We start from the raw sequence: 144,179 nt of genomic DNA, 5'->3' as shown, positions 1-144,179 counted from the left end.
TTCTCTTCATTTTATATTAACTAACAAGATATCCCAAGATACGTATGTCTAAGTGTAAAAGTCTTTGATGGATAGAGTATTGTTTCGTGACGTCATAACAGTCTGACCCGACCACTTTGAGTGTTTCGCTGCGGAAATCTGAAAGTCAAATAATGAAACCCCTAGGTAGAGCCCAGGGGTCAACGGATTTCCAGCTGTGCTTACAGTCTAGAATGCACAACCGATTCCCAAATCAGCCTCGAACCCTGAATTCTTAGAAGTGGAATGGAAATCTTGTAAAGTGTCCTGTGGGTGGGATCACGGCCAGCCATTGGACCGCTAAGGGAAGGACACGAAACGTGGCAGAGGGTTGCTCATGCTGCGGAATGCGCCGCGGCAGCTGCTGGGGCGCCAGCGGCGGGCGTCGCGACGCCGCTCCCAGCTGAGCGCCGGCCAGGCCCCTGTCCAGATAGCGCTTTGTTTACGGGCGCTGGAGGCGCCGCCGGCGCAGCTGTTTACGCCGGCCTCGGGCCGCACCGCCCTAAGTATAGCGCGGCGCGCTCTATATTTCACGGCGGACGCTCTTTATCTCGGCTTTTGAGGCCGACGCGTAAGCGCTTGCGGGACTGGCTTGCTGTCCTTTGTGGCCAGGGACCACTCGGAACTCAAGCTGTTGAGCGGATCTGATTAACTGCCGACTAGTGGTAGATTGAGACTGAGCGTCAACAGAAGACGTCACTGTCACCTGGACATGCGTTCACACTAGAAACACAGACAACAGAGCGACAGTTAATCAAATCTGATTAACTGCCGACTAGTGGTAGATTGAGACTGAGCGTCAACAGAGGACGTCACTGTCACCTGGACATGCGTTCACACTAGAAACACTGACAACAGAGCGACAGTTAATCAAATCTGATTAACTGCCGACTAGTGGTAGATTGAGACTGCGCGTCAACAGAGGACGTCACTGTCACCTGGACATGTGTTCACACTAGAAACACCGACAACAGAGCGACAGTTAATCAAATGAAACTATACGGTTCCAGAGACCTTTCCAAATCTCTGTGACGTATACATGCAGACTGAAGCAACAAATGAAAGTTGGTATTGTAAGACGTCGTGGTCTCCTGACCTTCATTGCTTACACATTCCGCCCTCACAATCATGTTGCGCTCATCAAGACGCTTCATTCGAGCCCAAACTCGATAAGATAAAGTCAATGTTGTATGAATTCATGTAAACGATATGCAAATAACTAATAAATCGCAAGTGCGCACCGTGGGTGAAATACTCGAGGCTGGCGTACACACATACATTCCAACATTCCAGACACGACGGTCACAGGAGCTTTTAGTTCGAGAGAGGCAACCGCACGCCAGGAGGCTAGTCCGAATCTATCTACGGTGGCCGGTGGACGCCCGTGGAGCAGACAGCTTTCGCCCAAGGGAAAGGAGGAACGACCCCGTGTTCGGCTTAAAAGCAAATTCCGCTGCATTGTGTGGAAGTGGTTAGCCTACGCATTCTTTACACATAGCATGCAGTTTCAGAGATTTTCACAGGGAGACAGCAAACGTCATTCTCCCGTTTTAGAAGAGCAATGCTGATTGGCAGATTATATTTCTGACGGCTGGAGATGAAGGAGTAATGGAAGAGACCGAAAGATATACCCCTTCACATCTGGCGTGGAGAGGCGCCGTTCCGTTGTCGCTCTTGGAGCGAGGAACAAGTCTCTTCTTACTTCACTGGGAGACCACCTCTGTCGAGAGTGAATCGAAGTGCGACTCTCTATACTGAGTCCTTGTGATTAAGCATTGTTCACTGTGTTCGCCGACACACTTATTGTGCGGTGTGAATGGACAGAGTTATAGTTAAACGCCTGCGAGGGAATTTTTGAGTGGCATCACGGTGAACTGGTTATCTGATCGGTGTACCACGCCAATAGTTAGACTTGGGGCGAATAGGAATCCTTGACTTCATCATGGCGTAAGGAGAGTTTGAGTGGCGAAGGTCAATCCAGATAGAACGAGAGTTATCTTATTTGTCAGCAGCGAGTGGTGCAGACAGCAGTCATCGCAGCTTACGGTATTGTGCGCTACAGCTACTGTGAGCCCCATATTTCCTCCACCATAGTACACTTCACTGCATTTCACATGCGACAGCCTCGACCATACCTAGAAACATTCTAAAGGATAATTATTCAAGTTGAGTAGGCGCACCTCTCAGCCATTCTGCTAAGTCAACAACCATCTTAAACTTTGTATAGAAATTTCATTAACGAATCCTATCCTTGAGAGGTAACTTCACATTCCGAAAAGAACCAGGATATAACTTCTTCAGTTCATAACTAAAATTGCCATTGCGATTTCTCAGAATTTTTGTAAAAAAGTAATAACTTTCGTTTGTTTCATGTTTGGTCTACACTAACTAGCTTTACTCCGGTACCCAAGTATCCCACTAGTTACGTAAGTAATTTTGTGAATTTTTGTGTCATTTACTTACAGCGGACGAATCCAGAAGATATTTATTGCTGAAAGTTTTTCAGGCATTTCTGTTTAGAACGTTAGCAGCGTCTGTCTGACTTCTGTAGTAGTGTGGGGGTGAAAATTGCATCTTGCAGGAACCACAGGGTAAAGGGTACATCTCAGATTAATCCGTTGCGCAGAATAACATCTCAGATCAATCCCACACCACAGAGTATCAAGGCCGGGATTCGAATACGACTTCCTGCTCACTATGCAGAGACACTAACCACTTCGCTACGCTGGCGAACTCAATGGGGAACTCAAACAATACGAAAGCATTAAAAAGGCTGGAGTAGTCTTATGGGCCTCATGATTCGTAGTGGTGGAGGCCCTGGTGATGAATGATCCGCTTGACTTGAGCATCAGCATGGAATACAATTGACGTGCCTTTTACGTGCCAGTTGACCCTCTCAGCAAAGAACGGCTGAGGGTAATATGGCAAAGTATTTGCATGTGTTATGCGGTGCTGGAAGCAAAACTTACGAAATTTCCGAGGCACAAAGGCTGGAGCGCTTTCACTCACCGTAATCTTGTGTGGCCAAACAAGGTACAAATTCTAGTGAGATGTCTGATGCTGGCTTCCGCTGTCACTCTTATCCTGGTTCCTAACCACTTTAAGTGGAAGAAACCATCCACGGCTACAAACATGTCTTTTTTTCTTCCCTGAGTGCGAGGTAACTGACCTACATAATATGTAAATAATCAGTCCGTGGATCACTCGGCACGTGTGAACTGGAAGAGCCAGTTACGTCCATCCTAATTAGGCTTGCCCCCCCTGCATCCCTGGCACTGCCTCACTGACCTAGCATCTCTATACAGAGATGGCCAGGTCTGGGTCTCTTTAATCTTACAGATCGTTTTAAAAGTGCCCAGATGCCCCCTCACCTCCCACCCCCCACCTCACTCTATTGAGTTGTTACAATGTTTAAACACAGCTGGCAGCAGCTTATGAGGGAGACAAACCTTTGTGGGTGCATTAACAAAGTGCCCCCTTCTGCAGCTCATGACCCGCTACTTCCTCCCTGAATCTCAACTATCTTCTAACTGGCCATAGATTCGCATCATGCTCTTGGTATTTCCATAGATCACCGAATACAGTGGGTACCTCAGTAAGGACACACAGACCTCTCCCGCCTCTGGACCTTTGGAGTGGAAACGTCCCGAGTTTTCCACCTCAACCATGTGATTGAGGGCGTCAGCCACCAAGTTTTCCGGCATTCTTTGATGCCTGATTAACGAACTAAATGGAGAGATCTGAACATACCAGTGTAGAATTTGACCTCTCTTATGAAGATGTGCAGAGACCCAAGACAACGCCTAATTTTCGGTCTGCAGTAAAAATTTGCGGTGTTGCAGATGTAAAATAAAATTTTTAAAGACCAAAAGTATCACGAGAGCCTCCAGTTCTAGGTGGAATAACGACTCTCCATCGAGGATAATGACTTGGACGCATGCACTACTGACTTATGGTCCTGATACTGCAGTAGCACAACCGTGAACCTCCGAATTTCAACTGTTGGTCTATACAACGAGTGGATGCTCGAAGTCTTGCATCGCCAACTAGGGATCATTACTGACGTCAGTTTGTGGCGCATCGAAAGCCGTCTGTTGCCTGTCGCTCCACCTGAACGGCTCACCCACGCTGCTTATTCAGGGATAAGGCTAATTCTGCGAATTTAGGGACAAACGTCCTTAAAAGACTGCCAAGCCGACAAACCAGGCTGTGCCTTGCTTGGTCTTAGACGGACGGAAGTTGTTGATTAGCTTAGTATGTGAATGATATATCCTGATACACATGGCTAAACGAGATAGCCCAGAAAGGAGATCGCTAAGTGGCTCAAATTAGAAGGCTTCGAGGTAAATTTCACCCCTTTCAGCATTGCAAAGAGGTGCCTCAGATGTTCGAGGTGTTTAGGAAATGACTTACTACAAACTACCGCATCATCAAAGTACACTCCTGGAAATTGAAATAAGAACATCGTGAATTCATTGTCCCAGGAAGGGGAAACTTCATTGACACATTCCTGGGGTCAGATACATCACATGATCACACTGACAGAACCACAGGCACATAGACACAGGCAACAGAGCATGCACAATGTCGGCACTAGTACAGTGTATATCCACCTTTCGCAGCAATGCAGGCTGCTATTCTCCCATGGAGACGATCGTAGAGATGCTGAATGTAGTCCTGTGGGACGGCTTGCCATGCCATTTCCACCTGGTGCCTCAGTTGGACCAGCGTTCGTGCTGGACGTGCAGACCGCGTGAGACGACGCTTCATCCAGTCCCAAACATGCTCAATGGGGGACAGATCCGGAGATCTTGCTGGCCAGGGTAGTTGACTTACACCTTCTAGAGCACGTTGGGTGGCACGGGATACATGTGGACGTGCATTGTCCTGTTGGAACAACAAGTTCCCTTGCCGGTCTAGGAATGGTAGAACGATGGGTTCGATGACGGTTTGGATGTACCGTCCACTATTCAGTGTCCCCTCGACGATCACCAGAGGTGTACGGCCAGTGTAGGAGATCGCTCCCCACACCATGATGCCGGGTGTTGGCCCAGTGTGCCTCGGTCGTATGCAGTCCTGATTGTGGCGCTCACCTGCACGGCGCCAAACACGCATACGACCATCACTGGCACCAAGGCAGAAGCGACTCTCATCGCTGAAGACGACACGTCTCCATTCGTCCCTCCATTCACGCCTGTCGCGACACCACTGGAGGCGGGCTGCACGATGTTGGGGCGTGAGAGGAAGACGGCCTAACGGTGTGCGGGACCGTAGCCCAGCTTCATGGAGACGGTTGCGAATGGTCCTCGCCGATACCCCAGGAGCAACAGTGTCCCTATTTTGGTGGGAAGTGGCGGTGCGGTCCCCTGCGGCACTGCGTAGGATCCTACGGTCTTGGCGTGCATCCGTGCGTCGCTGCGGTCCGGTCCCAGGTCGACGGGCACGTGCACCTTCCGCCGACCACTGGCGACAACATCGATGTACTGTGGAGACCTCACGCCCCACGTGTTGAGCAATTCGGCGGTACGTCCACCCGGCCTCCCGCATGCCCACTATACGTCCTCGCTCAAAGTCCGTCAACTGCTCATAAGGTTCACGTCCACGCTGTCGCGGAATGCTACCAGTGTTAAAGACTTCGATGGAGCTCCGTATGCCACGGCAAACTGGCTGACACTGACGGCGGCGGTGCACAAATGCTGCGCAGCTAGCGCCATTCGACGGCCAACAGCGCGGTTCCTGGTGTGTCCGCCGTGCCGTGCGTGTGATCATTGCTTGTACAGCCCTCTCGCAGTGTCCGGAGCAAGTATGGTGGTTCTGACACACCGGTGTCAATGTGTTCTTTTTTCCATTTCCAGGAGTGTAGTTATAAACGAACTTGATGTCCTGAAGAACCGAGTGAAGAAGCCTCGACAACACATCGGGGTCAACAGATAATCAAAAAACAACTCGATTAAATTCGGAAAAGTTAAAGTGCATGGCAATGTGTGACTGTCCTTGAGTCCTTCAATAGAGGCATTTCGTAATAGGAAGCATTGAGATGAATCATGATGACCCAACAAAGCAGGTAAAACAACTATGCAAATCAGGAAGAGGAATGGACTTAACCTCTTGATCTAGTGAATCGTAATCAACCACTGGCCTACAGGCTCCACCGTTACCCTTAGCTACCAGATAGATGGGAGACGCATAAAATGAGGTATAATGTGTAATAAATCCGTCATGTAACATATTTTCCACAAACTGCCGCAAAATATTTATTTTAGGAGGGGACATGCCTAAGGGCGACTGTCTGACCGGCACCTGTTCCGAAAGCCAAATGCTTATTAGTTACACCCAAAGTATCAGGTAGCACTTCAGGAAATTCTTGTAATACCCCAAAGAGCTCTTGTGCTTCGCTACCCAACAAATTTGCTCCAAAATCAGTCGCTACCCTGCAAATACCTAGTAACAAGGAATGTTGGCATTACCTAAACCTTTAAAATGGACAGGAACCAAAATTGAACAACCCTCCTGATCAATGGTCAGTCATGAGGAATTTTGATCGGGGGAGGAAGTAGCAGGCTGTGTTCTACAGAAAAGGATACAGTGCTATTGCACCCAACAGGAAGGGGAATTAAAGATCACTCTACTGCATGAGCTGGTGGCAGCTGTGTTTGAACACTGTAACTACTCTGTAGGGCATCTGGACGCTTGCGAGTCGATCAGTAATGTTAAAGAGACCTAGACTTGATCATCTCTGTATAGGGAGAATAGGTCAGTGAGCCAGTGCCAGGAATGTAAGCTGTCGAAGCCTAATTCGGATGGACGTAAGTGGTTCCTCCAGTCCACATGTGCCGAGCATCCCATGGACTTCTTATTTATAGATAGATTTTTAGATAGCTAGATTTATAGTCTCAGCCCAACCCGATATTCTTAACAATATCCCTTTGTCACAACCAAAATTGAAAGGCCGGGAGCAATCACCACCCCACAGTTAACCTGCAATGACTCAAACAAGATGAGATGTTTACCATTAACAGTACTACAGATCCGAGTAACAGGGCACAAATTAGAGAATTTACAAACGGATCGATACCTGAGACACCATTCATAATTCAACAATGAAATACTGCTTCCTAAGTTGAGCAAGACACATATTGGCTAGTGATTAAGTCCAGCACACATGAAGGGAAGCTGGGTGTAACCCGTCGCCCTTATGCTGGTTCAAGCGGTTGGTCAGGCTAAATTAGCAAAACGACCAAGGCCCTTGTGACATCAGGTGTTCGATGATTTGCGCTAGGAACGGCACTGGCAATCAAAGTGTTTTGAACCAACGCAGCGTCAGCAGCTACATTTGGCATTGTTGGTAAACCACCCTTACGAGTGATGCTGACGTCTGACTGAACAGGTGCCAGTTCACTGCATCGCCTGAGATCGGGCTGTTTAATGCCCTCATTGACGGTGAATAGATGGTCTAGCTCGTTAAACGTAACCAGCCTCCAAGAGAACAAAAGTCACGAGAGATCTTCTGGTTTCATTGTCTATAGCTTGGTAACGACAACCTCGCACTACGGAAGCTGTACGTCAAAACCGAATGCCGCCATGTGTATCTCTTTCCCAAGTACTCGATCAGACACTCTCGTACACGTATATATATATATATATATATATATATATATATATATATATATATATATAGAGAGAGAGAGAGAGAGAGAGAGAGAGAGAGAGAGACGTGAGCTTTTGAGAGCCCTACAGTTTAGCATATACTTTTAGCACAGACTCGATTCCACGTTGCAAATTGGACTTAAGATATCATTGCTAAATATGAAACAGAGGATGTATGACAAAAAATTAACCCTAGAACTGATTGAGTTGAACTCCAGATATTTGGCGTTGAATTCTGGCATTAACCTATTCAACTACCAAAATACAATAGTAGTCTAGTACTCTTAGAGGAAATACTGCTGTGTGTGACGCATGAGATCTACCACAAGCCAGAGTAAAGGCACGTTCTCACATTACTGTCAAATGAGCATGTCTTATATTTTCTCAAAGATTTTTGCTACAGTACCCGTCATAGCCATTTGGAGCCCACGGGTCAGTAACTCCACGTCTGCCGGGCAGCTGTGTTCGAGTCAGACGAGCACCTGCCCCATTTCGTCCGACCTGCCTCATTTCTTGTCACTGCCTACGATGGTGTCACACATACCCAGAGGGAAGACACTAACCAGAAACCGGACTTCACTGAACGGAATTGAACTTCAGATTATTCTTCACTGTATTAAGTCCGATATACAGTGATAAAATTCTCCCCTGCTTCCACATATGTCAAATGATTAAACGTCCACGATCTTCCAGCCGAGTACTCCTCGGCCACTGTCTGGCGGTGACAGATGTGTAATTTCTGCTGCAGTCATTGTGTAATGATGCTGCCATCTGCGAAGTCACTGGTGTCCACTCCAGTACCATATTCTCTGATGTTTTCTTTGTTCAACCCTCCAAGCCACACATATATAGGCTTACGTTTTGCCACTCTATGACTCAGTAAAAGGAAAGATTATCCTGCTCCAATCGAGGTGTAAAATATATTCAGTCAAACCCCCAGCAAGAATTCATCATGTGTAAGACTTATGAAAGATGACGCGGGCCTCAGAAAGGCATGGATATACGAAATACCATGTTGGTGTAGACAGTTTTATGTTAGACAGATTGTGTGTTCTATTGAACAGTGGTGTATAGAGCACCAGAATTCTCTGAGCTTGAAAAATCAGCGGTAACAAAACGTGCTCTGGAAAACAGTCAACGATTTGTATTCCTCGAGACATCTACTAGTAAACAGACAAGTGGTTTCTGGGATAGATTTGTAAAGGTAGCGATCAAGGTAAAAGATTCTAATAACACACTGAATAAATATGGTGGCCTGCAGCTAAGCGCAGCTTGCGACTTGGTCATCGGCAGGTCCAAGCAGGCGCGGCGGGGTACAATGTAAACAATATTACATGTGTCGTTGGAGTCGGTCTCTGTGACTTTTCAGACGGCAGTGCCACTGTATAAGGACGGCAGCAACAACCGCGTCACAGTTACCACTCGACGCAGGAGCGCACAGCTGAAAGCTCGTGGATTTTGAACCACTTGACATGGCTGGAAACTTCAGAAAATACTGTCGTTCCACACTGCAAATCAAATGGCAGTGTTACTACCGACCACTAATGGAACGGAACGGGTCTCTACGACAAGGATTCTCCGGAAGAGGGCTTTAACGTTGATGTTGGTTCAGTAAGAGTCCCATCATCTGCTGACATTTGAAGCAGGTGAAACGATTCTCATAAAAAGAAAAAAAAACATTTTTTTAGTGATGAAAAAGAGAGCTCGCTCAAAGAGGAAGAAATTAGGCAGCATTTGTTATTTTCTGCCAGATTCTGTTTGTAGATGTGAAAAGACTGGTGCTTGGTAAAAAGAAATTGAATAGCGCCAAACCACTGAACTATTGACTTTCGTGCAAGGAATGGTAAAAAAGTTTATGCCTCTATACGGGTTTGGTTTGCACACCAGTCTGTAACGATTTAGATGTGCAAACGATCTGTTGCTCCAGTAGAGAACAGTAACAAAATCGTAAATGTGAGTGAAAATGTGAAATGATACATAGTGTCCACGAAATGGGTGAGGTGTAAAAACAATTTCTGTCCCTCATCGCAGACAAGTGAATTTTGCGGAAAACACTCTCGATTTTCATGGCAGACATCACTTTCCATAATAACAAAAGGAAAGGTCTGTTCATCATAGAATATTTGATTGTTGGTTTCCTACAATTGGTGAAGTGTCGCATCGCTATTTTTGACTGCCGCTTCAGACTTGATTGGCCGTCTTGCTCCTCGCAGTGAGAGTCTCTTGCACCGTTAAAAATGCGGCGCTATGTCCAATAAAGAAATACGCTCCCGGCTCCTTCAGAAGCGCCGTGCTGCTCCAAGTCTCTCATCGGTACTTCTTAGACGCACCGTCTCTGCTCACCATCCCCCTCTCTGCCTCTCTTGCCCTTTCTTACCCTTCCGCTCACAGTCTTAAAACAGGTTTAATAACCGAGCCTTTAGGGAAATTCTAGAGTTCGTTAATTTTTCTGTTTGATGCTATTCAAGAGAGGATATAATGCGCCCTCGAAGACTAATTATGAAATTTATTTTGGCCCGTAGCAGCGCGGCTCTTGCGAGGAACGGCAGCAGCAGCAGCCATCTTATAAAGTTGGCGGTCGCTCGGGAAAGCCCCGGGCGTTTCTTTGTCCCCCGAAAGAAGTGCTGTAGTAATTGGCTGAGAAGGGGTTACAACCCCTCAGCTCGCGGGCCTGTCTTCTTTATGCAAATTGTTCCGGCTACCTATAAGGGAGAGAGAGCGATGCTTGTCCACGCGAAGCTTGATGTTCGTCAGTGGACGGCAAAATTCAGAACGCTGAAACCTTTCTATAGTAACATGTGCTCAATTGTATAAAGAGATCGCCGGAAATCCAAATTGGTGTATTGTGTGGCACTGCTGCATCTTTACGTAAAAACGAGCTCCCCGTCCAGGCCCCGGAGGGCCAAGGGATGCCGACTGACCGCAATGTCATCCCCTGCTGTACGACTTGATGTGGATTCGGTGCTGAGGGCATGTGGTCAAAACACCATTCTGAAATTTCCTGGCAGATTAAAACTGTGTGTCGGACCGAGACTCTAACTCGGCTGTGAGGACGGGGCGTGAGTCGTGCTCGGGTAGCTCAGTTGGGCAGTCGCCTTTCGGCACGCTAGCGGCACGGACGTCTTGTTTACGTCCTCGCCGCGCAGCTCGCTCGCGGAGTTGTTTACGTGATTCTGCCGTCTTAGCGCGCTATATTTCATACGACAGAGAACGGCTTATGCCCACCGAAAATCGACACTGAAGATTAGCTTTGCACCTGAATATGCCCGACCAAAAGCACTGGAAATCGAACAGTTTATCAGAGATGAAGTCAAGATTGACTGCAACGATCTTGTTGGCATCCACCTTTCTATAGTGAGCAGTGTGGTATACGTGAAATTGGTCAACGAAGACATATGTGAAAAAATTATAGATGCAACTCGAAGTGGTCTTAAGTTCCGTCACTCTGATGGACACATCGGTGACGTAACTGTGGAACATGCGGGACTTGGACTGCGCACGATACGTGTTTTTGAACTCCCTTTCGAGGTGCCTTCAGAGGTAGTGGTATCTGCATTCCATCCATATGGAAAAGTGATTAGCCACACAGCTGAGAAGTGGGTTCAGTTCACTACATACCCGGTTCTCAATGGAGTACGGCAGATCCGCATAGAACTAACCAAACATGTGCCGTCCTACTTATATATTGGTGGCTGCCGTGCAATTATTATTTATGATGGACAGCCGAAGACATGCTCGGGATGTGGCAAAGAAGGACACCTCCGTTCCAGCTGTCTGCAGCGCAGAATCACACAGTTACCGCCTGGGGACCTGCCGGCCACGACCGCTCCGACGTCGCTACCGCTGACGTTTGTCGAAGCTCTCCATAGCGACCCCCGACCGCGAACACCACTGGCTCCTACTACTGGTACATCGTCGTCTCCGGTACTGCCTCAGGCTGTTGCGGACGGACCGACGCCCTTGCCTCCTCCTCCCGACGTGTGCAGTGGTGAGCAATCTCAAGGACAGAGGATGGCCCTTGACTCCATGATTGTGCCTACCGATGCTTTTGTGTCTGAACATCCGGATCCCCAGGCGTCTTCGGACACTGAAGATCACGTGCGCAAGCAACGGTCGCCGAAGAGACGTCGGAAACGGCGGATCGCCCCGTCTGACACCTGCAGGACGCAGTCTCAAGACGATGAAGATCAAAATTATCAAGCTGTTCCTCCGAAGGACGAATCTATGGTGGAAGCACCAACTTGCACTCCGTCGGACGTACAACCATCCTTGCATGCACCAGGCGCTGTACCTATGGACGTTGAACAACAGCTGAGCCAGGACAACTCTTCCACCACCGACGTGACACTGCCTTCGGACTCTGCTGGTACTCCACTGGACGCACACCATCCACGCACCCTTGCGTGGTCTGACGATGTAGCCGACGAAACACCAACTAGTGAGACAGCCGCGAATGCCGCTGCTCCAGCCCACGACTCCTAATCGACAGGGTTACAGGATGGGGATGTGCAGCCTACTGGGACAACATTCTTGTTCGCTGCTGCTCTTCGTGCCTCCATGAGCGTCCCTGTAGTCCCAATTCTACAACAAGCTTACAGGATTGGCTCCATCAATGTCAACACCATTGGCACCCCTGTCAAACTACAATTGCTCCGTGATATGTTGAGGGCGTCGGACCTAGATGTTGCCCTTTTGCAGGAAGTTCGCCTGGCGACGTTTCCTAATGTCTATGGCTATGTTTCCTACCTCACGCCGTGTGCCGACGGTGGCAGTGGGACAGCTATTCTTTTAAAGGAAGGCGTTGATGTAGATGACGTGATTTACCTACCATCGGCTAGGGGTCTTGCTGTGACTTTCCACGGTGTTCGAGTCATCAATGTTTACGCTCCCTCGGGCACGGCCAAGCGACGGGAGCGGTCGCGATTCTATTCAGAACAGATCGCTCCTTTGTTTGTCGGACGCTACGACCATATTGTTCTTGGCGGCGACTTCAATTGTGTGTTATCCCAAAAGGACCAACATCCCCATTTCACCACATGCCAGGAACTCAAGCTGCTTGTGCATGAACTGAAACTCACCGATACTTGGGACCGCGTGCATGGCGATCGGCCTGGATATACGTACGTCACCAGCCATTCAGCAAGTCGTCTTGACCGTGTCTACGTGTCCCCAGGACTCGTAACTGCCACGCTTGACGCTGAGTTATGGCCTACCGCCTTTTCCGACCATATCGCCTACATTTGCACTGTTTCGCTCCAGAGGCAGAAGGTGTGGCGCGGTCGAGGCCTGTGGAAGCTGAATGTGGCCCATCTCAAGGATCCGGAATGTAGGCAGGTCGTAGAGACGACGTGGAACAACTGTGTGAGACGCCTTCCAGCGTATCCTTCAACACTTCGGTGGTGGATCGACTGCGCCAAGCCTGCTTTACGTCGTTCTATGATGAATTACGGTCGCGATAAAATGTTATGGCACCGACATACCATGGAATACTATTTCACAATTCTCCGGGAACTCTCAAACCTTGCCCCCTCAGTTCAACGACAGGTTGAAATTCAACGTATTAAGGCGAAGATAATTTCTCTTATGCGTCACCGCCTTGAAGGCACAGTAGTACGCGCAAGATGTCACGAATGTGTACCAGGAGAGCTCCCGTCCATGCATCATGTTATCCGAGAGAAGCAGCGGTGTCGTAGAAAGTTGATCAACGCCCTCGACATGCCAGATGGTCGTCGATTGACGTCCCAGAATGATATCGTAAGAGCCTTTGTGGATCACTACAACGAGTTCTATGCAGCAGAGGACCGGAACGTGGCGGTAATGTCTGATGTCCTCCGTTCCTTGACAGATACCCTGGACGAGTCTGCTGCGGAGATTCTCACGGCGACAATTACGGCTGATGACGTCGCCGATGCTCTTCATAAGGGTGCGGCAAACAAAGCCCCAGGTCCAGATGGGTTCCCGCTGGAGTTTTACCGCACATTTCATGACATCATGGGCTCACGCTGGACTGCGATGTATGAAGAACTGATGAACCCTGACTTTCCTCTCCCACCCGAATTCGTAGAAGGCTTGCTTATCCCGATCCCCAAGCCATCGGGAGGTCGAGGAGTGGAACATTATCGGCCGCTGACCGGATTCTTGGCGCTCGCATTAGGCGCGTCGTCCCTCAAGTTATCTCTCTGGATCAAACGTGCTTTGGAGGTGATAGTAACATTCAGACGGCACTCAGCGATTACCGTGACGTTATAGCCCTGACCATGACCTGTCGCAGTCGTGGTGCCTTAGTGACAGTGGACTTCGACCACGCCTTTGATAGAGTGAGTCATGACTTTCTCGAAAACGTACTTCGACGGATGGCCTTTCCCCACAGGTTTATACACCTCGTCTTGCGGCTTCTCCGAGGTGCCACGTCGCGGGTGCTGGTCAATGGCCGTGTGGCGGGCCCTATTAACGTCATGCGGTCGGTCCGTCAAGGATGTCCGCTGTCGATGCTGCTTTTCGCCATTGCCCTTGAGCCACTATTACACGGTTTGAGGAGCCGGTTGACAGGTATAACAATGAGGGGGACTTCTTTCATCTGCCGCGCCTATGCAGATGACTTGGTGTTCTTGGTTCTATCGGAGGATGAAGTGCGAGAGGCACTGGCGTGGATCAACCAGTACGGGGCTGCTGCGGGCAGCCGTGTGAACCTGACGAAATCTAGTGCTATGTCCGTCGGTAGAGGCCTTCCAGCTGAGAGTGTGGCACCATTGCCATTAGTGGACAAGCTCAAATGTTTGGGGATCACCTTCACGCGTGATATACAGCGCACGATCTCATTTAACTACAAACGCCTGCTTCAAGCTATCCGCACGAACGTTCGTGGCAACCTCCTGAGAGCATTGGACATGTTACAAAGGGTGGATTTTGTTAACACTCATCTAGTCTCGCGACTACCCCATTTAGCACAGATTTTACCGATGCCAAAGGCAATGGCACACAGACTTCAGGCGGCGTTCGGCTACTTTGTTAGCGCGGGTCTTATCTTCAAAGTCCGCTACGACACGCTGACACTTCCTCCTCGAGATGGCGGCCTCGGCCTTGTCAACGTCCGAGCGAGAGCAGCTGCCCTTTATGTAAGTACGATGGTTAAATCGTGGATCCGCCGCCGAAACGGATTATCGGGAAGCCTGATTGATGAAGTGGCCCCTCCCTCTCGAGTGGCACCCGTTGCAGTAGCCCATATTTCTTCCCCTCTCTCACATATCCGGACCTTTTTCATCGAATACAGTTATGTCCATGCCGACTTGCCTAGTACCAGACCCCCTGTGGCACGTGATGTTTACCGAATCATGATGAGAAATCACACTCGGAATGTTGTGGAAAGGCGATATCCTACGATCGCATGGCCCGTGGTATGGCGTTCTGTACACCATATATACCTAGACACGAGCGCACGTGCGACCTGGTATTTGGTCGTTAATGGAAAATACATGACACAACTTCGTCTACATGCCATAAAAATGACAGATTCGCCGCTGTGTCCTCGCTGCCAAACGCTTGATACGGACGAACATCGACTGATGTGTGGATCTTCTGCAGAGGTGTGGCAGCTGATTCAGAAGATGCTTGCCTTTCTTCTACGTACGGCTCCCCATGCCATTACACCGAAATCTCTTCTGTTCCCAGATGAGACATACTTCCCAAGTACGAAGACCAACGCTGTGATCTGGATAAAAGGTCTCTCGATCTCTTATTTGTTCCATGAAGGTGATAAGAGTGTTCTTGATTTTTGGACATTCCTGCAAGATCGCTTTACTTTTCTCATGCACCATCCGCGATACCGTCAGTACTATGCCAACTTTTTGGGTAGTGCCTTCTTCGATCCCCCCTGCAGCTGGGGTGTCCCAGGTATGAGAAGATGACTTCAATGAGAGTGTGTAATACCAGGACTCAGTCCCATGTACCGGAAAATGCAATATTCTTCGTGAAGACGTGCCTGGAACATGCTTGACTGCCTTGGGATTCGGTGTGCGTCTACCCACAAGTTGGCGGGACGCGGATACTGCTTTGTCTGTTCTGCCAGGAGGGCGTTTTCTTTAATTCCTATAATTCCCTTTAAACATTTAAAAAAAAAAAAAACTTATAAAAATGCTTTATTGACAAAATTTCACAGGGTAATCACCAGTCGCTCCAATCTATAAATTCATTGTACTATTCTAGTTCATTTTACTGTTTAATTTTATTTAAATCAAGGCTATTGCCTAAGAACTTGTTTTTGTTGTCTGAATACATGTGTTGATACCACTGTGATACTGTTATGTTGTGGTAATAAAAAAAAAATAAAAAAAAAAAAAGTTGGTAGAGCACTTTCCCGAGCAAGGCAAAGGTCCCGAGTTCGAGTCTCGGTCAGACACACAGTTTTAATCTGCCCGGAAGTTTCATATCAGCGCACACTGCGCTGCAGAGTGAAAATCTCATTCTGAACACACCATTATCCTGCCCGTTATTCTGCACCTAGCAGCTCTACCTCTCATTCAAGTAGCTCCTCAGTTGGCATTTTGGGCGCGAGTGCACCCTGTACGTCTTTAGATATTGGGAGCATGAAACAGAGGTAACAGTTCAGTATTGTTCTATAATGGTAGTACTTTATTTAGGGAGGTCTCGTTTGTATACGAAATGAAACTACTACTGTCCCACTTAGATAATACAGAGACAGAGGAGCATAGTTGTTATTACTACAAATGCGACCGATCCTAAAATACTGCTCATGTATGTGGTACTTGTACCAATTAGAACTAACAGGAACACTTATAGTCCAAAACGTTATGATCACCTGCTTAAAAGGGTGTTAGACCACTTGTGGAACGCAATTCAGCAGTGATTCTGCGTGCCACGGATTCGACAAGTACGTGGTAGTTTTCCAGAGGTTTGTGGCACCAGATGCCTGCGCACAGGTCGTATACTTCCCGTAACGAACGGGCGGTTGGTTGGTGGGGGCGGAGGTGGAGCCCGATGGCGTCCCAGTTGTTTTTAATCGGATTCAGATAAGCCGAATTTGACGGCCAAGACATCAAACCATTGCAGCATGATTCTGGCCTTGTAACACGGACATTTATCCTGATGGATGATGCTATCGCTGTTGAGAAAAACATCAAACATAAGGGTTCACAGGTGGGCCGTAGTAATGTTCAGGTAGTCCACAGCTCTCATGGTGTCTTCGTTTACTACCGTAGGCCCCAAGAAAGCCCAGACGAATGTCCCGCATACCATAATAATGCCCCCACCGGCCATTGTCCGTGGCGCACTATATGTTTCGAGCAACCTTCGCCTGGATGACGGCATATATCGACACGACACTCGATCTGGTTTAACAATAAACAGGATTCACCCAACGAGGAGACACGATTACACTGATCCACAGTCAAATCTCGAATATCCCGTACACACTGTAATTAAGATGGCGACGTGGTTGGGTCTACATGCGATCACATAGGCGTCCTCTGCTGTGGACCACGATGTTCGACGATGTGTGTTGAGCGATGTGCTACACAGCACTGGTGCCTGCGCCAGTACACCACTCAGTCGTCAGATCTGCCGCATATCGCCGCCTATCCTGTGTTACAGAGCGGGCAAGCCTCCGATCTATATGTTGAGGTACGGACGTTCAACTTCTTGTCGCCTACTCGTGGTTTCAGCGTTCTTCAACCCCTTTTGCACAGACGCTCACGAGAGCAGCAAGCGAACAGTCTACCAGCTTCACCGTTTCCGAGATGCTCGCACCCAGGTACTGGACCACAACAATGCATCCCCATATCACCCATGCGATTTCGATGTTTTTGAAGTTCTGAAGAAAGACATTCGCGTCATTGATTTGCTTTGTGCAAAGAACTGGTCACGTAGATACGGTCATCGTTTTGCAGGCAACTAAAAACATTTCTCCGCGAAACCAGTAACAGCCTTTTATTACAGCAGGATAATTGTATTAACTGGGACTGATTACCCGCAGCAGCCCAGCCAGCCACTGCACCGACATCCTGCTCTGGCCGGACACGAAACATTTTCCCGTTACCAAGGACAACACCGTGATGTCGCTGTTAGGACAGTTTGTGACATACATCATCATCCACAATAGTGAAGATAATGTCAATAGTTTCGAGACTTATATGAGAACGGCACGTTGGAAGATGAAACGTTACCAATATTTCCGGAACATGTTTGCTAACATGTTAGACATAATTTTTAAAAAAACAAGGCGTAGGGTGATTCTCGACGCCGGTGAGGACACAAACCACATGCAAGACTATGTAGCGAACAAAATACACAACGAATAAGGGGTTACACCTGTTCCTAGGACTGCTCCCGACTTCTCAATGGTGTAATTAACTTCATTATGACGTTTTCACTAATTTATGTTGCCTGTGCATGTATTTTACTTTTGAAATACGAGTAATAAAGAGTTCACTTACTTTTTTTCCATCTGGATCATTTTCATTTGACTGCCACTTACGTTTCCCTAGCATTCTAGAACTTTTGAGCAGATCGTGCTCCGGTTTCACCGTAAGGTCTTCTACTTATTTTCAGGTTCTGACACCTGTGCTTTCTTCGTTGAATCGTGTTCCAGGCCAGATGCTTCATAGTATGAAATCTTTCTCTTTACACATCGCCCAGCATTTTTATTCCTCTCATTCATAGTTTCTACTCTTCCTTCCCTCTATCTTCGGCCGCTGCTGTTACTATTCCTTTGACACGCAGTACATGTCCAACGTATTCTGCTTTCATGTTCTTAACGAAGTTTAGAAGAATTTTTTTAACCACTCCCGACTTAGGAGAGTTTTTTTACCCCCTCGTGAACTACACTGTTCTTTCTTTTATCCACGTTCTCGTTCGAAGCCATATCTCGAATTTTTTAAAATTTTATCTCATTTTTTCTTCAACTAATTCGAGCTTTGATAACCGAACAGAAAACACAAGACATGAAGCCTTTAATGAGCTGTTTTCCTCTTTCCAACAGCAAATTTTTGCATCATAAGCGTTCCCGTTTCTGGAATACTTGCTTTGCCTTTGAAATTCCTCATCATATTTGTTTTTCATTCGTCCAGCTACCAATTGGCGAGCTCAGAAAATATATGTAGTGTATAACCGGCCAAATCTGACCTTGTGTTGTTTTCATTTCAGGATCTTTTTTGTCATGGAATTTCATCACGTTAGTTATCCTTATCAGGTTTTTCAGTTCGTGAACTTGTAATTCCTGTTCAAGTCTGAACAGGCTCCTTTCAAGATGAACTATTTTATCTGCAGGCAGTACCATATCATCAGCAAATATAATGTTGTTCAGCTACCATCCTCCGATTCTTATTCCTTCCTTCTTCTACTTGTAGCGTCTTCGTTATCAAGTCTCCGATATACACTGCCTGATAAAAGAGTGAAGCACTTAGAAGACATGGTCGGCTGCCAGTGTAAGGCAGAAGAGGAATACTCCATCGAGTGATATGTAAATGGTCAAAGTACCGTTCTCTGTGAGAGGCAGAACGGTTACCAGAGTGCATTAGCGTTGTTTGTGTTTAGTGTTGAGAGGCACCCACATGCCTTGCTCATACTGTGACATCAAGCAGTCAGGCCTGCAAGATGAGTGGTCTGCCAAGCGAGTGGATTCATTCTTATTTATCGAGTAACATGAACTCTAGTACTCACAATTAAGTTATAAATTATTCTCCTGTATGAATATTGCGCAACGGATAACGCACATTTGACTATTAGTAATTTACACAACTCTGAATGTTCACTACGCACTGGCAATACCACTTTTTCTTTCTTATTTAACGGCTTTGATCAACACGTGTCCATCGCACTGAATATGAATGGCGCACACATTATAAATTCTGGGTATCATGACAACATACTATTCGAAGGAAAAGGCCACCAATCTTTATCTTTTCACTATCTTATTTATTCCGATAAATTCTATAACCTAAACACACAAATTCTATAATGTACAACAATAACACTTGAGAAATTCTGCCCAGTGGGCATGGCTTTACATTGGTGATTTTCTATCTTATGGTCTCGTAATTATTTAACGCTACAGTGCACTTTCTGGATAGGATGGTGGATCTTTTATTATATCTCACACTTCGACTCTCACAACCATCATCACGAAACTTTCCTCCAGACCGAGCGGTACAGAAGGAACAAGCATAACCCACTACCTCTGAAGCTATCTTGCTACTCTCCCATGCAAACTACACATACTTAAATTACATGACATACACCACACTGCAACATGGAACACAACACAAGGAATAATCGCAGCATAATAATCACATCACTTTCAGCTTTCCAACTTCAATTTGTATTCATCCCAGTTTCACACTACACTGCCCCACTTCGTAACTTTTCTTTCCTACTACGAACTCTGGACGATATATGCACGTTTTCCTGTGCAATTCAAGCCAAGTGGCGTTGCTGGATAAACGGCTGACTCACCTTGCTTCTCTCTCAGTATTATAGTTTGAATCAAGCGTCACACGGAAACATAACACGCAAAGTAAGATTAAGAACATATTCATCACACACGTGAGTCCTCAACTGATACCATGGACGAGTACTTCTCTTTATCCTTTGCCTCATACACAGATTGAGACTCACACAGTACTCACCACGTGGAAGTACTCATCTCTAATTTCAAGTCCTGCACACGCCATTTCTTAAGTATTTCCAACTTATAGTACACACGCTAGTAATTCAGCTTAACTTATGCACTCGGAAGTATTTCAACTTATTGCTACACGTGGTTTCATTGTGACCATTGGTCACTTCCGAAGATTACTACGATCCCCTTATTATTACCTGCCTGACATTTAATTCTCCCCACATAAGTTCGTGAAATAGAGAAATTATTATTCTAAATTACTCTTAAGTATTTCACATGGATACCACGTCCTCACTCTTTTGTCTTTACGGAGCACACCTAAGACAGATCTTACCAACACTACATCCAGCGGCAGAGTGCTGAAAACATGGCCCTCCTTCAGGTCCTCTCACACCTCTGCCCAAGTGGGGGAGCACCTTGCTACCGTATTGGTCAGCCACATTTCAGGCGCTCAAAGCTCAGGTGAATTTCATCTCTTTGGTTCCACCAAAGGTGACCAAAGGACCGTCTCAAGGATGATCATGTATTGCACATTCACTATCTGAGGTTAGCAGACGACCATACATTCATTCATTTCACAGATATCACCAAATTGGATGTAGGGATTTATTTTGTGGGAGTGCACATGTGGTCAATTACATAAATAAATTGTCATTCTTTCCCACACTGGTATCTGGCTTTTCTGTATTAATTGAAATTGAGTTTTTATTAGAAAAAATATGTTGTACTGACAAGAATAACGAAGATTGATGTACCTATTTAATGTGACGGGCGGTACTGTACCCTTTCTGTGTTATTATCAGGCCTGGTATGGTATATAAGGGACGTGAATACTGCCATAATTCGAGTGGTTACTGCAACAAAGCACACGTAGACGGTGCGTTCTCGTTTCAGACACCATTATCATCACATGAGAGAGTTCGAAAGAGGCCTCATTATGAGTTTGTATTTGGCCGGCTGTGCGAATCGTACAGTATCCAGATTTGTGGCGCATTCGGATGTGACAGTAGTGCGATGTTAGACTGCATGGGAACGTGAGCGTAGGCATAGTCATCGTCAAGTAGTCATCGTCAAGCTGCCGATCGACCACGTATGAACATTAGAAGGGGCGATAGCCGTATTGTCAAGCAGCGACACTGTAATCCCTTTCATATCTCCGCCTGCCATTCGACAACAAGTAACGGATTCCGTGTAACATTGTATGCCATTCCGCACCATTTGTCAGAAACTGGCGGCAGCCTGACTAGGCAATTAGCGTCCCATGCGAAGGAAGCCGTTCACAACACAACACAATCGGCTGACTGGAAGTAAGCTCTGCTGATGAGTGGTATCACGTTGTGATCAGTGATAAATAGAAGTACTACACTACCACGTATGACCACCGTCGGTGAGTGTGGCAGTGACATGGGCAGAAGGGCCATTCTTCCATTGTTTTGGAGAGGCCCAGAGGTGCTGCGACTGTCGTTATGGTGTGAGGAGCCACATGGTACGACTTCAGGTCCTGGCTGGTAGTGGCAGTGAGCTCTGACGACACATCCGTAGGTCACGGACATCCTGTGTTCTAATGAGCCTTTATTGAAGTACCACTCTTCAAAACAGTGGTTAGCACACTGGACTCGCATTAGGGAGGACGACGGTTCAAATCCGCATCCGGCCATCCAGGTTTAGCTTTCCGGTGATTTCCCCAAATTGCTCCAGGCAAATGATGGGATGGTTCCCTTCAAAGGGCACGGACGATTTCCTTCCCCATCGTTGACACAATCCGTTGTGCTCCGTCTCTAACGGCCTCGACGCTTGTACAAGTGTGGCACGTTTGTCTGTGAGTTGGCTCTGTGATGTTGAGATACTCACGTGGTTAGCAACATAAGACATGTGGGGTGGGGGACACCTCGGACCTCAACGCCGTCTCAGTGCCAGTATCTGGAATATCAAGGACGTGTTACAAGACACCCTTCACCACAAAATGAGTCTATGCATTCAGGCCAGTGGCTTTATAACATCTTACTGATAACTGGGCTCGTACTGCTTTGTACATTTGACTCGATGAAAATTAGGTATCCTGTCAGCGCGGGAAGTTTCATTCCGGTTTCTCCTTCTGTCTGGACACTCCGCGTCTTTTATCGGGTAGTGAAAATAGCAAACTGACGGCGTTTATCATCCCGTGGCTCCACCGTTATACTGCAATGCCTAATGCCACACTTGCCATGCAATGAAGCGTATGTGTACAGTTGAAACTAGGTATCTCGGGACAGCGGACACTGGTGGCGCCAGCTGTTTGTCGCGTCCGTATGCTAAGAGGAGCTCGGCCTGAGCCCCGGTGAAAGCTGGTAGCTGCTGTGTCCCCGCTGTGCCGCGGCGCTAACACAGCCGTAAACACGCGCCACGTGACATGTTGACAAGAGGCGCGTTCCCCACTCATTAGCGGGACCCCGCCTGCCCCCGGCGGCAGCCGCGGAGGTGGCGGCGGTGAGTACATTTCATTAACATGCAAAACCGCGGCGCCGCCTGCCTCGCCGCTTCGGACAGTCGTTCCCCAGCCTTTTCGACCGTTCTGTTTCCACCAAAACAACGCAGGGGCACGGCGAAGAGAGAGGCAATGGAGCGTAAAGGAACGCCGTGGCAGTTTGTGTTTTGTGAATCACCTATTATTTTAGCACTACCAGTCACGCTGAGAACTGCGGGTTTGAAACGTTCCTTTCATCCGCCCGCGGAGCTCCCGTGGCGTCGCGCCGGCACCTAATCGCGGTTATAACCAGCACGCACTTGGTGGTATCACTTGCGTGACAAATTTAGAGACGAACTGCTCCGCAAAATGACTCCTCAAACGTTCCTTGGCGGACCTAGATTAATCATCTGCAATGCCACGCTATTATATCAGTCTAAATATGGGATCGTTAAGAGAGTTTTAAACTTCTGTCGTTAGTAAAAACCTTGTAACGATCTAACAACTGTCAGCCGGAGTGGCCGAGCGGTTCTAAGCGCTACAGTCTGGAACCGCGAGACCGCAACGGTCGCAGGTCCGAATCCTGCCTCGAGAATGGCTGTGTGTGATGTCCTTAGGTTAGTTAGGTTTAAGTAGTTCTAAGTTCTAGGGGAAATGATGACCTCAGAAGTTAAGTCCCATAGAGCTCATAGCCATTTGAACCATCTAACAACTAACAGAAGCGCTCCGACATCAAACCACTTGACAGGAGAATGTGTGTGAGAAATCTTATGGGACTTAACTGCTAAGGTCATCAGTCCCCAAGCTTACACACTACTTAACCTAAATTATCCTAAGGACAAAGACACACACCCATGCTCGAGGGAGGACTCGAACCTCCGCCGGGACCAGCCGCACAGTCCAGGACTGTAGCGCCTGAGACCGCTCGGCTAATCCAGCGCGGCGACAGGAGAAGGCGACCGCTAACATTGATATACCACCTCGTACTGACATTTCTGTATTGGACGTGATGCGCGATATCGAGGATCGGGCAGGTGGTTTTGCAGACGTCAGTTTCGTTAAAAAACAAATACAGGGTGAGTCGCGTAAGAAGTAACACCCGCTTTATTCCGGGGGGCGATTGCACGCATCTGCATGCAGTTTTCGGCGAATCATAGCGGACTATTGGGCACGTACGTTAGTACATGCACAATAATCAAATGGTTGAAATGGCTATGAGCACTACGGGACAACAACTGAGGTCATCAGTCCCCTAGAACTTAGAATTACTTAAACCTAACTAACCTAAGGACGTCACACACATCCATGCCCGATGCAGGATTCGAACCTGCGACCGTAGCGGTCACGCAGTTCCAAACTCAATCGCCTAGAACCGCACGGCCACACCGGCCGGCGCAAAGTAATCTCAACGTTTATATTGACTAAGGTAATGAGGCACGTACATGGTTTTTTCAAATGGGACGCTATACTTTTTTTACCATCATTCGAGCGCTCTGGAAAAGACGCGTATAATGATGTAACGCATGTTGCTATTGTGATTCAAACTTTGCTTAAAAGAGGGCGGATGAGGATTTACCTTCGTAGCGTAGGCCGTGCGTGCTGCACAGAGCACGGCAACCCGGCCTGCGGGTCGCCCGAGGCGTGTTTACAGTCTGCAGCCGCTTCCGACCGCCTCGACCTTCAATCGTAGAGCGTCTTTTAAGCCCAGTTTGAATCACAATAGCAACATGCGTTACATCACTATACGCGTCATTTAAATAGCGTTCGAATGATGGTAAAAAGTATAGCGTATCATTTAAAAAACATGTACTTGCCTCAGTATCTCGGTCAATATGGACGTTGTGATTGTTGTGCATGTACCAACGTATGTGCCCCATAGTCAGCTATGATTCGCTGAACACCGCTTGTCGATACGTGCAATCGCCCCCGGAATGAAGGGGGTGTTACGTCTTATGCGACTCACCCTGTATATCATTCAATAAAAAGCAACCTTCGTACTCTCAGTATAGCGGCTCACTGGTTTCAGATAGTAATATTCCACATTAAATAATATCTTTGATTTCCACTGAACATTAAACTCTTTTTAATGTGTGCATGAAACACAAGTTAATGAGACAGATCTCAAAATGAATCAATCCATCAAATAGAACAAGAAATTATACAAGGTCATCATCATAATTGTTATTCTGGCATAGTGACATTGATCGGAGATTACAACAACAGTATGCGGACGATGGCCTCAGACGCATTGCAGCTAGTGACCTGCCATTGTACAGCACGGTTTGGTCCTCAGAGGCGTCTCGCAATCCCCCAGTGGTCAGCCGTTACAACAAAGTAAAAAGACACAGTTAGCTAATAAAATCTGTAAAGCTATTAATACAAGCATTTCATCGGCTCTTGCAAGTAATGAATGTTACAAACAGATTTACGACAGTAGAGTGGGAACGTTGCAAAATGTCCCCTAAACAAAATATTCCGAAGTACGGTTCATTCTCATGTTCCTATAGTAATATCACAGCCCCTATCTAATTCTGTTTTAACATGTGTAACCGTTTTCACGAAAATTAAAGATATGAGCAGTTCCCAGCAACGTCGTATCTTGAAAAACATCGTGCGCATTGCACTCGAATAAACAGGACGTAAGACGTGGCACCCCTTTTATTTTGTGAATGGTTCAAGATACGTAAACGACGCTTTACGCAAATGATAATACTCTTGTATGTTTAACGTTCTTCATTTTCGTATGAAACAAGATATTCAAGTAAACGTGGTTTAATTTAAGGGCTTTCTAAAATTCACAAGGAACGCAGTGATGTAACGTTTGCGAATGTTTGTGCTTAATTTTGTTGCAAAAGTTTTCGAGAAATATGCTGAAACTGAAATGGAGTGTGGCCAGAAGCGATCGTTGCTGTGTCAACGCCGCCAAGTGTGGCTCTGGCGCCCGAAGCCGTCGTTGTTTGAAGGCGTCCTGTTGTCTACTCGAGTCAACAAAAGGTCTTCATTTATTTGAATATGCACACTCATTTGAAGTGGTTTTCTTAAGCTCCTTCTCATACTTTGTTAGTTAACATGTAGTTTCACTTAGAAAAAAATGTAGATCACCAAGTGTCTATGTCGTATATGCGAGCGGAGAGGCCAAGAGGGAAACGGTTTATCTCAGTGAAGACGGCTATCTTCTTCTTGCGCCACACTTGACCGTGGTCACACCGCAATTGCAAGTTCCGTCCGCTTTGTAATTCAGTTTGAAACACGTTGTGCGATACTTCCTCGAAAAGTTTCATTTCCACTACTAATAAGCCTATTTTACGTGTGCTATGTAAACAAATTTTCAGATTATGTTTCAACAACATTTTTTTTTCATTTTTAAGAGACAACTCAACTTTTTCATACAATTTGTAGATAATAACTAGCGGCTGGGAGATGGGAGATATTAGTTTCATCTCTCATTTCCAGCGTAACAATCGCCAGTCGGGTCTTTCAGAGTGAAATGGTGCTATTCACAGCCACTTTTCATGATAGCAGTATGTATGAACTTCGAGCTGTCTGAGAAAGGTAATGATGCTGAGAACAATGCAAACTGTGTGGCAACACTGTTTTTTTTTCTACTTGTGTAGATCAGTGCGTCCATCCCTTCCAGATACTCAGTCCAAGTTTCAGTTCATAACGTGATTTTTGTGAGCGCCATCAGTAAAGCTGTGTTTTTGTTGTGGATCGTAATTTAGAGCAATGATGTGCCATTAAGTTTTAAACTGAGGGAATGCACGAATGTGTGCTCTGAAAAGTTAAATCAGGACTTCTTTATCCAGAACACAAATTTTTTCCCTGATACATGTCATTTTTGGAAGGCTGAGAACACATTGAAGATGAACTTCGCTCAGCGACACCTTCTACTCCAAAAACCGAGGAAAAAGTCTAAAGTGTGCCTGCTCTCTTGAGACCAAACCGACGTTTAACAATAAAGATGATGTATGACCGATTGAACTAAAATACTTTCACCATATATCAAAATTTGACCGAAGTTTTACGCAGGCGAAATGTTTGCAGACAAGTAGATGCTGTGTCATGACAACACCGCATGTGACGCGGCCACTTCATCACGTAATTGCTGTTGTTCCATAGCCCCCCTATTTACCTGTGTCCTTGCGAGATGTTCTTTTCCCAGATCTGAAAAGAGTCTTGAAAGGATTTGGGACTCTGGAGTACATTCAAAAGAATGTTACCGACATGTTACAGACGCTAGCAGTTGAAGCATTTTAGTGCTGCTACAAAGACTATGAACGACGACTCCACCCGTGTATAGCTGCCGTAGGAAACTACTTTGAGGGGAGCAATATTGTTGTTTGAAGAGAATAAAAACTTTGGAAGATAAACAATCAGTCTCATTACTTTTCTCACACACCTCATATTTCAAAAGGAGAGTTGCTCCGATCACTGAAGACTGAGGCTCAATGTGTAACGATTCATTAGAAAAATTAGTGAATGACTGTGCTGGTAAATCCCTTACGTTTTTTGATTTTCAAACAGCTGAGCAAAACTGAACGTACTCTGACATTTCGCTCTTTACCTATTGTGATCAACACTAAACTGACACACAATATTATTAGCGCAACGCAATCTGACTTTCAAAAATCGCTACAAAAGAATGGCCCTAACTAACAATAACCTATACCTTTCATGAATGCCTTACCTCACAAAAATCTTCGTTACTCGAACTACTGCAATACAGCGAGCGCCACTACTGCCAGCTAAATAAAAGATTCAAACTGCTGAAGTCACTAACTACTGATAGGCATAGTAAGCAAATGAAAGATTTTGATAGAGAACAAACAATGTACACTCCTGGAAATGGAAAAAAGAACACATTGACACCGGTGTGTCAGACCCACCATACTTGCTCCGGACACTGCAAGAGGGCTGTACAAGCAATGATCACACGCACGGCACAGCGGACACACCAGGAACCGCGGTGTTGGCCGTCGAATGGCGCTAGCTGCGCAGCATTTGTGCACCGCCGCCGTCAGTGTCAGCCAGTTTGCCGTGGCATACGGAGCTCCATCGCAGTCTTTAACACTGGTAGCATGCCGCGACAGCGTGGACGTGAACCGTATGTGCAGTTGACGGACTTTGAGCGAGGGCGTATAGTGGGCATGCGGGAGGCCGGGTGGACGTACCGCCGAATTGATCAACACGTGGGGCGTGAGGTCTCCACAGTACATCGATGTTGTCGCCAGTGGTCGGCGGAAGGTGCACGTGCCCGTCGACCTGGGACCGGACCGCAGCGACGCACGGATGCACGCCAAGACCGTAGGATCCTACGCAGTGCCGTAGGGGACCGCACCGCCACTTCCCAGCAAATTAGGGACACTGTTGCTCCTGGGGTATCGGCGAGGACCATTCGCAACCGTCTCCATGAAGCTGGGCTACGGTCCCGCACACCGTTAGGCCGTCTTCCGCTCACGCCCCAACATCGTGCAGCCCGCCTCCAGTGGTGTCGCGACAGGCGTGAATGGAGGGACGAATGGAGACGTGTCGTCTTCAGCGATGAGAGTCGCTTCTGCCTTGGTGCCAATGGTGGTCGTATGCGTGTTTGGCGCCGTGCAGGTGAGCGCCACAATCAGGACTGCATACGACCGAGGCACACTGGGCCAACACCCGGCATCGTGGTGTGGGGAGCGATCTCCTACACTGGCCGTACACCTCTGGTGATCGTCGAGGGGACACTGAATAGTGCATGGTACATCGAAACCGTCATCGAACCCATCGTTCTACCATTCCTAGACCGGCAAGGGAACTTGCTGTTCCAACAGGACAATGCACGTCCGCATGTATCCCGTGCCACCCAACGTGCTCTAGAAGGTGTAAGTCAACTACCCTGGCCAGCAAGATCTCCGGATCTGTCCCACATTGAGCATGTTTGGGTCTGGACGAAGCGTCGTCTCACGCGGTCTGCACGTCCAGCACGAATGCTGGTCCAACTGAGGCGCCAGGTGGAAATGGCATGGCAAGCCGTTCCACAGGACTACATCCAGCATCTCTACGATCGTCTCCATGGGAGAATAGCAGGCTGCATTGCTGCGAAAGGTGGATATACAGTGTACTAGTGCCGACATTGTGCATGCTCTGTTGCCTATGTCTATGTGCCTGTGGTTCTGTCAGTGTGATGATGTGCTGTATCTGACCCCAGGAATGTGTCAATAAAGTTTCCCCTTCCTGGGACAATGAATTCACGGTGTTCTTATTTCAATTTCCAGGAGTGTATTTCCTTAATAGTGTTCAGAAGTCATAATATATATAGCAGTTCATGACATCCTCTCTTACAAATGTACGGTTTCTGATGGACACACGTCCAGATCATCCGCTCTCAAAAATCTGCCATCTCACTTCCCCACATCCACCGCTGCTGGCGGCTTACCTCCAACTGCGCAACGCTACACGCTGCCAAACACTACAATAGCAGATTCCAACAATGCCACCCAGCCACAGACTGCACACAGCACTGCCAGTGATTTTCATACTGAGCGATACGTGGCGGTGGCGTTACCAATATAAGAACCTAAACAGCCTACTTACAAATGTCTTAGGCCTATTACGAGAAACAAGACAACCAGATTTGCTTATGTCGATTAGCCATCACTACAAATATATACGCGTTGTACAATATCTTGTCTTACATAGCCAGGGAGACACTATAAGGGTTTACTGAAAAGAAGTACCGAGGGTACGGTAAATGGCGTAACACCAATTTACGTTGACTTTAAGCGCAAACACAGCCAGATTGTGCTCATCTCCATTCTCACCTAACTGATGGCGCTGCCTAGCCACAGAAGAGGGACCCGTCACAGGAGACATATGCAGTTCGCACGCGGGCGAATTCCCTGCACACGCAATTTTGAATATTTCCCCAGCGGGCGGCGGCGGTAATTTGTCTTAATACCCAGCCGGCGCAGACCGTAAATCCTCTCGCGCACTCCCCGGACCGACACTTCATCTCCTCTCCCCAGTCACGTCCCCCCTCCACGTCTCGAAACCGACTCCTCCCAGGCGACGCGCGATTGCTTTATGTCGCAGAAATTGCCGTCAACCTCAATATGGCCTCGGGGACCCCTAACGAGCCCTCTCTAAATATATTCGACATGGATTTTCGAGAGCCTTGAATTTTTATTGCACCCCATTTGTAAACATGACGATTCCCAAGACGTGCGGCTGCTGCGGGCTGGAAGGGAGGCTCGCCACACAGGCATTGTCCGACGCAGCATGGGGTCTCCAAGTTTAGCCTAAGGAGCCTCTGTCCGTGGGTGCTACCGCCGTTACGTCAGCTATCCTCAACATCTTAAATACAGAAGAAGCGGATGCACAAGCTAATTATTACATTCGAGAGAGGCAGCAAGTTAATTTCGTGTGGGGAATTAAGCTTTTAAATTTTTCACTGATCTTCCAGGGACAAGACGGAGTACAGAGACAAAGTAACACAGTGATAAAGAGACTTTCGTAGATCTTTACTCACTATTGGAGCACAGAGAGAGAATTTACTAATCGCCTGTCGCATCGTGAAGCACAGATATTAACCCCGAAAGGAATTGATGCGAAGAAATACTCCTATGTAGTTGTTAAAATATTTAGAGAGGCGGGTCCCCTCCCAGGTTACGAGTGTATTCTCGAAAGACATTCTTGACAAATCGTTTACAGTCAGAGACACTGAATGAGAAACTCAGGGTATTTCAAATACATTTATCCGATCTACAAAACATCAGTCAGACAGAGTTTTAAATCAGCAAAAAGACCACCGAAATGGAAAATTCGTAGACAACTTTTAACCACTTCTACGACGTAGCATAACAGAACCATAGGAAGCAAACTTATTGCTACACTCATTAATACTAATGACTGCAATGCGAAACATTACGCAACCATAAAGCATTTTGTACTCGACTCTCGTAGTTTTCAGTATGTTTCATAAAGACAACTCTGATAGATTTTATGTATAAGATCTTTGTACGAACTATTTAGAAGTGACGTGATCCCACAGTAAAAGAACAAATATTTCCAAGTTATTTTAAAGAAATTACGTACAGTCATCTTCGTACCAGTGAAGGCTTGTTAGCAAGTTTCTGTAAAATACCATAATTTTCCTAGTGTTAAGTACGTTAAAACATGTGCTTTATATGTAAGAGCCTTACAACATCTGCTTGAAAGTAACGTGCTCCTAAAATAGCGTAAAACATCTCGGATTTATTTTATGAGCATAGCACGGTGTTATAGGAGCAACTACATACATGGCATAATTTACTACTCAAAAATTATCCATACAGTAAGTTATAATGCGCCTAGTATATTTGCAGATACGACTTGTTCCTACATCAAAATTGGAAGTGTTACTAATGTATCCAATGTACACTCCTGGAAATGGAAAAAAGAACACATTGACACCGGTGTGTCAGACCCACCATACTTGCTCCGGACACTGCGAGAGGGCTGTACAAGCAATGATCACACGCACCGCACAGCGGACACACCAGGAACCGCGGTGTTGGCCGTCGAATGGCGCTAGCTGCGCAGCATTTGTGCACCGCCGCCGTCAGTGTCAGCCAGTTTGCCGTGGCATACCGAGCTCCATCGCAGTCTTTAACACTGCTAGCATGCCGCGACAGCGTGGACGTGAACCGTATGTGCAGTTGACGGACTTTGAGCGAGGGCGTATAGTGGGCATGCGGGAGGCCGGGTGGACGTACCGCCGAATTGCTCAACACGTGGGGCGTGAGGTCTCCACAGTACATCGATGTTGTCGCCAGTGGTCGGCGGAAGGTGCACGTGCCCGTCGACCTGGGACCGGACCGCAGCGACGCACGGATGCACGCCAAGACCGTAGGATCCTACGCAGTGCCGTAGGGGATCGCACCGCCAATTCCCAGCAAATTAGGGACACTGTTGCTCCTGGGGTATCGGCGAGGACCATTCGCAACCGTCTCCATGAAGCTGGGCTACGGTCCCACACACCGTTAGGCCGTCTTCCGCTCACGCCCCAACATCGTGCAGCCCGCCTCCAGTGGTGTCGCGACAGGCGTGAATGGAGGGACGAATGGAGACGTGTCGTCTTCAGCGATGAGAGTCGCTTCTGCCTTGGTGCCAGTGATGGTCGTATGCGTGTTTGGCGCCGTGCAGGTGAGCTCCACAATCAGGACTGCATACGACCGAGGCACACAGGGCCAACACCCGGTATCATGGTGTGGGGAGCGATCTCCTACACTGGCCGTACACCTCTGGTGATCGTCGAGGGGACACTGAATAGTGCACGGTACATCCAAACCGTCATCGAACCCATCGTTCTACCATTCCTAGACCGGCAAGGGAACTTGCTGTTCCAACAGGACAATGCACGTCCGCATGTATCCCGTGCCACCCAACGTGCTCTAGAAGGTGTAAGTCAACTACCCTGGCCAGCAAGATCTCCGGATCTGTCCCCCATTGAGCATGTTTGGGACTGGATGAAGCGTCGTCTCACGCGGTCTGCACGTCCAGCACGAACGCTGGTCCAACTGAGGCGCCAGGTGGAAATGGCATGGCACGCCGTTCCACAGGACTACATCCAGCATCTCTACGATCGTCTCCATGGGAGAATAGCAGCCTGCATTGCTGCGAAAGCTGGATATACACTCTACTAGTGCCGACATTGTGCATGCTCTGTTGCCTGTGTCTATGTGCCTATGGTTCTGTCAGTGTGATCATGTGATGTATCTGACCCCAGGAATGTGTAAATAAAGTTTCCCCTTCCTGGGACAATGAATTCACGGTGTTCTTATTTCAATTTCCAGGAGTGTATATTACTTCCGTTTAGGTACTTGAAAATGGCCTAAGACCGAAATCGTACAATTGTACATGAAATAAAGATAATGTCAGCTGAAGGCATCACGAAATTTTTCAAAAAAGTCATCGCACGTGAAGACCATATCGTATTGAAATTGTAGATTGTATAAATAGTAAATAAAACAATTTCTGCTGCGTTATTGCCTCCTCTACTCGTGGATATTGGATAATGAACGAACGACGGCTCCAGGGAGACCACTAAATGTAAAAACATGAATTGGCGACTTTTTATTAGTATGGAGGCAATCTTTTAGTCTGTAGGTCCATTTACGTCGGAGATACATTCTTGTGAAATGGGAAGAATTTTTTTGAAATAGACTATATTATAAGTTTTTAGCAAAATAGCTTCACTTCAGTATCTATTTTCAGTCAAAAATGGTTTCTAGCAGCCAAGTAGCCACAAAATGCAAACAAATATTGATGCAATGACGAGCAAAGACTGGTAAGAAAAGGATTAAATGTCATGTATATTTGTGAAGACCAGTGCACCATACAGTACAGTAGTGTTCCGTGCAGCCACCCGTGTATTACACCTCTGTCATGCGATCAGTTTCCATGTAGATTTAAAAACTCGCCAGTGAAAAGTATTCGTAAGTAAGGAGAAAGGGATGCTGTAGAATGTGTATGGTGTCTGACTTCTTTTTTGCGTTCAATGTAAGTGATACGAGCTCTCTTTCTATTCGATGTGGCATACTTCATATTTGCACAACTGATATTTTTCAAACAAAAGTCTTCGGTAGTCGATATGTTACTCCATAGATGTTGTCAGTACCAGCAACGAGATCTTTGGTTGTCAGTAGCGTTGTTGTTTGCAGCGGAGCATTCAGTGAGAATTAAGTGAAAGAGTCTGTGGATGGTCACCGTACTGAGCGGTCTGGAAATAACTAGGACAACACAAAAATACAAACGCTGGGTATGTTGTTTTTTGGTAATATGGTTTTGTAAAGAGTGATTTTGGAGGTGTGAAGATATTTGGGTAATGTCTTCCCAGCGTTGCTTGTTCGCACGTAATTTTGGTGTGCTGAAAAAAGGCAAATTTTAGCACGATTTTTCTTAATTGAATGGACTAAGTTAGTGTGATTGTCGAGACGCAATTAAACAAAGTTACCTGCGACATGACTTGGACTCAGAGATATACTTTCACCACTCGTTTAAGTAAAGCATTATTTGGCAGAGTAATATTTTTTAAATAAGAAATGAATTTTGTAAATACTGTTGTAACCGTTAAGGAATGAGTTTCATAACACAGGTCTGAATGCTAGTCTCTTTTCAATCACTCAGTTTCTACAACCGTCTCCTTAAGAACGTTAGATTTTCTAACAGTGTGTTGACGCGTTACACTCACCAGAACAGAGTTTCTCAAAACATAAAGCATAATGTGCTTTTTTTGTAGCTTGTTCTCCTTACATTGTTCTTAGGCGAGACTCTTTCCGTTCTTCTGCTGGTTTGTTGCTGCACTTCATTTTAATTTTCACTACTTGCTAGCACTTCCAAGTTTCCGTTGCCACGAGATAAGTCAGCAACATCCGTTAGGGCTAGTTTAATATCACTGTTAGTCACAGTATGATCATCCACAGTTAAGCATTGCCTCAAAAAATTATCTTAAGTGTCAGTTTAGGCAAGATTCAGTCAAATTTCACATTCTTACTCTTACGGTGCGATGTTTACAGTGTATTTAACAGAATCATTTTGGACAGCTATTCTATGAAAGTTCAGCTTGTATGTTTATAAGGAATTCTTATTCTGTGAGTTTGTTGTGCTGGAACTGTCACACACGTACTGTGACGTCACGCCCTGTAGCCCTGTTCACTGCGCTGTACAATACAGAATTTCACAGGGTAGCTTATTTAGGATACAGTTTTACCTTCTCTAATTCTTTGTGATAAAACTTAATTGCATTGCAGTTAAACAGTTTCAGGAAGATCTGGCGACTCTCTTTATCAGATGGCGTTTATGTAAGCACACCACTTGCATGGTTCAGGTTCACGTTACTACAACACGGACACACAAGTAGATTAGATAACAGGCAGCCACTTTATACACAAATCAACAACAAACGACAACGTTTCCAAAGATTATTGAAAATATTGGAACAAATAAGTCCCGGGTCACAAATATTAAGTCAAAATTGACCAGGTTTCGTCGCTACTATGAGGGCTTATTTGTTCTAATATAATTCCGATACGGTCATGAACCATGGACCTTGCCGTTGGTGAGGAGGCTTGCGTGCCTCAGCGATACAGATGGCCGTACCATAGGTGCAACCACAACGGAGGGGTATCTGTTGAGAGGCCAGACAAACGTGTGGTTCCTGAAGAGGGGCAGCAGCCTTTTCAGTAGTTGCAGGGGCAAGAGTCTGGATGATTGACTGATCTGGCCTTGCATCATTAACCAAAACGGCCTTGCTATGCTGGTACTGCGAACGGCTGAAAGCAAGGGGAACCTACAGCCGTAATTTTTCCCGAGGACATGCAGCTTTACTGTATGTTTAAATGATGATGGCATCCTCTTGGGTAAAATATTCCGGAGGTAAAATAGTCCCCCATTCGGATCTCCGGGCGGGGACTACTCAGGAGGATGTCGTTATCAGGAGAAAGAAAACTGGCGTTCTACGGATCGGAGCGTGGAATGTCAGATCTCTTAATCGGGCAGGTAGGTTAGAAAATTTAAAAAGGGAAATGGATAGGTTAAAGTGAGATATAGTGGGAATTAGTGAAGTTCGGTGGCAGGAGGAACAAGACTTCTGATCAGGTGACTACAGGGTTATAAACACAAAATCAAATAGGGGTATTGCAGGAGTAGTTTTAATAATGAATAGGAAAATAGGAAAGCGGGTAAGCTACTACAAACAGCATAGTGATTGCATTATTGTGGCCAAGATAGATACGAAGACCACATCTACTACAGTAGTACAAGTTTATATGCCAACTAGCTCTGCAGATGACGAAGAAATTGAAGAAATGTACGATGAAATAAAAGAAATTATTCAGATAGTGAAGGGAGACGAAAATTTAATAGTAATGGGTGACTGGAATCTGAGTGTAGGAAAAGGGAGAGAAGGAAACATAGTAGATGAATATGGATTTGGGCTAAGAAATGAAAGAGGAAGCCGCCTATTAGAATTTTGCGCAGAGCACAACTTAGTCATAGCTAACACTTGGTTTAAGAATCATGAATGAATGTTGTATACATGGAAGAACCCTGGAGATACTAAAAGGTATCAGATAGATTATATAATGGTAAGACAGAGATTTAGGAACCAGGTTTTAAGTTGTAAGACATTTCCAGGGGCAGATGTGGACTCTGACCACAATCTATTGGTTATGACCTGTGGATTAAAACTGAAGAAACTGCAAAAAGGTGGGAAATTAAGGAGATGGGACCTGGATAAAGTGAAAGAACCAGAGGTTGTACAGAGTTTCAGGGAGAGCATAAGGGAACAATTGACAGGAATAGGGGAAAGAAATACAGTAGAAGAAGAATGGGTAGCTCTGAAGGATGAAGTAGTGAAGGCAGCAGAGGATAAAGTAGGTAAAAAGACGACGGCTGTTAGAAATCCTTGGGTAACAGAAGAAATATTGAATTTAATTGATGAAAGGAGAAAATATAAAAATGCAGTAAATGAAGCAGGCAAAAAGGAATACAAACGTGTCAAAAATGAGATCGACAGGAAGTGCAAAATGGCTAAACAGGGATGGCTAGAGGACAAATGTAAGGATGTAGAAGCTTATCTCACTAGGGGTAAGATAGATACTGCCTACAGGAAAATTAAAGAGACCTTTGGAGAGAAGAGAACCACGTGTATGAATATCAAGAGCTCAGATGGCAACCCAGCTGTAAGCAAGGAAGGGAAGGCAGAAAGGTGGAAGGAGTATACAGAAGGTTTATACAAGGGCGATGTACTTGAGGACAATATTATGGAAATGAAAGAGGATATAGATGAAGACGAAATGGGAGATACGATACTGCGCGAAGAGTTTGACAGAGCACTGAAAGACCTGAGTCGAAACAAGGCCCCCGGAGTATACAACATACCATTAGAACTACTGACGGCCTTGGGAGAGCCAGTCATGATAAAACTCTACCAGCTGGTGAGCAAGATGTATGAGACAGGCGAAATACCCTCAGACTTCAAGAAGAATATAATAATTCCAATCCCAAAGAAAGCAGGTGCTGACAGATGTGAAAATTACCGACCTATCAGTTTAATAAGTCACAGCTGCAAAATACTAACGCGAATTCTTTACAGACGAATGGAAAAACTGGTAGATGCGGACCTCGGGGAGGATCAGTTTGGATTCCGTAGAAATGTTGGAACACGTGAGGCAATACTGACCCTACGACTTATCTTAGAAGAAAGATTAAGAAAAGGCAAATCTACGTTTCTAGCATTTGTAGACTTAGAGAAAGCTTTTGACAATGTTGACTGGAATACTCTTTTTCGAATTCTTAAGGTGGCAGGGGTAAAATACAGGGAGCGAAAGGCTATTTACAATTTGTACAGAAACCAGATGGCGGTCATAAGAGTCTAGGGGCATGAAAGGGAATCAGTGGTTGGGAAAGGAGTGAGACAGGGTTGTAGCCTCTCCCCGATGTTATTCAATCTGTATATTGAGCAAGCAGTAAAGGAAACAAAAGAAAAATTTGGAGTAGGTATTAAAATTCATGGAGAAGAAGTAAAAACTTTGAGGTTCGCAGATGACATTGTAATTGTGTCAGAGACGGCAAAGGACTTGGAAGAGCAGTTGAACGGAATGGACAGTGTCTTGAAAGGAGGATATAAGATGAACATCAACAAAAGCAAAACGAGGATAATGGAATGTAGTCAAATTAAATCGGGTCATGCTGAGGAATTAGATTAGGAAATGAGACACTTAAAGTAGTAAAGGAGTTTTGCTATTTAGGAAGTAAAATAACTGATGATGGTCGAAGTAGAGAGGATATAAAATGTAGACTGGCAATGGCAAGGAAAGCGTTTCTGAAGAAGAGAAATTTGTTAACATCGAATATAGATTTATGTATCAGGAAGTCGTTTCTGAAAGTATTTGTTTGGAGTGTAGCTATGTATGGAAGTGAAACATGGACGATAACTAGTTTGGACAAGAAGAGAATAGAAGCTTTCGAAATGTGGTGCTACAGAAGAATACTGAAGATAAGGTGCATAGATCACGTAACTAATGAGGAGGTATTGAATAGGATTGGGGAGAAGAGAAGTTTGTGGCACAACTTGACCAGAAGAAGGGATCGGTTGGTAGGACATGTTTTGAGGCATCAAGGGATCACAAATTTAGCATTGGAGGGCAGCGTGGAGGGTAAAAATCGTAGAGGGAGACCGAGAGATGAGTACACTAAGCAGATTCAGAAGGATGTAGGTTGCAGTAAGTACTGGGTGATGAAGAAGCTTGCACAGGATAGAGTAGCATGGAGATCTGCATCAAACCAGTCTCAGGACTGAAGACAACAACAATAACAACGGTCACTGGACCTTAGCAGCGATGTTCAAAGTTTTATATTATTGAAAATGTAATTGCAGTAGTATCATATCTAAAGTAATTTTCTTTGTTCCCAGAGAGGCAGTTAGTACACATGAAAAAAGCATAAGCGAAACAGATACTTATACTTTTGTGTAAGAGGCTTTTGAAAGACTAAAGATAAACTTAGGGCAGTGGATATCTGCTTTATTTGAAAAAAAAAGAACGTTTGTGGAGACAGAGCTATGCGTCTGTATACTTCAGTGCATTATGGAATTGGCGAAATAGATTATCCATTTCTCTTTTCATGGTCTCAGTAATAAAAATTTACTAACCCCTCTCCCCAAACCAACGGACATAACGCTAATAACGTGTAACAAAAGTTGCAGCCTTAATAATAGCACCGAGAAGGAGAGGAAAATAGTCGACAAATTTCTTCACCGCTGCCATATGCAGCTGAGGACCCACATAGATGATTAAATGTCGCAGAGCTACTGAAGAGCGATGATGTCAATTGTTACATTCCACTCGCTGTTCCTAATTGTTCCAGAAATTTCTATGGGGCTAAGACCTGATGATTTAGCAGACCAGTTAAGTGTCTCTAGGTGATCACGATATCTACAAAAACATCCATATGATTTCCCTGCAATTCACAATTAAGTGCCTGACAGAGGGTTCAGGGAACCACCTTCAATGTGTTTCTCTATCGACCCACTCTCGAACAGCACGCAGGAAAAACGAAAACTTAATCTTCGCGCGAGATCTCTGATTTCTCTTATTTCATTATGATTATCATTGCTCCCTTTGTAAGTGGGCATCAGCAAAGTATTTTACACTATGAGGACAAAGATGGTGATTGAAATTTCATTAGAGATTCTGCCGCAGTGAAAAGCGCTTTTGTTTTGTGATGATTACCATCCAGTTTCGCGTAACATGTCCTTGGGACTCTCTCCCCTATTCCACGACGATAAAAAACAAACTACCCTTCTTCGAACTTTTCGATGTCTTCCTTCAGTCCTGTCTGATGCGGATCTCAGACCACACAAATTTTGTTGTAAGGGCTTATGGGACCAAACTAATTAAATCATCGGTCCCTAAGCCTACACACTACTTAAGCTAACTTAAACTAACTTACGCGATGGACAACGCGCACCCTTGCCCAAGGGAGGACTCGGAACCTCCGACGGGGTGAGCAGCACGGACAGAGACAAGGCGCCCCAAACCGCGCTGCTACCCCGCGCGCCCACACCATACAGCAATACTCCAGAAGAGGGTGGACAAAAGTAGTTCAAGAAAACTCTTTAATAGACCTTTATCATTTTCTAAGTGATGTGCCAATAAATACTAGCAATCTTTGGTTTGCTTTGCCCACAACATTATCTATCTGCTCTTTCCAGTTTAAGTTATTCGAAATTGTAATCCCTAAGTATTTAAATGACTTTACATCCTTTAGATCTGTGAGTTTTATCCTTTAATCGAAATTTAGCGTATTCCTTATAGTACTCAAAGGGATGACTTCACTTTTTTTATCGTTTGGAGTCAACTGTCACTTTTCGCATGGTAGAGATATCTTTTCTAAATCTTTTTACAATTTGTTGTTATCATCTGATGACTTTGACTTCGTTCCTGTCGTTCCCTCTGTAACATAGGGCCGTGACGAAATTCCTCCATTTCGTACGATGTCTAGCGAGTCTTTTACTTTACTCCAGGTTTTCCCATCCTCTGCAGCTTCTATCTCGATCGTCCTATTCCAAGTCAGTTTCCTGAGGGCTCCAGTCCAACGCCGTCTTTTCAACAGCTCCATCTGGTTTCCTCAATGTATGCCTAATCCAGTTCCACTTTCTTTACTTAATTTGTATATTGATTGGTTGCTGATTTGTCTCCCTCTAAAGATCTTCATTTTTCATTACATCTGGCCATCTCACATTTAAAATACGCCGGAGACAGAAGTTGATATAAACTTGGAGCTGGTTTTTGACGTGTTTAGTCACCTTCCAAGTTTCGCAAGCATGCAACAGAACAGCCTTCACATTGCTACTGAGAAGACGGAGTTTTGTCTTCTTTGAGATGTTCATATTTCTCCAAACAGGGTACAGTTGTGCAAACGCACCATTTGCTTTGCGGATACAACTACGTAGTCGTGACTATACTTCCGAGACAGAGGATAGATTCGATCTGGTCTACGTCCTCTCCATTAATCGCCAGCCTCGAATTTATCCGCATTTCTTTGATTTTGCGAACATATATCTTGAAGCCTGCAATTTCGAACTCTCTCTGTAACCTGGCCAGTTTCTCTTCGAAGGCTCGATATCGTTTTGCCATAAAGCAGACATCGTATTCGAAATATAGATCTTCGAGACCATCGCGCATCCCCCATAGGACACCTCTCTTCAGTGCCCCCTCCCCCCATCTCTCTTTCCATTATAAGGCCCCAAACTCAAAAGAAATGGTGTTGGCGAAGGAATGCACCTTTGTCGTACTCCCGAATTAACTTGGAAATGCTCTGTTAGTTCTCCATTATGTAGTATTTGGCATTCATAGTCTTCATAAATTTCCTTCATGATGTTAATAATCTTCGTTGGAATGCCATATTTTGCAAGTGTATCCCACATGACTCTTGACAGAGGGTGTGTTGTCACTCTGCCGGCCGGAGTGGCCGAGTGGTTCTAGGCGCTACAGTCTGGAACCGAGCGACCGCTACGACCGCAGGTTCGAATCTTGCCTCGTGCATGGATGTGTGTGATGTCCCTAGGTTAGTTAGGTTTAAGTAGTTCTAAGTTCTAGGGGACTGATGACCTCAGAAGTTAAGTCCCATAGCGCTCAGAGCCATTTGAACCATTTGTTGTCACTCCGCACTTTGTTCCAGATTAATTCTGAGAGGGTTGATAAGGTCCACACAGCCTCGATGTTTTCTGAACCCCCTCTGCTCTCTCCTCAGTTGTGCTTCCACAGAATCCGTAATGCGGTTTAAAATGATCCTAGAAAGTACCTTATTCCGAACAATAGGGTAATTCTTCGCCATTTGTTGCAGTTGGTAACATCTACTTTTTTTTTTGATTTTTCAGGATAATACCTCGTTTCCAATCTATTGGCAGTTTCTCCTCTCTCCTTACCTTCTCTAAGAGGATGTACAACAACTCGACACTGATGTCCATTTTCAGCATCTCAGATGTTACATGGTGCCTTCCAATTCTTGATATGCTTAAGCGCTATCCGAATTTCTGCTTTCGTGGGTGCATTTACATCAATGCTGGGACTAGGATTATTGTATTACGTTTGTTCTTGTTCTTCTACCTCACCGCCAAGGTCTCTATATTAAACTGAGTTGATGTGTTTCTTCTAGCCACGTGATTGTTATTCATGCGTAGTTAGTATCTCCCGTTTCTTATTCCTTACTGGTCGGTTCCTCTGGAAGGTTTTCTTTGAGAGTATCTTAGTGTTATATAGTTCTTTCACATCCCACATCCGCGCTGCCTGTTCTGCTGTATCAACCTGTTCATCTATCCATCTTCTGCTGTCGCTTTTTATACTCCTTTTCATTTCCTAACCTGCTACTCTACTCGTATAATCAGCTTGTGCCTGCGCTTTTTGTTGCCTGGCTCTGCTCTGGTTTACTCTTCCCTTGGCCTCCTACCTATGGGTAATCTTCCTCCAGGTATGTTCAGACATCCAGTCTCTCCGCAAGAGATTTTTAATGCCAAGTTGTCTCTCCCTCATTTGCATAAATGTATTCTTTTTTGTCCACATTTCCTCCATGTCCTTATCCTCAGTTATCTCCAGTTCCAGCGCCTGGAATCTAATCCGGAGTTCCAGCAGGAACCCCTAAGCTATCTGTGCATCTTTCAGTTTACCTAAGTCGCATCTGCTATTCCTTGGCCGGAATTTCTTTCAGAAAGCCACAATCTTCATTCGGAAGCCGGCAGTAACAGGATGGTGGTCGCTACTTGCGTCTGCTCCTCTTCTATTCCGCACATCTTCCAGACTCCTCCTGAACTTCTGGCATATGATCTGGGGATACCTGTGTTATCTTATGGCATCTCCGATTGCATAAATGTATTCTTTTTTGTCCACATTTCCTCCATGTCCTTATCCTCAGTTATCTCCAGTTCCAGCGCCTGGAATCTAATCCGGAGTTCCAGAAGGAACCCCTAAGCTATCTGTGCATCTTTCAGTCTACCTAAGTCGCATCTGCTATTCCTTGGCTGGAATTTCTTTCAGGAAGCCACAATCTTCATTCGGAAACCGGCAGTAACAGGATGGTGGTCGCTACATGGCATAAATGTATTCTTTTTTGTCCACATTTCCTCCATGTCCTTATCCTCAGTTATCTCCAGTTCCAGCGCCTGGAATCTAATCCGGAGTTCCAGCAGGAACCCCTAAGCTATCTGTGCATCTTTCAGTCTACCTAAGTCGCATCTGCTATTCCTTGGCTGGAATTTCTTTCAGGAAGCCACAATCTTCATTCGGAAACCGGCAGTAACAGGATGGTGGTCGCTACTTGCGTCTGCTCCTCTTCTATTCCGCACATCTTCCAGGCTCCTCCTGAACTTCTGGCATATGATCTGGGGATACCTGTGTTATCTTATGGCATCTCCGATGAGAAAACAAGGTCCCTCCTATTACAAGGTCATGGCCTGCGCAGAAGTCACTAAATTTTTCCCCACTATCTTTCAATTCACCCAAGCCATGTACCCCCATTATCTGTTCCAACACATCGTTGTTATCTCCCACCCTGGCATTTATGTCTACCATAACTATGAAGATATCTTTCTTGCTCACTTTCCTTACAGTCTCTCGTTGCAGGTAGTAGAACTCCTCCTTCTTCTCAATCTCTGATGTCTCTGTGGGGGCATAGGATTGGGTGAGTGTCAGGATTCGGACCTTCGTCTTAAATTTGGCAGTCATGATTCTACTGAACACAGGTCTCCATTCTAGAAGATTCTTCTTTCTGCCTTGGTCACCAATAGCCCTACTCCATCCAGGTGTTCTTCTTCCCGCTACGGTCGCAGGTTCGAATCCTGCCTCGGGCATGGATGTGTGTGATGCCCTTAGGTTAGTTAGGTTTAAGTAGTTCTAAGTTCTAGGGGACTGATGACCTCAGAAGTTAGGTCCCGTAGTACTCAGAGTCCTTTGAACCATTATTTTGTTCTTCTTCGCATCCTGAGTATAAAATTCCATTCGATGTCTGTATTTCACCAAACTTTGGCCACCTCACTTCACTTAATCCCAGGATATCAAACTTATAGTTATTCCCTGGTCACTTGTTTGAGCTTGCTACTCTCCCTCAAGGTTCATATATTCCAAACGCCTATTTTCGTTTTCCTTTTCATGCCAAAGGTCGTCGCCAGTTTATCCATCCGGTTTTGTATTCTCGTCTCACTTTCAGTAATCAGGTCATTTAAAAAGGCGGGTGATTGGCCCACCGCTTCCTATTGCGTTGGTGGTGCTGCCGCCTTATCGCCCCGGCACTGACGATTTACCAGATGTTCGGCTTATGGCCTTGGCCTTTCCTCCGTGATTGAACGGCAGCATCGGCTAAGTGGGAGAAATGTAAAGGAAAAGAAAAAGGATGGGCTAGGGATAGGAAAAGGATAGGAGACGGGTTTTCAATAGGCCGTTGTGCGACACACTTGGTCTGGCCCCTCTATTCGGCCTGTCTGGTATGGGTGGCCCTGCTGGTAGCTACGCTACCGCAGGCATAGCCCTCCGGATCCTGAGCACACAAACCTCCTCGCCCGTACCGACAGTGCTACGTTAAGGCGGTGTCCCTAGAGGAGGATCTGATGACTTTACAATACCGGAAATGGCAGTATCCTCAGCAAACAATCTAACAGTGTTCCTCAGGTTGTCTCTTAAATCGTTCATGTAGATAAGGAGGAGCAGAGGACCTGTAACACCTCTTTGGGGAACGTCAGATATGACTTTTGTTTTACTCGACGACTTTTCTCAGTTATTACGAATTGTGACCTTTGTGGCAGGAAATCACGAATCCAGTCGCACAACTTAGATGATCGTCCACAGACTCGCAATTTGATAGAAACCTTCCGGAAATCTAAAAATATCGAATAAAATTAGCATCTCCTGTTGATATTCGAGAGAAGAAATAAATAAATATGTTTCACGCGAACGATATTTTCTGAATACCAGTCGGCTTTTTGTCAGTACATCGTCATCTTCGAGGTATCCCAAAATGTTCGAACACAGTATATATTCCAAAATCCTAGTGCAAATCGATATTAGCCATATGATCTGTAATTCTGTGGATTACTCCTATTTTCTTTCTTGGGTACTGATATGCTCTATGCAACTTTCCAGTCTTTAGGTACGAATCTTTCTACGAGCCCTGTAAACATGTCTGCTATCATATTGAAATACAAGAGGCTCCACAGCACACTCACCATGAAGCTGTAGGAGAAAAGGATACAGCTGGTCACTGAGAATGTAGAAACATTTCGGCTCGATAGTTGGTAGCCTGAATGAGCGGGCACAGCTCCCCAAAACGTGATAGAAGTACCTCAGACGTGGACTGTACCCATCACACACTACGAGGTAAATGAATCATGGGTGCTATGGTGCACCAGACGCCCGGCAATATTGGGGAAGAGGCAAGTTGGACGCCTACAGTGAGATACTGTCCAGTTTCCGCGATATTACCGCGATGATGTTACCGAGTAAGACACCGAGTGTTTAGCAAACTGGACTCGCATTCGGGATGACGGTTAAAATCCAGGTCCGGTCCCCCCCCCCCCCCCATTTAGGTTTCCCTTGATTTCCAGAAATCACCCCTGCAAACGCCAGGATGGCTCCTTCGAAAGGGCATAGCCAGTTATGTTCCCCATTCTTGAAACATTCTCAGCGTGAGTTCCATCTCTAATGACGCCGATATCGACGCGACGTTAAAACATAATCTCCTTTTCTTCCTCCCAATGAAGTTGTTCACCTCTACACTGAGATGACGAAAGTCATGGGGTACCTCCTAATGTCGTGTCGGACGTCCTCTCGCTCGACTTATTGCAGCACCTAGACGGGACATGGACTCATCAACTCGTGGGAAGTCTCCCGCAGAAATATTGAGCGTCTATAGCCGTCCATAATAGTGAAAGTGTTACCCATGAAGAACTTTGTGCAGGAACTGATGTCTCGGTTATTTCCCATCAATATTCAATGGGATGCGTGTCGGGTGATTTGCGTGGGAAATCACTCACTCAAATTGTCCAGAATCTGCTTAAAACCCATGACATGATGCACTGTCATCCATAAAAAATTCCATCGTTTTTTGTGAACATGAAGTCCCTAAACGGCAGAAAATGGTCCCCAAGTAGTAGAACGTAACAATTTACGATCAGTGATCGCTTCGCTTGATCCATAGGACCCAGTTCACTCCAAGTAAACACAGTCCACATCATTATGGAGCCACCACCAGCTTGCACAGTATCTTTTTGGCAACTTGGGTCCACGTCTCAGTGGGATCTGCGCCACATTCGAACCCCACCACAAGCTCTTACTCGGGGCTCACCTGATCACGCCACGGTTTTCCTGTCGTCTAGGGTCAACCGACATGATCACGAGCCCAGGAGAGGCACCGCACGCTATGTCGTGCTGTTAGCGAAGGCACTGGCGACAGTCGTCTACTACCTCAGTACATAATGCGAGATTTCGTCGTGCGGTTCTAGCGGACACGTCCGTTGTACGTGCCACACTGATTTCTGCAACTACTTCACGCAATGTTGCTTGTCTGTTAGCACTGACAACTCTACGCAAACGCCGCTGCTGTCTGTCATTAAGTAAAGGCCGTAGGCCGCTGTGCTGTCTGTAGTGAGAAGTAATTCCAGAAACTTGGTATTCTCGGCACATTATTGACACTGAGGATTTCGGAATATTGAATTTCCTATTTTCGAAATGGAATGTCCCATGCATCTGGCTCTAACTATCCTTCCGCGTTAAAAGTTTGTTAGTTCACGTGGCCATAATCACGTTGGAAACGGTTTTACACGAATGATACGAGTACAAGTGACAGCTCCGCCAATGCACTGCCCTTTTATGCTTTGCGCAAGCGATACTATCGCCATCTGCATATGCGCATATCGCTACCCCATAACTTTGGTCACCTGAGTGTATTTTTCGCGATGAACGAAGCCCTTTTCTGAGGCACCCGACTCCAAATGTCCATTACATGCAGTTCCTTACTCACCTTTCACTCGGTAGCTGGTTGAGATGTACCTGTATTTACAGACAGCAGTAATTTCTGTTCAATTGTATGCCGATTTTCATTAGCAAGGCGCCACACTAGTCTCTGGCCACTGTCGGTTACTATCATTTCACGACCACTTTTCTTACGCCATGTTACATGGCTCCAGTGATACACCATTCCCTGCATACACTTTGGAGAGTCTGCGTTGACACGTCAACAAAGCGGGTAACGATGGACGCAGACGAAATGTATTGAAATTTGTGCTGCGGTTGGGACTCGAACCCGTTGAGCCACGTCTCCATGTCGATCATCTACCTGCGCTGATGGCTCATAATCGACTGCCATATACACATCACTTCACTGTCATGACCAAGTTTAACGGCGGGGATCATCTGGTGCCAATTCCACACCGTCGACGGCGCCCTAAGGCGAGCGGTGAGCTGATTTACGAGGGTAACAAATAGTTTGTCCAGTGAACAGGAAACAAAGGGCCGTCCTTCGTTGCTTCAAAGAGTAGGGCGTCACAGATTTGAGTGCTAGTTCACCTGCTTTTCTTTATACACAGACGCAAAAGTAAATAGCATCACCAAGAAGGAGTTATGCAACATAAACGAAAGTCGGTAATTGTGTTTATACATCTGAACGATGATGTCTATTCACATCTCACGTCAGCTGCATGAGAGTGCCACTAGTAGCACCACTATGTGTATGCATATCAGATTTACTTCGAATACACGCCGTAACGGACATGAGAGTTAGTCACCTTAGGACTGGAGTTTTTGAGTTGAATGCTTTCAAGACGACGAAGATCCCATTGTCAACAGCTCACTGAGTTAGAACGAGGTCGTGTGACAGAACTGTAGAACCTGACGTGATCCTGCAGAAAGACTTGGCAGGTATGTAGCCACTGTACGCGATTGCTGGCAGTGGTGGTTACGAGAATCTACGGTCGCAAGAAGACCGGGCTCCAGATGGCCACGTGGTATTGTCAAGAGGGAAGACCATCGTGTTTGGCATATGGCTCTGGCGCATAGTGCTACATCCTGAGCAAAATTTGGCACCACAGTGACATAACGAACCGTTACAGGCTGGACAGCTCCGAGGCAGGCGCCCTGTAGCGCGCATTCTATTGACGCCAAACCACCACCATTTGAAATTTCATTGGTGTCAATTGAGAGCTCATTGGACGGCTGGGTGGACGTCTTCTGTGGTTCCTGGTGAAAGTTGGTTCTGCCTCGGTGTCAGGGATGGCTGTGTGTTGATGTTAGAAGGAGTCCAGCTGAAGTCCTGCACCAACCTGCCTGCGTGCCATACACACTGGACTTAGACCTGCAATTATGGTCTGAGGCGCGTCTTCATAGAACAGCAGGTGCAGTTTTGGATTGTCCCACGCACCTTGACTGCAAAATTGTACGTCAGTCTCGTGATTCGACCTGTTGCGCTGCCATTATAAACAGCATTCCACTGTGTGTCTACCAAGAAGGTAACGGCCGCCCACATACCGCTGTTGTAATCAAACATGCTTTACAGAATGTCGGCGGAATGCTTTGGCACCGATCGATCACCAGATGTTTCTCCATTTCAGTACATGTGTGACATCATCGGACGACAGTTCCAGCATCACTCATAAAAAGCGTTATTTGTTCCTGTATTGATTGGCCGACTGCATGAGGCATGGAACACCAACCCACAAACTGACATCCAGTATCTGTACAACACAATGCAAGTACGTCTGCACGCTTGCATTTAACCTTCTGTCGATTACATGGGTCGTTAGTGTCCCAGCATTTCATATTTGCAATCCCTAATCTCCCGGTTACATTAACCTGTGAACTTGCAATGTTAATCATTTAAATAAGTTACCTAGGCATATGTGTACCAGAAATTTCATTACTCTGCATTAATTATTTTTTGTAGTTGCGACTTTTCCTGTTAGTACATATGTGAATATTTAAAGAAGATCGACATTGTGACGTGCACCTTGTAAAAAGTTGTTAACGCTTATTCCATGAAAGGTGACGGAGTGTCTTTATTATCAAAATGGCGTAATTAATGACTGCCTATACTAGTAGAGGTTGGAACACCAGTGGAAATGGAAACGAAAATAGCTCAGGCCCTGGGTGGAAAAGCCTGCACAGATTTGTTGGTCCTGCTTAACACAGGAAGTAACCCAAGACGGACCATCGTGGCACCTGAGCACTGAAGCACAATACAGCGGCGGCTGGCCGCTGTTGTAGCGGGGCTGGAAGGATAACCGGATAATACTTCTGATACTCTGAAAATCTTGGATGCCACAGAGAGGAACGATGAAGCGTTACCTCGGAAGTGACGCAGGCTGGGTTATTTCCGAGGATTTTTACTCCGAGAAGCGTACTATTGTATGAATTCCTAATTAATGGGTGTAGGTATTTCCTTGCAAACTTTCCACGCCTGATGACAAAAGTCTAATATATGGTTGGTTGACAGTTGGAAGAATCTGTAGAGAAGGAAAATATTCCCTGATTTTGAGGATATGATTCGCCTTCTGCAGTTATGAAGGAGGGGAATCGATCTTTGCTGGGGAACCAGCGGTGGAGAGAAAGAGGTCTTCCGTTTTGAGTGCCCGTGTTTGATGGTCGCTTAGTATCAGCTTTTGTTGGTACTGACGGACTCACTGTCTTTGCTCTCAGGAGGTTTTATAGTTAGACAGATAGGCAAGGTACTGTTGCGAACCTACACGATTCTGGACTTTGCCTCTGGGTAGGGAGTCGTCGTGGAGTGCGCAGTGTTCAGTGATTGAGAGCACTTCTTCTGTCTGTACTCATGTTGAGATGTTATCTGAACTCCGTCCTTGTGGCTGGGAGTTCGCGTTTCTCGTCTGTAGAAGACAGAGAGGAGAAGACAGTATCAGATTATACTAGTCAAAAGACCTCCTTCTGCCGTCCTAGTGTTTGAAGGAGTTTTTTTATGTTTTGTGGCTGAACTTCTTCCGTCGTCGCAGACTTGTACGAGATCCATTGCTCTCACGCACCGGACGCAGTACGTATGGTGATATTGCTAATTGCTTCGGCTTATTAGGGCTATAAAGCTAAACATTTGTAATCATGTAAGTTCTATTTCCACTGAGGTTTCACACCACTGTAAATCGTCTTTGAAAGTATTGTCTTCTAGTGTTTTGTACGTAGATGGGGGTCAGTCATCTCGTGTTATTTATATTATTTAGCGTACTTATTAAAAGGGGCAGATTTGGCCAATTTATCAATAATATTAGTTAGGAAATTAATTTGTATCTCTTTATGTCCATTGGACATTGATATGTAAAGATTTGTAATACATAAAGAGGTTTTAGTCTACAATAAATGTATAAGCAGACACAACATTTATCATTTATTAGTTATTAGTTCCCTTAATCACTCATTTGAATTAATGTTGTAATTTAAATGTTAAAGAGCAAGAAGGTGGAAACAATATCACCATTAAGAGATCCTAACAGGGCCAAATCTTCATTTTAGCGTTCAGTATTTTTCGTTGTGAACATTCATTTTTACTACCGCCTGGAGTAGTATCTTAGAACTGAAGACTGATTAAAAGCTTCCTTGGGCGTATCGCATAGCGCGATTTACTGAAGAAATTAAAAGCCCTTGTTTTCGTGTTAACCGATAATGAAAGGTGAAAGGTTTATTCTCGTTGCTTGTTGTCATCTCTGTTATCATCTATGGGATAAGTTTTTTGGTGGAATCCTGTTCGTACACCGTGCGACTGCTACCGTCGCAGGTTCGAATCCTGCCACGGGCATGGATGTGTGTGGTGTCCTTAGGTTAGTTAGGTTTAAGTAGTTCTAAGTTCTAGGGGACTAATAACCACAGCAGTTGAGTCCCATAGTGCTCAGAGCCATTTGAACCATTTTTGAACCTGTTCGTACACAAACGCTATCAATGATTTCTTCTGAACAGTCGCCACAGTCTCGATACATCTGAAGAATGACATCCTTTCTATCCCGTTTGTGTTTTAAAAAAGTACATACTTTGTTAAGCACTACTAGATAGTTTCGAACGTTGCCCATTGACAAGGGATTAATAGATGGAATTTGGAAATTTGTGGTAAGGTCTTACGGGACCAAACTGCTGAGGTCATCGGTCCCTGGGCTTACGCACTAATTAATCTAACTTAAACTAACTTACACTAAGGACAACATACACACTCATGCGCGAGGATGGACTCGAACCTCCTACAAGAGGGAGCCGCACGAACCTTGACAAGACGCCTCAGACCGCACCGCTACCCCGCGTGGCATTAATAGATGCGAATGCATCATCCTCGCAAGTTGTATCAAATGGAAGTCGCAAATCATGTAGCATGGTCGTCAGTGTACCAACTTGGCATACGTATCCACAAAGAAACACCCGTTTTCGTTTCTGCCACAAGTGTACATCTACATCTATATCTGCACTCTGCAACCCATCTTTCAGTACGTGTGGTGGAGGGTACTTTGTGAGAAGCTGTGCATGTCAGTAGATGGGAGCATGAAACTAGCATTTAGGTGAGAGTCGGTTACCATGAATCTGACCGGAAGTTTCCAATTGAAAGAAAAAGATGTATCTGGCTGTTATTGGTTTCTGTTATACTAACGGGCTTTATCCAAGTGTGTTTGATGCACAGAAAAGGTGAAGTTGTTACTATATATGTTCGTGTAAAACAAATAAATCTTGCAATAAATTAGTTTACGATTAATCAGTTATTATTTTTAAGGCACTATGTGCTCTCTCTGTGTCCCTATTAATACACTTCCTGCTAGTGACGCTTTCAGATATTTTCTGTAACATTGTGTCCCTGCCGTTTTGCTCATGAAGTTAGGACAGCAAGCGCCCAAGTAATGTCGCTTCCAACACAAAGATATCCGTTCACAATTTTTTTTATTATTAATCATAAGTTTTTATTATTATTCATAAATCTCTCAGAGAGGAGTTACTGGGATGTGGAAAGAAGGTGTTGTCTATGTTTGGCAAATGATCTAACATTACGAAATATTGCAGACTATAGGGGAAAGTGAATTAAGGATAATTACCTGAGGAATTTGTCATGAGACAAGGATGGAAACAAATAATGCAATATATTACAGTTTATTAATACAGGAGTTATTTATCTTCACCATTAAAGAAGGTAAGGCTGCGATGGTAGCTGTTGTTAAACATCGGACTGCTGCGAGTGCCAGCACAGCATTCATGAATGATATTTATTTTATGTATGATTAATGTGAAACATTATTGAGTGGCTGCATTCATAGTTTTAGCTGTTGCAATCTCTGTGAGTACATGAATACATACTCGTGGAAAAATCTCATTTTCAGATTTAGCTGTTGCAATCACTGTGAGTACATGAATACATACTCGTGGAAAAATCTCATTTTCAGTGTGGATCGCCATGAGCGTGAAATTGACACGTGATAGTCACACTTGTTAGTTTTCTGAATCCATTTATTTACCTATTATATTCTGTAATGAGATACGCTGGCCCTTTGTTGCCCATTGAACTTACTGATTTGTTAGTGTGTATTGTGTGTCCATTCTTGAAACTTCATTCCGAGTCAGACATCGTTAATACTTTTTCGAGGCGATTGTGGTTTAGCTACGCGTATCGCTGTAGTATCAGGAGTAGTACCTCACAACTTCTGAGGCTGGTTGATTCTTTCAAAACGAACACAAGGCCGGTTTCAAGCTTCGTCACTGACAGGACTTCACTTGCGTCGTCAGGAACAAAAGAACGTAAAATAATAATGAAAGCTAAACTGTAGAGCCACATGAACATATGATATTTGTTTTTAACAATCACTGCCAATTTAAGAAACATTTTTACTCCATTACATGACCAGTGTTGTTCTTGTTGCCGGTATAGCTTTATTAAATTCGCTAAGTACGTCTAGAGCTGTAGTGAATACGAGATGGTAAGAAAGGAAAACACTACAACGTTTATTACTAGAGGGATAGAGGCACATTTGATTCAAAGAGAAAATTAGGGAGCCAATGCTCTGTCGAAATGTCAGTCGTTAGAGAAGAGGATGTTGCTTGGAGTGTGCAGTGTTGCTAAGTGAGCCATCATTATTCTCGTCTTAACTGACGCATGGGAACCACGAAATATCGAAAAGTGTGTGCTCGGAAGCGACTTTAAATCCAGTTCAGTATGGTGGCGTCTTTAATAAGAAAATGTTCAACATGTTGTTTTACTAGGGTCGTGTACAACGAAGGCGTATCGCAATAAATTATTTTTCACACTAATTATGTTTTTCAGAAAAAAATAAAAATTAGTAGCAGAGATTTAGCATTTATAAAATACCTTACATAAACAAATTATACCGTTATTTTGTGAGGAAAATTCCAACTCACACTGAGATCTGCGGGACATGTCAGCAGAAAGAATATCGGTTGGCATGGGGGAGCATGCACTACCAATATGTTCCAAAACGCGCTGCAAAAAGGCGGGATTTTTGTCTAGGGATCACACCTCCGGTTCTACTGGTAACAGAAAGATAGCGCCAAATGTTTTGGGTGGCCCTTGGGCAAGGGACCATTTGTATACCCAGCAGATGGATCGTCTGGCTGTCCTACAATACGCATCCTCCAGCTTTGGAACATGCTGCAAATCGGTTGGCACGTTTTTCATTGGACATAGTCTCCGCTGTACCTTAAGGCGCTTAAGAAGGCACCATATGGTTCATGGGCGGTTCCTGAGAAAACTCTAAAAAAGCGTTTTTGACCATTTCTTACGCGTTAACAGCGGATATCGAAATAATTAATCACAGCAAGTTGCTCATGTTTTAACGGTATATTGTCTAGAAACTAATCGGAAAGTGCCATCTTCCACTTTCCAGAAACCTTTGTCCGTTACTGAGAAACATCCCAAAACATGTTATCGGGTACCGAAACCGAGCCGAAGATTCCAACACGGGTAGTACAGAAAATGGCTGTAATTCTTACAATATCTAAGATCGCAATCTCGAACAACCCTGAAACTTTTCTTGATACCTTCATCCTTTTCCAAAATACGGAATTTCAAATTTATCTTACTTGGACAAGCAAAATACACACTAAAACTATACTATAAAGTGACGTAGCACAGATAAATATGCTGTAAAGTTTCCAGAATGAGATTTTCACTCTGCAGCGGAGTGTGCGCTGCTATGAAACTTCCTGGCAGATTAAAACTGTGTGCCCGACCGAGACTCGAACTCGGGACCTTTGCCTTTCGCGGGCAAGTGCTCTACCAACTGAGCTACCGAAGCACGACTCACGTCCGGTACTCACAGCTTTACTTCTGCCAGTATCCGTCTCCTACCTTCCAAACTTTACAGAAGCTCTTCTGCGAACCTTGCAGAACTAGCACTCCTGAAAGAAAGGATACTGCGCAGACATGGCTTAGCCACAGCCTGGGGGGATGTTTCAAGAATGAGATTTTCACTCTGCAGCGGAGTGTGCGCTGATACGTGCATAAAATGCCACATTAATTCACAAGGAACCAGTTGCATAGTTTTAAATATTCGACAGCGCCAAATTTCACGAGCACTTACTGATAAATGTTGAGTTCATTGTCATTATTGACACATAGTAAGTTCAATCAAGTTAACTGAAGAATCTATACAGCAAATTCACTAAAGTTCACTGCTGCTCACAAACAGTTGAACAGTGACAAAGTTCGTGTGGTCACAAAGGAATTAATCATTGAAAGCGACTCGAAATTTGTAAGCTCCAACTGAATTAAGAGACCCGGAAAATTTCGAACTCTTCAACTCGCGATCAACTTGTTCTGCTAACACAGTCTGAAACTCTTGTGGCGTTCTGGAAGCCCATACCTGACGCAGACCTTACCAAACCGAGGCACACCGACAAATAAACGTCGAGCTTTGCGCCGTTAGCCATTTAAAGACTCGGTCACGTACGTACGACGTTGTTCAACCCCCTTACTTTGACCATGATCCCCATTCTACAAACACAAATACAAATTACACATATATACATATTAAAACATATAAACAATACACTGGGTCAGTCTGAGAGCCCAAATGGAATATCACAACATAAACTTTACAATAACTAATAAAGTTATGAATTTCAAGCTACATCTGGTGTACAGCCTGTCTCTGGTCAAAACATTTCCTTTTAAATACACTCCTGGAAATTTCCAGGAGTGTACATACAAAATTGACATAATTAATTACAGTTGTACTGGAAATATTACATAATTATTTACAAAATATGTTTTAATACATTTATTCCACCTATGTCAAAGAGGTTGTTTTAAACAGATGAACTACACTTTAAAAAAGTGTATCTCATAGTATTTGCTTAATTTTTAACATTATTACGGAACAAAAAATTTTAAAATATACAGATTAATGGCAGTATTATGTACACAATAGCATTAAAAGTGTACAAGATGACAAGAGAGGCTGAAGTAACAATTTTGGAATCCGTCGTCGGTAAGCGAGGCTTCTATAGGATAGTGGTTTTGCTGAGTGGTTCTGTACTCAGAGAAACTGTGTGACCTGCCCCGCACCGTCCCCTTCTTCCAGCCTCGCCCAGCCGCGCTGTGTGTCGGCGCGTAACGCCGGTGGCGAGCAAACAGGGCGGCGACCACTGGTTGCTGGTTGTTGGTTGCTCGTTAGCGCCTGGCCCGCTTAGCACCTGCCCGCACTGCGCACACACGCAGAGCAAAGCTCGGCATTCCACGCGACTCCCTGGCGCCACTGCCTCCCCAGCCAGCAGCCGATCGCTCCAAGTGTCGCCAAGGATCTTCTTCAGGCAGCAGCACTATCCGAAGGTACGACGATGCTTCAGTAACCAATAGCTCTCTCATCAGTCTTCTGTCAAAGTTTGATGCAGCCCACTACAAATACTTCTGCTGTGCCAACTTCTTCATCTGTGAGTAGTTCTTGCATCCAGCGTCCTCAGTTATTTGCTGGATGTATCCAAATCTCTTTCTCGTTTACAGTTTTTACCCTTTCCTATTCCCTTAAGTACTATGGACCCTATTCATTTATGCCTTAACACACGTCCTATCATTCTGTCCCTTCTTGTTGTCTGTGTTTTCCTCATGTTTCTTTGTTGGCCCATTCTGCATATAACCTTCTCATTCGTTACCTTATCAGTCCACCTAATTTTCAATATTCTTCTGTAGCACTATATTTCAGATGCTTCGATTCTCATCTGTTCCGGTTTTCCGATAGTCGTTGACTCATTAGCTTGCAATGCAGTGCTCCAAATGAATATTCTCTCACGGGTGTATCAAAATACTATGCGAATTAACTTCCGAGACCAGACCGAAGAGCGAATGAAAGCGTTCAGTCGTTATCAATACATGGAAATTACCCTACTGTTGCATTTTTAAGTACTGCATCAAGAAGGAAGAGTTGACGGATGGATGGTCAGCGATTGAAATGCGAAGTGTAATGAGCTTTCTAATTTTAAAGAAAACGTTCCCATCTGCAGTGTCGGCCGGAGTGGCCGAGCGGTTCCACGTGCTACAGTCTGTTACCGCGCAACCGCTACGGTCGCAGGTTCGAATCCGGCCTCGGGCATGGATGTGTGTGATGTCCTTAGGTTAGTTAGGTTTATGTAGTTCTAAGTTCTAGGGGACTGATGACCTCAGAAGTTAACTCCTATAGTGCTCAGAGCCATTTGAACCATCAACCCACCTGCAGTGCATCGCCAACTTGTACAACCGTACCAAGTGTCCTTAATGACACTAAACTAGGTAAGCTTTGGTGCCAGAAAACAGATAAAGGCAGAAGATATGTGCGAGACAACTTGAGGTCAACGCAGATGGCAAAGTGTTTTTTGTTGAAGGACTGATTCAAGCGGATCGCTGCATTCGTGTGAGGCGGATTTCAACCAGCATCAACATATCCATTGAAAGTGTAGTGTATTTCGTAATCAAAACATGCCGAAATAAGAAAGACGTGTCTACACGGGTTACAGCGTCATCTCACATATAAGAAGTAAGTCACGCGGATGGGATTGTGTCTCCAGTAATTTGTGCAGAAGGATGAACCAGGTAATGTTTTACAAAGATACTCTACGGTATTGTCCCTTTACTTATCTAGTGTCTATCGCCAGTCTCTCGCCCAGAGGAAAGTCCCAAGCGGATGGGAAGAATCGGAGGGTCTCCTGTATATAAGAAGGGTAAAAAGAACCGATCTACATAATTACAGACCAGTATCCTTGACACTGCTACAGAATTCTTAAATATATTCTCAGTTCGAATATCATAAAATTGGTTGAGACGGAAAGGGTTCTGCCCACGAGTCAGCATGGTTTTAAAAAACGCTCGCCCCGAAATCAGCATGATCTTTTCTGCCATAATGTTCCGCCAACTATGGATGAAGGGCTACAGGCAAATTGTATATCAATAGATTTGCGAAAAGTATTCGACGCCTACCCCACTGCAGACTCATAATGAGGGTAAGAGAACACGGAATTGTTTCCCAGATATGTAAATGTCTCGAACACTTCTAAAGTAACAGAATTCAGTCATTGTTCTGCACGCTGAGTTCATCAGAGACAAGGGCATCGTCCTAAGGAAGTGTGGCGGGACCACTGTTACTTTCTGTATACATGAATGATCTAGTGTACTGGGTCATCAGCACTCTGCGGCTGTTTGCTGATGATACTGTAGTGTACGGAAAAGTGTCGTCGTTGAGTGACTGTAGGAAGGTACAAGACGACTCAGAGAAAAGTTTTAGTTTTTGTTGTAAGCGGCAGCTAGCTCTAAATGTACCAAAATGTCAGTCAGTGCAGATGAGTAGGGAAACCAAACCCGTAATATTCGATTACAGTATTGTGATTGATGGAATCACGTCGATTAAATATCTAGGCGTAACGTTGCGAAGCGTTATGAAATTGAACTAGCATGTAATACACTCCTGGAAATGGAAAAAAGAACACATTGACACCGGTGTGTCAGACCCACCATACATGCTCCGGACACTGCGAGAGGGCTGTACAAGCAATGATCACACTCACGGCACAGCGGACACACCAGGAACCGAGGTGTTGGCCGTAGAATGGCGCTAGCTGCGCAGCATTTGTGCACCGCCGCCGTCAGTGTCAGCCAGTTTGCCGTGGCATAAGGAGCTCCATCGCAGTCTTTAACACTGGTAGCATGCCGCGACAGCGTGGACGTGAACCGTATATGCAGTTGACGGACTTTGAGCGAGGGCGTATAGTGGGCATGCGGGAGGCCGGGTGGACGTACCGCCGAATTGCTCAACACGTGAGGCGTGAGGTCTCCACAGTACATCGATGTTGTCGCCAGTGGTCGACGGAAGGTGCACGTGCCCGTCAACCTGGGACCGGACCGCAACGATGCACGGATGAACGCCAAGACCGTAGGATCCTACGCAGTGCCGTAGGGGACCGCACCGCCACTTCCCAGCAAATTAGGGACACTGTTGCTCCTGGGGTATCAGCGAGGACCATTCGCAACCGTCTCCATGAAGCTGGGCTACGGTCCTGCACACCGTTAGGCCGTCTTCCGCTCACGCCCCAACATCGTGCAGCCCGCCTCCAGTGGTGTCGCGACAGGCGTGAATGGAGGGACGAATGGAGACGTGTCGTCTTCAGCGATGAGAGTCGCTTCTGCCTTGGTGCCAATGATGGTCGTATGCGTGTTTGGCGCCGTGCAGGTGAGCGCGACAATCAGGACTGCATACGACCGAGGCACACAGGGCCAACACCCGGCATCATGGTGTGGGGAGCGATCTCCTACACTGGCCGTACACCTCTGGTGATCGTCGAGGGGACACTGAATAGTGCACGGTACATCCAAACCGTCATCGAACCCATCGTTCTACCATTCCTAGACCGGAAAGGGAACTTGCTGTTCCAACTGGGCAATGCACGTCCGCATGTATCCCGTGCCACCCAACGTGCTCTAGAAGGTGTAAGTCAACTACCCTGGCCAGCATGATCTCCGGATGTGTCCCCCATTGAGCATGTTTGGGACTGGATGAAGCGTCGTCTCACGCGGTCTGCACGTCCAGCACGAACGCTGGTCCAACTGAGGCGCCAGGTGGAAATGGCATGGCAAGCCGTTCCACAGGACTACATCCAGCATCTCTACGATCGTCTCCATGGGAGAATAGCAGCCTGCATTGCTGCGAAAGGTGGATATACACTGTACTAGTGCCGACATTGTGCATGCTCTGTTGCCTGTGTCTATGTGCCTGTGGTTCTGTCAGTGTGATCATGTGACGTATCTGACCCCAGGAATGTGTCAATAAAGTTTCCCCTTCCTGGGACAATGATTTCACGGTGTTCTTATTTCAATTTCCAGGAGTGTAATTAGAGTAGGGAACTCGAATGATCGACTTCGATTGACTGGGAAAATTTTACTAAAGTGTGGTTCATCTGTAAAGGAGCCTGTCATATAGGACACCAATACAATCCATTCTTGAATGCTCCTCAACTGCTTGTGATCAGCACCAGATCGGATTAAAGGAAGACATCGAAGCTGTTCATAGGTGAGCTTCTAGATTTGTTACCAGTAGGTTCAAACAACACGCAAGTATCACGGAGATTCTTCGGATGCTCAAATGGGAATCCGTGGAGGGAAGGTGATGTTATTTTCGAGGAGCATTATTGAGGAATTTTAAAGAAGCGGCATTTGAAGCTGACTGTAGAACGATTCTACTGCCACTAACATACGTTTCACATAAGGCCCACGAAGTTAAGAGAAATTGGGGCTCACATGGTGGCATAAAGGTAGTCATTTTTCCCTCACCCTATTTGCTTTTGGGAAGGGGAAGGGCTCTGTATTTATTTTGCTGCCATCATAATGTATTTCGTGTATTGATCATAAGAATAAGTAAGGCAGACTTGGGTACACAAAGAGTCATATAAAGTTGTTTTTTCCACTTAAATACGCGAATGATATAGGCAAGCTAATGGATAATGTTGGTATGAAGTACCGCCTGTCAAGCACTGCAGAGTGTCTTGCGGAGTATATATGTATCCACAGATGTAAACTCTGATATCATTCTCCAAGAGGATAACACGCGTCTCAATCCATATGCCACGTGTGGTGATGCTTCTAAGTACGTAGAATTAGCTCGAATAGTCCACAAATTCGTTAGATTCTACCTCGACTGTTCGCCGGTGGGGCTTAAAGAAAGGCTGATCTGGTCAGTAGCTATCAGTACATCCCGCACCTTCTAGTCGATATCGGTGACCACACATCATCCGACCTACAGCTGATATACAGGTCGTCGAATCGCTACTGTTCTTGTGGCGAATGGATGAAGAACTAGACGATGGTGACTATTTGACTGCCCAGTGTAAGTTAAGGCGCTAAATTAGGCCTTTGTTGTTACCGTATGTGCAGGACACTGGTGTACCATGCGTCTCAAAGGTCAAAACCGCCGGACAGGCTGAAGCCATCGTCGGCGTCGGACGTGGGTCAGTATCAGCGCAAACAGACACTGTGTGACGTATGCTAATTCACAGCTGTGGGAGATTACAGCAGTAATGGGGTCATCGCGTAATCAGCAGAGGTAAACAAACATCTCAGTAACATCAACAGTGATTAGTGGATTACGTTTGCGATGCGTGGTGGTCAACATGATCTCAGGATCAATAGGCCACTGCCGCTCACCCATCAGCTGATTAACGCCAAACGGTGTCTGCAATCTATTACTGAACCAAAAACTGCGACTAATGCCTCTTCTGCTGACAAACATTAGCATCGTACATGAAAATTCTACATGACATGTACTACCAATTTTTCTAGGAAATTTTCCCTATGCACCAGTTTCTTCAAGAATTAGGTCCTCAGATACAGGGTCTGTTACGAAACTGTTCTCAAGAACAGTAGGTGTGCCTTCTGAACCGCTGTCTATTGTTCAAAGGTGAAATTAACTATGGTTCAGTCTCAACTCGTCCTGTATCCAACACCTCATTATGCAGATGATAGAGGCGGCGCATGTGATTACAAATACCGTAGCGATACTTTCATTACTTACGAATGTATCACACAACAGCAAGTTCTTGGAGAATTAAGCATCAAAATAATTCATCACTGCTGTGAAACGTCCCCTTAGAACAATTGTACACGACTGTGCTTAAACTGACACACAATAGTTTTAGCGCAACGCAATCTGACTTTCAAAAATCCCTACAAAAGAATGGCCCTGACTAACATTAATCTATACCTTTCACAAATCACTTACCTCACAAAAAAATCTTCGTTACTCGAACTACTGCAATACAACGAGCACCACTACTGCCAGCTAAATAAAAGATTCAAACTACTGAAGGCACTAACTACTGATAGGCATAGTTAGCGAATGAAAGATTTTAATAGAGTACAAAAATGTATTTACCTTAATAGTCATAATATATATATCAGTTCATGACACCAATTCTCACAAATTTCAAAACTCCGCCATCTCTCTCCCCACGTCCACCACTGCTTGCGGCTCACTTCCAACTGAGCAACGCTACGCGCTGTTAGTATCCAGCTGCCGCTGCCCAACACTACAATGGCAGACAACAATGCAAACCAGCCACAGACTGCACACGGCACAGCCAGTGATTTTTATACAGAGCGCTACGTGGCGGCGGCGTTACCAATAAAAAAACCTAAACAGCCTACTTACATAGCCCTCATGCTCCCCACAAAAAAATTTACAAATTGTTTTGGGCAGTGGCCAATACAGATTTGAAAAATTTTTTCATAATTACAATGACAAAGAAATGAAATGCACACACTTATTGATACAATGTTGGTCAAAAGCTAAAATTTTCTCACAGTCCATAAAGACAGTCCTGATCATTCATCAAAGTAAAATTGCAGTGTTTTTCTCAAAGTCTGAGTAGTAAAAGAAAATGCACACGGAAGTAGTGGATTTCCATGCAGTCTTGAAGAAGTAGTGTTGTCCTTCCAACAGAAAGACAGTGCTGACTCTTGACATGCAGACAGGTAATGGGGCACAACAGAGCAAACCCACAGCAGAGTCAGTCGAAGTTTTCAAGAATATTGTTAGGTAGGTCGTGACAGAGTAGACCCATTGTAGTCCTGGTAGAGATTACGGTATTGGTGGGCCACCAGAGGTGCAGACCCACTGCAGTCCTTGTAGAAATAATGGTATCGGTGGGTCGTCAAAGGTGTAGACCCACTGTAGTCCTTGTAGAGAAGGCCAGCAGCCATCTGTTTGACTGTGCAGGTGCACAATCACCATTGAAGAGTCTTGCGGATAATATAGCAAGTCCATAACCACCACTTGTGCACTCACAAAAATTGTTTTGAAATGTCCTTACAAGCAGCAATGCTGTTATCCAGTCCCTTACTGAATTATTAACACACGTGCAAACACTATCAGTCCCTACTTCTCACATATTGTCCATATACTATGACCAACAGAAACATGAGCAGTGAAATGTAATTTACAAGTTACTTAATTTGATGAACTGGTGTCAATTACAATTTTATAACATAAGAATACAATAACAAAGGTTCAAAATACATCATAAAAGAACATAACAATACAGATAACATTAGCAGTAGTACGGGCTTTACAAAAGAATCGAAATAGCAAATACATCAGTGTTACAAAATTACGACATAAGTTCATACATAAAAGATCAGAATAACTTTTGAAACATCAACTTCACAAATGAGTATTAGAACAAAACTGAATAAATAATGTGTAAACATCTTTACCAAGTAAATAACATGTTATTAAATGCAAATTATATTTGAGGATAACATTATTCCTCATCATAGTGAATGTAGCTTAGTATTAGAAGAGAAAAAAATTCTATGAAACAGTACACAGAGGCAGGAAGAAAACAAATGCACAAGGATACACAAAAACATAGTGGGATAACACAAAAGGAAAAAACAGGGTTTGTTTTCCGGGTAACATTTGGTACTGCGGTCCAACCGAAAACTTCATTCTGTAGATCTTTCGTCGTATCTCAACATTATTTTCCACCAAAAATATCCTATCCAAGCATTCTTTCTGTATTTTTTTCACATCCTCTTTCAAAAATAGTTTTTCTCCACTGTACACTACTTTTTTGGCCAAATCATTTTCTTATAGCCAAACCATTTTCTTATAGCTTCTCAATGCATTTCTTCCAAATCATCATAGTTAGTTTCTTATATAGTCTACCCCCTCTTAAGCTAAGTTAAAATCTACTAAGCTCAGATGCTAAATTAAGGGACGAGGCAATGCAGCAGCACAAAACAATTAACACAAACAGCAATGATAAAAAATATGGAAATTGGCAAAAAAAGGCAGCAATATTACAACTAATATAAGGCAATGCACAGCAAACAAGAAAAATAAATCAGTAATAAAATTTGCTTAACCTAGTAATAAAAAGTGACATTCAGTAGCACTATGAATGGCAAACAGCCGCAGCAAATGCTATAACTTATACCTAAACATGACAAAGCTCAAGTAGAAAAAATGTTACACTAAAGACAACTATGCAGATAAGGACAATGTCTATTCACATATTAATGTCTATGCAATTAAAATGGTGCACCACTACTTATTCAATGAAATAAATTACCAAGTACTTGAAAAGAAAATTATGTATGCAGTTCCTGTGAAGGGCAATGTCTTTTTGTGCTCCCTCATTTTTTTGGAAGTATATCACGAAGTTAGTCTTTACTGGGTCTGTAGGCATAAAATATTTATATTAGTACATCTATAAAATTTTACTTTAACCAATACTGCAGGGCAGCTAGAAACTAGATATTCAACAAAATAGTCTAAGCAAGCGTGAAACGTCATTCGCTTAGCCTATTGCCTTTTCATAGTGCAGTAAACAATCTTTCAACTAGCAAGACAATAGACATGGAATGTTTCTCATCATTTCATTTCAGTAAATATCATAAATTGAGTACTCCAAAGTGTAATCATATGTTTTCAGGTTTGAGCGTGTCGTATTTGCGACGCTTTCTACAAAGAAATGTCAATAGCGAGGATAATAGCCCCCTTTTTTTTTACCTGTGCCTCTGAAAGGCACACACCAATGGCTTTTTTTCCAGACGCCTGTCGCGCAGCTGGGTATCCACGACGCATTACGTGCAGGTGGTCACTTACCTTTCTTACTGAAAAATTTACGACATCAGTTTCCGCTACAGTGACAGTCACATATAAAAATATTTTCACAGGTTGAGAATTTGCGTTACAAATCTGTAGAAACAAAATCCTTTAAATATAATAGTGTCCAAAAAATTTTCATCGGCATTGTAATACATTCACGCATTTACATACATTTCATAACTCTTAAAGTACGATTCTTGGTTTCCAACAACCTTTTGCACAAACCAGAGTCCCTAACCACTACTCATTATTCCTTGCTTTATTACACATATACATATTTGTCGACACTTGTTCAATATTTAATCATAAGAAATACATAGCAAAATCAAATTCCTCACATAGCATCAGCCTATTGATCATAAACACACCACAACAGCGTAATACACATCGTCATCATAACATCATAAAACCTCAGCCAAATCTCAAAATCGTCGTGGCTTCCTATTTCAAAACCTAAAAAAAAATCTGTGCTCATGTCAAAAGTGTCATCTACCTCAAACGTGCTTTAAAATCATGACCCCATACCAAATACATCATTCAAAGCTCTCATAGTATCACAATGGTTCTGAAAAAGTATGAACAGTTCACAAAGTACAGACAAAATACAACTTCGTAAGTGTGAAGTTATCCAATGGTGTATTTACGTAAACATTTGTCACTGATGTAGTAAAGTAAATGTTTGTCTCTCTCAGTTAAATGATCAGATAGCTGTGTAATTTATGTGTTAGAGAAATATGGTACCGATGTGTAAAGTTGTATAAACAAATACCATATTAGCTAGGGCTCCTTGTGCTTGCCAAACACATGGTACACAAAGTAAGCGTGTACCCCCCTGAGGAATAATGTAATTATATCCTCAGGTGTTACAGATTACAGCAATGGAATGAAATGTATCACGGAAAACTTTCTTTGTAATTCAAATATGTTGAAAAATGAATAGTTTAATACCTGTCCTGTAGCGCTAAATGTGCGTCTTGCTGTAAGACAATCTCTGTGGAAGTGTCGTAGTTATTGTCCTCCGAAAGCTAAGTACTGCAGAAGGCAATGTACTTACCTCATGATTAACGAAATTGAAATGCTTTGAGTACAGATATCTTAGTTATTACGCTTATTGCCGTGATGAAGTAAGTACAGTACTGTACGTATTGTTGTGCTACAGAAAGGGCTGTCTCATTGTAGCTATACCACAAACGTTACTACTAAAACATGTTTTACTTTCCAGAAAAATTCAGAAAAACTGTGCAGATATAAAACAGATAAACTGCAAAAGCAACATTGTAAATTGTCACTCATTAGTAGCGTCGTGATAAAATCGTGTAGCTGTCACATAAACTAACCACTGTGTCATCTGGTATCTCACAGAAAGTACCTTAAATACAGAATGTATTTTCAAGTAAACCAAAATGTTGCATTAAAATCTCATTAGCAATACTGGTAAATGTTCTAAGTATGTGAGCCTTATAGTCATTACGTAATCGTGCAACTAACAAGCAAGAATGTACACACGCAATAACACAGTGATGTCTGTTCACTATAACAATGCACTCGTAAATACTGTCTAAATATGTTCCGTAGGTTCTAGACTGGATAGTAAACTTCAAACATTGTTGCATGTTAACAGTTTCTCAGTGTGACAAAGCATACTAGAAATGTGAAGTGAAATGTTTTATGGCAAAGACAAAGTTAAAAAGCAGATTATCTTTCAATAAACGGTTTTACATGTGAAATGTGGTGTAAACCTTTACTCTTCCTAGTACGCAGAGTTTCAACTTCAACGCAATTACCATGTGGTATACGTCGGATTCTGTAAGGTCCATTGTAAACTAGAAAGAATTTTTGACTCAAGTGTTTCTTCTTATGTGACAATGGATGAGCTTTAATGAGAACTTTCTGACCAATATATAATTTCTTTGCATTTGCTTTACCGTGTAATTTTTTCCTTTTGTCTGCAGGAGAATTTATATTTTTAATAGCCAAATCATTTATGTTTTTGTGTCGAAGTTTACGTGTATTCGGAAAAGGTACAAGCTCTCTAATTCTGTTTGGTGGTTCTTCATTCTTCAGTACAAGAACAGGTGGTAAAGCAGTGGAGTCATGAGGCATTTCATTCAGCACGTTTTGAAATAAGTGTAAATATCTGTCCCAATGCTGATGCTTTCTGTGACAATAAAGTCTGCAAAGCTTATTGATTTCTTTCATAATCCGTTCAGACGGGTTACAATGTGGTGAGTACAATGAAATAAAAACAGATTTGATTTTATGGTTACGAAGCATGCGTGACCAAACAGCAGATCTGAATTGCGGTCCGTTATCTGAAATTACTTTACTAACGTGTCCAACTTCACGTAAGAAATTTCTAACAAAGGCGTCCAGTGGCTTTACGTAACGGAGTGAAAGAAACAAATTTTGAAGTAAGTTCAACAGCGACTAGAACGTACGAAAATCCATTAGATGTTCTGACAAGCGGTCCCAAGAGATCAACAGCAGCAAATTCTTTTAATTTAGAAGGAATGATAGGAAACAATGGAGCACGATGAGAGACAGTAGATGGTTTCGCCTTTTGACAAAGTTTACAAATAGACAAGACTCTTCGAATTCTCTTTTCCATATCGTTAAAATAACAAGTCGTTCGAAGAATATGATAACATTTTCGTGGACCAAAATGTGCAAAGCTGAAATGAATGTACCAAATGAGCTTATTAACAAAATCGTCTGAAATGCAAAGTACCCATAGCTTGTCATCAACAGTGCATCGTTTGAACAGTATGTTGTTTCTAACCAGATAATAATGCCGAATCTGTGTGTGTGTCTTTTCATGCCATTTGCTTTTGATATATTTCCAAATCGGATCTTTATCTTGTTCATGAATAATGTCCTTTAAAGATGTGGTGAAGAAGTTTTCAAAGGCGGCTTTCGGAATGTAAAGAATACTGAAATTTCTCTCGAGGTTGCTTTCTGTGTTACTTTTCTCGAGCCCAGCCGGTGCGCGTGACAGTGCGTCCGCAACAATGTTCTCCTTGCCGGGAATGTAGACTATTATGAAGTGGAATTCTTGCAGAAACAATGCCCAACGTTTTAACCTGTCATGATTTAATTTTGAAGACATAAGAAATTGTAATGCACAATGGTCACTGTATACTTTTACGTGTTTATCATAAAGAAAGAAACGGAATTTGTTAAATGCCCAAACGATAGCTAAAAGCTTCTAATTCAGTAACGGAATAATTTTTTCAGATTTTGTTAGCGCTCGGCTAGCGAAAGCAATGGTTTTCTGAACAGTAATGTCATTTTCTTTGGCTTCTTGAAATAAATGGCCACCAAGACCGACTTTAGAAGAATCCGTGCTAAGGCAAAAATCTTGTGAGAGATCTGGATGAGCTAGTATTGGCGCGTTAAGTAACGATTCTTTGAAAGAATTGAATTCCAACTGTGCTTGTTCGTCCCAGTTCCAAATAGTATTTTTTCCAGTGAGAGAACAAAGTTTTGGTGTAACTAGAATTTGCATATTCAGAAAACGACGGTAAAAATTTACGAGACCTAGAAAACTGCGGACTTGTTTTTTTGTGGATGGACCTGGAATGGCTCTGATTGCTTCTAACTTTTCAGGATCCGGCTGGATGCCTTCAGAAGAAATAATATGTCCCAAAAACTTCACTTTTGTCCTACCGAATTCAGACTTTTCCAAGTTAACTGTAATTCCAGATTCTGCAAAAATATGTAACACGCTGTTGAGGATGCGATTATGTTGTTCCCATGAGGCTTCTGCTATCAGAATATCGTCCACATATAAGGTGATGTGACGTTTTAAGAGCTCAGGTAATATGGAATTTAGCCCGCGAATGAATGCTGCCGAGGAAATGTTCAAACCAAAAGGAAGTTTCCGAAACTGGTAACAAACGCCGAAACAAAGGTGAAATTAACTATGGTTCAGTCTCAACTCGTCCTGTATCCAACACCTCATTATGCAGATGATAGAAGCGGCGCATGTGATTACAAATACCGTAGCGATACTTTCATTACTAACGAATGTATCACACAACAGCAAGTTCTTGGAGAATTAAGCACCAAAATAATTCATCACTGCTGTGAAACGTCCCCTTAGAACAATTATACACGACTGTGCTTAAACTGACACACAATAGTTTTAGCGCAACGCAATCTGGCTTTCAAAAATCCCTACAAAAGAATGGCCCTGACTAACATTAACCTATACCTTTCACAAATCACTTACCTCACAAAAAAATCTTCGTTACTCGAACTACTGCAATACAGCGGGCACCACTACTGCCAGCTAAATAAAAGATTCAAACTACTGAAGGCACTAACTACTGATAGGCATAGTTAGCGAATGAAAGATTTTAATAGACTACAAACAATGTATTTACCTTAATAGTCATAATATATATATCAGTTCATGACACCAATTCTCACAAATTTCAAAACTCCGCCATCTCTCTCCCCACGTCCACCACTGCTTGCGGCTCACTTCCAACTGAGCAACGCTACGCGCTGTTAGCATCCAGCTGCCGCTGCCCAACACTAAAATGGCAGACAACAATGCAAACCAGCCACAGACTGCACACGGCACAGCCAGTGATTTTTATACAGAGCGCTACGTGGTGGCGGCGTTACCAATAAAAAAAACCTAAACAGCCTACTTACAGCTGTAATTAGCTACTTATTGCGCCGGGAGGACGACGGTTAAATTCTCCGTCAGACCATCCTGCATGTTGTCCATGATTTCCCCAAATCGTTCCAGGCAAAAACTCGGTGGGTTCTCTTGGAAGGGTACATCGAACTTCCTCATTTTTGAAACAATACGACCTTATGGTCCATCTCTAATGACATTTATAATGACATTTATTTCGACTGGACGTTAAACCCTAATCTTCCTTCCTTATTGGACCAAAACTTAACATGAGTTTGTAGTCAATGAAGATGTTTTAGTTAGACACGGAGCATCGAAAAACAGTTCCTTCGAGATCAGTTTGCAAAAACAAAACGTAGTTGCCTCGAAACATCTAATGCAACAGGTACCGCAGGCGTTGACCAACTTCACAAAAAGTCTTCATCGGAATTGAGAATTTGTCACACAATGGGAGCAACTTCTGCAGTCACATCCCAAAGATTTCTGACGCTTAAGACTGGCTCCCATACGTGACAAGATTTCCCAGGTCTTCATTACTGTACTGAATAAATCGGTGCGCATGCGCCTACATGCTTACCAATATGTTTCAATATGGTGCGTATAAAAACAAGGTTTTCGCATGCTCATGTTTCAGTTTCTATTGGTGATAAAAAAAGGTCAAGTGTTTTGAATGACCACTGCGCTAGTTACCATTTGTATACCCAACTGAAGGATTGTCTTAGTGTCGCTTCCAAGCAGTACAGGGTAAAAAAGTGTGATTATTATCCACTTCCTACTACTTAAGAATTTTTATGCTGTACGTTTGCAGTCGCCAACGGACCAAGGCCTTGCCGAGGACTCCAGGGCGGCTACCCATAGCAAAGGGCAGAAATTTTTACGATATATTTCTAAGATCCCGATATCAAAAGGCAATGAAAATTTTCTTGATATATTTACCCGTTCGTAAGGTACAGAGGATCAAGTTTGCCGTTCTGTCCTGTCGTTGTTGTTGTGGTCTTCAGTCCTGAGACTGGTTTGATGCAGCTCTCCATGCTACTCTATCCTGTGCAAGCTGCTTCATCTCCCAGCACATACTGCAGCTTACATCCTTCTGAATCTGCTTAGTGTATTCACCTCTTGCTCTCCCTCTACGATTTTTACCCTCCACCTGCCCTCCAATACTAAATTTGTGATCCCTTGATGCCTCAAAACATGTCCTACCAACCGATCCCTTCTTCTGGTGAAGTTGTGCCACAAACTTCTCTTCTCCCCAATCCTATTCAATACCTCCTCATTAGTTGCGTGATCTATCCACCTTATCTTCAGTATTCTTCTGTAGCACCACATTTCAAAAGCTTCTATTCTCTTCTTGTCCAAACTAGTTATCGTCCATGTTCCACTTCCATACATGGCTACACTCCAAACAAATACTTTCAGAAACGACTTCCTGATACATAAATCTATATTCGATGTTAACAAATTTCTCTTCTTCAGAAACGCTTTCCTTGCCATTGCCAGTCTACATTTTATATCCTCTCTACTTCGACCATCATCAGTTATTTTACTTCCTAAATAGCAAAACTCCTTTACTACTTTAAGTGTCTCATTTCCTAATCTAATTCTCTCATCATCACCCGATTTAATTTGACTACATTCCATTATCCTCCTTTTGCTTTTGTTGATTTTCATCTTATATCCTCCTTTCAAGACACTATCCATTCCGTTCGACTGCTATTCCAAGTCCTTTGCTGTTTCTGATAGAATTGCAATGTCATCGGCGAACCTCAAAGTTTTTATTTCTTCTCCATGGATTTTAATACGTACTCCGAATTTTTCTTTTGTTTCCTTTACTGCTTGCTCAATACACAGATTGAATAGCATCGGGGAGAGGTTACAACCCTTTCTCACTCCCTTCCTAACCACTGCTTCCCTTTCGTGCCCCTCGACTCTTATAACTGCCATCTGGTTTCCGTACAAATTGTAAATAGCCTTTCGCTCCCTGTATTTTACCCCTGCTACCTTTAGAATTTGAAGGACAGTATTCCAGTCAACAGCTTTCTGTAAGTCTACAAATGCTATAAACGTAGGTTTGCCTTTCCTTAATCTTTCTTCTAAGATAAATCGTAAGGTCAGTATTGCCTCACGTGTTCCAACATTTCTACGGATTCCAACCTGATCTTTTCCGAGGTCGGCTTCTACCAGTTTTTCCATTCGTCTGTAAAGAATTCGCGTTAGTATTTTGCAGCTGTTACTTACTAAACTGATAGTTTGGTAATTTTCAGATCTGTAAACACCTGCTTTCTTTGGGATTGGAATTAGTGTATTCTTCTTGAAGTCTGAGCGTATTTCGCCTGTCTCATACATCTTGCTCACCAGATGGTAGAGTTTTGTCAGGACTGGCTCTCCCAAGGCCGTCAGTAGTTCTAATGGAATGTTGTCTACCCCTGGGGCCTTGTTTCGACTCAGGTCTTTCAGAGTCCTGTCAAACTCTTCACGTAGCATCATATCTCCCATTTCATCTTCATCTACAACCTCTTCCATTTACATAATATTGTGCTTAAGTACATCGCTCTTGTATAGACGCTCTATATACTCCTCCCACCCACATATACTTTCATGTAACTATTCCTTCCACCGAGAAAACAATTTTAGTGCTGCTTGAGATTACGATGTGTACACCTCTTTTTCTATAGCTTTTTCCGACTGAGATCTGCTTGTCATTTACTTTAAGGAGGTGTGCTTGTAAGAAGAAATTCACCACAAGATGAGTGAAAGTTTGCAATGCACCGTACTCCAGCAGCCAGACACACAACCGCTCCAAACATTTTCATGCCTAGTTGGTCGTAAACTGAGTATAGAGACTATGTCATTCGCGCAGCTGAAGTAGCCCGTCTAGTGTGACTGTTGATGGATAGCAATGGTTCCTATGAATCACGTGTATGTGTGTGTGCAGCGTGGACGTGTGCTTATCAGTTTAGTCTGAATCACGGTAACATTAGGGCATTACGAGAGGAACGCTTAGTGCAGTAGTGGTGTACGTTGATGCAGACGAGGCTGTTTCCCTGGCTGGGAGGCCACCTAGTGGCACGTGCTCGGCCGACAGCTTTCGTCGGACGGGCGTCCGGCGCCGCTTTGCCGCCCGTCGCCGTGTGACGCGGGCGCCGGCCGCACAAAGGCGCCTTCGGCCATCACTCGGCCGGCGCCCGCCGTGTCACCGGCTGTCCTTCACGCCCCGTCTGCGCCGTCTTTCAGCGGCTCTTTGAGGCGCTCCTTTGTGTGTGCGATCCGGCGCGACCGCTGTTTGTTTCAGCGATTACCGCGCCTCCGTCTTAACGGGGAGCTTACTAACAGCTCAGAGATCCATCTCAGCGGGAACAACGCGTCAGAGCCAATAGCAAGTGAAAAGAAAAGAGCGTCTATTGTCAATGAGGTGCTAGTCTCGAAGCGCCCAGGCAATTGTGAAGCCGTGAGAGATGGCCGCTCGTGTAACAAATAAAGGAATGTCCGCCTTAATTCTATTTGCAGCGTAGTGAATCAACAGCGATTCATCATGCTGATTACTACCCAGTGAACTTGTGTTCGTGTTTTATTCTCTGTCAAGAGACAACTCTGATGACTGCAATAGCGAACTATTTTTCGAAAGTTAGTCAAAAGTTTCTACCATCACTTCGAAAGACAAATCGTTACGTAATTCGTTTTAATTATTTGTTCATTAATGTCTTAAAAGAGAGAGAGAGCAGCTACTTCGACTGCCCACATATCGATGGTGGTGTCAGTATAGAGACGAGCATTAGTAAGGATTAGGAATCATGATGTCGTAGCGACGATGTTTACTAAAGTTAATTAGTCTGTTAAGGAGGCTATGAGAGTATTTATGTTGGAGACAGCTCATAAGCAGCTTTTAGCATCCTTACTGCACATTAAAATTGCTTCACCACGAAGTTGATGTACTACGGACGCGAAATTTAACCGACAGGAAGAAGATGCTGTGATATGCAAATGACTAGCTTTTCAGAGCATACACACAAGATTGGCGACACCTACAACGAGCTGAAATGAGGAAAGTTTCCAACAGATTTCTCATACAGAAACAGCAGTCGACCGGCGTTGCCTGGTGAAACGTTGTGATGCCTCGTGTAACGAGGAGAAAAGCGTACCATCACGTTTCTTACTTTGATAAAGGTCGGATTGTAGCCTATCGCGATTGCGGTTTATCGTATTGCGGCATTGCTGCTCGCGTTGGTCCACATCCAATGACTGTTAGCAGAATATGGAATCGGTGGGTTCAGGAGGGTAATACGGAACACCGTGCTGGATCCTAACGGCCTCGTATCACTAGCAGTCGAGATGACAGGCATCTTATCCGCATGGCTGTAACGGATCGTGCAGCCAAGTCTCGATCCCTGACTCAACAGATGGGGACGTTTGGACGACAACAACCATCTGCACGAACAGTTCGACGACGTTTGCAGCACCGCTCGGACACCACGGCTGCGGTTACCCTTGACGCTGCATCACAGACAGGAGCGCCAGCGATGGTGTACTCAACAACGAACCTGGGTGCACGAATGGCAAAACGTCATCTTCTCGGATGAATCCAGGTTCTGTTTACAGCATCATGGTGGTGGCATCCGTGTTTGACGACATTGCGGTGAACGCACATTGGAAGCGTGTATTCGTCGTCGACATGCTGGCGTATCGCCCGACGTGATGGTATGGGGTGCCATTGGTTACACGTCTCAGTCACCTCTTGTTCGCAGTGACGGCACTTTGAACAGTGGACGTTACATTTCAGATGTATTACGACCCGTGGCTCTACCCTTCATTCGATCCTTGCGAAACCCTACATTTCAGCAGTATAATGCACGACCTATGTTGCAGGTCATGTACGGGCCTTTCTGGATACAGATAATGTTCGACTGCTGCCCTCGTCAGCACATTCTCCAGATCTCTCCCCAACTGAAAACGTCTGGTCAGTGGTGGTCGAGCAACTGGCTCGTCACACTACGCCAGTCACAACTCTTAATGAACTGTGGTATCGTGTTGAAGCTGCATGGGCAGTTGTAAGTGTACACGCCATCCAAGCTCTGTTCGACTCAATGCCCAGGCGTATCAAGGCCGTTCTGACGGCTAGAGGTGGTTGTTCTGAGCACTGGTTTCTCAGGATCTATGCACCAAAATTACGTGAAAATGTAATCACATGGCAGTACTAGTATAATATATTTGTCCAATGAATACCCATTTATCAACTGCATTTCTTATTGGTGTAGCAATTTTAATGGCCAGTAGTGCAGTACAAGTATGATAGACGTAAAGGAATGACGAACACAAATTAAACGGATTGTAAGCTGAGCTCTGGAGAAGTATGTGCCCAGAAAGTGGATTAAGGACACAAAAGATCCATCGTGATTTAATTAAGAAAAACATTGAAAAATGCTGAGGGAGCAGATACTAAAACATTCAAGCGTCTGTAAAAAGACTCATGCACGGAGCAAACAACTATTTACCGTCATGTCGTAGCAAAAGATGTTGCCGAGAACGCGAGAAAATTCTGGTCCTACGTAAAATCCCTAACCACGTCGTAGGATTCTATCAGCTGGTTTGGGGGGAGGGGACGAAACAGTGAGTTCGTCGGTCCCATTGGATTAGTGAAGGATGGGGAAGGAAAACGTCCATACTCTTTCAAAGGAACCTTCGCGGCATTTGTGTGAAGCGATTTAGGGAAGTCACGAAAACCCTAAAGCAGGATGGCCAGACGCAGGTTTGAACCGTCGTCCTCACGAAGGCGCTTACCACTGCACCATTTCGCTCGGCAGCATTCTGTCCAGACACTCGACCAGTCCGGTGGTGCAATAGCAGATGGCAAAAGGAAAGCTCAAGTTCTAAAATTCTCGTTTAAGAAAGCGTTCACGCACGAAGATCGTATGAACATCATCTGACCGTCGCACAGCCTCCCACATGAGGAATATAATAATAGTTATCCGAGGCGAACAGATGCAACTGAAAGAGATGAAAACAAACAAGTTGTCACGTCTGGATGGAATTCCAGTTCCGTTTCACAGGGGAATACTTTACATCATTGGCCCCTTAGTTAGCGTCAATTTGTAGCGAGTCGCTCACCAAGTTTAGCGGCAAGCGACGGATAAAAAGCGCAGGTGAATGTTGTATGTAAGAAAGGTAAAACAATGGAGACACAGAATTGCAGCTCAATAGCTTTAAAATCGGTTTTCTCCAGAATTCTTAACCATATTATCTACTGGACTACAGTAAGTTTCCTGGAGACAGGAAAACTTCTGTCTTCAAATCAATATGCTTGTATTTACCTTTGGAGTGGATAGATTCAAGGTTTTGCTGTAGACTGAGGTAATGTTAACGAGTCTATAGGAACGGGTTTCCTTGGGACGTTTGTCGAATTTTCCGCAGCGGAGAAAGTTTGAGTTTCCAATGATCAGGATAGAAATCGGTGTAAAGGAACGTGCTACACAAGTTTACTGCGGTTTGCAGTGGGGTCCGAACCGCACAATAACCCTGGGTTCGGTGTGGGGTGGCGGTGGGGTGAGTGGACTGCTGTAGCCCGAAGTGGTGTTGTGTACCACTGAGGGCTACGGCGGGGACGAAGCCTCTCCGTCTTTCCCTAAAGCCCCTAGCTCCATTCAATACATTACAGTAGAACAGTATATAGGAAATTTTGAGCCACAAACAATCTGTTGTATAAAGGCACTGTCAACCTAATACCAGCAAACATTAATACAAGCTGTAGAGGCGTGTAGTGTGACTAGTTTCTGGTACAGATTTTAGAAATCCTTTTAGTCCTTTTCTAAATTTCATGGTAGAAGGCTACAAATGTGTCTGTCAGTTCTAGTAAGGTCTCGTTTTCATCTGCTTTCGACTCTTATCCGTGAAGTCTATATTCTGTTCAAGTATCGTATAGACTTTCGCTCAACGTATTTTAGCCCTGTCAATTTCAAAATCTAGAGAAACCATTCAAGTCAGTATTGTCAAAGCCTGGTTCTGAATCTATTCATGCCGAAACTGTACGTCTGTTTTTCAGTCAGTTCTCTAAGATACGTCGCAGACTTAGTATTGCCTCGCGTAGTTCCACAAATCACAGGAGCCAAAACTGATCTTCCATTAGATCGTTTTCTACCTGAAACAATGAAAATTCATCTCGGTAGTGTAGCGTGCGTGGGAACTATTGACTCTCTCAACCCTAAACAGTTTAACTACTCCGGATAAGTTTCACCACCCAACAGAAGGTACCATGTATTACAAACTCCAAGAAACGTCACAGAGTTTGTAAAACGCCGTCTGAACAGGCCTTGAAGGCCGAACAGTACCGACCGGCCGCCGTGTCATTCTCGGCCCACAGGCATCACTGGATGCCGATGTGGTGGGGATGTGGTCAGAACACCGCTATCACGGCCGTTTTCAGTTTTCGTGACCAGAGACGCTAACTTCCTCGTCAACTAGCTCATCAATTGGCCACACAAGGGCTGAGTGCACCCCGCTTGACAGCAGGGCTCAGCAGACTGGCCGATTACCAACCATTCCAAGTGCTTACCAAGCCCGACGACGCGTAACTACGAGAACAGGTGTTACCACTGCGGCAAGGCAGTATGAAATCTTTAGACTTTAATCTCCACTTTCAACGATCAGCTTTACAATGTACCAGAAATTTCCGCTAGCGTCAATAATGTTCAACGCCGTGTGTAAATGTAATTTTTGATGCTGGAAATTTATTAGTAATTTTTAAAATACATCGAAATGTCTTCATTGCTGCTCCGTGTTCCAGTTGAAAATGTCGAAATGCAGGAACTACTTAATAAATAAGTTAAACATTGTACGACCTACAACCCTATCCAAGGAAACATTATCAGCTGTCACTGAATCGTGCATAGCACTTTCAAATGGGGCTATCCAGTTCCAACTTTTTCCTACTAACCAACAGCGACTTTCACTATAAGATTTGCAAATTTCACTATACAATTTAGAGCATCTGTAAGCAACAGAGTGGTTGACCTTCACCGCGAGAGGTCTTGTGTGCCGAAAAGGCACGCTAGCTCCTAACGATTACAATGGCAATTTTACTCATTGCCCATTATACAAACGCTTAGGGATTGTCTTATACGCAAGTGCTTTCCTGCTGTACGATGTGCGAGACTTAATTTTCAAACTAAAACGGTGTCGGTAATGGGACGACTGATATGAATCTGAGTGAACTTTTATCGAATGTTTTGCAACAAGGACATTGTGCCCGACCGCAATCTCCACATCGGAACCTGCCCTCAATGCAAGACTCCACGACGGGCAGGCTATCGTGTCCGAAGAGACCTTTCACCACGCGACCGCAGCTATGTCGGTGTCAAGAGCCTGTTATTAGCAAGGCAACGGCGGGTCAATACAGTATTACTGCGATGGGAACTTTCCGATTATAGATTCAGTTAACTGTCCCAGAACTCTGTCCCAGTATTCTTGATCTACCTCAACTCTACCGCTAATAAGCCCTGTCTTGCATTTATAGCAACTTCATTTCGTATTTTCTGTTGATGGAGATTTGTACATTTGTTTGTCTGCTGAATAAGCTTATTGACAAACGCAGATATGATTATTTATGTTCCCGAATAAAGGCTCTTGACAATCGTCCATGGAACTCGCCTTTATTTAGGACAAGATTCTTTCAGAGAATAAGTTTTTTTCCCAACTAAAAGAAATTGGACAAATTACTTGTTTCTAAACTGGAAAACTGGCTTTGGTCTACATTCTTAAAAGTAAGTCATAGTGTTTTGTACATTACAATAGAAGAAGCTGTTATAGTAACAAAACATGAGAATCGTGTCTGACAGCAGCATCATTCCTGAATTTATCCTAAAATTATAGATCTATGGCGCAAAAAGAGAGGGAACTCTGATGGGAAGAGACTGAGGACGTAAGGAGTAAGATGAATTGTATCCTACGCAAATTATGTAACGAGTTGTTACTTAAAAATAGCCATATAACAAAGAGCGTCGTATTGAGTGAAAAATGTTACTATATGTCAACATGCCACATCGCTTGTTGTGATTTGCGCAGTAAAGTTCGCATAACGCGCTCCAATATATTTTGGTGTCGATCGTTGCATCACTACACAAGAAGTCGACCAATGAAAAATTCTGCCAGTCCGAAATAAATTGTTCTTAGGACATCGCGAGTGGATAGCGCACAACCAGATGTGGTCAACCAAGGCGATGACGTGGGCCTCCATCTCAACATCCCGTTTCATTTTCAGTCACGATGCAATTCAACAAGCCGCCTTCTATCACAAGAACTGTAATTAATTAATGATCTGCCTAGATGCTCCATAAAGCAGTTAATCATTTTTTAATTTATTTGTTGTTTATTACCCCTCATAAAGCGTGAAATGAAAACAGCCATCTCGTCTATCTTGAGTATTAATTGAAAACAACTAAATATATTTGTAATAACAAAAAGATTATTCGGAAGACTGATGACACGGCGACTTGTGACCTGTAAGAGTAATTGTATTTTGCACGTTTGGTAACATTTCCTAGGCGAGGGATTCTGATGAAAATGGGATTGGTAAGGTAACAATACGAGAAATGATATGAGTGAAGTACTGGGAATTGTCAAAGGCTAGGAATGTAGGTGGCAGAAGGTGGATGGCATTGCAGTCATGCAAGATAAGGATGAGTTGGGGCCTCATATTGGTAAAGGAATACGTAGGTTTCGTTACAGTTGACAGAGTGTGTGGATCTCAGGTATTTATAATGGTCTGGGAGGTAGCGGTTATTCCGATGTAGGAAATGGAATGTTTGGAGGCGTACGGAAGGCTGGATGTTGAGAATGAATATTGAATTTTACAGGGCAGTGTGTGATACTTTGAAATTTCCTGGAATATTATAAATCTATGCCAGACTTGGAATCGAAACTGAAAGTGGGTCAAGTGAAGCTGTGAGCGCAAGCCATGAATCGTTCCTGGATAGCTCAGCTGGTAAGAGCAAAAGATACTAGGATGCAGGTTCAAATCGCGGTCTGGCACACAGTGCTAATCTGCCAGGAAGTTCCAAGTCAAGACTTAATGAGACAAGAGGTGTGATAGCAAACCCGGATTCTCATCATTCGTGTAGGGTCTCCTTTCAGTACCCCATTGCCCAATTAAGGATGAGATATAAGAAGTGTTCACACATCACCGTGTCGTTCGTACTAACAGCGTATGTTCTTCTTCATGAATTGTTGCATTTGGTGCGCTAATTTGACCAACTCGTAACGAAGAGGTTCAGATAACTTCTTGCAATTACTCTAGCTCAGCAGGAGGTGGTTTACTTACTTCCTGTCTGGGAAAGCTGTCTCGGTGTCCCCTTTGGTTTCCTTCTCCTGCGGTCGCAGTTTCTAACATGCCATATTGGGACAGCAGTTAGGTGTTGGGAATGTGTAAGATGTAAGTCGCTAGAAGAAACCCGTCTGGATAGCCAAGAGCATTAGTACACTGCTTCCGTGATTCGGGGAGATGTGCCGGCCGCCGTTCGAATCAGCGAGGTATATGAAAACAGCAAACTAGTGTGACATTTATCCTGCATGTGATTTTCACGCGGTTTCCCACATCCATACAGGTAAACACCGGACTGATATCCGTTCCATGTCAGCTACACGATTCCAATATGCTTACTGTTAGAAATCGCTTGCACCCATTCAGATGGCATAATGTTAATCTTCTACTCGTGTTTCTAAGATGGTATCCAAAAAAAAATGTGTAAAACTTATTTTACATCGGAACATGTAAATCTCAGTGCAGGTCGACAGAACTACACTATGTGAGCAAAAATATCCGGACACCCCCGGAAACATACATTTTTCATATTAGGTGCATTGTGCTGCCACCTACTGCCAGGTACTCCGTATCAGCGACCTCAGTAGTCATTAGAAATCGTGAAAGAGCAGAATGGGGATTTCCGCGGAACTCACGGACTTCGAACGTGGTCAGTTGATTGGATGTCAGTTGTGTCATACGTCTGTAAGCGAGATTTCAACACTACTAAACATCCCTAGGTCCACTGTTTCCGATGTGTTAGTGAAGTGGAAACGTGAAGGGACACGTACAGCACAAAAACGTACAGGCCGATCTCATCGGTGGACTGGCAGCGACCGCCGAAAGTTGAAGAGGGTCGTAATGTGTAATACACAGACGTCTATACAGACCATCAAACAGGAATTCCAACCTGCATCAAGGTCCACTGTAAGTACTATGACAGTTAGGCGGTAGGTCATAAAACTTGGAATTCATGATCGAGAGCCTACTAATAAGCCACGCATCACGCCGGTAAATGCTAAACGACGCCTCGTTTGGTGTAAGGAGCGTAAACATTGGACGATAGAACAGTGGACAAACGTTGTGTGGAGTGACGAATCACGGCACACAATGAGGTGATCCGATGGCAGGATGTGGGTATGGCGAATGCCCGGTGAGCGTCATCTGCCAGCCTGTGTAGTGCCAACAGTAAAATTCGGGTGCTGTGATGTTATGGTGTGGTCGTGTATTCGTGGAGGGGCTTTCACCCCTTGTTGTTTTGCGTGGCACTATCACAGCAGAGCACTACATTGATGTTTTAAGCACCTTCTTGCTTCCCACAGTTGAAGAGCAATTCGGGGATGGCGATTGCATCTTTCAACACGATCGAGCACCTGTTCGTATTGCACGGCCTGTGGCGGAGTGGTTACACGACAGTAACATCCCTGTAATGGACTAGCCTGCACGGAGTCCTGACCTAAATCCTGTAGGACACTTTTGGGATGTTTTAGAACGCCGACCTCGTGCCAAGCCTCACCGACCGACATCGATACCTCTCCTCAGTGCAGCACTCCGTGAACAATGGGCTGCCATTCGCCAAGAACCTTCCAGCACCTGATTGAACGTATGCCTGCGAGAGCGGAAGCTGTCATCAAGACTAGGGGTGGACTAACACCGATTAGAATTCCAGCATTACCGATGGAGAGCGCCAAGAACAGATTCTAAGATATTTTCAGCCATATGTCGGGGTACTTTTGATGACATAGCGTACGCAAATTTTAAATTTCGAATGGAACTATATGAATCTCGCGCTACACAATGAGAAATAAAGATAAGCCAGTACATCAAGCAATTCGCCTGCGAGAAAGGAATCCATTTTCATTTGAAATTTACATATGCTGTTTGACTGAAAAACAAATGACCCAGATTAAAATGTCTGTCCTGAATATTGTTAATCTTAGTTTTGTAAACAATCACTGTATCAGAGTTTTTATTGTAATCACAGAGCATATGAACATAAAATGTAACACATCTGACTTTATGATAAAACTGCATTAAAACCTATAAGATAGCACTATCCTGAAATGTTTTACTGATCTGAAACTTCTGAACTGGTATGATACATTCACAAATACGTTCCGACAGTCACATTCCTTACAGCTGACATTAATTTTGACGAAAATTACATTTGTTTCCTAACGTGCGCACATGGAATGCCCGTTTGTTCAGCAACCTGTGACTGTTAGGAATATTGACCTGATTGTCCAAAACCAAATTTTATTTGCCATACTTGCAATGTGCAATGCAAGACGGTATCTTACTAATTTTCAAAAAAAATGCGTCTGTAGTACACAACTCGAGATGTGCAGTGGGAGTATACAAAACACATTCATAGAGGCAAAGAAGGATGAATTAGGAACTAAACTTAACAACCGATAAATGATAACAAAGACTCTACGTATAACCATCCTTCATTAACCCATAGCAGCAATATACGCATTCATAAAGCACTCATAATTAGATAGGTTAGTAAAATATATCTTAATGATTTTCCTATGTACAGTTACTTTCCTTAACATTTGTTTCAATTATAAGACAAACCCATCTGTTGCATAACAAAATTTCTACTGCAAACTTCAGCCATACGTAATGTCTTAACAATAAGAAATCATACAGGTACAAATATGAAAAAACTGAATTACCTTCACACGTGAGTTTGTCATTCTTCCATTCATATTAGCTCATTATCTTCAATATTCCTCAAAGCGTATTATTAAAAATTCTTTTTGAATAATGCAGCCTCCACTACACAGCACGCCATCTTCCATACTTTCCAAAGCAAGCACATTGCCAGACAGTCCAAGACACACTGTACACTTGTCTTGCTGACAGTAACATCTTTGGTCCCAAGACGCAGACCTACAAGAATATGATTATATCCGTACTACAACAATGAGTGCATTTATCAGATTCGCAACTTCAAATGGTTCAAATGGCCCTGAGCACAATGGGACTTAACTGCTGTGGTCATCAGTCCCCTAGAACTTAGAACTACTTAAAACTAACTAACCTTGGTCATGAGTGTGAATGAAGATTCGCAACTTCATTCACACTCATGACCAAAAATTCTTGAACATCGACATGGCAAATCGGATAGTCCGCTTTCAGGGGGAAAGGAATGGCAACAGGCAGGGTATCTACCCACTCTCTACAACATTGCCAAATCCAATAACTAACATGGCGACCCCCTGAAGAAACAGAATAAACGCCAGTAAAGAGAAGAAGAAGAAAAAGACATAGGCCAGGTGAAGGCATGTCGAAGCATTACGAGCTGATACATGATGTAGGGACGGGTGGAAGGTTGGGCATATTTTTTAATTATAGTTACTTACATTCCCCCTATTGCGTCAGGTGTCAGCCTCGAAAGTGTGGGCTGAAACTTGATGTGGACGGCTAAGGTACGTTGTGGATCGAAGTAAGGCTAGGCTGCAGGAATGAGTTCATGATCTGGTAGACGACGAAGATTGTAATGTTGCACTGGGATAGGGCACGGAGTCTGAGGATGGAGGGAAGGTGAAAGGAAAGTGGGACGTGTTGAAAAAGGAACAGCAGAAGCAAAGTACTGTCAAGGATGGAAAGATGGGTGAGACATACTGTGGCGTGTCAAGACTCAAGTTTATGGGACATGTAGGAAAGGAGAAGTATTCTGCGGTATTGAGGTGGCGTGGGAATTTTATGAGTGAGTACAGGATAGGAAGATAGCCGGACCCACAAAGTGAAGTATAATGTATCTCGTTTCATGGTTTCGATGGCGTGACAAAGCTTCCGAAGAGCAGGAGTATATGCTGCCTTGACTTAGGGAAGGATGCAACGGATGATTGTTTTATATTTATGGACGATGGTAATGAGAATTCCAATGTTGGGATGATTAGTAGTGTTGGAAGATTTATTCTACTGTAGATGTTCTTTTATATGGTTTTTATGTGTGTGGATCCTCGCAGAACTGATGGGAAGCACAGCTACTTACTTTACTAGCTGTAGTTGTTGACATGGAGTATGAAGGCTGAAGATGGGATGTATTGCATAGAGAGCGATGTCTCAGCATAGTGGACTGTGTACACAGGAGGCTATGGTTTTTGACTCATGACTATGTATACAAGGTAAATAAGTGGTGATAGGACGGACTGTTGGGCGACATCTGTATTTGGATGAAAAATTCGGTAGTGGATGAGGCTGCCTACTAGACAGGATGTACTATTAACCGGGAAGATGCAAGTGCACTCCAGTGGAGTCTGAACAGGAGACCAGGATGCCACAAATGGTTGTAAGCGTTTTTCGATGTCCAGGATAATCAGAGGAAGAGACGACATTTATAGTGAAAAAGTTTATCGTGGGTTGTTAAGTTAGGTGACAGTGAATTAAAGGCGTTTTTCCATATACTTGTATTTACCTTTGGAGTGGATAGATTCAAGGTTTTGCAGAAGACTGAGGTAAGGTTAACGAGTCTATAGGAAGGGGTGTCCTTGGGACTTTTGTCGAATTTTCCGCAGCGGAGAAGTTTGAGTTTCCAATGATCAGGATAAAAATCGATGTAAAGGAACATGCTACACAAATTTACTGCCGTTTGCAGTGGGGTCCGAACCGCACAATAACCCTGGGTTCGGTGTGGGGTGGCGGTGGGGTCAGTGGACTGCTGTAGCCCGAAGTGGTGTTGTGAACCACTGAGGGCTACGGCGGGGACGAAGCCTCTCCGTCTTTTCCTAAAGCCCCTACTTCCATTCAATACAATACAGTACAACAGTATATAGGAAGTTTTGAGCCACAAACTATCTGTTGTATAAAGGCACTGTCAATCTGATACCAGCAAACATTAATACAAGCTGTAGAGGCGTGTAGTGTGACTCATTTCTGGTACAGCTTTTTCTGGACGAAGAACGTTATTCATTTTCGAACAGGTGAGGCGTGTGGACCAGACTGCAGAAGAAGATGTCATCGAGAGGTGAGTGGACATTTTCTGTGGGGCGAACGATAATAAAGAGAGGGTTGCACTGCGTGACTCCACGCTGAGACTGTGTTGGGTATTTACGGTATCGCTCAAAAGCATTTTGCAGACATAATAAATTAGTAAAACGAATTCATTGGGAGGCAATTTAAATGAAAGAATTTAATTACCAAACCGTTATCATGCGTACATCATTTAATTACACACTTACAGTTCTAATCTTTCCATGAATAACAAATAAGAATGAACAAATAAGATAAAGGCTTAAAAGTATTTTGCTAAAACAAAACAGAAGAAAAACAATAATGAAGTCTTGACCCATGATGTTCTTGGCTTAATACTTGGCTGCATAGCCCTTTGCATGTATTACTGCAGCACGCCGGGACGGCTTAGAATCCACGAGTTTGGTCATTTACGCCTGAGTACTCTTATTCCATTGCTGAAACAAATTATCTGTAGAAAGCCTCATTTATGGTTCAGTTTTGCGGGTGAAAACACCTATTTAGTTCCCAAATAAGTTCTTGGGCATTCGAATGCCTTTACCTTGAGCTGCTTCAGAACGGTCTTCACACGGTCAGAATTATACCTCGAATAGTTGGCATGATCAACAATTACGAGGCATGTTTCATTTTCCGCGAGGCATCATGTGGTCTGCCAATATTGCACCTTTCTTCAGACTATCTGTGGCACCATGGCTTTCGACGACTGGATCTACACCACTTGTTGAGAAACAGCTCCACACCGTGGTACTTCCACCGTCGTCCTTCATGGTGGGTACTTTCTGTCATTCCTCTAGGTCTTCGGCCGTCGAACGTACTGTATTCCTTCTAAGGAGGAAAGATTACACTTGCTTTCACCATCCCACAGAACTTTTGACCAGTGTGCAGTGGTCCATGGCACTTAGTTCTTTGTCTGGTCGTCGATTGCTTCGGATGGTTCTCTCTTCCTTTTGGATACTTCCTCGGAGCCGACCGCTTCCTGCATTGCTCTCTATCGTCCTCCTTTTCTTCTGAAGCCCGATCAGACACTCAGAAGCTCTTATGGGATGTCAAACACTTTCGCGACGAAGCTATAAGTGTGGCCTTCATTCGATGCTGTTAAGACAGCTTCTCTCAAATCTACACAATATTCTTTAGTTTTATTCATTGCTGTAAGTAAATAAAATATTAGAGCTGGGCTGTCATTATTTGGTTTAGTTTGTTGTAGCCTTTCCACTATTTAAAATACTTTTGAGCTAGAATGACATTTTCACTCTGCAGCGGAGTGTTCGCTGATATGAAACTTCCTGGCAGATTAAAACTGTGTGCCGGACCGAGATGCGAATTCTGGACCTCTGCCTTTCGCGGGCAAGTGCTCTACTTTTGAGCTGCTTAGATACAACTGTTGGGGCTGAAGTCGATGCTTACCTGTCCTTATCATCATCATTTCGTCCCCATCGACGCGCAAGTAGCCGAAGTGGCGTCAAATAGAAAGACTTGCACCAGGCGAACGGTCTACCCGACGGGAGGCCTCGTCACACGACATTTCATTTCATTTCACCTGCACTCAGCAATCAATACACGTAACCAGGGTGTTTTCAAGCAGTGTTCTACCTGAAAATCAGTTTTTTATTTTATTTTCTTTATTTTTTCATTTCGCGTAGAGATAAACGCGCCTATCAACCTATTTGTTCAACTACAAAATACTTTTGAACGGTATTGTAAATCCGTCAAATGTTGAAATGAGTGTGAAATCTTATGGGACTTAACTGCTAAGGTCATCAGTCCTTAAGCTTACACACTACTTAACTAAATTATCCTAAGAACAAACACACACACCCATGCCCGAGGGAGGACTCGAACCTCCGCCGGGACCAGCAGCACATTCCATGACTGCAGCGATCAGACCGCTCGGCTAGTCCCGCGCGGCTGTAAATCCGTGTCTAATTCAGCGTTTTGGAGACTGGTCGTGAAGTGGCACAATTCCAGGTGCACCACTGTGCTGAACCCAGGTCTCGGCAGTGGAGGCTGGACTGAGGTCAAACGACGGCAAGTGGGTTGACGGCGGCGGGGAGAGCGGCCGGCGCCGCCGCTCGCCGGTCGTGATGGGCGCCGGTCGCGCGTGTCCGCGGCCGGCGGGCAGAAGCGCAGAGCGCCGCCATTAATCTGGCTCTCATTACGGCGGGCCGAGCTTTCGTTGCGCCGCCATCCATCATCGCGGGCGCGCCATCCGTCATTACGAGGCGCGCCATCTATCAGTGCCCGGCGACCCCGCCTCGCCCCGCAGCGCATCACGGGCGAGCCAGGTGCTCGCGGTGACCGCCGGACCAGCTGCGAAACGCACCGCACGCGAGGCTTCCCTCCACCTTCTTCAAGAGGCCACAGCCCGCCTGGAGTTCTGGATTTGGGTTTCGTAGCATTGGAGCTCGATGCTATCCACCTCCATCATTACACTGTAGTGACCGAAGTCATGGAATATCTCCTAATATCAATAAGATCTCCTTTTCTCCGGAGAGACGCAGCATCTCGACGTGCCACGTCCTCAACATATCATTAGAATTCCCCTGCAGAAAAAGAGCGAGCCATGATACCTTTGTAGCCGCCCATAATGGCGTTGGTTTAGCAGGTGCTCGATTTTGTGCACGAACTGACCTCTTGATTAGGCTCCAAAACAATTGCGAACAATTGTGGCTAGTTAACAAGCGCACTGTCACATCGTTGAATTGTAAAATTTTCCCGGTGAATTGACTGTTCAAACAAACTTCGGGCTTGCAGCCGGTCGTCGTTCAATACTTTTCACGATATTTCAACTGGGCACCTGCCAGTCATCATCAGGTGAGCCATCGCAGACTGGCGAAAACATCCTCCGTTCCGCAATATATGTTGTTGTTGTTGTGGTCTTCAGTCCTGAGACTGGTTTGATGCAGCTCTCCATGCTACTCTATCCTGTGCAAGCTTCTTCGTCACCCAGTACCTACTGCAACCTACACCCTTCTGAATTTGTGTAGTGTATTCATCTCTTGGTCTCCCTTTAGGATTTTTACCCTCCACGCTGCCCTCCAATACTAAATTGGTGATCCCTCGGTGCCTCAGAACATGTCCTACCAAACGGTATCTACTTCTTGTCAAGTTGTGCCACAGACTCCTCCCCAATCCGATTCAATACCTCCTCATTAGTTATGTGATGTACCCATATAATTTTCAGCATTCTTCTGTAGCGCCACATTTCGAAAGCTTCTATTCTCTTCTTGTCCAAACTAATTATCATCCATGTTTCACTTCCATACATGGCTACACTCCATACAAATACTTCCAGAAAAGACGTGCTCACCCTTAAATCTATACCCGATGTTAACAAATATCTCGTCTTCAGAAACTCTTTCCTTGCCATTGCCAGTCTACATTTTATATCCTCTCTACTTCGACCATCATCAGTTATTTTGCTCCCCAAATAGCAAAACTCTTTTACTACTTTAAGTGTATCTTTTCCTAATATAATTCCCTCAGCATCACCCGACTTAATTCGACTACATTCCTTTTTCCTCATTTTGCTTTTGTTGATGTTCATCTTATATCCTCCTTTGAAGACACCATACATTCCGTTCAACAGCTCTTGCAAGTCCCTTGCCGTCTCTGACAGAATTACAATGTCATCGGCTAACCTCAAAGTTTTTATTTTTTCTCCATGGATTTTAATACCTACTCCGAATTTTTATTTTGTTTCCTTCACTGCTTGCTCAGTATACACATGGAATAACATCGGGGATAGGCTACAACCCTGTCTCACTCCCTTCCCAACCACTGATTCTCTTTCATGCCTCTCGATTCTTATAACTGCCATCTGGTTTCTGTACAAATTGTAAATAGCCTTTCGCTCCATTTATTTTACCCCTGCCACCTTCAGAATTTGAAAGAGAGTATTCCAGTCAACATTGTCGAAAGCTTTCTCTAAGTCTACAAATGCTAAAAATGTAGGTTTGCCCTTCCTTGATCTAGCTTCTAAGATGAGTCGTAGGGTCAGTATTGCCTCACGTGTTCCAACATTTCTACGGAATCCAAACTGATCTTCCCCGATGTCGGCTTCTACTAGTTTTTCCATTCTTCTGTAAAGAATTCGTGTTAGTATTTTGCAGCTGTGACTTATTAAACTTATAGTTCGGTAATTTTAACATCCGTCAACACCTGCTTTCTTTGAAATTGGAATTATTATATTCTTCTTGGAGTCTGAGGGTATGTCGCCTGTTTCATACATCTTGCTCACCAGATGGTAGAGTTTTGTCAGGACTGGCTCTCCCAAGGCCGTCAGTAGTTCCAATGGCATGTTGTCTATTCCGGGAGCCTTGTTTCGACTCAGGTATTTCAGTGCTCTGTCAAACTCTTCACGCAGTATCGTATCTCCCATTTCATCTTCATTTACATCCTCCTCCATTTCCATAATATTCTCAAGTACATCGGCCTTGTATAGACCTTCTGTATACTCCTTCCACCTTTCTGCTTTCCCTTCTTTGCTTTGAACTGGGTTGCCACCTGAACTCTTGATGTTCATGCAAGTGGCTCTCTTAAATGCAAAGGTTTCTTTAATCTTCCTATAGGCAGTATCTATCTTACCTCTAGTGGAATAGGCCTCTACATCCTTACATATGTCCTCTAGCCTTAGCCATTTTGCACTTCCTGTCGATCTCTTTTTTGAGACGTTTGTATTCCTTTTTGCCTGCTTCATTTACTGCATTTTTGTATTTTCTCCTTTCATCAATTAAATTCAATATTTCTTCTTTTACCCAAGGATTTTTACTAGCCCTCGTCCTTTTACCTACTTGATCCTTCACTACTTCATCCCTCAAAGCTACCCATTCTTCTTCTACTGTATTTCTTTCCCCTATTCCTGTCAATTGTTCCCTTATGCTCTCCCTGAAACTCTGTACAACCTCTGGTTCTTTCAGTTTATCCAGGTCCCATCTCCTTAAATTCCCATCTTTTTTCAGTTTTCTCAGTTGTAATCTACAGGCCTTAACCAATAGACTGTGGTCAGAGTCGACATCTGCCCCTGGAAATGACTTACAATTTAAAATCTCTGTCTTACCATTAGATAAAATATCTGAAACCTGTTAGTATCTCCACGCTTCTTCCATGTATAAAGCCTTCTTTTATGATTCTTGAAGCAAGTGTTAGCTATGATTAAGTTGTGCTCTGTGCAAAATTCTACCAGACGGCTTCCTCTTTCATATCTTAGCCCCAATCCATATTCACCTACAACGTTTCCTTCTCTTCCTTTTCCTACTACCAAATTCCAGTCACCCATGACTATTAAATTTTTGTCACCCATCACTATCTGAATAATTTCTTTTATTTCATCATACATTTCTTCAATTTCGCTTGGTGCAGAGCTAGGTGGCATATAAACTTGTACTACTGTAGTAGTCGTGGGCTTCGTATCTATCTTGGGCACAATAATGCGTTCACTATGCTGTTTGTAGTAGCTTACCTGCATTCCTATTTTCCTATTCATTATTAAACCTACTCCTTCATTACCCCTATTTGATGTTATGTTTATAACCCTGTAGTGACCTGACCAAAAGTCTTATTCCACCTGCCACAGAACTTCACTAATTCCCACTATATCTAACTTTAACCTATCCATTTCCCTTTTAAAATTTTCTTACCTACCTGCCCGATTAAGGGATCTGACATTCCACGCTCCGATCCGTAGAACGCCAGTTTTCTTTCTCCTGATAACGACATCCTCCTGAGTAGTCCCCGCCCGAAGATCCAAATGGGGGACTATTTTACCTCCGGAATATATTAACCAAGACGACGCCATCATCGTCTAACCATACAGTACAGCTGCATGCCCTAGGGAAAAATTACGGCTGTAGTTTCCCCTTGCTTTTAGCCGTTCGCAGTACCAGCACAACAAGGCCAGTTTGGTTAGTATTACAAGGCCAGATCAGTCAGTCATCCAGACTGTGTTGCCCCTGCAACTACTGAAAACGCTGCTGCCCCTCTTCAGGAACCACACGTTTGTCTGGCCTCTCAACAGATACACCTCCGTTGTGGTTGCACCTACGGTACGGCTATCTGTATCGCTGAGGCACGTAAGCCTCCCCACTAACGGCAAGGTCCATGGTTCATGAGGGGGGCGGGGGGGGGGGGGAGGGGGCGATGTCCGTGGCAAACAGCAACGCAGTGGGCGACTGAGTTCCGTTATTCCACCAACGAATGCGCTGACGGCGGGCAGTGTGGTTCATCTATCAAGTTTTCGACGCATGCACAGAATAGTTACAGTACGCTATGTATTTCGGAACGGAGGACGTTTTCGCCAGACTGCGACGCCTCACCAGAAGATGAATGGCAGATGCCCAGTTGAAATATCGTGCGAAGTATTGAACGACGACCGGCTGCAAGCCCGAAATTTGTTAGAAATGTCATATCGTTGATTGGGAGCGTGAAGTAAATGGATGGCTGCAAATGGTCTTCAACTAGCCGAACATAACCATTTTTCATCATCGATCGGTTCAGTTGGACGAGAGGACAGAGTCCATTCCAAGAAAACGTAGTCCACCTCATTAAGGAGCCACCGCCAGCTTGCACACTGCTTTGTTGACAACTTGGATCCATGGCTTCGGGGGGTATGCGCCATACCCTACCATTAGCTCTTACCAACTGAATCTCATCAAAGTAGCCCACGGTTTTCCTGTTGTCTAGGGTCTACCCGAAATGTTCACGAGCCGAGGAGAGCTCTTCAGGCGGTGTCGTTCTGTTACCAAAAGTACTCGCATCGGTCGTTTGCTTCCACAGTCCACTTACTCCAAATTCGCCGCACTCTCCTAACACATACATTCGGTGTACGTGCCACATTGACTTCTGCGATTACTTCAAGCAGTGTTACTTCTCTGCTAGCACTGACAACTCTACGCAACCGCCGCTGCTCTCGGTCGTTAAATCAAAGCCGTCGGGCACTGCATTGTCCGTGGTGAGAGGTAATGCCTGAAATTTCGTGTTCTCGGCAGACTCTTGACACTGTGGTTCTAGAAACTTTGAATTTCCTAACGCTTTCCGAAACAGAATGTCCCGTGCGTCGAGTTCCAACTACCTTTCCACATTTTAATACCCGTTGTGCTGCCGTCATCACGCCGGACACCTTTTCACAAGAATCACTCAGTACAAATGACAGCTCCGCCAGTGCACTGGCTTTTTATACCTTGTTTACGCGATACTGCTGCCATCTGTACAGGTGCCTATCGCTATCCCATGACTTCTGTCACCTCAGTATACATCTATCCAGTTCGAGTGTCGTCCCTCCACTCTTGCTGTCTAGTTCATCTACAGTCGTACACAACAAATACACTCAGTTAATAAACAGGCGTTGTCATAAGTGGAGCAGCTTGATCTTAGCCCAGACATCGCTCGGTGACTTCATTTAGCTTATATTAAACACAGTGAAACACCCGCAAGGTGACAACAACAGAAATGAATCACACATTGCGTACCGTAGGATCTCATAAGACCTTTTCAGGCTTTAGATGTGAGAGATGTAGAATTTTACATTTCAGCTTATTACACTTTTACACAATATCGACCGAGCGAGGTGGCGCAGTGGTTAGCACACTGGACTCGCATTCGGGAGGACGACGGTTCAATCCCGTCTCCGGCCATCCTGATTTAGGTTTTCCGTGATTTCCCTAAATCGCTTCAGGCAAATGCCGGGATGGTTCCTTTGAAAGGGCACGGCCGATTTCCTTCCCAATCCTTCCCTAACCCGAGCTTGCGCTCCGTCTCTAATGACCTCGTTGTCGACGGGACGTTAAACACTAACCACCACCACCACCACCACACAATATCGACTATACTTAGTCTTCTTATACTTATGTGACATCTGTGTCACCATGTTCGGTGGTTAAGCATCTACGTAAATGTTTATTCATATTTCCTGACGACTTACCTCATTGTAATTTCTGTGCATGCAGTTTTCAAGCCTATGTTCCAGTTGAATGCTGTTATGTTAAAATAGTTTTTGGATAACTGGTTCAGGTCTAGGGCACGTAGGTTAGCACTTAGCTAAAAACCTGGAGGGAAACCTCTCCGCTGCGAAACCGCATGGCAGGAATAGGAAAGGCAGATTTGGTGGTAGAACTGCAAGCAGTCTTTGTGGCAGAGGCAGTCGGTGGCTAGCATGCAAACTGTTCACATCTTATGTGATAAATGGCGCTAGGAAAGGAACAAGATTGGTTAACGACGTCTCGGATGTGGAAGATTATTCGCTAATTTTTCATGGCATTTATTGGTTGATCCTGAGTCATAAACGTCTGAGGATAATTTTCAGACCCTTTGTACATCAAGAGCCTTGGGCATGTTTACTGCCTTTACTTTAGTCACAAAGATCGCCACTCCCACCACCAGCACTTTAAGTAAAAGTTTAGTGTTGTATTTACTCGCATGGAGCAGTTACTTGCTTTCATGCGAATGATAATCTCTTTTTGTTCATCTTGGTGTCGAGAATCTTTAATTACTCCTTAGTCACTTTACCCAGACAGGATCCTTTTCTTATTGGTGCAATGTAACCGACTACCCCATTTTACTGAACTGTTGAATATTTATTGCTTTAATAGTGCTCATTACCTTTTGTAGGGCAGAAAATCTCTTTAGCGTTCAGTTAAATTTGTTTTTTAAATATTCCTCGTCAGTTTTTATACGTGGATACTTAAATTTTTGCAAAAGTGTAGATGCCAGGAAAAGAACTAATTAATTTGCTTAAAATTCATTCTTACTAAATTCTGTGTTTCAGTATTACAAGCAACTGAATAAAACAGTGCTCATAGAAGTCATTGCAGTTTAAGGGACAACTTAATGAATACCTGATTCACAGGTTAGTAAATGTGTTATTATTCACTTATTAGTGCCTAAAGGTGTTCCCTCATTGTGTCTTACCGAAGCGTTTGGTTCTGATCCCAGTCAAATGGTAGAGTACTTTTTGGGTCCCCATGCCTAATCGTCAATATTAAAAGGGTTACTTCAGTAAAAATATTTTTGAAGTGAAGCAATTATTTTAGCAGCAGCGGTCTTCTTTAAAGGTTAACTGGCTACGACTGCACAGACCATTCACGGACGCCATGTTTCACTTACGATCAGTTCAGTGCAGAGAAGTAAATGCTACGAAAGAAGACATATTGTAATCAGATCAGTGACTCTGGCACTTTAAAGATCATTTCTACGTCAGTGTTTTTAAATAATTAAAGAATATAAGCTCCTCATGCCCATGTTAATCGTGCTCCTATCTTAGTAACTGATATCATGTGCTGACCATAGATACAGGCAGTAAGTGTTATTGCCAATTTTAGATCCCATCTGTGTTGGTCATGGCAAACTTCTGTTCCAAGGATCGATAGGCTGTGCTACTGTGTTGTGTCCTATCTGCAAAGATATACACAGTAATTACTCTTCTTAATGAACAGTATAATCTTCTCGTACTACTTTGGTTAAATATGCAGTCGACCATTTTTCTTTCATTTCATTACAGTTTACTGATAACAACCATAACCTTTGTTCGATTCCCAATAGTTCATCTACTGCTCCCTATCAAAAGCAATCATTCGCGTAACGAAAGATAGTCCGATACCTAATCCATTAACACACGATCACGGTCAATATAAATTCCATTCATAGGAGTAACATTATCGACGTATTGCTCTCAAGCTAGGAACCGTCAGTGTTGTACTCTGAGTAATCTTGAATTTCGAAAGAAATACAATTGTGGCAATTATATACACCGGTCCAGAATGAGATTTTCACTCTGCAGCGGAGTGTGCGCTGATATGAAACTTCCTGGAAGATTAAAACTGTGTGGCCGACCGAGACTCGAACTCGGGACCTTTGCCTTTCGCGGGCAAGTGCTCTACCAACTGAGCTACCGAAGCACGACTTACGCGCGGTACTCACAGCTTTACTTCTGCCAGTATCCGTCTCCTGCCTTCCAAACTTTACAGAAGCTCTCCTGCGAAACATGCAGAACTAGCACTCCTGAAAGAAAGGATATTGCGGAGACATGGCTTAGCCACAGCCTGGGGGATGTTTCCAGAATGAGATTTTCACTCTGCAGCGGAGTGTGCGCTGATATGAAACTTCCTAGCAGATTAAAACTGTGTGCCCGACTGAGACTCGAACTCGGGACCTTTGCCTTTCGCGGGCAAATCATCAGAATGCTCTTCGTATACACTAAAAAGTTTAGCAATAAAACAACATCGGCAATTTTTCAAGACATAGGGCGTCTCCGTCTGTCTTTCGTCAGAGCCTCCTTCTGGTGCGCGAGGCGAACATAGTTCTATGCATCGCTGCCAATGTTCTTCTGTGAATTAATAGAATAGCGAACTTCATACTACGGGTGTTCTCCTAAATGTTTCTGGGACGGCCAGTAGATGGAATGATTCCATTTTACCAGAGATCGACCGTAAGAAATAATAATGGCCGATTTCAAATTACGCGTTCACGCGTTCTGCAAAAGACGACTGCGAGAAATAAGATGTTGCCGTAATGTGAGAAACTACAATGATGAAGAAAAATTTCTTAACTTCCCGCGACAATATGGGTGGGCTCGTTGTTGCTTACCAGAATCTTGGGCGGCCCAAAAGCAATGAACATCTTTCCTAAGATTTCGACGGTAAGTCCAGTTGTCATTTCGTTACACGCAACTAGCCGAACAAAACGAGTAAATGGATCATTCAACAAGCATATACCTATTGTTGTATTGTAAGAGTCTCCAAACAATCAACAAAGAAGTTTATCCATTGGCTTTTCTTCTCGTCTGTAATGTAAAAAAAAAAAAAAAAAAAAGCTTGAGGGGTATTTGAAATAATCTTAGCCAGCCTACAGTCCTGACACTGACGAACTGATATCCTTATGTCAGAATTAAAATCTCGAAGTTAAATGCTCCTTGGTCTTCTGGCTCCAAGATAAGAGATGTTGAAAATACTGCAAGACAGCTGGGACTGCCTTCTTAGGGAGCAGATTTTTAATTTACCATTATAGAACACTCTGTAAAACAAAAGACCTTTCCAGAATGGTAGGAGACGGATACTGGCAGAAGTAAAGCTGTGAGTACCGGGCGTGAGTTGTGCTTCGGTAGCTCAGATGGTAGAGCACTTGCCCGCGAAAGGCAAAGGTCCCGAGTTCGAGTCTCGGTCGGGCACACAGTTTTAATCTTCCAGGAAGTTTCAAAAGACCTTTGTTACGGACAGTTTCTCATTCAAAATGGTCGAAAGTTCGATTTCGTCATTGCTTTTTTGGAAAAATATGTGTGTATAGAAGGTTGAGACGAAGGTTTTTTAATCCGTTCCTTACCGAAGTTTCTACAGCCCACTGTTCGAAGCAGCGACGGCCGCCGTGAGACGCTCTCAGCTGGAGACGCCCTGCTCAGGGAGAAAACTTGTCGTGCCGTGACCCGCGCTCACGAAATGATTTATATTGCGATATGCATGGTAACGTATTTGCCGTAAAACCTGACGAATGATGTGTGCAGGCTGCCGAACGCAACATATCCAGCTCAGCCAGACTGGCTTTTCTCGCCACAATAAACCAGGATATTGCTCTCCAGGAACAATCCGAGTTAGAGAAGGGGTTGATATACTATCCTGAAATTGCAGACTAAACGTAAGTAACAAAAACACTACGTTTTTTGCTCAAATTTTTGTAAAAATTGGTCAAAACATAATATTTGCTCCGCCCTACTGAATTTTGAATTTTGAAAATCTAACTTTCAATTTGCGTTCAGCGACATTAAAATTACACAATAACATTTGCTTTTTATGGAAATTAACTAATAATACATATAAAAGTTTTCCCTAAACTTTAAACAGCTTTTTCGAGAAATAATTTTTCAAAATTGCGTTCAGCATACAGGAAAACGGTGCAACCTGTTAGCTTCTACCTTTGACCCCCGAAAAGTAAACACTTTTCTTGGGAGCATATTCCTAAATATATGAAATTTGTTAAATATAACTATTTTTTTGTAAAACCATAGAGAATGAAAGAAACCCCCAAAAATCGAACTCAAAGTTCGAGTTAACACCATATCGTTAAATTTAAGCTTATTTCATCGTGGTTAGATATAAGCTACCATAAATTTAATGTAGTATCGACTAATGCTATCTATCTTTGATTTAAGATAACTCCAGGGAGGCTACACTGCGCGCAGTCTGCATACTGCAGACTCGCTACCCCTTTATCAAAACGTAATTACGTTTCTTTATTGAAGACCTAAAATGAAGTTCAAAGTGTGATCAATCATAATCCTCAAACAGATCCTTTTTGTAGCTGTTCATTGTCTCAAAAAATTTCCCGGCATTGCCTATTTTTTTCTCATTTGAATGAAACATTTACATGTTCTCCTCGTACACTCGTATCAGTGAAACAAAAGTTTTAACCGTCTATTACCAACAGTTTCTTGCTCTTTTCACTTGTCATTATATCACATACCATCGCTCATACACAGTACACGCGATACTTACAAGTGTGAGTGATCTGCCAGCACAGCGGTGGAATGTAGTAGCGAAGCGCCGCCAGCTGAAAGTTAGTGGAATCAACGTCGATGTTATTATTCTGCGAACTTATCGAAAGTGGGAATCAAGTCGTTCACTATTTCACCGCAGAGAGTCCCAAACCGGCAGCAGCGGTTCCATGTTGCACAATGGTAAAGTGCCTGATTGGACATCTGAAGTCTGCGCTTAATTCTCACCTCTGGCATCTTTGTCAATTCGAAAAATGCCAAGCTGCAGCGTGTTTCAAAGTCCACCTCAAACTATAAGCCCTCTGTATATAGGTGGTTAAGCCAGTTCCGAGATCGGAGGAACACAAGACCATACCAACTGCAATACGACCACGCCTAGTAAACCACGGTTTTGTTCAAACCGACTTTGATGTTGATGATAGCCTTACTTTCACAAGAAATCGGGAAATCAAGAAGGACTGATGGGCTTTATGAAATACATTGCCTGCCAAAAACAGTGACGACGAAGTTGGATTTCAATGTAACTTCGTACATGTACAAATCAATTGGAACAACGTGTTTGTGTACAGATGTCTGTGATTGGAACTAGGAAGTTCATTGATCTGTTGCCAATCTCCGCTCTGAACTGAATATTTTTATGTTTACTGTTTAAGTTATAAATAAAATGTGTTGACCGGTCTTTTAGTGTCTGTCAACATACGCAGTACACCATCTACGTATCTAAATCAGTATTTAATACTTGCACCCAAAGATTCTTAATTTAAAAAAATGTTGTTCAAAGCTGTCCATGAATATTTCAGCCACAAATGGAATGTGAGGGATCCCATAGGTGAGCCATCTAAGTGTTTATACAGAATCTCTTGGAACGGAAAACAGTCGTGCGTCAAGCCTGTCTGAGTACCCAGTCGCAAGTCATTCAATTCCGCGGGGTTGAGATTAGACCACCACATCAGTTCCGTCAGAATATAAACTAATTCCCCTGCTGGTATGTTGAAAAATAAACTACTGAGGTCAAAGGATATTAATTTAGCGCTGTGTGATACAAATAAATCTTTTATCTTATTTAAAAAACTCATTCATTTTGAAATACCACTCATCGATTTTAATTTCGTCCTACTTTTCATTAACGAGTCCTGAGCCCCACAGGCTCTAAGTCCTCCCTATATATATCCTACTACATTAGTCAAAGATGAGGTTATATGTGGAACTAACTCTTGCAAAGACATATATTCTGATTCTGAAGCAAAGTTATTAACTAACATTTATGATCCGATGCCTATGTGGAGTCATGAAGCTGCGGGATTCCTTGGCATTTGTTTGAAATTGTTGTTGTTGTTGTGGTCTTCAGTCCTGAGACTGGTTTGATTCAGCTCTCCATGCTCCTCTATCCTGTGCAAGCTTCTTCATCTCCCAGTACCTACTGCAGCATACATCCTTCTGAATCTACTTAGTGTATAAATCTCTTGGTCTCCATCTACGATTTTTACCCTCCACGCTGCCCTCCAATACTCAATTGGTGATCCCTTGATGTCTCAGAACATGTCCTACCAACCGATCCATTCTTCTAGACAAGTTGTGCCACAAACACCTCTTCTCCCCAATTCCATTCAATACCTCCTCATTAGTTATGTGATCTACCCATGTAATCTTCAGCATTCTTCTGTACCACTACATTTCGAAAGCTTCTATTCTCTTCTTGTCTAAACTATTTATCGTCCACGTTTCACTTCCATACATGACTACACACCATACAAATACTTTAAGAAACGACTACCTGACATTTACATCTATACTCGATGTTAACAAATCTTTCTTCTTCAGAAACGCTTTCCTTCCCATTGGCAGTCTACCTTTTATATCCTCTCTACTTGGACCATCATCCGTTATTTTGCTTCCCAAATAGCAAAACTCCTTTACTACTTTAAGTGTCTCATTTCCTAATCTAATTCAGCATCACCCGATTTAATTCGACTACATTCCATTATCCTCGTTTTGCTTTTGTTGATGTTCATCTTATACCCTCCTTTCAAGACACTGTCCATTCCGTTCAACTGCTGTTCCAAGTCATTTGCTGTCTCTGACAGAACTACAATGTCATCAGCAAACCTCAAAGTTTTTATTTCTTCTCCATGGCTTTTAATACCTACTCCGAACTTTTCTTTTGTTTCCTTTATTGCTTGCTCAATATACAGATTGAATAACATCTGGGATAGGCTACAGCCCTGTCTCAATCCCTTCCCAACCAGTGCTTCCCTTTCATATCCCTCGAATCTTATAACTGCCATCTGCTTTCTGTACAAATTGTAAATAGTTTTTCGCTCCCTGTATTTTACCCCTGCCACCTTCAGAATTAGAAAGACAGTATTCCACTGTTTGAAATTATCTATGAAGAATGTTTAGTAAGCACTGTACTTGTAGGCTTTTAATTCTGTCCGGTGTGAGTTATCCAGGAATTCAGTTTCTTATGCGTCTCAGTCCCTTTGGGACTGTGTATCTCAATCAGGAGGTTACTGTAGGCGCCAAGCTAGTATTTTGCAATGTTGAACTCATGCTTCGTTGTTATTGAGTAGTTGATGCTTCTGATTGTAATTTCTGTTTCTCGTAGACTTCGTTGCTCTTCCTGGTGCGAGTTGTGCGCGTCAGCCTAAAGGTACTCACGTGTGCGTCATGCGTCTGTGCGTGCTTGTGTTTGCACACTCTCTTACTCTGCGTTAAGGAGCGCTTCGGGCTTTAGTTATACAGTCTCTATTAGCCTCTAAGAGGCCTCAGTAAGGGCATGCCTAGATTTTTTAAAATCTCGATGGAATTATTGTGTAATTATTCTTTTAAATGATCTTGTACTTTGCTTTTTGTTATTGCTGGGAAGGTTAACTTGAGTACGTAGGCTGCTTAGGTTTTTATGTTGGTAACACCACGTAGCGCTCTATATATGAAAATCACTGGATGTGCTGTGTGCAGTCTGTGGCTGGTGGGCAGTGTTGAAACAGTCGCTATGTAGTGTTGGGCAGTTGGCTGTTCACAGCGCGTAGCGTTGCTCATTTAGACGTGAGCCACCAGCAGTGGTGGATGTGGGGAGAGAGATGGCGGAGTTTTGAGAGCGGATGATATGGACTTGTGTCCATCAGAGACAGTAAATTTGTGAGACTGGATGTCATATTATGGCATTTGAACACTATTAAGGTAAATACATTTTATGTTCTTTATCAAAATCTTTCATTTGCTAACTATGCCTATCAGTAGTTAGAATCTTTTATTTAGCTGGCAGTATTGGCACTCGCTGTATTGCAGTAGTTCGAGTAACGAAGATTTTTGTGAGGTAAGTCACTCATGAAAGGTATAGGTTATTGTTAGTCAGGGCCATTCTTTTGTAGGGATTTTTGAAAGTCAGATTGCGTTGCGCTAAAAATATTGTGTGTCAATTTAGTGATGATCAGAATAAGTAAAGTGAGAAATGTCTGAGTACGTTCAGTTTTGCTCAGCAGTTTGAATATCAAATAACGTAAGAGGTTTATCAGCACAGTAATTCATAAATTTTTCTAAGGGGAGGTTTCACTTGCAATGTTACAAGCAGGCCGCTGCTACACTACATTCTTAATAGTTGAATTTTCAATAGCCCGTTTTAGTATTACCTGTGTATGTTAGTTTTTATAAAACTTGTTTCTTGTTTGGTATATATTGAGAGCCTTGCATCGGCAGCGGTTGACGCGTTGTTCTGCTGGTCCGAGGGAGGGACTGGTTTTCTTTCTGCTTCGGGGGCCTTCTCGTCATTGCACGAGGCCTAAGTGTTGGCAGATCATATGCGATTCTGCGTATTTGCTGTTACAGCCTCTAGTTGATTAGTTCGTTGTTATTGTTTGGGTGTCGTGGGATTGCGGGAGTGTCACCGGGTTAGGAAGTAATTGACTCAGTATTTCTGTTACTGCAATGCCACTGACACGGCGTGTGATGGAAGTCTTTGTATAAAATGAGGACAGAGTTTCTGGTTTTCTTTTAAAAATTAAGGGTTTAATTTCTTTATCAATTTAATTGTGATTTATGCGAAATAGGCTTGTGGCCAATAAGTTGCTTCCGTTTTACAAGTGAGTAGCCTTTGCGTAGCTTGGCCGTGAAATTAGTTCCTTAAATTGTACTGTCGGTTCACAATTAGACATGATTATGAAAAGGATGACTCTTGTGTATTAAACCGGCAGAGAGAAAGACTGAAGAAAATTTCTGTGAGTGCCGCTTCACACTTATACCCCGCGGGTTCGCTAATGGTGATTCTGACGCTCCCACGACACAGGATTTGGTTCGATTAAGAAAAAATATTAATGTTCCTCGATTACACAAACTTCCGAGGTTGTGTACTAACTTACTAAAGTTACGTGAAGCACTGGCGGGAAATGTTTTCCACATAACCGGAGAAGAAATTTTTCTACGTATGAACGACTCTGAAAAGAATATTGGGTGTTTCTCATGCAAAACCAGTTTGAATTTTCTGAAAGTCTCGAGAACTTTATTTATAGATGGGATGGCACCTCAAGAGTTGTGCTAAGCTGTTCCACCAAATATTTATAATTCGTGGGGTAAATGAAAACACCTGTTCACCATTGGTATTTTTTTCGCTCCCAAATAAAAAACGTGAAACATGTAAGGGAGCTCTTTTCTTAACTGTATATAACACCCATCCGTACATTACGTATGTTGACTTTGAGACGGCGGTTCACCAGGCAATTACTTACGTTTGGCCGCAACCGAATATAAAGGGCTGCATTTTTTTTATCTCGGGAAGACATAGCAGAGGAAGATTGTCATTGGGATTATCAGATGATTTTAAATAAAACGCATCTAACCTCTGAATACTTTGGTAGGCTGCCTCTCCTGCCGCTGCCGAACTGAAGGTCCCTTCAACGAAGACTTAATCTCTCGGAGACCTAACAACGAACATCTGGATGACTCTTTTGATTATTGACTTCATACCTATATTCTTACAGTCAGCGACTTTCCACCGACTACGTGGGATGATTTTAACTCTGAAAAGACTACTAACTGAAGTGAGGCATTCTAGTCTTTACTGAACGTTCCAGTTTACTCTTCCCGTCCCAACAAATACCAAATGTTAGAGCCCCTATACAATTTTATTACTTATACTTGACAATTCCTACTTTGCTTGTACCAGACTTACATTAGGCCTATAAGAATATCAACAAGCCAAACATTTTTAACCATACCTGTGGCATGCAAACACTCTTAAGTCTGTGTAAAATGGGAAGGGAAAAGTCATGGCACTATTGATAGCATGTGAGAATCAATACGTTCGCTACAGCAAAATAAGATGGCAGCTAATGGGAACCAATGCGCCTGCTGTCGGATAAGTACGGTGGCAGCTGATAGGAATCAAAATGTCCATTTCGGAATCAGTTCGGACCATCACATGGAATTAGCGTAATGTCCCGATGCAGCCGACAGCAGTTCTCCCCTCTCTTTTCTTTCTTCCCCTTTCCAGCTTAAGTTTACGTACAATGTGTCACAGCTGCGGATTCTGGGTGTTTCCTTTTCTTTCTGACGTCACTGTTGTAAACAGGCTCTTCATGTGTTTGTATGTTGTCAGCGCTATGTAGCGCTTTGCATTAATAACTTTGACAGCGCTGTGCGCACTCTGTAAGAGACTCTGTGGCTGCTCGGACTAGCAGTTGGAGGTGAACAGCCAGCAGTGATGGGAGTTGGAAGTTAACGGACAAGGGTGTTGGCAGTTGAAAGTGAAGAGCCAGCAGTGATGGAAGTTGGGAGTAGTCAGCAGTGATGGAGGTTAGAAGTTAATAACTAGTTGTGTTATAGGTTTGCAGTATTAGCGCGAGCGGATCGTCTGATTGTATATCCGTCATTGAGATTTATTACTGATGATTAAATAATGTTTGAACTGGTTGTCACTTTCTTAAGGTAAATACATTGTTTGCACTATAACAAAATCTTTCCGTTGCTAACCACATGCCTATGAGTAGTTAGAGACGTCAGTAGTTAGCTGGCTGTATTGGCGCTTGCTGTATGGCAGCAGTTCGTTTAGTGAAGATTTTTGTGAGGTAGGTGACTTATGAAATGTGTAGTTTATTGTTAGGATTTCTATTAATTCAGGGCCATTCTTTTCTCTTAATCATTTGAAGTCAGGTTACCATTTTTAAGCAGTCAGATCGCGTTATCCTTGAATATTGTGAGTAAGTAATGAATAGGAAAAGTTTGAGTTCTGTTTGGCAAATCCTGTAGGTCAGTGCTGAGACGAAACGATAAAGACAAGGAAAGAGACAGTATATTCAACCAGCAGTTTAAGTAAAAACTAAGTTTCACTATCACTCGGAGATTACAATTCCTGTGGGAGTGCGCAGCTCAGAGGGAACGGTGATGGCACAACGGCATGGCTCGGGCCCCCTACGTCTTCATTTATGGTGTCCCTCACGAGAGTGTCATGATGCCATTTTTAAAGACAACGGTGGTAATCGACACTTGGCACGTGTCCTTAAGAACTGTTTATTTGACGCTGCGGTACTGCCGTGTCCAGCTTCTCACCGAATATGTTCGTGGATCCAGGGTGGAGGAACTGCAACGTAACTCCGGTAAGTCGGCTCATACTGCCAAGTTCTTTGTAAATGTGACTCCGTTACATAGTCACTGAAAAATCACATACCCTCTGGACGCGCTGAGCCATGCCGTCTTCTGTGAGCGCGGACGTAATCCTATCGGCGCCACTTGCACGCGTTCCATCAACCTTGGCCCTCGTGGGCTTCCTGGCGATTGCATTGAATTCACACCGTCAACCGTTGGGCTATGGGGACCCGCGTTTTCTTGCAGCGTTGACCCTTGCTACCGTCTAGTTTAGTGGGCAAGGAGCTACTCTCGTGTCGTGCAACCTGGTCACGACGAGTATCAGTCACTTGTCGTGTGTTAAGTACGCCGATATCTTTTGAACAACTTATTAGCAGCCTCGAGTAGCAGGGCAGTATTATCCGATGCCTACGTGGAGTCCAGAAGCTGCTGGACTCCTTGGCATTTGTTTGAAATTATCCATGAAGAATGTTTAGTAAGCACTGTACTTAAAGCCTTTTAATTCTGTCGGGTGTGGGCTATCCAGGAATTCAGTTTCTTATGCCTCTCAGTCCCTTTGGGACTCTCAATCTGTAGGTTACTGTAGGCGCCGAGCTAGTATTTTGCAAATGTTGAACTCATGGTTCGTTGTTATTGAGTATTTGATGCTACTGATTATAATTTCAGTTTCTCGTAGACTTCGTTGCTCTTCCTGGTGCGAGTCGTTGGATGTGGCTTGTAACTTAATTTGTGCGCCGTCAGCCTAAAGGTGCTCACGTGTGGGTTATGCGTGTGTGCGTGCTTGTGTTCGCACACTCTCATACTCTGTGTTAAGGAGCCCTTCGAGCTTTAGTTATACAGTTTCACCGGTTACCTACCATTTAGTGCGTATCGCAATTACAGTCTCTATTAGCCTCTAAGAGGCCTCAGTAAAGGTATACCTAGATTTTTTAAAATCTCGTTGCAATTATTGTGTAATTATTGGTTCAAATTGCTCTGAGAACTATGGGACTTAAATTCTGAGGTCATCAGTCCCTTAAAAGTTAGAACTACTTAAACCTAACTAACCTAAGGACATCACACACATCCATGCCCGAGGCATGATTCGAACCTGCGACCGTAGCGCTCACGCGGTTCCCGGTATGTAGCGCCTATAACCGCTCGGCCACTCAGGCCGGCTGTGTGATTATTCTTTTAAATGACCTTGTACTTTGCTTCTTGTTATTGCTGGGAAGGTTAACTTGCAATGTTATAAGCGGGCCACTGCTACACTACATTTTTAATAGTTGAATTTTCAGTAGCCCGTTTTAGTATTACCTGTGTATGTTACTTTTTATAAACTTGTTTTTTGTTTGGTATATATTGAGAGCCTTGCATCGGCAGCGGTGGACGCGTTGTTGTTCTGCTGGTCCGAGGGATGGATTGGTTTTCCTTCTGCTTCGGGGGCCTTCTCGTCATTGCACGAGCCCTAAGTGTTGGCAGATGACATGCGATTTTACATATTTGCCGTTACAGCCTCTAGTTGAGTACTTCGTTGTTATTGTTTGGGTATCGTGACATTGCGGGGGTGTCGCCGGATTAGGAAGTAACTGACTCAGTATTTCTATTACTGTAATGCGCTTTAAACGGCGTGTGATGGAAGTCTTTGGATGAACTGAGCACAGAGTTCCTAGTTTTCTTTAAGAAATTAAGGGTTTAATCTCGTTGTCAATTTAATTGTGAAATAAGCTTGTTTCCACTTTACATGTGAGTAGCCTTTGCGTAGCTTGGCCGTATCTTGTCCATATGAGAGTAGAATAACCAGTGGAGACGTATGCATTTTAATGTGTTTTGTTTAATGTTTGTTGAACTTGAATTCAAAGCACGTTGTGGGGTTAACCACAGTTGTGACCTAGTAGCGGGGACAGAATGCCGTCTCTGGTTCACTTAATTAATTAACTTTTGGTAGTCGGGCCCCATTTGTGTCGCACAGTTGACATTTTATGACTACTTTTTTAATTTTATGTATAATGCAAAAGCCGTTAAGCAATGTGAATTTTATTTAAAAATCTTAACTACTAGTAAGTATATTGCGAGAATATTGGCAACTGTGAGGCCTCAGTCCGGAACCGCGCTGCTCCTTCGGTCGCAGGTTCGAATCCTTAATCGGGCATGGATGAGTGTAATGTTCTTAGGTTAGTTAGGTTTAAGTAGTTCTGGGTTCTAGGGGACTGATGACCTCAAATGTTAAGTCCCATAGTGCTTAGAGCCATTTGAACCATTTTTGAGCAACTGTCAGTTGACTAATTACTGAATTGTTGTGAAACTCCCTGGCAGATTAAAACTGTGTGCCAGACCGAGACTGGAACTCGGGAACTTGGACTTTCTCGGGGAAGCGCAGTACCAAATGAGCTACCCAAGCACGACTCACGCCCCGTCCTCACAGATTTACTTCTGCCAGTACCTCGTCTCCTACCTTCCAAACTTTACAGATACTCTCCTGCGAACCTTGCTGAACTAGCACTCCTGAAAGAAAGGATATTGCGGAGACATGGCTTAGCAACAGCCTGGGGGATGTTTCTAGAATGAAATTTTCACTCTACAGCGGAGTGTGCACTGATATGAAACTTCCTGGCAGATTAAAACTGAGTACCGGGCCGAGATTAGAACTCGGGACCTTTGCCTTTCGCGGAAAAGTGCTGCACCAACTGAGCTACCCAAGCACGACTCACGCTCCGTCCTCACAGCTTTACTTCTGCCAGTATCTCGTCTCCTACCTAGCCCTAGTTCGAGTTTCGGTCCGGCACACAGTTTTAATCTGCCAGGAAGCTCAGCGCACACTCCGCTGCAAAGTGAAAATCTCGTTCTGGGAACATCCCCCAGACTGTGGCTAAGCCATGTCTCCGCAATATCCTTTCTTTCAGGAGTGCTAGTTCTGCAAGGTTCGCAGGAGAGCTTCTGTTAAGTCTGGAAGGTAGAAGACGAGGTACTGGCAGAAGTTAAACTGTGAGGACAGGGGGTGAGTCGTGCTTGGGTGGCTCAGATGGTAGAGGCAAAGGCCCCGAATTCGAGTGTCGGTGAGGCACAAAGTTTTAATCTGCCAGGAAGTTTCATATCAGCGCACATCCCGCTGTAGAGTGAAAATTTCATTCTACTGAATTATTACTAAACAAAAATGTTCGTTTGAGAATGATAAATGACGAATCGAGTTGGGTCACCCTTCCACGTGTTTTCCTTAAATTGATGATGCTCCTTGTTGTTGGTCTCAACCGTGGAGCTTTATTTTGTCCCCTCTCCTCCTCTTCTAGATGATCGTCTTTTTTCATCAGGCAGTGTGGATAACCGCGTCATCTGCGAAAATTCTGAGGTTACTGTTATGCTCGTAACGTCAGAAAAGAAGCAACGTTGGTATCACCATCACGAAAACACAGTGTACAGTAATCAGATGTTTGACTACCGCCGTAACCTTGTGTTCGTCTCCATCACACACGCACACACTGCGTCGGACAGCGGCGGCGTTTGTCAGCGACAATACCGGCCAGGTCGGCAGCGGCCCCGACCGCTAGCGCCGGAACCAGCGTGGGAGACTGCGGCCCGACCTGCCGTGTTATTAGCGGCGATTAATCATCCCGTGTTAATGGCGGCGGTGGCCGGCCGGGACACGGTCGCCTCGCCTCGCCTCTCATTTTACGCTCCTCTCCGTCCTCTCTGCTCTCTCTCTCTGTATCTGTCTCTGTCTCTCTCCCGCTCCCTTCCTTTGCTCTCGCTCTGTCTCTGTCCTACGGTGCCGTCGCTCGCAGATCCTAGGCTGCCCTCGGCGCGTCGTCGTCTTATTTCACCCCCCCCCCCCTCCCCTCGTTCCCCACTCTACTCTTCCTGCACCGGGCCGGCTGTTATTCTCGTTCATCCACCTCGCGTGTAAATCACGGCCCGGCCGGCGTCCGCGGCCGCTTTTCCTGGCGTGCCGAGCCTCCACAGATAATCGCGACGCGATCCGGTAATGACTTCCCAGGAGCCTTCGTGCAAGCCTCCCTTACGACCGTGTGAGCAGGATAATTCGCGGCAATGTTTTAATTTCCAGCAGGAATGCTGCTCACTGGGTTTCCTAAGCGACCTCCGGAGTGGCCAGTTTTGTTTTCCTACGTGGCGCTAACAGCGCCGAGCGGACCTGAGACTCTCTTCTTGCGATCACGAGAGCGGGACGTTACGACGCGTGGTCGGGGAAAACGTGTTCCTCGGCCAGGTAGGCGAGCAGAGTGGCTGAAGTGAAATTACTGTTTCTGTCGGCGATGGGGAAACTGGTGGGCGTTTTTGTCGCTACAGTCTCCTTTAGCCGATGGACCTCCAGAGGTCAAAGCGATGAAGATATCGTAGTCGTTTCGACTTTCACCAGGTTTTTCTGAAGTTCTTGGTTCCACGGAATCGAAAAAGGATCAGTTCAGAATAATTCAGCGATTCAAACATTGATGACATGGTCAGAAAGTTCAAAGGAGAAGTACTTCCTCGGTTACAGATATCACAACGCGGAACCGTAAACACCTCCATTTTTTAACATCGTCATATTTTTGTATTTGACGATGAAAATAAATTATAATATTGCTTACACAACTTGCATCTGCGAGGCAAAGAGAAAAATACAGAAATGTCAGGTAACAAATTGGAGATAATGCACACTTCCTGGCAGATTAAAACTGTGTGCCGGACCGATACACGAACTCGGGACCTTTGCCTTTGCTGTGAGGACGCGGCGTGAGTCATGCTAGGTTAGCTCAGCTGGTACAGCACTTGCTCGCGGAAGGCAAAGGTCCCGAGTTCGAGCCTCGGTCTAGCAAGCAGTTTTAATCTGCCAGGAAATTTCATATCAGCGCACAGAGTGAAAATATCATTCTGAAGATAATGCATTTAATGGCGTTGAGCCAGCACATTAAAAACTATTATCAATAACAGAATCATTGAACAAGCTAACACTTGTAATTATTTAGGAAACCAAACAGCTTATCAGCATAATATGTCCACAACAGAGTTAATCAATTTTGCGTATAATCGCAATGTGATAGACGCACATAGGCTTACTTTCACTGTCGTCGCGAGAGCCGAGAGCAGTAATACTGTTTCCTGCCACAAACTCTGATACTGTACATGAGGCTCACGCTTTCATCTCGGGATGTCCAATAACAGCGCGTTTCGTGTATTTCAAGCGTCAAGGAGAAAAGCAAACCGCAAGCAGCTGAAATGAGACTTCCGCAAATAGTGAAAGGTTAAGCACGACATTATGACATGGACAGCTACCCAGTTGGAAAATGTCATCATCGTCAAGAAAGATACCAGACATGCAAGTGGTCCACAATAACGTCCGTACAGTCGACAGATTTCATGATTTCAGTTATTACCACAGCTCCCCCATTAAGGCCCAGGTGAGTGTTCCCTATAACATAATAGCTCCTCTATTGGCCTGCGTCCGGGGCAACCTTTCACCTGGATAACGGCGTATCTGGACACCATCATCGACCTGCTGTAACAAGAAACGTGGTTCATCCTACCAGCGACGCATTCTCACTGATACCAAGTGTAATTTTGGTTGTCCTTTGCACACTGCAATCGTAATTTGATGTTGTTGGATCAGTATAGAAATACGCAAGTGTCGTTTACCGCATAGCCTCATATGGACATGGAACCACTAAACACCTACTTGTGTTTGCACCAGAGTTGTACTCTGTCTTTCTTACCTAGCCTCCAACCTCCGCGCGGCGGCGTTCGCATACAGTTGTCAGAGCTAAAAGACTAGCAACGCTGCGTAAAGTACACTTACAAATCCATGTGGGATGTGTGACGAACGTACCTGTTAGGTACCACTCCTGGGTTCGTAACCCTATCCGTTGGCTCATAGACGACTGAAAAACCGTGGTCTGGTCAGATGAGTCTCGGTTTCATTTGGTAAGAACTGGCTTTGAGCACTGTGGGACATAAATTCTGCTGGCCAATGTGGCCGAGCGGCTTTAGGCGCTTCAGTCCGGAACCACGCAGCCGCTACGGTCGCAGGTTCGAATCCTGCCTCGGGCATGGATGTGTGTGATGTCCTTAGGTTAGTTAGGTTTAACTAGTTCTAAGCTCTAGTCGACTAGTGACCTCAGAAGTTAAGTCCCATAGTGTTCAGAGCCATTTGAACTTAACTTCTGAGGTTATCAGCCCCCTAGAACTTATAACTACTTAAACCTAACTAAGCTAAGGACACCATACACATCCATGCATGACTGAGGATTCGAACCTGCGAACGTAGCGGTCGCGCGGTTCCAGACTGTAGCGCCTAGAACCGCTCGGCCACTCCGGCCGGCTGGTAAGAACTAATGGGAGGGTTCAGTGTGACGCAGAACCTACCAAGCCAAAGACACAGATTGTCAAGAAGGCACTGTGCTAGCTGTGGTGGCTCCATAACGGTGCGGCTGAGTTTACGAGGAACAGATTGGGTCCTTTGGTCCAAATGAACCTATCATTGACTGTAAATGCTTATGTGCAGCTACTTGGAGACCATTTGCTACCATTCGTGGATTTCATGTTCCCAAAAATTATGGATTTTTTATGGATAACGGTACACTATGTCACCAGAAGACAATTATTGGCGATTAGTTTGGAGAACATGCTGGACTATTCGAGAGAATGAATTGGCCATCCAGACAGCCTACGTTAATCCCATCGAACATTTATGAGACATATCAAGAGGTCAGTTCGTGGTATAAATCCTGCACCGGCAACATGTTTCAATTATGGATTTCTATAGAAGCAGCATGGCTTATTATATGTGTGCAGGAGACTTCCAACGACTTGTTGACCTTATGTATGCCGGCAGCTGTCGCATGGATATGTGTCACGTCCTTAGGTTAGTTAGGTTTAAGTAGTTTTAAGTCTAGGGGACTGATGACCTCAGATGTTAAGTCACATAGTGCTCAGAGCCATTTGAACCATTTTTTGACCCCATGTCATATCGGGTTGCTGCACTATGCGGGGCAAAATGAGTGCACGAAATTAAACCTTGCGAAGTACAGCTGCAGATGTGCACGCAGCACCATCTGCGCACCCTACTACCACCCATACGTGCATGATCCGTTTCGTATCACTTTGCAATGTTACGTCTAGGTATTTAATTGATGTGACTGTGTCAAGAAGCACAGTACTAATGCCATATTCGAACACTACCTGGCTGTTTTCCCTACTCATTTCCATTAACTGAAATTTACCTACGCTTAAGCAAATTGGCATTCATCACTCTAACTAGAAATTCTGTCTATCCCATTTTGTATACTACAGCAAACACACGACGACACATTTCCGTACATCTCAGCGTCAACACCAAACAGCCCCAGATTGGTGTTCGCCTTGTCAGCCGGATTATTCTGTGTACAGAGTGTTCATTTAAAATGAAGACGTTGAAATATATCTAAACCTACACATTGGAAAAAAAGTTTTTATTCCAATTTGTTTGTCTCCGATAAAGGCATCCAATGATAACACACTCGGCCTCATAACCCACCACTTGTGTGGGTGGCGGAGGAGGTGGGGAGGGGGGGGGGGGGTGCGCAACTTTGAAATCTCCAGTGAGAATCCCATTTTTTATTGAAGATAATCCCATTTTTTATTGAAGATCTACATACGTTTAGTGTAAAGCATTTTCTTCATTCCGCCACAGATGGCGTTGTAATCGGAGGAATAGAAATGGTTACACAATCGTAATTTGCGACATGCTGCTCAGTGGCTCGTGAATTAACCAGTAGCATGTGGGATCCCACTTCCATGCTGTAAGAGTAGGACAGGCCAGTATTTCATAACTTCTAATTGAAGACCCCATTCGCGAGGTTGTATTCCTCCGACATATTGAACAGGAGACTAGTAGACGCCTCATTGTGGTCGTGTCTCGAGGCGAACTCTACTCTATTTTTACAGTTACAGTAGGTGTTCAAACTTAGTACCACCTACTTCAATAGACTTAGTGATCCGGTTTCCAAATGACCGTACACGGTACAGAATCGTATCCGCGGGAATGTCAGCACCGGCGTTTCTGATGCTGTCAGCCATGTCTTCACGGCCTCTTGGCACTTGCTGGTACACATTATCTTTTAAACACCCACACAGAAAGAAACCAAGTGACGTTAAATCCGGCGGCCTAGCTGGCCAATTAATAAGGCCACCTCTGCCGATCCCCCTATGTGCGTAAAGACGACCTAATAACTTCTGTGCTCCAGTTGCGTAATGCGCTGAGCAACCGTCACTCTGAAACCACATACGTTGTCGGACGTCCAGGGCAACATCCGGCAGTAGCATCGGCAGTTCCTGTTCAAAAAACGTTCAATATTTGCGTCAGTTCAACGTGGTGTCGAAAACAAAGGACCAATCTGTTTGTTCCCCATGATCTCACATCTCACGTTAACGGACCAAAGACGTTGATGGTCGACTTGCCGTAACCAGTGGGGATTGCCCACACTCCAGTAATTCACTTATGCCGGTTAATATTAACGTGGTTCGTCGAAAATAGTGGCTCGGCAGAGAACGTGACGGTCGTTTGCACTTCTTGATGCGCCTATTCACGAAACACTACCAGGTTCTGGAAATCGGCCCCGATAAGTTCTTGATGCAATGACGCGTAGTTACGAAGACGCAGCACTGAAACAATACTACCTACGGACATATCGGAATCGCGGTGTAATTTGCGGGTGCTTATGCATGGGTTGTGGTACAATGCCATTAGTACAGCTATTTTATTACCTTCTCCTGCCACACGTTTGTCTTGTTTACTTATTCCAATCTGTTCAAAATGGTTCAAATGGCTCTGAGCACTATGGTACTTAACTTCTGAGGTCATCATTCCCCTAGAACTTAGAACTACTTAAACCTAACTAACGTAAGGACATCACACACATCCATGTCCGAGGCAGGATTCGAACCTGCGACCGTAGCGGTCGCGCGGTTCAAGACTGTAGCGGCCTGAACCACTCGGCCACCAGCCCGGCTATTCCAGTCTGTACGTGGCCATTAAAGATAAAGACGTTCACCGTGATGTAAAAGAACGAACGAGAACGAGCTTCCTCCGGAAACGCCAGGCATACAAGATGGCAGCAGCCTTAAAATTTCTTCTGTATGATTGCATCAGTCTCATTTCAGTTTTTTCGTCGACGGTTGCAATATTCATCCCCCCACTTGCACGTGTGTTCTTCAGATGATATATAGGTGTGCTGGCAATAAATACTGCACAAGTACTGTAACATTTAGACCCGCTTTCAGCTCTACGTCTGCTCGATACGTGACCTCCAGTTGCAGTGTGCTACCTGTTATGGTACATCGTAGTTCGCTACACGACCACGGTGGCGCTTCGTGTAGTCCCCTGTTATATATTTGGGATGAATACAGAGTTGCGAATGAGGTTTCCAATTACCAGCTATGAAATAATGGCCTCTCCTACCCTCGCACCATGGAAGTGGCGTCCCACTTCCCATTAGATATTCAAGGTCCATTGAATAGCATGTCGTAAATTACGATTGTGTCCCCATTTCTATTCCTCTGATAACAGCGCCATCTGTGGCGAAACGAAGAAAACGCTTCAGACGAAGCGCGTGTGGATTTTGCCATAGAGTCGTAATCTGCAGTAAAGAACGGGGGTTCCCGTTGAAGATTTCAATGTTGCCCCCGCCTTCCTTGCACGGGGTGCGATGGCGGGTCTAATACGGTATCGTTTGATGTCCCTTCCAAGACACACATGGCAATTATAGCTTTTTTTGATCCGATGTTTAGTTTTCGAGATATTTCAGTGTCTTCATTTAAAATGAACACCCTGTACAGCAAACACGAGCGGTCTTTTCATACTTCCCTGGGGTACCGTACCCCTGTCTCTGACATTCACCGTCGAGTACAACATATTGGGTTCTCTTACTCATGAAGCCTTCGACTCACTCACTTATCCCGGAACCTAATTAGTATGCTCGTGTATTCATTAACAGTCGGTAATATAGCCCCGCGTCAAACTTATTCCCGAAATCTAGCAATATAGAATACCTCAATTGCCTTTCAACCATCATTCGCAGGGTATCACGCGAGAGAAGGGCAAACTGAGTTTCGCACAAGGGATGCTGATTTGTAGGGAGAAGCTTTTCCGTCTCAAAGACATTTACTATATTCGAACTGGAAAATATTCTGCAAAATTCTGCAGCAAATAGATGTTAAGAATGTTGGCCTGTAATTTGGCGGATGTGTTATTTTAGCCTTGTTATATGCAGGAGGTAACCTTCTCTTAGTCGCTGGGGACTTTGCACTGGGCAAGAGTTCCGCGATAGATAAAAGCAAACAAGGAACTCCTTGAGCGCGAGGTTGCAAGATGCCAATGATGTTTATAGCAATCGACGCCCCACATATAGTGTGTCATGCAACCACAATATTGGCTGCCAGTGGCACCACGAGGCCGGACTGGAGGTATGCAATGGTGACCACAGCTTGCTGCCTCGGGGCGTAGTTGAACTACGTAGGCGACGAGTAACACGCTATACTGCTAGTGGCGTTGGTACGAATCAGAGCAGTGCCAGCGATAAACAAATCAAGCATTGAATTACATACACAACAACAGTTGTCGAAGTAGAAATTTCGTCAAAAAGGAGCCCAACGAATTTCATAGTCAGAAAAAAGTAGCAGATGATATATTAACTTTTCTGCAAGATGAGACAGCGGAATATGTGTTGTTGAACCATGTAGCCTATCATCCTCATCGGACAACAAGTCGTCGTCCAAGGAGATGTTACTAAATATAGGGTGTTACAAAAAGGTACGTCCAAACTTTCAGGAAACATTCCTCACATACAAATAAAGAAAATATGTTATGTGGACATGTGTCTGGAAACGCTTAATTTCCATGTTAGAGCTCATTTTAGTTTCGTCAGTATGTACTTTACTTCCTCGACTCACCACCAGTTGGCCCAATTGAAAGAAGGTAATGTTGACTTCGGTGCTAGTGTTGACATGCGACTCATTGCTCTACAATATTAGCATCAAGCACATCAGTACGTAGCATCAACAGGTTAGTGTTCATCACAAACGTGGTTTTACAGTCAGTGCAATGTTAACAGATGCGGAGTTGGCAGATGCCCATTCGATGTATGGATTAGCACGGGGCAATAGCCGTGGCGCGGTACGTTTGTATCGAGACAGATTTCCAAAACGAAAGTGTCGCTACAGAAAGACGTTCGAAGCAATTGATCGGCGTCTTACGCAGCACGCAACATTCCAGCCTATGACTCGCGACTGGGGAAGACGTAGAACCACGAGGACACCTGCAATGGACGAGGCAATTCTTCGTGAAGTTGACGATAACCCTTATGTCAGCGTCAGAGGCGTTGCTGCTGTACAAGATAACGTTGACCACGTCACTGTATGGAGAGTGCTACGGGAGGACTAGTTGTTTCCGTACCATGTACAGCGTGTGCAGTCACTATCAGCAACTGATTGGCCTCCACGGGTACATTTCTGCGAATGGTTCATCCAAAAATGTGTCAATCCTCGTTTCAGTGCAAATGTTCTCTTTACGGCTGAGGCTTCATTCCAACGTGATCAAATTGTAAATTTTCACAGTCAACATGTGTGGGCTGACGAAAATCCGCACGCAATTGTGCAGTCACGTCTGCAACACAGATTTTCTGTGAACGTTTGGGCAGGCATTGTTGGTGATGTCTTGATTGGGCCCCATGTTCTTCCACCTACGCTCAATATAGCACGTTATCATGATTTCATACGGGATACTCTACCTGTGCTGCTATAAAATGTGCCTTTGCAAGTACGACACAACATGTGGTTCATGCACGATGGAGCTCTTGCACATTTCAGTCGAAGTGGTCGTACGCTTCTCAACAACAGATTCGGTCACCGATGGATTGGTAGAGGCGGACCAATTCCATGGCCTCCACGCTCTCCTGACCTCAACCCTCTTGACTTTCATTTATGGGGGGGGGGGGGGGGGCATTTGAAAGCTCTTGTCTACGCAACCCCGGTACCAAATGTAGAGACTCTTCGTGCTCGTATTGTGGACGGCTGTGATACAATAAGCCATTCTCCAGGGCTGCATCAGCGCATCAGGGATTCCATGCGACGGAGGGTGGATGCATGTATCCTCGCTAACGGAGGACATTTTCAACATTTCCTGTAACAAAATGTTTGAAGTCACGCTGGAACGTCCTGTTGCTGTGTGTTTCCATTCCATGATTAATGTGATTTGAAGAGAACTAATAAAATGAACTCTAACATGGAAAGTAAGCGCTTCCGGACACATGTCCACATAACATATTTTCTTTGTTTGTGTGTGAGGAATGTTTCCTGAAAGTTTGGCCGTATCTTTTTGTAACACCCTGTATAATGATGTGCGTGGAACATCATTCGCAGCATAGTAAAAAAAAAATTATGAACACATTTCGTATAAGTCTGCTGTAGGCGCACTTGTTAGAAAAATGGGTGCTTGCACTTTTCAAGGATTATCGATGCAATTTACAGGATTTGTATGATAGTGTGCCACTACGTTATGCACATGAAATTGTGTCCGACATAGATTACAGTGATTTCAAGAGAAGCAGTGGATGATCGCGTAGCTACAAACACCGCTACAGATTGAAAGACTTAGGATAATTATATTTCAAAACAGAGCGTCAATTCGACGATGCGCAGCAAACTGGGTATCGATCTGAAAATTTGTAGATAAGATGAACTTTTCCATCGTTCAGTCAGAAATTTGTTTTCGACTCCAACCAACTGGGATTTGAAGAGAAAACGCATATGAAAGGAACTAGAGGTACCAAGAGAGTTGTATCCAGGTCAACTAACATCAGAGGCTTAACGCATTCGTATACAACTACAATTCCCGCCAAAGTTAATTATTGTTCTGCGAGAAGTTGTAAGTGTTTTGCCCCATATGATTCTTTCTCGTGTGCTTGATCTTGCACGTGCAGTAGGGAATGTTTAAGCCACAGCGAGGAAGAGTGGCAGTATGGGAGTAACAATGGTATGAACACTGCAATTGTCCAATAGCTGGTCAAAATAATTTGTTTTCGCTAGATTTCTAAAAAAAAAAATGGTTCAAATGGCTCTGAGCACTATGGGACTTAGCATCTGCGGTCATCATTCCCCTAGAACTTAGAACTAGTTAAACCTAACTAACCTAAGGACATTACACACATCCATGCCCCAGGCAGGATTCGAACCTGGGACCGTAGCAGCAGCGAGGTGGCAGACTGAAGCACCTAGAACCACTCGGCCACCACGGACGGCCTAGATTTATAATCTGGGTGTAAAAATCATATTCCTTTAGCGCAGACTATCCAGCCTGAAAAATGTGTGATATTGCAGTTCATACCACCTGATTCATGGGCAAATGCAGCCTATGGATATTTTCTTTTCCATACTTATAACACATATTATTGCTGCATCTTAAAGGGTAGCCTATTTAATGATAAGCTCCGCTAAGACTGTTTAGCATTAAGTCGCATGCCATCACATCCCATCAGCACTCATGATCTCGTTACATCAATATGACTAGCTCTGTTCTTTAAGAGTAGATAGCTAGCAGGTACCTTGCTGGGAGTCCCCTATGCTCCTTTTTGGTCAGAGTGGTGGCAGCACTCTGTAATAAGAAATGAATTTAAATGAGTGAAGTATTCAACAATCAATTTGCACAGGCGTAATGTGATGTCCTCCAAGATCAAATACCCAGAACAACAGCGTTCAAAAGATTAAAAAATGCTAGTGTCTTTCATCCTCGGTTCCGGTTTCGAACCCATCACCGCTCAAATTTTGAATAAAAATCATGAGCAATGGTGGCCGAAGACTCCTGGCTTAAGAAGTCTCCCTCATTCAACTAACGGCCGTCTCAAAGAGGGCACGGGTCGGCCAGAGGTTCAGGGCACTCTCTTACCCTTAAAATGCCTCAAAAGGAGGAAAAATCAGTAATATTTGCGTCATGAGGATGAATAAGAGAATGGAAACCACTGCATTAAAGACATATAACGTATATCCATAGGAAATGTGGCCTGTAACTGAAAAAGTGTCATGATTATTTCTCCACTGGCAAAAGATTCCGGGCTAGTTCCCTATTCAGATCTCCAGAAGGGGACTGTCGAGGGAGGAAGTGGCGTGAGCAAAAGACTGAAAAACCGAAGAAAGGGTAAATTTCTACGAATCGGGTGTAGAATGTAAGAAGTTTGAACTCGGTAGGGAAGCTGGAAAATCTGGAGAGGTAAATGTTAATGCTCAATCTAGATGCAGTGGAGGGTAACTCAAGCGAAATGGAAAGAAGACAAGGAATTCTGGTCAGATGGGAAGGAAAATGGAATATAGGGAGTAAGACAGAGGTACTACTGTGAGTCAGTTACTCTGAATAGTTTAGTGATAGGGCTGATCTCATCAGAATCGACAGCAAATGAATATCGATAACGATAGTTCAGGTATACATGCCAACGTGGCAAGCTGAGAATGAAGAGATAGGATACTGAACGGGTAATGCAGAACGTAAAGGGAGATGAAAATGTAACAGACTTAGCCGACCGCCGCGCGGGATTATCCGAGCGGTCAGAACGCAGCATTCATGGACTGTGCGGCTGTTCCCGGTGGAGGTTCAAGTCCTCCTTCGGGCATGGGTGTGTGTGTTTGTCCTTAGGATAATTTAGGTTAAGTAGTGTGTAAGCTTAAGTCCCATAAGATTTCACACACATTTGAACATTTTTTTCTTAGCCGACTGGAATGTGGTTGTAGGAGATGGCGCAGAAGAAAGGGTTATACGAAAACATGAGCTTGGTATTAGGAATGAGGGACGAGTAAGTCTGAGTTCACCAACAAATTTCAGCTACTAATAGCAAATATTCCGTTCAATACTCACAAGAGAAAGAGCTTTCCTGGAAAAGTTAGATTACATCACGGTCAGGAAGAAGTTCCAAAATCTGATACTGGATTTTAAGGCATACCCAGAAGCGGGTATCGACTCAGATCACAATTCAGCAGTGATGTGCAAGAGGCTTAATTTCAAGACATTAGTCAGGAAGAATCAATGCCCAAAGAAGTACTTAGGAATAAAGATATACGCTTGAAGTTTTCAAAGATTACAGTTACTACGATAAGGAATAGCACAGTAGACCGTTCAGCTTAACAGGAGTGGAATCTTTAAAAAGGACAATCACAGAAGCTAGAAAGATAAACGTAGGTACAAAGAACTTAGCTCCAAAGAAACACTGGGTAACAAAAGAAATACTTCAGCTGATCGATGAAAGGAGGAAGTACAAAAATGTTCAGCGAAATAAGGAATACAGAAATACAAGTCACTTAGCAATGAGATAAATCAGAAGTGCGGGGAATCTAAGGCGAAATGGGTACATGAAACATGTGAAGAAATCGAAAAAAAAAAATGATTGTCGGAATGACTGAGTCAGCATACATAAAAGACAGAATCACATTCGGTGAATTCAAAAGCAAGGGTGGTAACATTAAGAGTGCAATGGGAATTCCACTGTCAAATGCTGATGATAGAGTAAATTGGTGGAAAGAGTACATTGAAGGCCTTTATGAGAGGGAAAACTTGTGTGACGACGTGATAGAAGAAGAAACAGGAGTTGATAGAGAAGAGACAGGGGAATCAGAATTAAGAAGGGGTTTGGAAGACTTAAGATCAAAATAAGTAGAAGGGATAGATCAATTTTCGTCGTAGTTTCTAAAATCATTGGGAGAAGTGGCAACGAAACGACTATTCACGTTGGTGCGTGGAATGTATGAGTCTGGCGATATACCATTAGGCTTCCGGAAAAACGTAGTTCACACAAATTCGAAGACTAGAATAGCTGACAAGTGCTAGACTTATCACACGATCAGCTTAACAGCTCATGCACCCAAGTTTCTGACAAAAAATAGTATACATTAGAATGGAAAACAAAATTGTGAATCTGTTAGATGACTATCAGTTAGTGTTTAGGGAAGGTAAAGGCACCAGAGTGGCAGTTCTGACGTTGCGGTTGATAATGGAAGCGAGACTAAAGAAAAATCAAAAAATTTTGTTAGGACCTGTCGAACTGGAAAAAGCGACCGACAATGTCAAATGGTGCAAGATGCTCGAAATTCTGAGAAAAGCAGGGGTAAGCTATAGGGAAAGACGATTAATTTACATTATGTTCAAGAATCAGGAAAGAATAATAAGAGTGGAAGACGAAGAACGAAGTACTCGGATTAAAAGTGGTGTAAGACAGATATGTAGTCTTTGGACCGTACCGTTCAGTCTATACTTGGAAGGAGCAATGATGGAAATAAAGGAGAGTGGAATTAAAAGTGCAAGGTTCATAAGCTTCAAATGGCTCTGAGCACTGTGTGACTTAATTTGTGAATTCATCAGTCGCCTAGAACTTAGAAATAATTAAACCTAACTGATCGAAGGACATCACACACATCCATGCCCGAGGCAGAATTCGAACCTGCGACCATAGCGGTCGCTCGGCTCCAGACTGTAGCGCCTAGAACCGTACGGCCACAAAATTGAAGGTGAAAGGATATCAATGGTAAGATTCAGTGATGACATTGCTATCATGAGTGAAAATGAATAAGAATTACATAATGTGGTGAATGGAATGAATAGTCTAATAAGAACAGAATATGGATTGAGAATAAATCGAAGAAAGACGAAACTAACGAGAAGAAGAAGAAATGAGAACAGCGAGAAAATTAACAACATGACTGGTGATCACGAGGTAGATGAAGTTAAGGAATTCTGCTACCCAGTTAGCAAAATAACCTACGACAGACGGAGCAAGTAGGACACAAAACGCAGGCTAGCACTAACAAAAGGGCATACCTGGGTAATAGAAGTCTACTAATATCAAACATAGGTGTTAATTTCAAGAAAAAAATTGTGGAAATATATGTTCGAAGTACAGCATTGTATGGTAGTGAAACATAGACTCTGGGAAAACCGGAACAATGGAGAATCTAAGCTTTTAAAATGTGTGCTAGAGAAGAATGTAGAACATTAAGTGGACTTATAAGGTATACAATGACGAGGTTCTCTGCAGAAAGGGCGGGGAGAGAAGTAGATGGAAAGCACTGACAAAAAGAAGGAACAGGATGGCAGGACATCTTTGAAGAAATCGGGGAATAACTTCTGTGGTACTAGAGGGAGCTGTAGAGGATAAAAACTGTAGAGGAAGACAGAGATTGGAATACGTCAAGCAAATAGCTGAGGACGTAGACTACAAGTGCTACTCTTGAGATGAAGAGGTTGTCACTGGAGAGAATCCACCGCGTACGACACAAATCAGTCACAGTTCGTTTTAGGAATACGACGATTTTCAGGTGAAACTGTTATCAGGAACGCTTTCCCGATTTTGGCCCATTGGCTTTCTCATCCTTCGAGTGCTGAACGAAGATATCGAGGGATCTCTCTTATCATACTGAATTTTTCGAGCAATTTGTAGATCGGAGAAAGGTTCTAGCGCAGTTGTCTCCCTGAGCCGTGAAGCCACTAATATTTACACATTCAGAGTTCAGTAATTTGGTCCGCAGCACGTGGTCGTGCGGTAGCGTTATCTGTTCCCACGCCCGGGCTCCTGTATTCGATTCCCGGCGGGGTCTGGGATTTTCTCTGCCTCGTGATGACTGGGTGTTGTGTGATGTCCTTAGGTTAGTTAGGTTTACGTAGTTCTAAGTTCTAGGGGACTGATGACCATAGATGTTAAGCCCCATAGTGCTCAGAGCCACAGAGAACACAGCATGTTGTTATCAATGGAGAGACGTCTACAGACGTTAAAGTAACTTCTGGCGTGCCACAGAGGAGTTATGGGACCATTACTTTTCACAATATATATAAAAGACCTAGTAGATAGTGTCGGAAGTTCCATGTGGCTTTTCGCGGATGATGCTGTAGTACACAGAGAAGTTGCAGCATTAGAAAATTATAGCGAAATGCAGGAAGATCTCCAGCGGATAGGCACTTGGTGCAGGGAGTGGCAACTGACCCTTAACATAGACAAATGTAATGTATTGCCAACACATAGAAAGTAGGATCCTTTATTGTATGATTGATTATATGAGCCGGCCGCGGTGGTCTCGCGGTTCTAGGCGCGCAGTCCGGAACCGTGCGACTGCTACGGTCGCAGGTTCGAATCCTGCCTCGGGCATGGATGTGTGTGATGTCCTTAGGTTAGTTAGGTTTAAGTAGTTCTAAGTTCTAGGGGACTGATGACCACAGCAGTTTAGTCCTATAGTGCTCAGAGCCATTTGATTATATGATATCGGAACAAATAGTGGTAACAGTTACTTCTGTAAAATATCTGGAAGTATGTTTGCTGAACGATTTGAAGTGGAATGGTGCCAGGTGGAGATTCATTGGCAGAGTCCTTAGAAAATGTAGTCCATCAACAAAGGAGGTGGCTTACAAAGTACTCGTTCGACCTACACTTGAGTATTGCTCATCAGTGTGGGATCCGTACCAAATCGAGTTGACGGAGGAGATAGAGAAGATCCAAAGAAGAGCGGCGCCTTTCGTCACAGGGTTATTTGGTAACCGTGATACACTTACAGAGATGTTTAGCAAACTCAAGTGGCAGATTCTGCAAGAGAGGCGCTCCTCATCGCGGTGTAGCTTGCTCGCCAGGTTTCGAGAGGGTGCGTTTCTGGATGAGGTATCGAATTTATTGCTTCCCCCTACTTATGACTCCCGAGGAGATCACGATTGGAAAATTAGAGAGATTCGAGCGCTCACGGAGGCTTTCAGACAGTCGTTCTTCCCGCGAACCATACGCGACTGGAACAGAAAAGGGAGGTAATGACAGTGGCACGTAAAGTGCCCTCCGCCACACACCGTTGGGTGGCTTTCGGAGTATAAATCTAGACGTAGATGTAGATTTGAACCATTTAGTTCAGTAATTTATATGATATGTTTAGTCACTGCGAAGCACTTTCGTCGGAATGACATGACGCAGTGCTTAAGGCACTAGATTGGCATTCACGAAAGATGTCCTTTAAATTATCATCCAGATATACAGATTTAGGTTTGCCTAGAGCAAGGAGGACAATGCCACGCGCTTAATTTTGAACCTTTGTTACTGGCTATCCGCTTGCTGCAGAGTCACAAAAGATCAAAGTCATCTTTAAGCTATAGAGAGGAAAACTTGGCTTGATCACATATATATCTCTGTGTTACATTATAGCTGTAAACATAAAAAATGTAAAGAGGAGCATAGCGTACCGTTTCCCACCCGTATGAGACAATAGTACGCATACAGTTCGTTATTTTACCATCCACATACCATACACGGAAGTCATACTTAAATACAATCACAAAATAACTAAATTCAAGAAATCCATATGATATCTATACCAGGACGTACCTATATAAACGAAATGTAACATTAATGGTAAATCCTAAACACATCTTATTTAATTTAATTATTACTAAGGCAGAAGTCATATTTTAGGTTTTCTGCGGAACTGGCACCTCTGCAGTCTGAATAAAACCTCCCAGACCACAGGATGCATCGCTACCACAGTTCTCCATTACGACCATATTATTCATACAAGAGACACACCTCAGAAGTGTCACTTGTGGTGAAAAATTAGAAACTGATTCATGAGAGTCAACGCCATCTAATTCATCATCTTGACACAGATCCGCTTCGCTATCAATTTCATCCGACGAACTGATATCGTCGTAAAAGAGTCTCTTTTTCTTCTTATTCTGTTGTTTCCCATTTAAAACTTCCTTTTCTGCTGCTGCTTTAGCTTATTTGTTATTGTCCCCCTTTTTTTGAGTGGACATTAGTGTTTCTGAATGTTGCTTAGGTCTTCATTTGCTTGATCCTAATACGTTTATTACAAAAGTAAGTATTGGAAAAATGTCTGGAAAGGACGCCACTGCTCAGCTGCAACAAGGTTCGTCATCTGCGTTTGATTCGTCTCTTCTTTCAGCCGTCTGCATCTCCACAGGTGATTCATTCATTGGAATGAAGTCCTCCTCTGAGAACACACATAGATTGAGAGGGAAGATTCCTGTCAGAAACAGCTTTATCAATTCCTGCGCCCTTAGGGTAAGCTGCTTTGAAACAATTGGGACGACTTCCTTGTAGATCCTTTCATATGGATGACTTTTCATGAACAGAGTGTATTCTTTGTTGTAAACATTCTTAAGTGGTCCGTAGAACATTTATTTGGTACAATTCATGGGAAGTGTGTGGTGGCAAAGAGATCGCTATAATGACTTTTTATTTTCAGAATTTGGATGGATTTATGGTAGGGACAACCGTCCATAATCAGAAGGTATGAACTAGCAAATGAAGACTGTGTGTTTTTATCGAAATGTCTCAGTCGTCTTAGAAACAATCGTCAGCGACCTCCCCAGACTTCCAACAGTAAAAGGCCTAAATGATTCCTGCAGGTCCTCCACATGTTAATGCGATCGATATTCTTACGCTGGCAAAAATAACAATGAGCGGTATAAAAATGCCCACAGCGCTCACTGTTCGACACACATTTATGTTTAAACCATGCTCCAAAGTTAAAACAGTTCCGAATTGTTCCTGTGTTTCTGGACCGATGACTGATGGAGATATCTGTACTGTAGAGATTCCCGTCTCGTCAACACTGTAAATTCGTGATGGTGGAAACTGATACTTCTCAGTAACTGTCATGATGTTTTCATAAAATAGTTGTATGTCTTGTTTATTAAATGCTAGAATTCGGTTCACATTTTTTGGCTAAATTTTCGCACGCTTAGATTTGGATGCCACCTCAAACATCGTTGTGTCCAGTCTTCCCAGCCAATACAGTTTTAGAGCTGAAACCATGTTTTAATTGGTTTCCTTCAACAAATTCATTAGCAAGTGGCCTTAGTTCGTTAAACTCATACCATTTAACATTTTCGCCAGTAACAGCAAACTGTCATCAAGTTACTTTTCCTGCTGTTTGCTTAACACTGCTTTTGTGCCAATTCTCGGGCCATCTGCAACACCCATCTTCAGTCTTTGGCGAAGAGCAACTCATGAATACCAAACTGTCGCCCAGTTTCTCTAAATATCTTTCCAATTCTAACTATAGTCACGGCCACCACTAATGAGTCTTCTGTTCACGAAGCTTCACAAGTTTATCGCCCATAATTCCGAACCACTTGGTAATAAAATTATTGTTCTATTAAAAGCTTCGTAAATATCAGATACTGGTTGTCTTAAGAACCTCCGTAAAAATCAAACAGTTCTTAATTACGTGGAAGGTAAGATATGTAGACGGAGGACCATGTCTCGTCCTACGAACCTTTACTCCAGGTTGCGTGATTTTCTTCACATTGAAACGGGAAGTATAACTAACGAAGGACAGCCAACCTTTTGTAGCATACAGTTCACACATTACCTTTAGGCACTCTGGTTGCACAAGACAACGGTTTTCTGCTTATCTTGCTCAGAACCTCAAAATCCTTTTAGAAGATCTTGTAGCGAAAAAAAAACACAGGTATAACTTAAACGCCTAACACTGCAGCAAGTGCGACTTACTGAAACGAGCCTGGGAAACTCGGTGTCGTTACACTCATCTTCGTCTATGGGCTGGAGGCACCTAGGGATGGCTAAAACAGACCGATTAAAACCGATACCGGCGTTGTCGTTCTGAATAACCAATATTTTTCTGTATTCGTTTGGTCTCGGTTAAAACAGGTATTTTTACTCCTTCCTACTAACAGGGTAAAAAATCGAAAAATCAATTATCCATAGCAGTGCTAAGACTTTCCGTTTTTAAATAATATGTTTTTGATGAAAGAGTAAATTTTATCCATAAAATTTGCGTTTCATTGAAATAATGCGTTATTACAGAAAACAGGAAAAGCGAACAGTGCTATTTTAATAATAATGCCGATATAATCAAGCAAGGAGAAAATGGCATAAGAATTCTTACAGCGTTGCTGAGAAAGTAATGCACGTGTTGCCACGTGGAGTGGACTATGAGATGGTACGCTGTGTGCGAGGCTTGCCCCATCTGTCCCCTCTTTCGTCGTCGGACATCAGGTGAATTACAGAAAGGCACCATCCACATCCTGGAAGTATTTTGGGTAGTGTGTTTCCAATGAAGTACAATGATCCATTTGCTTGAAAAAGTTAAAAACGGAAGGAGCCACCACAAACTTGCAATATAATGTAAAGAGAAAACTAAAAACTTAACAGTTCATTCTTCGTCTGCAATAAAAATAGAAAGCAGCTGACCTACATATACATCTACAGCTACCTTGATACTCTGCAAATCACATTTAAGTGTCCTGGCAGAGGGTTCATCGAACCACCATCACAATTCTCTATTATTTCAATCTCGTATAGCGCGCGGAAAGAATGAACACCTATATCTTTCCGTACGAGCTCTAATTTCCCTTATTTTATCGTATGTAGGTCGGTGTCAACAAAATATTTTCGCATTCGGAAGAGAAAGTTGGTTATTGAAATTTCGAGAGAAGATTCCGTTGCAACGAAAAACGCTTTCTCTTAATGATTTCCAGCCCAAATCCTGTATCATTTCTGTGACACTCTCTCCTATACTTCGCGATAATACAAAACGTGCTGCCTTTCTTCGAACTTTTTCGATGTACTCCTTCAGTCCTATCTGGTAAGGATTCCACACCGCGTAGCAATATTCTGAAAGAGGAGGGACAAGCGCAGTGATGGCAGTCTCCTTAGTCGGTCTGTTACATTTTCTAAGTGTCCTGCGAATAAAATGCAGTCTTTGGTTAGCCTTCCCCACAACATTTTCTATGCGTTCCTTCCAGTTTAAGTTGTTCGTAACTGTAATACCTAGGTACTTAGTTGAATTTACGGCTTTCAGATTAGACTGATTTATCGTGTAACCGAAGTACGAGTTCCTTTTAGCACTCATGTGGATGACCTCACACTTTTCGTTATTTAGGGTCAACTACCACTTCTCGCACCATTCAGATATTTTTTCTAAATCGTTTTGCAGTTTGTTTTGATCTTCTGATGACTTTATTAGTCATGTCCACGACACACACATTTATGTGGCTGTAGCGCTTCAAAACGAATAAATTAACAAGAAAACGAGAGTTCTTCAACCTCAGTTTTCATCCTTTAGTACTGACTACTGTCCAAATACTGGCACGATTTCCGATTACAACATAATTTTTGACAAAGTTTCTAAAAATGAGAATCGGTAGAAGAGTACTGGTGATTTTATGTAAAACACAACCACGTATCTCTTCCAGAAAAACAGTGAATGGTGGACGGGCTAAGTCTTCTTTTATTTGCCTATTTACTTTAATATTTTGATTCTACGTGCCTTGAAACTGGGGGAGCCAAAATTTTTCTATCTACATTATTTCTACTTTTATCACAGGAACTAATAGCAATGAAATATTTAAAATCAGTTATTTCAAAATCCAGTCATTTTGAGGTGTTTTAAGAATGCAGTCAAACTGGCGATGAAAAAAAAACCGATGTCACCGAGAACGTTTTGATTCCACATCTATATCTAGATAGGTACTCTGCATGTCACGGTACGGTGCGTGGCGAAGGGTGGCCTGTACCGCTAATACTCATTTCCTCCCCTGTTCCGCTCGCAATTCTCTGCCTCGTGATGGCTGGGTGTTGTGTGATGTCCTTTGGTTAGTTAGGTTTAAGTAGTTCTAAGTTCTAGGGGACTGATGACCATAGATGTTAAGTCCCATAGTGCTCAGAGCCATTTGAACCATTTTAACCGCGAAGCAGAAACGACCGTGTACAGGGTGTTAGAAAAAGGTACGGCCAAACTTTCAGGAAACATTACTCACACACAAATAAAGAAAAGATGTTATGTGGACATGTGTCCGAAAACGCTTAATTTCCTTGTTAGAGCTCATTTTAGTTTCGTCAGTACATACTGTACTTCCTCGATTCACCGCCAGTTGGCCCAATTGAAGGAAGGTAATGTTGACTTCGGTGCTTGTGTTGCCATGCGACTCATTGCTCTACAGTACTAGCATTGTTGGTGATGTCTCGACTGGGCCCCATGTTCTTCCACCTATGCTCAATGGAGCACGATATCGTGATTTCATACGGGATACTCTACCTGTGCTGCTAGAACATTTTCCTTTACAAGTACGACACATGTGGTTCATGCACGATGGAGCTCCTGTACATTTCAGTCGAAGTGTTCGTACGCTTCTCAACAACAGATTCGGTGACCGATGGATTGGTAGAGGCGGACCAATTCCACGGCCTCCACGCTCTCCTGACCTCAACCTTCTTGACTTTCATTTACGGGGGCATTTGAAAGCTATTGTCTTCGCAACCCCAGTTCCAAATGTAGAGACGCTTCGTGCTCGTATTATGGACGGCTGTGATACAATACGCCGTTCTCCAGGGCTGCATCAGCGTACCAGGGGTTCCATACGACGGAGGGTGGATGCATGTATCCTCGCTAACGGGGGAAATTTTGAACATTTCCTGTAACAAAATATTTGAAGTCATGCTGGTACGTTCTGTTGCTGTGTGTTTCCATTCCATGATTAATGTTATTTGTAGAGAAGTAATAAAATGAACTCTAACATGGAAAATAAGCGTTTCCGGACACATGTTCACATAACATATTTTCTTTCTTTGTGTGTGAGGAATGTTTCCTGAAAGTTTGGCCGTACCTTTTTGTAACACCCTGTATATGCCTCCGTAGGATCACTAATTATCCGTGTCCTACCTTTGCGGTCCTTACGCGCAAATGCATGTTGGTGGCAGGCGAATCGTTTGGCAAACAGCTTCAGCTGCCGGTTCTGTAAATTTTCTCGAGAAGAACGTCGCCCTCCCTTCCGGGATACTCATTTCTGTTCCCGAAGCACCTCCGTAACACTTACGTGTTTTTCGAACCTACCGGTAACAAATGCAGCAACCCGCTTGTTGATTACTTCGATGTTTTCCTTAAATAGGACCTCACACGGAGCCCAAACACCTGAGCAGAGCTCGACAGTAGCTCGCACCAGCATCCTACGAGCTGTCTCCTTTACAGGTGAACCACTCTTTCGTACAATTCTCCCAAGAAACCGAAGTCGACCATTCGCCTTCTCTACTACAGTTCTCACATGCTCGTTCCATTTCATATCGCTTTGCAACGCTACCCCCAGATACTTAAACGACCGGTCTGTGTCAAGGATGACGCTAGAAATACTGCATCGGAACACTGCATTCATTTATCCGCCTTAACTTCAACGAGAATCGCCATTCCTGGAAGCACCTGACATTTCATCATGCGTCCCATTCTCCTATGGGTACAGTTACTCCTCTAACCCCTACAAGGATTAAGGTGCAAGCCAAACTGGTTCCTTTGAACTGGCCGCGTCAATACATGAAATTATAACACGATAGTAGGAACAGATAAAATGAAATATAAAAAAACCTATTCAGGGGACAAATCGTAAGTTTAAATAAAGAAAATCAACAATGTAACACTGGAATTTGCTTAATTTTTCAGCTCTTCCAGGAGCTCCTCGACAGAATAGAAGGAGTCAGCCATGAGGAAACTTTTCAGTTTAGACTTAAAAGACTTTGGGCTACTGCTAAGATATTTGAGTTCTTGTGGTAGCTTATTGAAAATGGATGCAGCACAATACTGCACTCTTTTCTGCACTAGAATCAAGGAAGTGCATTCCACAGACAGATCTGATTTGTGCCTAATATTAACTGAGTGAAAGCTGCTAACTCTTGGGAATAAGCTAGTATTGCTAACAACAAACGACATTAAAGAAAATATATACTGTGACGGCAATGTCAGAATTCCCAGACTATTGAATAGGGGTGACAAGAGGTTATCGAACTTACACCACATATAGCTCGAACAGCCCGTTTTTGAGCCAGAAATACCCTTTTTGAATCAGAAGAATTACCCCAAAAAATAATACCATACGACATAAGCTTATGAAAGTATGCGAAGTAGACTATATTTCGTGTTGAACTGTCACTTATTTCAGATACTGTTCTAATGGTAAATAAAGCAGCATTTAGTTTCTGAACAAGATCCTGGACATGGGCTTTCCACAACAGCGTACTATCTATCCGAACGCCTAGGAACTTGAACTGTTCCGTCTCGCTTATAATATGCCCATTCTGTCTCATCAAAATATCGGTTCTTGTTTCCCCGTCTTAGAGCAATCATCGCTTCTGCTCCATCTGCTGCGACCTCATCGTCGTTGGAAGGATAATTTCTCTGTAGTATTACCAAGATTTTGATGTAACCACACAGCGGGTAATGCAATGCTACATGGCGGAATTTGGGTGCATGTGGCCGCCATAGACCATCAAACTAAGAAAGAAGCTAATAGAAATCAACTATAGATCTCAGCTTCAGAACCCTCCGATAATGGACAACACTCCGATTTGCACATTTTAATACCAATTTTGTTCGAAGTTCCCCTACGTTTCAGCAAAAATACCGAGAGAAAAGACAAATTGCAACAGACATCTTTTAAAATCTATAGATTTTTCTGCATTGTGTGTTCGTAGGAGATGCACTAGGAAACAGCTGAATAGTTTCATTGATTGTCTCTTTAACGCTTACGGCGAGCAGCGGTGTAGATCTCATTTCGAAGATACAGTGAACCTGATGTAGCTTTTTTATCACTGCGCTGAGTCACAGCAGACGAATTGAGCAGTTTCATAAGAATAATCCACGCCCCCATTTCCTGTCCCATTCGCGTCCCTAACCTTTTCGATGACCGCAGTACTGTGAGTTAATGAGCACTGCGTTCTCATTTAAATATATGGCCGAAAGAGTGAGCCTACAGGAATTGTGAAACGAAACCTGTCGTCCAGGAGCACATGCCACAAAGGGCACAGATTCACCACGAGATGGGGAAAGTTACAGACGTCTATTGTCTACGGAGACCTAAGCGCTGTAGTGTGCGAGTGAGACAGAAGAGCACCTGCGTCATAGGGAAACGCAGTATAGGCCGTTTGAGGCCAAATAAATGTAGTAGTGTTAAATAAGGTGGACCTAAGATCGGCCATATAGGAAAATGTGGTGTCACCGCCAGACACCACACTTGCTAGGTGGTAGCCTTTAAATCGACCGCCGTCCGTTAGTATACGTCGGACCCGCGTGTCGCAAATATCAGTGATTGCAGACCAAGCGCCGCCACACGTCAGGTCTAGTCTAGAGAGACTCCCTAGCACTCGCCCCAGTAATTCAGCCGGCTTTGCTAGCGATGGTTCACTGTCTACATACGCTCTCATTTGCAGAGACGATAGTTTAGCATAGCCTTCAGCTACGTCATTTGCTACGACCTAGCAAGGCGCCATATTCAGTTACTGTTCTGAACAGATAATGTTGCGAATCATGTACCGTCAAGAGCGACGTTCATCATTAATGGATTAAAGTTAAGTATCAAACTAATTAAGTCCGGTTTCTGAATTCTAATTCCTTGGCATGTTCCGGACCTCACGACAGTATAGTCCTTACCTCCTCACGCCAGCCTTCGTGAGCTAAAACGCGTGAATTTCGGCCTTCATTCGTAACACGGTGTTGGCTCTTCTGCCAAAACAACAGAAAACATTTATGGAAACAAATTCTGTAGTAGTGCAGGGAATCAAGCCACAGTAATTATAACCTGCCATCGTTCATAAATATTCATGGTGTTCCCAATAAAACTTGAATATTGATCATATCTATAACTGTTAAAGTGAAACTAACACATTTTGTAACAAAAACATGAGTGCTAAAATCTGAACGCTTTGGCCGATCTTAACGATCGATATTTCATATAGAAACACACCATTAAAATGACAAACATTGTAAATATCAACTCTGTAACTTTATTTGTTTAAAAGATATAGTAAATTTAAGTTATCAGTATTTTCAGTTAAGCATCAGATCATCATTTCCTCCACACAAAACACATTGAACGATGCCAGCATGACTCCTTATTGAATCATTAGGTAATAAAATATTTGTTGTAAAGTTTAGTGCATAGTAGTTACTTTCTTTCCTTATTTATTTATCAGAAAACACATTGGTGCAATGCTACTGTCCGTGACATTGAGAGCTAAGAAAGAAATTCTATTGGTTTTGTGTAAAAAAAATTTAACGTGTATTACGTAAGGGGTATTATTGTTACTTAATTTAGAACGTGAAAGTGGTCAAGTTTTGATTATTTAAATATGTTAAAATGTAAAATAATGTAGACTAAGCTGGAGCCAGTCAGATGGACGGCTTCAGGAAAGGGAACTGCCCTAGTCACAGTTAAGCGAGGAAACGCGGCCGTGGACGGACAGAGACAGCGCTGGTGCAAACGCGGAAGCGGACAGTTTGACTGGAGACACCAAAGGGTACAGCCCGCAATGATACGCGAAAGCGGACAGTTGGTCTTTAGGCAGCTAGGAAGTTAAGGGACCTAGGAAATTACGCGTTGTGTTGTATCGCAGGACTTTGTCTCTGAGCGCTGAGCAGCCGCGCACCTGGTGTGGACTCTAACTTTTCACGTAGGTAACTTTTATTTCGCGATGTGATTGTGAATGATCAAACTGTGCTAAATGGATATGCGCTCTGGTGTAGCAGTAAATCTAAATACGACTACTTTCGCTAGTAGTTTGCTTTCTGAACAAACATTATTCTAACCAAATCGTAACTGTGAGGCCTACATCATTCATGAGTCGTTAATTTAGTTCCAGATATTATTATTACTGTTATAATATGTTATGTTAACTTTGTATTTCGCAAACTTGCCATCAGCCAGACAATTTAACCAAAAGGTCACAAGTGTCTAATTTAGGGCGTGTAATGCGACACGTGCGGTTCGACCTCTAGACGAGCTTGAGCCAAGACATGTCGACGAAGAGGAACCGCATGTGAGCCCGCAGTACTTGTACTTTCATCCTTCTCTCGGATTTAAAAGGAGGTGGTTCCTACAGATATGTCTATCAGCTATTCTATGTCTTAACATTTGTGTATGATTTCATTAGAAGGAAAATTATTTTAAAATGTTTTGCTCTGTTGCGTGCTTCTGAATGTGAGACAGGCCGAGTGAAGATGAAATCTACTTCACCTTTTCGCTTGGTGTCCACACTGTGTGCAAGTGAACTCCCTTCTAAATGCACTTCAGGGCTGAATCTCTGCAACACCTGTCTGTTTGATGATTGTTGGAGGAACGAGAACGTGACGCTCTCTCTCCGTTGCGCGTGTGAATGACAAAAACGAGTCGTTTAATTAGGAACAGATCTGTCAGTAGACCAATCAGAGTGGAACCATCATCTAAAAATAAGAACAGTTTACTCATAAGCACGGTGGTTTCTGAAATTGGTAAATAAAGTGTAAAACACTTCTCCAGTTACACTTACGCCTGACAACAATCATACTACTGATCATGTGCCTTCCATACAAGCTCCACTCAGCGCTTTCCAGTTGGTTTATGTTCTTGTACCTTTCGGAATACACTTATAAAAATTACGGTCCTGCTGACTTGGTTCTGCAACGCGTGCCTCACATATTACACCACGACTTGCAAAATCTGTGAAAGTATCGGAGCACTTGCGAAGGAACTATACTCAATATGATCCAGCGTCCGTCAGCGACTTAGCTCCTGTCGTTAACAAGAAGTTAGTACGCAGCGGTTATCTGAGATGTGAGACAAGTTGTAGAACTGCGTAGCCGTCTGTAACACCAATGGATGGCATCAAATCAGCTGCTGAAATTTTTCGACAACGCTGGAACTGCCCTTGGCGCAATACGCCGTGCCAAAACAATACCACAGCATTTCAGCTTCCCTTGACCCTTTCGAAGAATAAGCCGCAGAATGTCTTCACTATCAACCAATGTCTATTCTCGTTCCCTCGTGTGCTCCTACGCGGAACCTGTGATCAGCTGCTATTAAATTGAATAAATTTTTGTCTGCAAGTATCTCGGAAATTTAATTAAGTTCATTCATGCGCTGGGTCATTTACCTGCTATACATGTGTTATTAGGCACTTGATAAATAAAAAATTCTGGGCACTATTAGGCGTCTTCTCGCAGTGAAGGAGTGTACTTGCGGGGAAACTGTGCCGTAAACTAAGGACTCAACAGAAGTAGCAATTCGCCAAAGTTCTAGCAACATCAAGACGTGGAACCCCAACTTATCTGGCTAGATATTTATACACATTCACCTAGAGGTGTCGTGAAGTCGGTCATATTGGCTCTCAATACTCATTCACACACTCTCATTCTGTGTATAATTCTAACGCACACTAACTCGAAAAGTCAATTACGTACACAGTACTATTCAACAAAGATTTTCTCCTACATCACCCGTCATTTCCATAATTACAATTTGTAATTAGGTAGCCGAGCGGAGTAGCCTCACAGTTCGAGGCGCTTTGTCATGGATTGCTCGGTCCATCCCGCTGGAGGTTCGAATCCTCCCTCGGGCATGGGTGTATGTGTTGTTTTTAGCATGAGTTAGTTTAAGTTAGTTTAAGTAGTGGGTAAGTCTAGGGATCGATGACCTCAGAGATGAACATTTTTTAAAATCAGACAGTATCCTAAAGTTGGAACCCTTTCTTCTAGATTTTTCTCACGCTGTACCGCCAATGCACCCTCCTAGCTAAGGTACAAGTAAATAGGGTTGCTGGATAGGCAGTCCCTGTGTAGTAGTGGCTCCAAGCAACGATTCAAATCTAGCGACATATGCTGTTTGACTGTCAGCCATAAATAAACTCTCAGACGCCGTGTCGTTGGCTTGTTCGGATTTTAACACTTGAAAATGACACGCCCCTTAAACCCAATACTGCTCTCATTAGTGCTTAGGTGTACCTTCCTTGAACGTAAAGTTCTGTGCAGTTGTCAAGGTACTGCACAGTGCTTGTCACTGTAGATCCTCTTGCAGTTAGAGGTCGCCTTGTAAGAGGTCCAAAATGGAACATCCAAAAAATCTGAAAACATCTAACTCTAATGGATACATCTTTATAAGACGAACACTTTTTTGTCCATTCTTCAGTGAAGTAATTCTGAACATCGGACTTTGGATTCATGACCAATTTCAGAATTACACCCAAGAACGCTTTCATTTCATAGAAAATAACATCTTTAAAAACTTTCCAGACCGATATCTGTTTCAGTGGTTCATTTTTTCTTAGTTTGAACCTTCGCATATTCATTTGTATTTTCGTTCTATCATTTATCAGTTCATGCGTGAGAAATAAGAAGGGAAGGTTTAAACTATTTGCAACACTAAAACTGGTTTTTCCGAAGTACGTTTGATTTTCGTATTTCCGTCATCCATCAGAAGCAGTCTGGTCGTCAGTCACTGTTACCTGGAGATTCTGCGTTTTCGTCCCTTTCAGTATACGTATTTTCACCTTCACTATTACTGTTTTTTAAACTACAATTACTCCTCAAATCACTCACACTTCCATCCAATATCACCATTACTGCACTGAGATTATCAATCGAAATCGCCATTTTTTTTTGTTCTAGTTTCGAACGCCGCCTTCGGAGTAAACTAGAAACATGGAAGCAAAACTTGCCGACTAATTTCGGAACGCTTTAGTAAAAGAAATGTGACGGTGGTAGCCCCGACATACGAGTTGCAGGGAACTGAAGTTTTTGTTCAAAATGGTTCAAATGGCTCTGAGCACTGTGGGACTTAATTTATGAGGTCATCAGTCGCCTAGAACTTAGAACTAATTAAACCTAACTAACCTAAGGACATCACACACATCAATGCCCGAGGCAGGACTCGATCCTGCGACCGTGGCGATCGCTCGGTTCCAGACTGTAGCGCCTAGAACCGCACGGCCACTCCGGCCGGCGAAATTTGTGTTGGGCGACGCCCGACTTACGACTCTATTACAATATTTACGCGGTCGCGGCTCCCTCACCGGTCGAGCACTAAGGTACAGTCTGTTGTTTCTGATCACTCTCTACAGTTACTTTTTGATTACCTGAAAAAGAAAAAGCAGAACTCTGAATCGTAGTTTCCGAACCCCACCAGCTGGCATCTCATAATCACAGCCAACGAACACGCAACACGTATAAGAAAAATCGGAGCGATACAACACTGTTGCAAGAGCCCGCTTGTCTCGCCACACGGCAGCAGAATTAGAGGCTGTTAAATAGAGCCCTCTTTTGTCGCTGTGATTCCCGCTCGCAGACGTCACGAAGACTGTAAACAACTGGCGGACGGCGCTCCAGTTTATTAAACGATTCCCGGGTCCCGTTAAGAGAAAAATAAACGAGCAGGGAGACACAAAGTGGTTAATGCGGAGAGATAGCGGAACTCGGGGAGCGGCGGGCGTGTAATTTTTAAAGTAAACGGAATTAGCTGCCCCTTCCCCCCCCCCCCCCCCCCCCCCCTCAACGTTTCTATTCGGCGAGTCCCGAGGGACAACTTTGGACGCTAACAACCCATTTAAGAGACACGGAGACGGACCCGCGGCCCGGGGAGAAGCCGTGGCGGCTAATAACAAAGTGCGGTGACACGCCAGCGGCAGCACCGCTGCCGAGGCGACGAGGGCGGCCGCACGCAAACGCACTCACGCACGCACGCACGCACGCGGGCGGGTTCCCAGCGCGCAGGCAGCCGCCGGTGCGTGCACGAAGCGTCGTGGCGTGGCGTGGCCTGCCCGCTTTATTAATTACGCAGATAGCGCAGCAGGTCCGGCGAGTTCACGGGAAATCGGTAACGCTCCCGCATCATTCCCAATCCTTGCCTCCCCCCTCCTCTCGTCGTGCACTCGCGACATAAAAAAAAAAAAATGGAGAAAAACGCAGAGAGAGGGAAAGAGGAAGAGAAGGGGGGCGGAGGACAAAATCTGTAATAAAAAGATTAGTGCGCGTTCGCAGGCGGTAATTTCCACGGCAGGTGCAATTTTTTGTGTTGATAAAAGACGCGGCGCTCGTTGTGGGAGGCTGGGACTGGCGAGGCTCAGCTCACGGATGCTGCGCCGCCGCCGCCGCCGCCGCCGCCGCCTCGGGATCGGCTTCGCAATTAGTCAAGCGGCCGCCGTAAATAACCGTAATCTGCGCTCCGCGCCTCTCCGGCGTGGGATCCCTCTGCGGCCGACACGTGGTCCTCCCACCCACCTGCTGGACTCCATCCTGAGAACGGGCGCCTCGCTTTCTGCAGAACTGTGTTGGCTCGTTTACACGATGCATCCGGACTTGAACCTTTCAGGTACTGATATAGGCTGTGTGCTGAAGAACTCGATGCCAGTAACTCCCGGTCTGCAGGACATATTACACAGCACTTGTAAAGAAACTGGTCCTCTACTTCTAAAGAAAAAACCCTTTTAAATAATAAAACATGACCTTACAACCACACTTGCTAGGTGGTAGCCTTTAAATCGGCCCCGGCCCGTTAGTATACGTCGAACCCGCGTGTCGCCACTATCAGTGATTGCAGACCAGCGCCGCCACACGGCAGGTCTAGAGAGACTTCCTAGCACTCGCCCCCAGTTGTACAACCGACTTTGCTAGCGATGGTTCACTGTCTACATACGCTCTCATTTGCCGAGACGACAGTTTAGCGCAGCCTTCAGCTACGTCATTTGCTACGAACTAGCAAGGCGCCATATTCAGTTACTATTCTCAACAGATAGTATTGTGAATCATGTACCGTCAAGAGCGACGTTCATCATTAATGGAGTAAAGTTAAGTATCAAACTAATTACTGTCGCTTTCTGAATTCCAATTGCTTGTCATGTTCGAGACCTCACGTCAGTATAGTTCTTCCCTCCTCACGCCAGCCTGCGTGAGCTAAAACGCGTGCATTTCGGCCGCCTCTGGTAACACGGTGTTGGCTCTTCAGTCAACAAAACACAAGGAATCCAATTACCCCTGTTAGGCATGGACGGAAATTTTTTTTTGGCATAGTCTTGGTCTTATGTGGGGCCAATAAGACGTCAATTTTAATCTAATTGTGGTATGCCATTGTTTACATAATAAAAAAATAAATTAGGTAAGTAAGTACAATTATTATATAGATGCAATAAATCACATTAACGGGGGCCAAATGAACAATTAACGTCAATATAATTCCAGTAAACCTGCAAAAGTAGAAACCAATTATTGTAGGGGCCTACATAGACATCGCGCATCTGCTAGATGCCCACGAAATACGTAATTTTGTTTTGAAGCTGGCAGCCGATGAGAAAATAGGTGCAGTAATGGCGGACAGCATCAACTAGTAATATATGTAATTGTATGGTAGCTAATTTTACTACACAAAAAATAAAACATGTACTTCCTCCAAAAGAAGTTACAAACAAACATTAAAATAAAATTACAATGAGTAGCAAAATGTCTGAGAAGAATTTTGAAAGAAAATTATTAATTGAACTTTAATTTGGTGGGTTTTCAACACTGTCAACAAGGCAAAATAAGGGAAAGAATATTTATTGGAACCAAACAAAATCGAGATATGTATGACAGTATTTTTAAAATAGTTAATTTAACTGCAATTGTCTTTAATTTTGAAATGAGAGGGAGCGTAATAATTTTCTTTTAATGTCTTAACTGTTGCTGCAGGCAGTACGATGACGTCAGCGGTGATCCGCGCGGACGATGTGTGAAGTGAATCCTGGTTCGTGGCGTGAAGATAAAGATGGATCCTCCTGTTTCATTAGTAATCCAGCTACAGCGGTGGTCCATGTCTCCGTTGTAGTTCAATCAGCTGGGAGCACTGGTACGATAATAATAGTTCCAGTGTGTGCGTTGTCGTTACTTGAGCGACGTTTTATTATTAAAAGTTTATCACTCACGTGGTGCGGGTACGTTGGAGTTATGCAATGTCATTAGTATTCAAGATATATACCCGGTTAATGCCAGTACTTCGCACAGTTGAAGTTTCATATCAGCGCACACTCCGCTGCAGAGTGAAAAATCTCATTCTGGAAACTTCTCCCAGGCTGTGGCTAAGCCATGTCTCCGCAATATCGTTTCTTTCGGGAGTGCTAGTTCTGCAAGGTTCGCAGGAGAGCTCCTGTAAAGTTTGGAAGGTAGGAGACGAGATACTGGCAGAAGTAAAGCTGTGAGCACCGGGCGTGAGTAGTGCTTCGGTATTTCAGATGGTAGAGCACTAGCCCGCGAAAGGCAAAGGTCCCGAGTTCGAGTCTCGGTCCGCCACACAGTTTTAAACTGCCAGGAAGTTTCATATCAGCGCATACTCCGCTGCAGAGTGAAAATCTCATTCTCTAAATTCTCCACATGTCTTTCACCGTGTTGCCACAGGAAAACAGCCACAAGTGTTTATCACTACAACAGTCCGTTAAACATCAGTTCAATTTACGCCGTCGTCTTTAAGGCAGTTTGGACTATATAATAAATGTTTTTGATCAAATCACAGCACTGTTCTTTTACTTAACATTTTGGTTTGTTCCACTTTTAAGCAATTCTAATAGTTAGTGTCTCCACACGACAATGGTGTCTAATTCATGGCTAATTGTCACAAGTTCACACAGGTTGTAAAATCGTCACCGCAAACACTCGATATACTTTTCAGGTTTTACTGTTAACTGAATGATGCACGATCTCCTATTAACACAGCGTACGCACTGTAATTAATTGTTCCTCCGCGTATCACCGTCTTTCACGGCGAAGTTTGCAACGTTTTCCACCCGCGAACCGGTCGCGTACCACAACAACTCACACGGTCTCTATCGATAGTCGTTCGCTCTCTCTGACACAGTACTTCTCCTACCCTAACCAAAGATTTACAAAGCATATAGAACCAGAATATTCATATTCGTACTGTATATAATATAAAACAGTCGCAAAATGAATGAATATGAACAATATATATAAATGACCTAGTAGATAGTGTCGGAAGTTCCATGCGGCTTTTCGCGGATGATGCTGTAGTATACAGAGAAGTTGCAGCATTGGAAAATTGTAGCGAAATGCAGGAAGATCTGCAGCGGATAGGCACTTGGTGCAGGGAGTGGCAACTGACCCTTAACATAGACAAATGTAATGTATTGCGAATACATAGAAAGTAGGATCCTTTATTGTATGATTATATGACAGCGGAACAAACACTGGTAGCAGTTACTTCTGTAAAATGTCTGGGAGTATGCGTGCGGAATGATTTGAAGTGGAATGATCATATAAAATTAATTGTTGGTAAGGCGGGTACCAGGTTGAGATTCATTGGGAGAGTCCTTAGAAAATGTAGTCCATCAACAAAGGAGGTGGCTTACAAAACACTCGTTCGACCTATACTTGAGTATTGCTCATCAGTGTGGGATCCGTACCAGATCGGGTTGCCGGAGGAGATAGAGAAGATCCAAAGAAGAGCGGCGCGTTTCGTTACAGGGTTATTTGGTAACCGTGATAGCGTTACTGAGATGTTTATCAAACTCAAGTGGCAGATTCTGCAAGAGAGGCGCTCTGCATCGCGGTGTAGCTTGATCGCCAGGTTTCGAGAGGGTGCGTTTCTGGATGAGGTATCGAATATATTGCTTCCCCCTACTTATACCTCCCGAGGAGATCACGAATGTAAAATTAGAGAGATTAGAGCGCGCACGGAGGCTTTCAGACAGTCGTTCTTTCCGCGAACCATACGCGACTGTGTAACGTTCCCTCTTTCTGTTTATTTAGGTTTGATTTGTTTGATTGTTATTTTTTGTTTCTATTATTCGGAATCTTTTTTTTTTTTTTTAATTGAGCCTGAAACTTACGTAATAAATACTTCGCGTGAAGTACGATTTGCAGCATAAACAAAAATTAATTTCGGAAATGTAATCCACTGAATATTAAAAGTAAAGCTTTTGAACAACGCGCGTGACTGACTAGATACATTCAGAGGGTACGTACATTCGCGTGCGAGTGGTTGCGGTCTGATGAGAAATTTTCATTGTGAAATAATCTCGTCGTAACACACTCGGAGATTGCGAACGTACATTCAGAGTAGAGGCACGTACGTTCTATCATTCCCCGTGGCCTGGGTAAAAGAATGGCAATTATTTAAATCTAAGAGTATTTCTTTTGCATCGGACTAGTATTTTTATAAGAAAAAGAAGATTGCAGGTTCTGAATGTCTCGGCAAAACGAATCGGAAGTAATTTTAGCGGCCACGAAATGAAAGTAGAGAGCACAATCACGTACCTCTATTGTTGAGCAGCGCCGTTTTGAAGATCTTCGGTTCCATCTAAAACTCACCTTCTCTGCTTAACATAAATACTCCATAGGCATGGGAATAAGGCTTGTTGTGCGATGAAAATAATATAAAACACATCTTGCGTCTTTTAACTCATTCATTTACCACACATACACACACTAGTAATTAGGCAGTACGACATCCCACCAGTCCATCAGAACAAAAAGTAGTCGTTCATACAAGAAATAAAAAACGAAGGGCGAAATTGTTCCTATGTCTCTCAAAGATAAAAAGTTTACCAGATATTTCTCTGGTGTGTCACTGGAACCATTTTTCAGCACCTCTGCGATTAAATCACAATATTTTCAGTTCCTTTACAACTGGAACAGGAAAGGGAGATAATGACAGTGGCACGTAAAGTGCCCTCCGCCACACACCGTTGGGTGGCTTGCGGAGTATGAATGTAGATGTAGAAGAAACAATGTGACGTATTAACAAATAAAGAATAGTTGAAATAAATGATACATACGTACTTTGACAAGGCAATGGACAAAAGAAAAAAAATATTGTTGACTTTCGGGGAATGCAATGGCTTTACACGCTCTTTGAGTCAATAATTTGTTTTGCGGCTGCTGGTTGGGCACATCGATTCTACTTTAGTACGCATAAAACCACTGTGAGGCACCGCGAGAGTAGTGTTTTACTCAGAACCTCAGGGTCTTTCGGTACGACCTCAATGGATGCTCTGTGCGTGGTACTGGGAGATCTCCGTAGCGTTATTGCAAGTCGCCACAGAACAGCAGCCTACTGCCTGAAGAGGAGAAGACGCGACCAAATAAGAGAAATAACGGGACAAGACATAACCGACAAACGGAAGTTGAACAAGTGGAGAATTCATACATGACAGACAGAACGGAAAACAACTGACAAGGGAAGACGGGTCTACTCTTTCTTCCCCAGTACATGAGAGCGGATGCATTTTAGGGTACATAAAGCCAACGCGTTGCATAGTGCACTTTCTCACGGGCCATGGGCCGTATGCTGTGCATCTCCACAAGTTTGGTGTAAAACAGACTCACACTTGTGCCTTTGGTGAAAATGGCACACCAGAACACACAGTGCTCATCTATAATGCCCTAGGACACGTAAGACCGAGTTTAGGAAACCAGGACAAAGGACAGTTAATACGAAGACAAGACGACTGGGACTCTACAAGCAACATCGCAGGCTTGCCGCTGTGGTTGAACGGTTCTAGGAGCTTCAGTCCGGAACCGCGCGGCTGCTACGGTCGCAAGTTCGAATCCTGTCTTGGGCATGGATGTGTGTGATGTCCTTAAGTTTAAGTAGTTCTAAGTCTAGGGGACTGATGACCTCAGATGTTAAGTCCCATAGTGCGTAGAGCTATTTGAACCATTTGAACAACATCGCAGACGAAGTATCTCAAGCGCTACATATGGCGTACAAATAGGAGAGACCATGCACTAGAATAAGAAAGGCTCCACATCGGAGCAGTATACAGTAAACGACACAGACGCAAGCGCAGACAAGGAATCGAATGCCATATCACACACAGCAAGTGAAGACGAGATAAACATACAGCAATATGAAAAGTAAGCAAACGTTCGACAACACTAAACGAATCAATAAGATAATGTTTGCTACACCATTTCATAGTCTCTAACACTAGCTGAAGCTGTGGCATTTCTTCTTCTTTTGCTGCATCAAATGTGACTCGCTCAAAGTTTTACCGAGCCCTGGCACCTGATGCAGCTGACTATGACATTTTAAATCCACTTTCCATCTCCACTGTTGTCTTAAGTTCGGAAACGCACTATAACCTAACTAATTTATACATTCAATCCACATCCTATTACGTATCTTATTTACGAGTATTATCATTAACGAAGTTACCACCAAGTTTAAACAAAATTCTATAAACGCATTTGTACTTATTTTATATAGAATTTATCCTTTTGTAAAATTTTTAACAAAAATAATCTCCTGTTATTCGCTATTGTAGCATCATATTCTGAGATACCTCGAAGAGGAAGACCATCTCCGTATAAGCTAGCGTCGATTCCATGTGAAAACCAACTCACTTTTCTCACTTATCATACTGGTAGGTCTGCATTAAGACAATCGGGTAGAGTCAATATTTCTTGATTTCCGAAACATATTAGACTCAGTACCACATCTACACTTGTTATCACAGTCTTCAGGGGTATCAAGCCAAATTTGTGTGCATGGACTGAGGACTTGGAGGGGAAGGCACTGGAAATTATCTTGGATCGAGAGTCATGACCAGATGTTGAAGTAACTTCGGTAGACGCCCAGCGAAGTGTGTGAGGACCCTTGCTGTTCATATGTATGTCAATGATCTTGCGTGCAATATTAATAGTAACGTCAGATTGCTGGTAGCTGATACATTTACTATAATGAAGTACTGTTTGAAAGAAGCTGCACAAATATTCAGCCAAATCCTGATAATAAGATATCAGACTCGTGCAAAGATAGGCGACTTGGTGTAAATATTCAGAAATGTAAAACTGGGCACATCACAAAACTTCTTTGATTATAGTATCAGTGAGTCACAGTTGGAATAGGTCAACTCATGTAAGTGTCTGGGTGTAACAGCTTGTAAGATACGAAATGAAATCATCACATAGGCTCACTCGTTCGTAAAGCAAGTTTATTGGCATAATACTGAGGGAACGGAACCAGCCTACAAAGGATGTTGGTGACAAATTACTCGTGCGACTCATCCTAGAATAACGCTCAAGTGTGTGTAACACATAGCAAATAGGACTAACAAGGGACGTTGAATTGTCATAGGTTTGTTTAATGGATCGGAGTGTGTCTCAGACATCCTGAAGAAACTGAAATGTCAGACTCCTGAAGACAGACGTAAGCTATCCAGAGAAGATTAGTTACAGTTCTTGTGAGCACATGTAGTATTGCAATTTAGTGATTTGGTTCCTTGGTTTGTAGCATCTGAAAATGGGATAACGTAGTAGCGAAACACGTTGTGCCAAAAATATGAAAAATTTGGCGTGGCATTTACAGTATCAAAACAAGCTCAAAAAATTGTTCACATGGCTCTAAACACTATGGGACTTAACATCTGAGGTCATCAGTCCCCTAGAATTAGAACTACGTAAACCTGACTAACCTAAGGACATCACACACATCCATGCCCAAGACAGGATTCGAACATGCGAGAGCAGCAGCCGCGTGGTTCCAGACTTAAGCGCCTAGAACCGCTCGGCTTCAACAAACATGGAACCTATGACCACCAGACGATAACTAATAGAAAACTTATATACATATTAAGAAAACTGCAATTACTCTTAACCCAGTCAATAAACACCCGCCCGGGCATACATCATTGTCCAGATGACAGATTTGGCTCACTGCAATCACCTTTTAATCGAGTTTACAGAAGGTCTGTAAGCGTATTCCACTGCCTCTGAACAGGTTAGGTTCCTAGGGCTCTTAATAGATACGTTTGTTTTGCATACAAGCCAAACTGCGCCGATACCGACCGAAGGTAACGTGCCGATGGCGTAATGAGGTGATGATTTCAGTTTCTTGCTAGGTCGAGGCACGTTGCACATTCCATTTCATTTCTTTTACTTCATATTTGGAAAGTCGCTTCGTCCTTTAAAAAGTAGGTCCTACAATTTGCAATTTTACGTGTTATAGAACATTGTTCCATATTTCTAACCAAATTTCTTTTGTGTAGTAAGACAATAATGAGCTAATACAGGTATAAAATAAATATGATTTGAGAAAAAGAAAACACAAACCATTTGTTTGTTTAAGAAGTAGCTAACAGATCACAGGAGATGTTTATAATAGACGAATGTGTCCCACTACTTGGCTGTTCCAGCTGGGAGGGCATCGGAGCAACTTCAAGCCGGTAACAGGTGGAGTAGTAGTTTGCTTAGATCTAAGTACGCTTTGTGCTGAATTACGTTATTTACAACTTTTCATTGTATATAATAAATTAGTATACATATCTCAGATCAGTTGTGATGTTATAGTGCAGTGCCTAGTAATGCCTTACGGAAAATGATCTGTTATGGGAAATTTGAAGTTTAGATGGAATTTGACAGTACTGGAAATGACATGACATGGCTCTTCCTGTGGGTCGGGAGCCTCGGAATTTCGTTGAGCTGCCTCCCCAGGAAGTTTTAGCTCAGTCTATTTTTGTAATGTAAGCGTTACGAAACTAAACTTAGCAATTATTTACATGTTACTTATGTACAGTTACAAATCATATTCGATTTCTGTCGTTGATTAATGTTCTATATATACTTCTATTTTCTGTTGCATCGTTCTGTATATCCCTGTTGTCTTGTTCTGAGTTTGTTGAGGCATCCGAGGTCAGTGGTTATGTTGTTGTCAGAATCGTCCTATACTCCATCTCACGTGTGGTCGTTCCAATCTGTATACTGTGTGGAGTGCTTGTGAAATTTTGTCTCCGATGGTGTTTAGCTCTAAACAGTCATCTGGCTCTCTTATCCTTTGTCGTACGTCATTATCGAGCTGTTATGGTCGCGCGTGTCTAAACATGTCGCAATGTTATGTGATGTGTCACGCTCTGGCGATTTCTCCACATGTGCATATGTCTGCATATGTCTGATTGATTAAGCCCCTGGAACTGGACTAACCATACCGAAGACTGGGGAAAGTGGTTCATGCATCATGGGCCCCAAGCAGATCTTCCTTCTGATGTAAGTCGACATGCAACGATCCAGCAGGGTGCAAGATGGATCCGTCAGACCACGCTTGCAACTTGGTTTCAAAGATCATCCGACCTCAGTCCTCTGGAATTTTCTACTTGAGTTCACCACTG

This window comes from Schistocerca gregaria, chromosome 7 (genome assembly GCF_023897955.1).
Source record: "Schistocerca gregaria isolate iqSchGreg1 chromosome 7, iqSchGreg1.2, whole genome shotgun sequence".
Taxonomy (NCBI): Eukaryota; Metazoa; Arthropoda; class Insecta; order Orthoptera; family Acrididae; genus Schistocerca; species Schistocerca gregaria.
This window is presented reverse-complemented; position numbering follows the sequence as displayed.